The sequence below is a fragment of the Sceloporus occidentalis genome, unplaced genomic scaffold, assembly GCF_023333645.1.
Source record: "Sceloporus occidentalis isolate IW3139 unplaced genomic scaffold, rSceOcc1.0.p SCAF_10, whole genome shotgun sequence".
NCBI lineage: Eukaryota > Metazoa > Chordata > Lepidosauria > Squamata > Phrynosomatidae > Sceloporus > Sceloporus occidentalis.
The window spans coordinates 30,467,716-30,601,306 of NW_028316990.1; the positions used below are offsets into that span (position 1 = coordinate 30,467,716).

Sequence of the window (133,591 nt, forward strand, 5' to 3'; positions counted from 1 at the left end):
TAGTAATAATAATAATAATAATATTCCCAGGACTGTAGCCTAAACACAACCAAACTAACTTACTCCCAGTGTTGATGTTAGTTCAATATTTGTCCAGGGCAAGACGCCGCTCCAAAGGGATTGCAATAAAGTGAGAGACACCCTGCGGCCATTCAGTGAATCGGCATCTATTTGTCCAAAAGAAAACCAGCATGTGCTTTAAAGACTACAGCAAAGCCTTTGCATCTATATCATGGAAGGCCCTTAAAGGCATGGGATAACCCTGATGAAGAATCTATACTCCGGATAAGAGGCTACTGTCAGAAACGAACATGGAGAAACAACGGTCCACAGTTGGAAAAGGAGTCAGACAAGGCTTGCATCTTATCACCCTTCTTGTTCAACTTATATTGCAGAACATATTGTAAAGAAAGCAGGCTTGGACACAGAAGAAGGAGGAGTGCAAATAGGAGGAAGGAATATCAACAATCTGAGATATGCAGATGGCACCATAATAATACTAGCAGTAAAACCTCAAAGACCTGGGACAAAAGATCAAGGAAGAAAGTGCAAAGGCAGGATTACCGTTGAACATAAAGAAAACAAGAAATAATGACCACAGAGGATCTAAAACAAATTAAAACCGGACAATGAGGAAATAGAAGTAGTAAAAGAGTTCTCATACCTGGGATCAAACGTTGATAGAAATAGAGACTGCAGCCAGGAAATCAGAAGAAGGTTAAATAATGGGGAGGGTGGCTATGGAAGAACTAGAGAAGATCCTAAAATGCAAAGATATATACAAATGAACACAAAAGTTAATATCACACTGGGTCCTAGAGCAGATCAAGCCAGAAATCTCCCCGGAAGCCAAGAGGACAAAACCGAGGCTGTCGTACTTCAGACACATCTTGAGAAGTTGCGTATCATTGGAAGAAACAATAATGCTAGGAAAGGTGGAGGGAAGTAGAAAGAGAGGAAGACCGCATTGTAGATGCATGGACTCTATAAAGGAGATGATGGATATGAGTTTGCAGGACCTAAGCAGAGCAGTGGAGGAAAGCGAGTCTTGGAGATGTCTCATCCACAGGGTCGCCATGGGTCAAGATCGACTCGAGGGCAGTTAACAATTGAAATAGTAAAAAATAGAGTCAAAAATAGTCATAGAATTCCCAAATATTGGAAACTGGATCAAATATTTATCAGAACGTTGAGTGTAGTCTAGAAATAAGAAGAAGACTAGGATTGGGAAGGACAGCTATGGTGAAGGGTCTGGAAACCATGTCCTACGAGGAACAACTTAGGGAGCTGGTGATGTTTAGCTTGGAGAAGAGAAAGTTAAGAGGTGATATGAGAGCCTTGTTTAAATATTTGAAGGGATGTCATACTGAGGGGGGAACAAGCTTGTTTTCTGCTGCTCCAGAGAATAGGACCCAGAACAATAGATGCAAGCTCCAGGGAAAGAAATTCCAGCTCAACATAAGGATGAACTTCCTGACAGTAAGGGCTGTTTGACAGTGGAACACACTCCTTCCTCGGAGTGTGGTGGAGTCTCCTTCCTTGGAACAGAGGCTGGATGGCCATCTGTCGGAGATGCTTTGATTGAGAGTTCCTGCATAGCAGGGGTTGGACTGGATGGCCCTTGCGGTCTCTTCCAACTCCACGATTCTGTGAAAGAACTGGACAAGACCCTAAAGTGTAAAGACATAACTCCGAACACTAAAGTGAGGATCGTCCAAGCCATTGTGTTCCCCATTGCCATGTACAGATGTCAGACTTGAACAGTGCAGAAAGCGGACAGAAAGAAAGTCAGTTCATTTGAGATGTAGTGAACTTTAGCTGCCATGGCTTAATGCTACCATTCCCAGATTTTCATAGCATTGAGCCTTGGAAGTTAAAATTGGGTCAAGCTGGATTATTTTTGCAGTGCGGATGCAGCCCCATACAACCCTTTCCTCCAAGACGTCTTTTAGTCCTTCCCTCTCCCTTAGCATCTCCTACCTGAGCTATGTGTGTCTCCTTCTTCCTAATAATAGGCCAGCCCTGCTAAAGAATGCTGCGCATATATATATGGCTCCTGTCATCGAATTATGTCTTCATTTGGGGAGGAAAATGTGACATATGTATTCTGTAAGCCTCCTGCTTAGTGTGCTGCCACAGCCAACACTGAGTTAACATTACTAATGCCCTTAGCAGCTCGAAGACAAATCTAAAAGAGTTTCTGAAGCTGTTTCTGAGATTTCTGGCAACTCAAATTTAGTCAAATGTGATTTAGTGGATTAACATGCAAATGAGCTATAAAAGTTTCAGGATCATGAAGCTGTTGTTAAATTTGATCCGTTCTGGACTTTGGGAAATGACAGGGTCCCTTAAGGACTTTAAGGGCAGCCTGTTTTTCTCCGTCATCAATTTGAGTGGCTTCTAGGATTTGGGTGATTGTAAGTGGCATAGTGGTTTGAGTGTTAGACTATGACTCTGGAGAGTGTTGGACTATGACTCTGGAGAGAAGGGTTCGATTCCTACCTTGGCCACGAAACCCACTGGATGACCTTGGGCAAGTCGCACTCTCTCAGCCTCGGGGGAAGGCAATGGTAAACCTCCTCTGAACAAATCTTACAGCTAAACTTTAGTTCAGTATTGACCATTGGATAACACCCCCTGAGGACAGGGCCTGTAACAGCAAACCAACTGAACTTGGAAAAAGGACTTTAAAAAAAAAGATGATAGCCAGTGGCCATGCTGGCTAGGCAATTTGGGGAGTTGTAGCCCAAAAATGATTTTTTGCTATCAGGATATGTATCACCATAGCCAGATCTGACATCTCAAGGCATGGTCTAGTTTTAACTGTGCAAATGAACCCCTGGCCACTGCTGAAACTACAGCATCCAGGGTCAGAACTGAGTCCAGGAGGATACCCAACCCACCAGGGATGAGTGTAACCCCATCCTGCACTGGCTGAATCCCTGCTCCCTGATCTACCTTACAACTGACCAGGAGCATCTCTGTCTTGTCTGGATTAAGCTTCAATTTGTTTGCCCTCATCCAGTCCATTACTGACAATAGATACTAGTTCAATATAGAGACAGCTTCCTTGGAATCAGACGAGAAGGAGAGAGAGAGTTGGGTGTTATCAGCAAACCCCCAAACTCTGGGTGACCTCTCCCAGTGGTGTCAAATAGATGTTAAACAGCGTGGGAGACAAAAGAGAACCCCAAGAAACCCCACAGGTCAATGGCCAGGGCATCAAACAGGAGTCCCGTAGCACCGCCTTTTGCATTCGCCCCTCCAAGAAAGCCCTGAACCACTGGATAAGAGGGCCCCCAAGTCCCATCCCAGAGAGGTGACCCAGAAGGATACCATGGTCACTGGTATTGAAAGCTGCTGAAACTAACAGGGACACACTTCCCTATCCAGTTCTCCATGTAGGATGTCCACCAAGGTGACCAAAGCTGTCTCTTCCCCATAACCAGGCTTGAAAACAAATTGAAATGGATCTAGGTAATCCATTTTATCCATGGCGGTGCAGTAGGAGCCTGGGGGATGCAGTGGTTAAATGGTAGTGCTGCAGCCACAAGGCTGTGAGTTCGATCCCAGGTCTCCAAGGCTAACTCAGCCTACTATCTTTTCGTAGGTTGGTAAAATGGGCTTACAGATTGTAAACCACTTAGTGCCAAGTTCACTGATAAGCGATGAAGAAATGTAACTACTATTGCTACTGCTGTTGCTAAATCCCTAGAGCTGGGAGGCCACCACTTGCTCCAGAACCTTGCCCCAAAATTGAATGATAGAGACTGGAAGGTAATTATTTACAATGATGGGATCTAGTGAGACCTTTTTCAGTAACAGCCTCATCACAGCCTCTTTTAGGCAGGACAGCAACTTCCCTTGCTGTAGAAAGGCATCCACCTTTCCTTACCCACTTCCCCAGTCCTCTTCTAGCTGCTTTCTGAAGCCAGGAAGGACAACAACAACAACAACAACAACATTTATATTTCCCGCCTCTCCCTGCAGATCGAGGCGGGATTACAGCACTTCTCACTTCTCCAAGGTTCCTGTCCATAGCTTTGGGCTGCACAAATGGAAACTTACCCAGTAATACAGGACAAGTGAACCTTATCAAGAAAGCTGAAATGGTTCCGTTTGATTCAATCATGCATCTGTCAAGAAGCTCAGAGGATCAAACTAGATAACTCTGCAATTAAAAGATCTTATTGTAGTAAGCAGAGAAACACATGCACGCAAATAATACAAAGTCTTGTCATCAAAGGCACTTACGGTTTTACTCGGAGGAACATGCTGTGAAATCAAAGGGCTTGGATATTGTTCTGGAAACTGGATAAATGTGGCTGTCAAACATACGGTAACCTTTTATCGGCAATGATTTCAAATGCAGTCTGGGAACAGCACTTTTGCTATTTTTAAGCAAAGTGGTATGGGTTCTTAAGGTTTGACTTCACAGATCAAGCTCTTTCTTATTGAACCCTGACCTCTCCGATGGCTTTCGGGAAATGGTAAAATGCCATATTTAGGGATTGCTTCCTGTGGTACTAATGCAGCATGCTTAGAGAAGGGAACTGATAAAGGTTCTGTCTGATCCTATACATTGGATGGGAGTCATGTGGCCCCCCTGATGTTGTTGGATTACAAGTCCCAGCATCTCAAGTAACCATAGCCAGTGGTGAGGAGTGTGGGAGTTGCCACCAAAAATATCTGGAGAGCAGCATGACTCCCACCGCTTGGGTAAAGCCTTAATCTTTGTGGCTTGCCCTTCAGTCAGAATAACTTGCCTTTTAGATCACTTCAACACTGGGGATCCATTAGTACAGTGATGGTGAACCTTTTAGAGGCCGAGTGCCCGAACTGCAACCCCAAACCCACTTATTTATTGCAAAATCCCATGTCCCTCTGGCTTTTTAGGAACAAACTCTGGCAAACTCTGTGCTGAGACGATGGCACATGTGCCCACAGAGAGCACTCTGAGTGCCACTTCTGGCATACGTGCCATAGGTTCGCCATCACTGCATTAGTAATATTGGGTCATTTGTTTCTCACCCTCAACTACAGGTTGAGTATCCCTCGTCCGTCCAGAATCCCAAAATCAGAAATACTCCAAAGTCATCCATATGGTTGACTGAGATAGTGACACCTTTGCTTCCTGGTGATTCCTCATATGCAACCTTAGTTTTATACACAACATTATTAAAAATATTCCCTATAAAATTACCTTCAGACTGTGTGTATAAGGTGTACACAAAACCTAAATGAATTTCATGTCGAGACTTGACTCCCATCTCCAAGATCTCTCACTATATATAAATCCAAATAATAATAATCTGAAATCCAAACTACTTCTGGTCCCAAGGACTTTGGATAAAAGAGGCTCACTCTGCCAAAGCAAAAATGTAACAATAGTTTCCTATATAAACATATTTTTTTGTACTCTGTACTTATCCAGAGTTATCCCATGCCAACCTTGTTTTCCTCTCCATATATTAAATTGAGCCTCAACAGCGTAAGATCACTTGTACCATACCTCCCAAAACTTCTGCCCAAAGAAGACAAATTCAAGTGACACAGCATGAAATACGCAGACATGGAGTCAATACCGACTATGCAAAACCCGCCACCCGGCTATTAAAAAACCTGCGATTTCTCAGTGTGCGCGATCAAGCTAATGGGTTTTATTGAGTTCTTTATTGTATTTACACTGAAAGGAGTGCAGAGGGGGAGAGAAATTAAGAAGGAGGGAGGGCAAAAAATGGTTTCTTCTCTGGATCCTTGGCATGAGGTTTCCAAGGCTCTCCATTTTCCCAGCACTGTGGTGGTTTTGGAAGGAGTGACTCAGTCTATGCTTATTCAATATCGTCAATTCATGCCGGGTCTGATGTCCCCATGGAGTAGCGGCGACGGCTGCTTCTCTAAGCCCTTGGCTACTAGCAAGTGTATAGAGTCTTTGGGTTCGCCTTCTATTGCTTCCTGGAACTCATTAAAGGAATCCCTGGGGCTGGGGCCGTTTGTGAGCTGACTTTCTCATTCCCTCTCTTGCTCAGTCATTGTGTGCCCCATTAGCCGACACACTGAATTTTTAACAATTCACTTTTGTCTATGTTTGTTTGCACTACCTGGACCTTGGCTTGGCCCTAGAGATTATGTGCAGGCATCTGGGACTGGCCTCCAAAAATGGCAGGGAAAAGGGGATTGGAATCACCAGTGTCAACTTAGGGAAGGAGTAAGTCAAAGATGCCCAGAAACTGTATACATCAGAGCTTGGAAAAGCTGGATTTTTGAACTAATGTACCCAGTAGTGGGAGACGTACTGCAAAAATGCAGCTTTGCCAAACTATGATTATAGCTCCCGGAGAGCAGAGCACAGATGTCGGGTTTAGCTTGTGAGATAGTATCATGAACTTTCCTAACCTGGTGCCCTCTACATACCAGAGGTTTTAAACAACTAGTAACACATGCCTTTGTTGTTAATTGCTGTCAAGTTGACTTCAATTTATGGCAACGCTATAAATGGGAGACCACCAAGATATCTTGTCCTCAACAGCCCTGCTCAGGCTTTGCAAACTCAGGGCTGTGGTTTCCTGGTCTGAGTCTATCCATCTGGAATGTGGTCTTTCGCTTTCCCTACCTGTCTTGTCTTTAATAAAATAAATAATAAGGCTTTTATTTATATCCCGCCTCTCTGTCAATGACAATCGAGGTGGCTTACAAGTTAAAAATTCACATACAACCCCATATCCCCATAACCCACCCTCCCCTAAAACATAATTAAACATTAACAATTTAAAATCACGCATTAAAATCAACATCAATTCAACTTCGGACATCAAGAACGTCAGAAACCAACAAATCAAGCACATAGAGTGTATTACGAAGCATTGTTGTATTTTATGGTGAATCACGCCTTCTCATGATATGTCCAAAATGTCCAAAATTCTCATGATATGTCCAAAATGTGAAAGTCCCATGTTGACTTTTAGGGAGAATTCAGGCTTGGTTTGCTCCAGGGTCCATTTATTGGTCTTTTTTAGCACTCCACGGTATCCATTGAACTTTCTTCCAGGAAGAGAACTGGGTTTATTAGCATCGCACAACAGCTTTTAGATGTTTTCTAGCATCCAAATAACTATTGTAAGAAATGAGAAGAGTAAACTGTCTCTTTAAAAAATTATAACTATAGCAGTGGTCAAATACTGGGGGTGCACTGTTCAAACAATCTCTATAACTAATTGCTTTCAATGTAGCTTTCAAAGCTTTCAACTGCAACCCCATAATTCACAATTTATGTGGCTATCTGGGGAATGTAGGGTATGTAGTCCAAAGCATCTGGAGAGTGCAAAGCTGGGGAAGGCTACTCTTCCACATATTAGGTATTCTACTTAGGATAAAGCATACATTAGCAACCAGCAGCAGTCTAATGTGAGTGTTCCATGCAGTGTGAGGATGGCTATGGATCTTGGCCATCTTTGCAGCCTTATCTATTGACCACCATCCTAGGATAAACCAAGGGCTTAATGGGAAGTAAGAATTGGAGGAAGGCTGCTTAGAAAAGGGTGCAAGGCTGAGTTGACCCTGAGTTCCTGGCTGGTATTGAACTCACAACCTTGACAAAGAAAGGCCAAAATGTCACATCGCTACCCCATTGCAGATACAAAAATTGACCCAAATGATAGCTGAATCTAACTTCAACACTAGTAGCACAATGTTCTCTACCATATCTCAGGAGAACAAGCTAACCCAAGGGATGCAGTTTCTCTAGCATCTATTGATCTGTCCCCCAGCACTTCATTGCTGTGCCATCATCTACCACTTGAAACAACTACCTCACTTTGACGGTGAGCATAGATAATACTGGGGTGGTTGCAACTGAACAGGAGGTTCCTGTGTTGTGGTTCTACACAGGTGTAGAATTAGTAATGGACTGGATGGGGGGTAAACAAATGGAAATTTAATCCAACCAAGACAGTTCTGCTTCAAAGAAAGATCAGAGAATATGGTTTTAGCCTGTGAAGGATGGGCTTATGCTTCCCTTGAAGATCGAGGTCTGTAGTTTGGGTGTACTCCCAATTTCAACTCTGATCCTACAAGCTCAGGTTTCAGCAGAGGCCAGGAATGCATTTGTACCATTAAAGCCTGTGCACCAGCTGTATATCCATTCCTTGAAATGTCATATTGGCCACAGAGACACATGCCTTAGTAACATCCTGGTCGGATTATTATAACATGCTTTATGTGGGGCTGCTTTTGAAGTGTGGGTGGAAATTTCAACTGGTCCAAAGAGCCGTGGCCAAATTGCTAACTAGGGATGGCTAGAAGGAACGCACAACTCCCTTGTTGCAACAGCTCTACTAGCGGCTGTTCTGGTTTCAGGCACAATTCCAAGTGCTGGTTATAACCTATAAAGCTTGGGTCTTGGTTATCTGAAGGATTATACTCTACCATATGGATTAGCCCACATTTCAGATATCCAAGGGAACCTTTCTCTCCATCCACTCTCATGGGTACATCTTCGGATAGGAACATAAGAGAGGGCCCTTTTAGCAAATATTCCTTTTCTAGAGGGGCTAGACTATGGGGTCCTTTTTGTTTAGAAAGGTCTTTGGAAACCAATTGCTCATGGGGAAAGACTAAATAATGTGCTGTATTGTTTGATTTACCCGTTATGGTGGTTTTAAATTGCTTCTTATTCTATTGATAGTTTATATTTTAACCTTTGTATGTGATAGGAACTCCGATCTGTATCTGTTTTAACTTGCATAAGCCTCCTAGAATTGAAGGATGGGGAGGAAAAGGCAAGATATAAATTAATAAGAGTACACTAATAGCAAGAATAGTAGTAACATGGGTTTTTTTTCTGCACAGGTGCAGTGGGCCCATGGTATCTGCTACCAAAATTCATGAATGCTCAAGTCCCATTAAATACAACAGCATTGTGAAAAAGGGTCCCTTATATAAAATGGCAAAATTAAGGTTTGATTTTTAGCATTTATATAGTATTTTGATATTTTCAAGTCGTGTATAGTTGAATCTGTGGGTAAAGAATCCATGGATATGGAGGGATGACCCTACTATTGAGTGTGGAAAGGTCCTTTTTTGGAGTACGAACTGCACAGTGGCTACAATGGCCGGGGGTCCTGGGATGTGTAGTAAAAAGGGGGGGCTTTTCTAAGTTCTTTGTATGATCCACTTAAAACATCTTGGGACAACGCTGTCTCAAAAAGCGCTTGAATTATGATGGGGCTATAAAATCCAGAAGCCTCATCTTCTGACATTCTCGACGCTACTTAAAACATGTCCCTTGTAGTCATCTAGAAAATGTGTTTTCTGGCTCCGTTCCTATAATCTGAGCACTAGTCCGGCTGAGTATTGGTCTCTACTAATGGAGATGGAGCTATGGCACAGACAGTTTTCCTGGTCATCCATCTCAGGGCGCCTTGAATCTGAGGGCCACTTGGATCTACTGAAGAAATGGATATCTCTGGAAATCTGTCTGTAGCAATAGCTCTCCGGAGCAGGGGCCCTCTTGGTCTTGGGACAAGAGGAACAACTCCATTTGCTATTTAAACATGACATTTGAAAAGGAGACGAGTCGCCCTGATATTTCACCAGTCTTGGAGACCATTCCGACCATATTTTTTTCAAGTATTACATTGTCTGCCCCATCACTCCGTTCTGTGACTCTCCAGTTTTGTTTTCATGTTGGAACACATCCCGCGTTTCAGGGGGAAATAATTGTTCCACTCTCGGAGAGTTTGTTTTTATTCTCTATGCTCTGGAGGATTTCAATATCACTCGAGAACATCAAGGCCTTGAAAGGCCTTGCGCTAATGGGAATGTTCTTGCAGCCTGGGAAGAGCCTGAACGAATGTCTGCAGAAGGAAAAAGTCTAAGTGGTTGAATGGCAACGCTAGGGCCAAAAAAGATGCCATTTTAGAGGCAGAAAGGAAGCTCAAAACCAAGTCCCAATGAAGGGAATTAGAGCATCCTCCTTCTCTTGATTTATATGGTGTATTCACGGCCATACTGAAGCAAGTAGCAAATACAGTGGATCCTTGTTATATGCTGGGGTTTGGTTCCAGGATCCCCCGTGGGTAACAAAATCTGTGTATGTTCAAGTCCCATTAAATATAATGACATAGCAAAATTGTTGATTATAGATAGGTAGATAAGTGACATATTGTAAGCAACGGTGGCTAATGATGAACGTATCATGCTTAATAGCATCACCAGTCAGGTGGCTGGGGTCTTGAAATCTCAGGGCCTTGGATATCCCTGCCCTGGCAACTCTAAGCACTGACCATGATGGCTTTCAGAGCAAAAGCTATGAATATTACCCCTGTATCCTTAAAGGAGAAGAGGCTCAAATGGTCTCCCCGTCTTCCAGACTTTGGAGGCGTCCCTCCGGAGCAGTGACATTATCTCAGCCTCCCAGCGGATTGCGCGCTCTTAGCCAAATGTTCTTGGTGAGGTGCATTCGAAAGCCTCCTGGCCCCCATAAATTAATGAACTATCGATTTTCCCCATTAGCAGGGGCAGGACTAGGCTGGGGAAATCCATTTGAAATTGAGTCTCTTTAAATTATTCAGAAGGAGAAATGACAAAGCCCGCACAGGAGCGGGTGGCCACAAATTTCTTTCTATCCTTTCTCGCAGCCGAAGGTCATAGAGTTGCCACTCTCTTGGTCCGGCTACATGAAGAAGCAACCCAACCAAGACAAGTTTAGCTGTTTTCTGAGCTGGGAAGAATTCATTTTGGGGACTATAACTCCAGAATTGCCCCTTTGGGGAAGATTGCAGAAGCTGCAGTTTAAATAAGAAACTTTTGCAAACTCCATCTGCTTTGCTGTTGCACAGCACCAGCCTTGAGGCTGATGAACTCTGTGAAACTTTCAGGTTTGCAGTAAGTGTGTTGTGTAACCTGGAACTGCATTTTCCCAGAGCAATCTAAATATATTTATGTGTTTTTCACCTGCTTTTCTTTTGATCTCACTGAGGTCCAGAGTAGATGATGTGCATGGAAATCATGGATTATCTCTCTCAATAGTTTTAAGATCCAAAGTGTCCTGGCCTGAGTAGCTAAAGTGGGATGCACACATGATAAATAAATCTTAAGTGTTTTTGTATCCTCTGGACCTAAACAAACCATATAAGTATCCCCCCCCCCATCTCTTTCTGGCTGGCAGGTGTGAATTCTCATCTCTTTATAGCACTTCGACACTATTTTAATGGCCACGGCTGCATCCTACAGAGTCCTGGGATCTGCAGTTTGTTGAAGCACAACTTCTGTTCTGTCACAGGACCCCCATAAAGCTACAAACCCCAGAATTTGATAGGATGGAGCCATGGCAGATAAAGTGGTATTGAAGTGTAATGTGAAATTAGTCGTGACAACTGTATATACTCATGTATAAGTCTAGAAATGTTAATCAAACAATTGACTCTAAAAACTTGGATCAACTTATCCATGGGTCAATGTAAGTCCTGTACATTAATTCTTATAAAAGGGGGAACCATCCCCTGGTGAAAGGCAAGAGCATAATCTGCCCTGGAAGCACTGACCACAGTTACACAGCAGCCAGCTTTAGGTGGCGGTTGGCAGCCATGATCACTCATTCCCTCCTTCCTCCCAAAGCTGGCATTTGGCAGTGCAGAAAAGAGATCACGCAACCATGGATTGCCAAAATGCAATTGTGGGAGAAAGCGTGATAAGACACGATGCCAAACCAGATTGGGATCGAAGGTGCGGGAAGTAAGAATGCCATCCCAGTTTTTGCAGAATTGCTGCAGGAGAGGACCCCATGCAATAAAGCCCATCATTCCTTTCCACCTCTCGGTACCAGGTTAGTGCTTAAATGCAAGGCTGGTGTAGCAAACAGACTGGCTGCTATAGTGCAGTATTTGCCCTTTGCCTTCCCTTATGCTCCACCTATCTATTTCTGCAAATAAATAAGGGAAATGTTGCAAAGGCAGCATAAGTCTTCTATTCCACCGCAAGGAAGCCAAAAACCCCAGTAGCATGACTTTGAAACCTTTCTGCTCAGGGAAGTGAAAAGGGCACAGGAACACTTGTTCTGATTGAATCTGCTTTCTTTGTTATTAACTGCTTATTGATCCTCACTAATAATAGCATATCTTCAAAACAGCATTGTTCTATAAACCCATGAAAAAGCTTTCCACTGGATTGAAAGTGCAGGTAAAACATGTGCCTGAAACAGGACTCTTGCTTCCAAATAGATGTGGCCAGATGTTTTTGGACAGTAACTGCCATCATTTCCTCACCATTGGTTATGCTGGCCAGGACTGACAGAGATTGTAGGCCAAAGTACATCTGGAGGGCCACAGCATCCTACTCCTGCCCTAAAAGAAGCAAGGCAGAGCTAGTCCAAACATTAGGCAGAAAGCGGAGGCTGCTTCAGAAAGCACCCTGTAGCTCTCCTGAGTCCCAGAGTAGCCCTTTGTCTTGGGCTTCATCTACATCTGTATAATGCAGTTTGATGCCACGTTAAGTGCAGCAGCTCTATCCTGTGAAATCCTGGGATATGCAGTTTCACAAGCTCAAAGAGTGCTGATGCCTGACAAAGCTATGTGGTGTCAAACTGCATTACAGTCAGCCCTCCTTATCCATGGATTCAACCACCCACGGCTTAAAAATATTCAAAGAACAGCATACATTCCGAATAGCAAACCTTGATTTGACATGTCATATAAGGGACACCGTTTTGCTATGACATTGTATTTAATGGACTTAAGCATCCATGGATTTTGTTATCCACAAGGGATCCTGGAACCAAACCCCAATAGATAACAAAGACCCTCTGTACTTCTACCCTGTAGATGTTCTCTTGAAGAGCAGAACAGTGAGTATCAGACATCCCAGCCTCGCTCTCTAATTCACAGGTGCCCTCAGATATGATGCTATCCAGTTGCTAGCGCTTGTTTGTGTGTATACTGTATTTTATTTTATTGATATCCTGCCTTTTCCTAAGGAGACAGCTAGCTTGGCATGGTGGTTCAAGTGTTGGACTATGACTCTGGGAGACCAGAGTTTGAGTCCCAGCGTGGCCATGAAACCCACTGGGTGATCTTGGGCAAGTGGCACTCTCTCAGCCTCAGGGGAGGCAATGGCAAACCTCCTCTGAACAAATCTTGCCAAGAAAACCCCATGCTAGTAGGGTCACCTTAGGGTTGTCATAAGTCAGAAACAATTTGTTCCTGGTCTTCTAAAAAATCTGGAGCATTTTGGAGCAATGCTGGGAGCTGTCTGGACATTGTCCCCCTGTGCCACCCTATGCAGGTGCAGGTGGCACAAGTTGCTCCCTCCGAGGTCACAATGAGGCACCCTGCCATGTGATTGATGGAGGGCACATCATTTTCAACCTCAGAAGGAGTGATTTATGCCAGTGGTGCCAGGTGGCACAACAGGACATATGTGTAAACAACTGACCAGCATTGCTCCAGAATGCCCAAGTAATGGGCAAGGGGCAGGAATTCAAGGCACCTTTAGAGCCTGAATACTCCAAGTGCAGCCTAGAGCATTTTGGCCATTGTAAACTCACCCAGAGTTTGTGGGAAATTTCAGGGGTACCCCTCAACTCCCTGCAAGTGCTTTTTGCCACGTTTACTAGCTGAGCCCAGCATGTCCCACCAAAACCAGCATGATTCCGTTCTTCTCCCCAAATCCCAGTGGCTATTAAGCTAATGGGTCTTAATTCCACATTCAAGATCAAACTGTCCATAATACTTTTTGTACAGGGATAGCTGTGCTGAGCTGTATGATGGCTCTTAGAGCCGAAATGGAACACAGCAATATATTGGTGCTGGGAAAATATCTCCTCTTGCCCCGGCTACAGCTAAAATTAGAGGGAAGAGGGATGCATGAAGATGCATGGCTAAGTGGGTGGCAGCATCATCCCTGTCAATAAGAGAAAGCCGGGTTATTTCAGCCTTTGTTTTCCACTATAACGCTGTGTATAAGAGACATTTTGTATGTTCTTAAAATTTCTTTAAGATCTTGCTTATATTTGCAACAGAATAAAGTGGCAGAAAAGAGACTCCATGCCTGCAGGTGAGGAGAGTCAGTTTTCAGTGCTCCTTATGTTCAACTCTCATTCATTGTCCAACTCAATGAAACAGCTTCATGGTTACTGGTTCATTTCAGGACTTAGTTCGGAGTGTTGGCCATCACTTATAAAGTCCTATACACCCAGCATGGTGCAGTGGTTTGAGTGTTGGAGAACAACTCTGGAGACCAAGGTTCAATTCCCAGCTCAGCCGTGAGACCCATTGGGTGAACATGGGCAAGTCACACGCTCTCAGCCTCAGAGGAAAACAATGGCAAAAGCTCCTCTGAACAAATCAGGCCAAGAAAGCCCAATGATAGGTTTGCCTTAGAGTCACCATAAGTCAGAAACGACTTGAAGGCGCCCACCACCACAACCTCCATGGCTTGGGTTCAGACTATCTGACAAACTGTTCTCCCCCTAAGTCTTAAGATCCTCAGAGGAGGGCTTTCTCATGGGCTCGCCATCCCAATGGTGACACTTGGGTTGGTGTCACCCCAGTGTGGTAACTCATGCCGTCACCCCTAGGCTACCCCAGCCACTTCTGCCATGGTGGGTTTGGAGTGTTGTTGCCACCCAACAGTCCCTTCTGAATTTGGCAGGGCTGCTGGCCAGGCCAGGAAAAGGAGGAGCTGGTGGCAGCACCTCCTTTTGCTTCTGCAAAAGAAAATAGAAATCCAGGAAAAATCCCACAAAAGCAGGACCATTTTGACACTCATGAGGGGCACTGGGCATTTTCACAGGGGTCGCCTAAGACCATTGGAAAACACATACAGTCATCCCTCCATATTCGTGGGGGTTATGGTTGGGGTTCAAAACAACATCAGGAACTGTATTAAAAGGTCGCCGCATTAGGAAGGTTGAGAACCACTGCTCTAACTGGACTAAAGGTCTGAGCTTGGAAAAGTTACTTTTTTGCACTACAATTTGCTAGAGGCCCCGATCAAGCACAGTAGCTTTCCCAACACTCCTCTGAGCGGCTTAACTTTAACTCATTGGTATGCTGGTTTTCTAAAAAGTGCCCAAAGTAAACCACAGCGCATATTCTCAAAATGTGTAACATTGGAAGTGGGGTGTGGAGAGCAATTTGTGGTAAAACAAGACAAAAAAACCCTGCAAATTATTCCAGGTTTAGTCTGAGACACAAAAATTTAGCAAGGTTATGCTCCTGCATTATTGCTTCGCCAGGGAGAATGCCTCCTGGTATTTTTATTTTTACTTTAATATGGAAGAAGAGGATGAGGAAAAGGAATAGGAGGTTGAGAGGAGGCAGAGCAGGAGAAAACAAAAGATGCGACAACCTTACTGTACATCTTGCCCTCCTCCTCCTCCTCCTTTGGAAACCAGTCTTACCCTGAGAAAGTGCCTATCTCTAAGTCTAGCCATGGCAGCCTGAAGGTGCACAAGCCTCTCAATGTGGACCAACAGGGCCAGAAAGCTGGCAGTGGAAGAGTTAACCCTCCAGCCTCTCCGCGTGAATCTTGAGCTATTAATACCCACGCTGCTTTATCTGTCAGAGGGAGCTGGCTGCTCTGTCAACGAGACAAGCCCTGCGGATGTGGGTCTCCTCTACGACAGGGTCCAGAAGTTTGTATTCCTGGGGCAAGAGAGACAGGCTGCATGCGCTTGGCCCGGCGTGAGCATCTCCAAGACTCCTTGGCTACGCAGCCTCTGCTGCCAAGGAGGCATCCTTCTCTCTCTCTCTCTCTCTCAATCCCATCTCATGCACATATATTTCTCATCGCTTACTTGCTTGTTGACTGTCATCACCAGTCCGCCACTCATCCTCTTGTCCCAGAAAGCCAAAGTGCTGAGGCTTGCTGTGTGTCCGCACTCAAGGAGGTCAACAGCTGCCTCCGGGTGATGGAAAAGAAAACTTTCCTCAGGATGGACCGTCCCAGGATGGCTTGACTAGTCCAGTGTGAAGCCTGGCTTGACAAATCTGTCTATGCAGGAAGGATGACAGACTTTTCGGATGAAGCTGGGCCACAGTAGCTGTTGCCTGCGGTTGCCAAATCTACTTGATGCCTGGTGCGCTGGGAAGAGGATCACCATGTGCTGAGGTTTGGGAAATGTGGCCTCACAAAGCATCTACTTTGCAAAAGTCTTCCATCAAACCCACAAGATATTTTGGCTGGCTCCAGGCTGATGAGGACTCTCTGAGGATCCGTAACCATCGTGAAAGACTGTGTCAAGGTTTGACAACAACAGGGGTCTTCTCTGAGTAGGTGGGAACTACAGAGATCTCTCCCATTGCTGCAAAGAGGGATGGCGCTGCTTCTGAAGGACACTTCCAGGGAGGTATTCACTTGTCTGCTCAAGACAGAAAGAAAATGACCAAACCCATGCGAGAAGACAAGAAGCTCTACTCTATTGCAACCTGCAAAGGAGACTATTAAAGTACAGAACTAACAAGGCAGGGTTTGTTTCCTTGCTCAGGACACAGCCACCCCCTGCCAAACCTATTTCGTCTCTTCAGCGCTGGAGTCTCCTAGTTTGGTGTGCGGTGTAGGCAGCCCCTTGGCAGGGGATGCTGAGAGCTGTTGCATGTTGGAAAGGGAGGCCGGTGACTGGAGAGAGGATCAAGGTGTGAGATGCTTGATCTGGGCAGCTGGGCCATCAGGAGAGCTGGGGGCGACCCCATCCGGTGCCCAAAAAGATGCTAGCAGCGCTGGCCAGCAGGAGTGGCACAGCCGGGTTCGCCCCCTTCCTGGCATCCTTGAGGAGATGGATTCCTTCTGCTTTTCCTGTTTCCAAAAGGAGGAGCTGCAGCCTTTGCAACTGAACAGGTGGGTCAAAAGACTTCCCAGCCCAGTTCTCCTATTGTCCCTATGAACACATAAAAAGAAATCTTGTAATGCCTTTGAGACTAACTGAAAGAAAGAAATTGGCAGCATGAGCTTTCATAGACTTCAGTCTACTTCCTCAGATGCAGCTTTCTGCAAACTTGTGCCCTAAGGAGCTTTGGACTCCAATTCCCATTAGCTCCGCCAATGGCCAAGCAGTCTGGGCTTTATGGGAGTTGAAATCCAAAACAGATTGGGGAAAACCTGGCCAAGACCATCCAGCATTCATGAAGAGAGATATTAAGACTCAAATATGAATTAAAATGATGCTTCCCCCAGCTGGAAGCTTAATCCATGCCCAGGACGTGAGGACATGGGTTGTGATGACTGGAGTGGTGGAGGAAACTCTTTGTACATGCTCAGGTATACTGTTTATTCTTCTTTCTCGTGTCCCAAGCTTTGCAAATAGGTTCTATGAAGGTTCTGCATTGAATCAAACCTTCCATATGGGCAAGTAATGGAAAACATGGGAATGATTTATAGGAACTCTTTATCCCCAAGCACAATACTGTCTGTTTTTCATTGGGAGTGGTTAGTTCTCTCGGATCTCCAACCAGAAATCTTTTCCATCATCTATGCTTTGAAATGGGTGCCAGTATCTGAAATTGAGATCTCACTGAGCATTTTCCCAAAAAGATATCAGTCTTGTGTTTCTCAATAAAGGGCTGGTTTAAGTCGAAATGCTAGAAGTTGCCTACTATTGAGTTAGAGTCTAGACCATCAACTGGGTATTGTCAACTCTTCTTGGTGGGACCTTTCTAGAGTTTTTGGCAGCCCAGTCCAGAAAAGCTGCGGATTGAAACTGGGACTGTCTGCATGCAAAGCTGGGGCTCCCCATTGAGCTATGGCCCCTCACACAAAGACATTGGTTCACTTTATGGCTTTACTTTCAGGTTTCTCCCCAAGTTTGGGAAGTTGCACCCCAGAGAGTTAGTCCTTCTAAGCCTGCTGGAGAAAATGCAGCCATAGGGTCCCATTTGTCTATCCATGCTCCTTCTGTGGGACAGTTCAACTTAAACTCAGTGCTAACCACAGGATTTTGGGGGCCAAGACAGGAGGAGTCACCTCCCAAAAGAGAAGCAATATGGGGCACAGAATCATCTTGTGCTGTTGCCTTTGATCTAGTTAGATAAACATATGGAGTGGACTTATACCACACTAGATTCAGATCCTGGAAAAGTTAGCTGGAGGTTGTTAATCCAGTTCTTAGTCCCCACTAAAGTAGATGCCAGCCACAGATGCTGGTGAAACGTCAGGAATAAACTCTTCAAGAACATGGCCACATAGCCTGAAAACCCCATAAAAAACTATAGGCTCATTGAATCAGCTGAATTTACTGAAGCACTGATTTACTGAGTTCTTATTCATGTAATGATTTTCCCACCTAGTTGATCTTAACAATGGGATTTAGGCCTTGCACCGCAACTCCCAGAATCCCCCAGCTGGGGGTGGGATCACCTTTCTAAGATCTTACCCATGTAGCCCAGCACTGTGCCCAAAAAATACCAGCAGCTTTCCCGATCTCTGACAGGCATCTTCTACGTAATCCTGGCCATTGAATAGGAGGCACTGGAGACTGAACCACTTTCCCAAACTCTACAAGCACACACCTAACTTTGCATGCTGACATGGTTCAAACAGTTCCCCATCTATCCTACACTTGCTTTTGGGTTTGGTGGAGGGCTTTTGTAAAAACTGGCCCTGCTCCTCCTGTGCTTTAAACAGAAATTGTAGAGGCGTCTCTTCTCCTGACCTGGCTGTAAAGCATGGTGGGTCAGCAGCAGGTTGAAAGGGACATTCCTTGCTTATTTCTCTCTATGTTGGGGTGTCATCAAAGCACAGGAGCAGGTTACAGGAAAACATGGCAACTCCGCCAACACCCAAAGAAGAAAAATGAATGCTGAGACTATATTTGTACTGTCCACACCTCTCTTGCTAAAAACCGGAGTGTGAACCATTCTTGAAATTCACTTTAGAGAGGTGTTGATATTTCTTAAAAATACCACGCACCCTTACTTTAGTCACTGGAAACAGCATGAGACTTAATGGACGGAGAAAATCCAGGAGTGTCGTGGTACGGGGACAGAAGGTTGATCTTATTCCGCCTGCGGATCACTGACCAATTTCTGATGTTCCTCTGAAGGGGATTCTGACAGCTGGGCACCATAGGTCTGAGGCTGGGCATTTTATAAATGTGCTTATGTGATATTATCAACCCGAGATCCTTTATCATAATAATAACCTGTCTATGAAGAGACTGTCATTATCTCCCCTTGATGTATAAATGTAACACAAGTTGTTGGCCTATCATTAATTTATTTTTAAGTACCGTAGGTCATGCTAGACTTCCTATTCCTGGTCTATATCATTTAAAATGCTTGCATTTGGGTTGATAGGCTATGCACTGCCCCTGTTGTCATTGTACAGGAGCAGTTTCTTTGGCTGAATTTTGCACTCTGGATGAAGAGCATCCCCTTTTCCTTCCCAATGTGGCATAGTGACTGGAGCACTAAAACTTGGGAGATCCAGATTCAAGTCCTCACTCTGTCATGAAATTCATCGGGGTGAAAATAAGAGAGTGACTTATGTCATCTACCTTACAAAGTTGTAGAGAGATCTTGTAGCACCTTTGACACTAACTGAAGGAAAGAAGTTGGCAGCAAGAGCTTTCATAGACTTAAGTCTACTTCCTCAGATACATTTGGAGACATCCCCTGCATTGATCCATATCGACAGTACAGGAAATCGACTTAAGTCCATGAAAGCTTATGGTGCTAACTTCTTTCTTTCCATTAGTCTCAAAAGTGCTACAAGATCTCTCTGCATACTGATTCCACAGGCTGACATGGCTATATCTTTGAATCCTTACAAGGTTGGTGTGAAGACAAAATGGGGACGAGAGGACTCATGTACACTGTTTTGAGCTAACTAGAGGAAAGAAAGGATACGAATATTAAAAACCACAACTGTCAAACTATTATTGTTGCTGTGTGCCTTCAAGTCATTTCCGATTTATGGCAACCCTAAGGCAACCCTATCACAGGGATTTCTGCAGCTGAGAGTGTGTGACTCACCCAAGGTCATCCAATGGGTTTCCAGGACCGAGTCCAAATTTCAACCCTGTTCTCCAGAGTCTTAGACCTACATGCAAACCACCACACCACTCTGGCTCTCTATTAAAATACAGCTGGTACTTTTTCAGGGGTTGAAGAACATGGAAACAAAGAAATTAGCACCCTTTTACACGAACAGAAGACACTTTGTGAGGACAGGGGGTAGGTTATGTCACAGATCTTCTAATCTCTTATGGCAAATGGAAAACTGCCCTTCCAGTCCTGCGAGGTAGGACAGTTTGCAAAATGCCCCCTGTTTTCTATTTAGCTGTATTTGTTCATGCCATCGCATGGGCAGGCAGAAGATATCTGCTGCCAGAGACCAAATGGCACCCATATCATATACAGGCCAGCTATCTTTAGACTGACAACTAGATTAGTATCACACCTGAGGATGGCAGGCTGCTGGTGCTGGTAGCGACAACACACTATGTGGCTCACCCAGCCTTCTCTTCCAAGGAAAGGAGATAGCTGTGGGGGCTCTGGAAGAATTGCTGGGGCTAGCAATGGTCTCTGAGGTGGATCTACATTGCAGAAACAATGCAGTTTGACACTGCTTTAATTGCCATGGCATCATCCTACAGAATCCTAGGATCTGTGGTTTTGTGATGCACCACCATTCATTACAAGAGAAGTCTAAAAGCCTTGTAAAACTACAAATCCCGTTTCCAGACGATGCCACTGTAGCACTTAAGGTGGCGTTAAATTGCATTGTTTCTACAATGTAGATGCACCCAGCGTGAGTTGTAGGTAAAACTGGGCTCCAGTCCCTGATAGTGAGCAACCATTCTCCATCAGAGCCCCTGATAACAAAATAATTCTGGAGATGATGCCCAAATGAGTCGCTCGGGGATTAAGTGCCAAATCCATCCCCTTTGATGAGAAACTTTTCAACCGGCTGAAGGTCTTTTTCCTTGTTGAAGGGACTGCTTACGGGCATGTCAAGCATTAATGTCTAATCCTACGGCACAGCAGTTCACAGCCAGGAAAAGAGGCAAAGCTCCACCGATCCATTCCAGCAATTAGTTTTTGTCCCTCCTTGTGTGAGGTCAAAACCACAAGAGTGCTGCATCTGGATGGCCAAATAGCAAAAGACTAGCTGTGTGTGTGTATGTGTTGTGTAGGGCCAGCCCTACTTCAGGTTGAGTCTCTCTTATCCGAAATGCTTGGGACCAATGCTTTGGGATTTCAGAGTTGTTCAGATTATGGAATAGTTGTATATACCTAATGAAAGATCTTGGAGATGGGATCCAAGTCTAAACGTGAAATGTATATTTCGTTTGCACACCTTATACACATAAGCCCCAAGGTACACAATATTTTGAATAATTTTGGGCATGAAATGGGAGGTTCTAGTGAGAGTAAGAAACACTGAACATTGTTAAATTGTGCCCTTCGTTTCCACAAGAAGCAATGATGGATGCCAACTTGGATGGTTTTAAACAGGGATTAGAGAGAATCATGCTGGATAAGGCTATCAGTGGCCACTAAGAAGGGTGACTATATCAAAGGCAGGATGCATCTTCACATCAATTGCTGGGCGCATGAGATGCTGTGGCTGTGCACATACCTCTTTGTGGGTTTCTTTGTAGGCATCTTGTTAGGAAGCATAGGATTAGCAGGCCCACTTCTGAGATTCTGATGGAGTATTGGTCTTCCTGAGGAGTTTATCACATGAAGCTATAGAAGAAGAATTCTAACAGGATAAAAGCATCTCTAGCTGATACATATCATGCTACATCACATCCATCCTGCTGCTGCCTTGCATTCCATTCATTACTGTAGTGCACCTTTTCATTTACGGGGAAAGCCTCTCAATAGGCTCTCAGTCTCACTGCTACTCCATTACTGCCTTTGTGCAATAGGTCCCTTCTTTCATGGCGGTTCCACTTCTCAGGCTCTTATGTGATGTGAAACGGCATGATTGTGCTCCTCTCCCCCTCCGCCTTGCAGTGATCACTGCCACCAACACCTGCCTAAAGCCAGCTGCTGTGTGTGGATTCAGACAGTAGCTGGCTTCAGGAGGTGGTTGACAGCCCTGATCACTTGTCCCCCACTTCTTCCTCCCAAAGCCTGGTGCTGCTTTGTGAATGTGCACACAGCAGCCCCACACTTCACAAGCATGGAGGAGCAGCGATCACAGCTTCCAGCACCTTCCCAAAACCAGCTGCTGTGTGCATATTCACACTTGGAAGTAGTTGGCAGCATAATCACTTATTCCCTGCTTCCTCTTGGAAGGCAGCGTTTGGCAGTATGGAAAACAGATCACCTGACCATGGATTGCCAAAGTGCAACCCACCGTAGGGTGGGTAAAAATATGACAGTAAATGGTGCCAAGTCTGTATGCTTCCATACTGAAACCAGCACGGTTGTGGTGGGACAGCAGGGTGGTGTGATAAAGTCCTTAAAAGAAAACAGCTCCTTGTGATTTTATATAAGTGTGTATGTGTATGTGTATGTGTGTGTATACACATATATACACACAGCAGTTAGAATAAACTACCCCACCAGAGGAGAGACAAGGAACAAAGTTTCAGATACGATCAGTTCCAGGATGAAAGAAATTGTGGGTGAAACCTGGGAACGCATCACATTACAGCACCAGCCCACAACTGAACAGGCAAGACTGAATGCAGGGATTCATAATGGCGGTAGAAGCATCAAAGAAATGGGAAAAGGCCAAACTAAATGAGGTGTTGTTCCTACAGTTAGAAACAGACAGTGTGATATGTGTGTGCATATGCACAATGGCATTAGATGGCCCTGGCAGAAGGTCCTGAAAGCCTCTATCTCTTATCTGTTAGCGTACTCTGTGAAATCATACATTCTAGGGATGGGCCCACACTTGGAATATGTGTGTTGCTTTGACTGTGGGCTTTGCAATTCTGAGGGTCAACCTTCATGCTTGTCCAGCATACCCCTCCTTCCCTCCAGAGGGGAGCCTGGGAAGTGTGCCTAGCCCAGCATGCCAGCCGGCAGTGACGAAACTGTGGCATCATAAACATATGGCCATGCAAGCTGTTGCAGCTCAGGTTGGCTATTCCCGGGCGGCAGAGGAACGTGGCATAGAAGGACACAGGGGTGTGTGGACTCTCCTTCCACTCTGCCTGGCAAGGCTACACCTTTTCACTGCCCATTAACGCTACTGCAGTAGCAGCCGGTGGATCCCATGTCAGTGGGGTAGTAATTCCGCTCTGGGATCTAATCCAAACTTAAAGGAGCTTTCCAAGGTGTTGGGCCTATTTGGGGAACAGTGTTCAGTGGCACAAGGATAACTCCTTTAAATTTCAGGCCACCAGTGCTCTGCATACCCAACTTGTAGCCTTTGGCATAGGGGCTTCCGGTTGGAAGCTGCAGCTACAGAATGCTCGATTAAAAAGGTCTTTGGAGTGACCCAGTGCCACTCTTCTTATGCCCACATAATGTAAAACAAGCTGTTTCTGTATGACTGCCATTTGGGAAACAAAGCAAGAGACTAGCTGTCTTGATTATGGACAGGACAATTTCTGTGTCATCCTGAGTGCATCCGCACTCCAGGAATAATCCAGTTTGACTCCACTTTCACTGCCATGGCAATGGAATAATTGGCACTGTAGTTTGTTGTGGCACCAGAGGATGCTACAGTTGCTTTCCTTGGCTGCCTCAAATAGCACAGCTGGAAAAAACACAGCAACTCCTTTCCCTGCAAGAGAAAAAAGAAAACATTGCCTTTTGCCACTTAAATTATGGACCTTTGATCTGATCCAGTGCAGCTCTTAACAACAACAATAGCCTTTTATTACAGTCCACAGACCATTAGGCAACACATTAAGCACATATTAAAATAGCTTTATAAAACATATGATTTAGAACATATCATTTATAACATACAATTTATACATTTGTTAATTGTTAAAAAGCAATTGATAAAGGTATTAATTGTTGAAAAGCAGCATGATAATAAAAACAAAGATAAATATTTGCACGAGTTCTTAAATACACACACACACACACAATTTACTACTATCTTTGTTATTAAGACATAAATCGAAATGATGCATCGCATGAGATATAAATATTAATTAGCATCTATAAAAACATCCAAGGTGTTAAAAGCCATTGGGCAGAGCTACCGTAAGTGTTACACAAGTACAGATATCACAGCCTTACATGTTTTAACAATGGAAAAGATGAATTTAACTTATGTTCTGAGATCATCCATCCTTTTCCCTTGGCATTCCTGCACTGGATTGAATTGGCCAAGTCAACTAATGATAACCTGGATTGGAAATGGCGATGGCTAAGCCAATGCTGGGATGCTTTCCATGAATGTTTTTGGTGGCAGCAAAACATGCTTTCTTTCACTGATTTTTGAAGATCACATTCAAAGTTCATGGAAGTGTTTTCGACTGGGAGGGATCGCTAGTGCGACCATTCCAGGAAACATTGCCATCAGTCTCAATTGACTTTGCTTGCCCTCAGCGTTGCTGCGATGTTGTCATGTAGTGAAGTCCTTATTGGCTGCACAAGCACTGTAATGTTGTTATGCACACTGCATTGGTTGGATCAGTCCAGGAAATAAAAAGAAGCTCTAACCAGAGCGGAGAAATGATGTTGGAGTTGCGGCAGAGACATTTCATACAGCTGTCATGTTTAATCAGGCTTGCAACAGAGTCACATATGAGCAACGTGGCCTGACAAAATCTGAGATGAGACTGAAGGCTATTATGCTCTAATCCAGTCTTGAAGTCCAGATGTATGAAATAGGAAGCTTGCCGTGCCTTGTCACCAGGAACTAGGTTGAGACTCTGACACAGAGAGTGAAACAGAAGGACAGAGGGACATGCCAGCACTTGAGTCGAACAGTAAGCATCAGTCCAGTGACACTCCTCACTAGCTACAACACAAAGATATGGACCCAGTAATACCTACCGTAATTAAAAGTAGATTGCAGGGAGGATTTGAGATGCTTGGGGCTCCCTCGGGAGGTTGTTGCTGACAACCGACCATTCATGAAGAAGCAACATTCTTGTCTCTTGATTCCTGGCCCATGTTTCCAAAGAACCTTGGACCATAAATTGACACTCTCTTAGAGTGCCTCCTTGGCATTCTTGTTGTATCCTACTGCCTTACTGCCTTGGACTGCCTGACTCTGAGAATTGTAACTGGCTGGTAAGCTTCTGTACACAACTGGGTCTGCTACCGTCTTGTCTCTAACAGACTCGGTGTAGTACTTTGCCCTTGGTTGGTCTTCAAGAGTGTGGATGGAATGCAAGGGTGTGGATGGAATCTCAGGCCCTGGAGATGAATCTCTAGGGCCAGATTAATTTCATCCAAGGAATATATAGACGTAATCTCAGAGGCTGTTTTTATCTTTGAGAATTTTTGAAGAACAGGAGAGGTTTGAGTAGATTTGAACAGCTCAAACCTGTTGGCTTTCTGAGCCTCAGGGCCTTGCCATGAAAATGGGAATAATGTCGACCTGTCTTTTAGCATCGCTGGTGATGCCTGATGGCATAACGATTATAAAGTGCTTATGAAATTGAAAGAACAATATAAATTATTAAGTGCTGTTATTCTCTTCCTTTCTTGGAAAATACCAACTATCGATCAAAAGAAAGCAAAACGAAATGTCTCCGTGTATAATGATATTGGTTTCTCTCTCCTCCTCCTCCTTTTTGGAGGAACAGAGCCATCAGGGATCTTCCTGCCTAGTCTGGTGAAGTGTTTAGGACTGGAGAGAATCACTGCCCTTCCCTGAGCCATAGAACACTAGAGCTCTCCAGCAGAGAATTCTGGGTCTGCTGCCAAACTCCAGATCCCGGGATTTCATTGGCTGGATCCCACGACAGTTAAAGGAGCATCAAATAGTTCAGTATAGGTTTTGTTGTTGCCATGTATCTTCAAGTCATTTCTGATTTATTGCCACGCTAAAGCGATTTCACAGGATAACAGGGGATTTCCTGGGGCTGAGAGAGTGTAACCCATCCAACATCTCTCAGTAGATTTCTGTGGTTGAGCAGGGATCCGAACCCTGGTCTCCAGAAGCCTAGTCCAGTGCTCCATTACACCACACTGGCTCTAGTATAGTTGCACTTATTTATTTATTGACTTTATCTCATGCTTTTCTCCCAGAATGGGATTCAAGGCAATGCATAAGGTTAAGGCTGGCAGGGTTTAAATTGGCAGGATCTAAAGAAGGAACAGGTATTGAGGAAAGGTCCCACTCAGATGTGGACAACTGTGGCTAGTCATGCAAATGATACTGGACTGCAATTCCCATAACACCTTACTATTAACTATGGTGGCCAGGCCTGTTGTCACTGTGTGCCTTCAAAGTCATATCCAACTTATGGCAATCCTTAGATGAACCTATCATGGGGTTTTTTTGCTCAGAGAGGCTGAGAGTATGTGACTTGCCCAACGTCACCCCATGGGTTTGATGGCCAAGCTGGGAATAAAACCCCGGTCTCCAGAGCTGTAGTCCAGCACTCAAACCACAATACCATTCTGGCTCCGGATGAGTATTGTTGGCCAACAATATCTGGACATCCACAGTTGCCCATCCTGGGTCCCACACCAGAAGATCCAGCTGAACAAAGGATAGACTGGGGGAGAATAAGTCAAATCTAGAGCTGATAACATCGACATTGTTCCAGGAACCTCCTCAATTCTGTGGCTTTTGGTTTCAAGAATTTGGAAAAATAAACGTTTTGGACTACAGTTCCCAAATTGCTGGTAAGGAATCCTAGCTTGGCCACGCTCTGTCTCAGCTCCCAAAGTGGGTTCCTTCAGTGGGGATATGATGGTTGACCTCAAGATCCTTAGTAACACTGAATTGTAGAGTAAGGACTTTATCACACGGGGAAAATCAGGGGTTTAAACAGTGAAAACTGTGTGAAAATCGCACAATCACGATTTAACATTTTCACACACATTGCAATTAAAGGGCCATTATCCCGGGAATAAACAGACAATAAACAGCAACAAATCATTCACGGGATTTCCACACAAATGATTTGTTGCTGTTTATTGCCTGTTTTAATCCTGGGATAATGGCATTTTAATCGGCGACATTATGTGAAAATGTTAATGGCGATTGTGCATTTTTCACACGATTTTTGCTGTTTAAACCCCCGATTTCCCCCGTGCGATAAAGTCCTAAGAAAGGTACACAAGAACCAGCATGGCAGAGTGGTTTGAGCATTGAACTATGACTCTGGAGACCAGGGTTTGAATGCTGGCTTGTGCATGCAACCCCATTGAGTCATACCCTCTCAGCCTCAGAGGATAGTAATGGCAAACTCCTCCTGAAGACATTGGCCGAGAAAACCCCACAACAGGGTTGCCATAAGTCGGAAACAACTCGAAGGCGCACAGCAAGAGCAGCAAAGGAGCACAAGGCTCATCTAGGTTCAACCCCCAGCATGGATCCCACAACGGAGAAGTCTATGCACACTTGTTTTAGAGGTGGGCGCGCATCTGCGCCTTGCTAGCAGCAACATTTGGGGTCAGGGCACTCAAACGTCCATCTGCAAGACTGGCCTTGTGTGGTGGAAAACACAGGACTGGGGCTCATGTAAAAAACCAACAGTCTGCAGTTATTGCTGGGTGTTGATTGTCTGCCAACTTTCTGGCCTCGGTCCTCCCACACAGCGCCTTCTCATGCTGTGTTATGACCTGAGATCACGGGGATGGATTTCATATTTCAAATAGAGATGATTGCAACGAGTGGGTGGACAAGAACAGGCGCTTGATTCAAGCCCAGCCTTCCCCAAAACCAGCCAAACCAACAATTGTGAGGTCTTGGAGCAAGTGTCCAAGCTTTACCCTCTCTTTTAATGTGGCTTTTAAGAAACAAAAAATGATTTCAGCTTTGCCGTTCGGTCTCTTGGTGAATAAAAAGAAGCAACACAAAGGGAGCTGAAGACAGGGCAAGGGATGGAGCTGCCTGGCCAGCTTCTGCAGGTAAAGGGTATCATTTTGCCCTTTTTGTCCTTTTCATCCCAGGGATAAATACCAGTAGAGCTCTCTACCTTTTCGCTCTCCTCTTTTCTTCCTGGGCCAGAGTCCAGTTTGTGGTGGGCCAGGAGGCCATTACAGGCTTGTATGATTAATCTCCTGTCTTGTTGTGCTCCGGGTGCTATTAATGAAAGTAAAACGCTTGGACTTTAGATAGGGATGAGAGCCAGTTTGGTGTAGTGGTTTGAATGTTGGACTACGAATCTGGCGTCCAGGGTTCGAATCCGTGGTCGGCTGTGAAACCCAGTGGGTGACCTTGGGTGCGTCACATCACACGCTCTCAGCCTCAGGGGAAGGCAATGGCAAGCCTCCTCTGAACAAAGCTTGCCAAGAAAACCCCATGATAGCTTGGCCTGAGGGTCTCCATAAGTCATAAATGACTTTAAAGCACACAGCCAAAACAAATAATTGCCAAAGCTTGGATTTCTGAACTTGTTATCCTGCTGGACTTGACCAAATGTTTTTCTTTTCCAACGGAGAGTGTACTCAGACCTCCTGGAACTGTTTTGGGGGTAGTTAGATTCTCTCTTTAAGCTTTTAAAAAAGAGATTTGTTTTAGAACCTGGGGTTTCCAAACATTTCACATTCCTTGTTCTGTTCCTCACTTTTGACTCCCTTTCTGTCAGCATTAATGACCGGCATTTGATGCTAGAAGCCTCATGGATGCAGAAGGAAAGAAATGCAACGGATCTCAGATCTCTCGCCAAGGGACCTTGCTGACCTCTAATGTGGCAATTGCATGAGAATTAAAACCGCATCCGCTAATGCTGCCAAATAGAAATGTAGGGGATGGGATACATGATGGAACCCTACACTGCCCAGTTGTGCTTGGCTTCTCGGTTTTCCTCCTTCTATCCCTGCTTGCGACTCCCAGTTTATAAGCAGCTGTCATATCATTGCCTTCTAACAAGCTCCATATTTAATTCCCGGGCTAAAGAGATTTGCTCACATGAATTCATGCTCACATGAACCCCAGAACTTACTTTTAGTGAGAGATGCTAAGTCATAGAAGTATAGGCAAGAACTTATCTGAGCACACACAGAGTACGTTTCTAAAAGTGATGGTACTCAGCTACAAAGACCTCCCCATTCATTCCTTTTTATGAATTTATATCTCACCTCTCTCCCCTAACTGGGACTCAAGGTGGCTTACTAATGTTGCTGTGTGCCTTCAAATCATTTCCGACTTATGCCGAACCTAAGGCGATTATAAATTATATGTTTGCCCTTTGGCCAGCTGGTGCGGGTCCATTTTGCCTCGATTCATTCATCAATGTGAACCACAAGTGGGTTGTTCTAATTTATTGTGCAGCAAGAAAATGCGATTGGGGCAAATGTAGTGTGAACCACGCTCCGCTGCTGAACCGATCCATCGATTCCGATCGCAAAGTGATTTATGTGCAAGTGGGAATGCGGCCGTTGTTTGTTGTGGTACCAGAGATCTCAGACAGGGAATGCTAAATGTTTTGCAAAACAATAATTTCCAGAATTACATAGCTATGGTGGTTGAAACGGTGTCAAACCGGGTTATTTCTGCAGTGTGGATGCAGCCAGTGCTGACCTAATGCTTGGAATTGGCCTTTGTACAAGCAATCAGGAAACATCTGTTGCATCTTTGCTGCCCGAGGTTCTCTCTTCTTTCTGAAAAGAGTGGCCAGCTCTTCAGATAATCCTCTAATTGGGGATTATGGCAGTTCAAATGGTCCGGCTTAATGTCTCTTGAGACCGAGATCTGGAGACTTAATCACCAGCGCCAGGGACACAGTGACCTGCCTTGTTCAGGGCGAGGAAGTTTAAGTGATGGCCTTTCCTCCTTAGATATGACCAGGGTGACCAGATGCCATAAATGGAAAGGAGGGCAAGGCACCTTGAAATGCAGGATGTTCAAGGAAAATGTAGGCCATTGCCAAACAAAAGCTGGAAACACTCCTATAAGTATAAATTCATGCTTCTTAGTCAGGCTCAAAATGGAGGACGTTCTGAAATTCCTCCTGGACAGATGGTTGAAATGTAGGGCAGGTCCTAGGAAAGGAGGATGTAGGTCACCTTGGATATGACCTCTTACTACGCCAAGCAACCGGATCTTTAATTCTGCGTCAAGTTAAAAGGGGTGCCAGTGCGGCATAGTGGTTTGAGTGTTGGACTATGACTCTAGAGACCAAGGTTCGATTCCCACTCAGCCATGGCCTTGGGTAAGACATGCTCTCTCAGCTTCAGAGGAAGGCTAGGGCAAACCCCTGATCAATCCTTGCCAAGAAAGCCCCATGATAAGATCGCCTTAGGGTTGCCATAAGTCGGAAATGATTCGAAGGCATGTAACAACAAACATGAAGTTAGAAATGACTCAAAAGCCAACTAGAAACATACAGCTCTTGCGAAAAGACAAACTGAAGCTGACCACTGGGTAGGATGGGGAAAGTGACATGCGATCTGATGCCAAAGGGGAGCGCATTCTTCTGCCACCCTCCCATCGGCCCAACAGCTGTTTCTACCACTCCTGCTTGACTTATTTGTGCTAAAACACATTACAAATCGACACAGTGCAGGAGGAAACCAAGATGGCAAGTATCACTTTAACATCCCGAAAATAGACCGAGGGTGCTAACGCCTCCCTTTCTGCAAAGCTCAAAAGGAACACCATCACCTTTTAACCCTTGACAGAGAAGGCTCAACGTCTCACCGAGCTACAAATCCCAGAATTCCATAGCATTTGAGCTAAAGCGGTGTTGCATGGCATAGTGGTTTGAACATTGTACTATGACTCTGGAGACCAGGGTTCGAATCCTGGCTCGACCATGAAAGCACATTGGGGGACCTTGGGCAAGTCACACACTTTCTCAGCTTCAGGGGAAGGCAATGGCAAACCTGTGGACAAATCTTGCCAAGAAAATCCCATGAGAGGTTCTCCTTAGGGTCATCAGAAGTCGGAAATGACTTGAGGGTACACAACAACAACAACAACAACAATGAACCAACAAATTGCATTTATTCTGCAGTGTATTCAGCCCTTCATTTCACTCCTTCAGATCTACCAGCCTGGTTTTCCTTGTTTTCGGACTCCTAGAGCTTGTGTGGCATCATGGGCTTCACAAGAATAATGTTTAATATAAAGATTTCATTTTTAGACCCCTTGAGCTATTTTGCCGTAGAAGGTCTTCATAACCTCAAATGTCCTGGGGCCTTTAGAATTTATCCCTGACACTTCATCCACAAATGTGAGTGTATAAGGGAAAGAAAATGTGTGCCTTGTTATTAAACTGGTGATAGCTTTCAGAATACTGATGGGATTAAAAGTGTGTGTGTGTGTGTGTGTGTGTGTGTGTGTGTGTGTATCCTTACTCAGTTGACCATGATGAGCCTCTTACCTTCTAGATGAAAGCATTACATCTGGCCACAGTGCTCTCTTACAATATGGGCGCATGGTCACGAGAGGGCGCTTCAGCCTTAAATTCTGCAGTAGGGACCACCTTGTCGTAAGCTCTCAAGTCTAGGAGATAGATGCGACTATTTTGTCTGTGACTGCTTTGTCTTCTGCTTCTCTTGAGGACAACCAACAGACTGCTGCATTCATGCATTCAGAGCTGTCAAGGTGGTGCTCTGATACCTCTGGCCCCAGTTGGGTTGATCTCATGTCAAAGGCCTTATCCCTTCCTTCTAGGGCTGGGAGGGATCATGTTGAAAACTAACTTTGGTTGGCTACCAAGAATCCCTGTGACCCTCCTTAGCAAGGCTGTACCCACTCACCCTAGCCTTCGCTTAGATGGCAACATTATGTGTGGACCGCACCATGTCCGAGTGCCAGTGTAATGGAGGTGAGAGAGGGTGGCACATGTTTTTCAGATCCCTGCATGGAGAAAATAAGCATGTTCAAGGGAGACGGGCAATCATAGCTCTCCTGATACGTGTCCGTCTCCATTCATGCAAGGAAGCAATGACCCAAAAAAGATGGAGGGATGCTGTCTTATGCCAGACTCGGATAAGGACAATGGGCTGTGGGTCAGGGTTTGAGGACAAAAGCCACAGGCAGCTATCCTCAACTGGAGGGCAGGGAACAATGGCTCCCGGCACTCATTTTTTTGCAACTGCAAAAGTGTTTAAGTTTGGAAAATTCAGATAGACGAAGACTTGTTTTCCAAGTGTTGTAGACTGAACGGACCCCTCTCCGAAGGACATAAGGCTGCTATAAAGGGAAATCTCTCTGTTCCTGACATTTCTTTTCAACAGAGGCAGAAAACATTATATATATATTTATATTTGGACTTCAGCTTCCAGACTCCTCCAACATCTGGACCATGTTGACTGGCGCGGTTCTTACATTTATCCTCTCAAATGTTCATTTTCTCCAATCCTGTTTTCAACAGGTCTGGTGCAGAGCCATCTCTTTTAGAAGAACTGATACATAATGATATGCTGAAGCCTGTCATAACTGAGCAGTGGTTAGTATGATGCTCAGGATCAGTGATACCCAAACTCTTGTCTTCCAGGTTTTTGGACTTCAGCTCTTGGAAACCTCAGCCATCTTGGCCAATAGTCTGGAATTCTGGAAGCTGAAGTCCAAAACACCAACGTTTGGGAATGACGGCTCTGAATCATCGACCATCATCCTGCCACTGTTCCGTTATAGTTAGCACCAATGTGACAGTCTATTTATGTATTTATTTGAATTGGTATCCCACCTTTCTCCCAAGGCATCATTATATTTATACATCTCAGGACTAACTTTCCAAGTGCTGCTCCTTTGCTTGCCAGTGCAGGCAAAGTAAGGAAGCCATAAAAGGAAATATGAGGCCTGTGCAAAAATAAAGCCCTGGTCTGGTACAATGGACAGCTCCTTGGAGATGATGAAGTCTACAGGCCCTCTTTCCCTGATCTGAGTATCGACAAATATGAAAGACCACCAACCATTACAAAGCAAAGGCATAGCCATACAAAAGGGAGGGAGGACTGAGTTCAGTGCAGCCACTTGTGCATATAGTTAGGACAGAGACGGGGAAATTACTTTAAGCAATTAATTATCTACAGTTACAGTACCTTCCTCAAAGCAGTGAGATGTTTTCGTTGCTGTTATAGAATCATAGAGTTGGGAAAAAGCATGAGACACATCCAGTCCAACCCCATTCTGCCATGCAAGATCTTACAACCAAAGCATCCCCGACAGATGTCCATCCAGCCTCTGTTTAAAAACCTCCAAAGAATGAGACCCCACCATACTCAGCATATTCCACTGTCGAACAGCCCTTACTGTCAGGAAGTCCCTCCTAATGTTGAGCTGGAATCTCTTTTCCAGCATCTTGCATCCATTGCTCCGGGTCCTATTCTCTGGAGCAGCAGAAAACAAGCTTGCTCCCTCCTCAATATGACATCCCTTCCAATATTTAAGTAGGGCTATCATATCACCTCTTAACCTTTTCTTCTCCAGGCCAAACTCACCCAGATCCTAAGATGCTCCTCATAGGGCATGGTTTCCAGACCTGTTGTTGTTGATATTATTGATATTCATGCCCTACCTTTCCCACAAGATCCTCTTGAATGCGACTTCCCATACTCTTTAGAAATTTACCTCTCAACGAAGGAGACTTAAACCCTTAAGATCAGCCCTTGTCATCTAGATGCCAGTGCTATTCCTCACCCTGAATGATAATAATTTTGGAGCTAAATAGCAACTGCGTTTTGTTGTTGTTGTTGTTGTTGTTGTACTTATTGATGCTGTGTGCCTTCCAGTCCTTTCCAATTTATGGTGATCCTAAGGCAACGCTATCATGGGCTTTTGATGGTAGATTTATTCAGGGAGGTTTGCCATAGCCTTCTTCCGAGGCTGAGAGTGTGTGACTTGCCTAATGGATTTCCATGACCAAGCGGGGATTCAAACCTTCGTTTCCAGAGTCATAGTGCAACGCTCAACCCATTATGCCACACTACTCTTTTATTGTTTACTTTCAACCCACCTCCCCCAAACGTATCACTAGAGGGTCAGATATATTCTTTAGATCAATTCACTAGACCCCATAAGACCTTTGCATTCATTCATTTATATAGATATAAAATCACATCCCCTCCCCACATACTATAAATATTATTTGCCTTAGAGAGCAGTGTGATCCTTTAGTAGCTCTGAGTAACAGATATTTCTGAATGTGGCTATTAGTTCTAAAAATAATCCCAAACCAGAAAGCAAGGGATGAGAAATGTTCCTGCACATGGAAGGCACGTGCATGGCTATGGGACTGAGATAGGAAGGCAGGAAGAAAGGAAACAGAACGCTCTTCCTCTTGGCAGAGAGACGGTTGAAGAAGACTATTTTGGGGCATGTCAAAACTGTGATTCACCTCTTTGGGGAACTAAAAAGAAAAAGTCATTGAGGGTTCATTCCCACTACAATATAAAGCGAATTTCCGATTGGTTTATAGGACCATCGTCCCCATTTGAAACTGGTCCTGATCCTGGTGTGATCGGTTTCAATCGCGATGAAGCGAGGCAAATGCGAAAAACCCGTCTTTGTGCTTGTGGTGCTATCTATGGATGCATGTTTTTTTCTTTTTAAAATAAAATTCATAGAACATTTGATTCATTGCCATCACAACTACTCGCAAAGGCAAGTAACTGCAAAACAACACAACCCTCTGTCTCTCCTTTCTCCTCCCACTGAGGCTCCAGATTTTTAAAGGGATGCAGGTGAACATCCCAACCTGTTTCTGCCCAAAGGTATATGCTTGGGGACCAGTGATGTCAACCCCGCTTAGGATGTCCCTGGTGTGGACCACAGTCGCATCCCCCATAATGATGCCTACTGTGAATAAAGTGGTTAAGGCCAGTGGGGCAGAGTGCTTAACCTTTCCATCGCAGACCATTCCTTCCTCCCTGGGCCATCTAATAGTATTGCTATTGGATGGATGAAAACTTTTTGGGTACTGACCTGCTCCTGCATCCCCAGGCAGGGACAACAGCCTTGATGGGGGTGATTTTATTTCGAAAATAGGGGAGAAAGGGATAAAACATTCCCTCCCCCAGTGTTGCTCTTGTAGCCTGAGTCATCACCACCTCCCCATGGCTGTTTCTCAGCTTTAAAAAAGTCAGATGATCCATGGAGATCTTACTGGGGGAGGAAGCTGTTCTCAATTCAACCTGGACAACCTCACTCCAAAAAAAATCCTAGGATATGGGGAACACTGGGTGATCATCTTGCTGCCACCACCTTCTGCAAATTGAGGATGCTGTACCACTTGCATCCTTAGAATAGCGATGGCCAGTGGGACATCGGCTCTTGCTTTTAGACCTATCTTGCTTGGGTGCATTTGTATGCACTTGGAGGGGAAAGATGATTAAAACCAAGAGCCAAGAGAGATTGCGTGTGAAAGAGACCTCCTGTCAAGTTTAAACTAAGGGCCTGAACAGACAGGCCAAAATAAAGCTGCTTCGGGTCACTTTGGAGGTATGCTGTTTAAATGATGCATGCGTCCTAAGAGTCCGGAAGCCACGCCAAAGCCATGCTCCGGTCCTAAGGAACATCACATCTTACCAAATTTTAACTTTAACCACATGAAATGATGTAAATGTACCTACATTTAGGTGGTGCCTATGTAATTTAGGCTGTGCCTACTCTCCATTTAGACTGTGCATACTGTAACTTACGGGTATAATTTTAATTTTGCTGATTGTTTCTTCCACAACTATAGTCATTGTGTTCAGTGAAATATGGGAATGACAATTTGTGAGTAACATCAATGCAAAGAAACATTACAAAGGACACTATATGGTATGGTATGGTATGGCAGAAGGTCAATGGGAGGATGGCACTAGGTGACACCAACCCTAGTGATGCCACTGCATGAGGCCCTCTAGGTGTTGTTAGACTATAACTCCCATCAGCCATAGCCAGCACAGCCAGTGGTGAGGAATTCTGGGAGTTGCAGTGCATAGTCCCTACCCCTGTCTTAAAGAATGCTAGACTATTGCTGGAGCATCATTTAAGTGAGCATCACATGGCCCTGTTGGTGCTCTCCAAGATCCTTAAGTCCTATTCCGAGACTCAGTTTGAGCATTATATAGGACAGAACAAAATATCTCCCGTCATGTGTCATGTGGAGTTTGGCCTCAATGGTGAGGGTATAAAGCTGGTTAGACCTTCCAGATGAGTAGTCATGTTAGTCTGTTACAGCAAAAACTGTGATCTTTCCAAGTGCTGGTACCGGAAGATTTAGTACCAGACTTTCCAAGTGCTGGTACCAGAGGATCTAGTGCACTTTATACCATGGGTGCAGATAATTCTGGTATAAATCATCCTGAGCTGGAAAGATCATTACTCTGATAAACTTCCTATGTTTGCAAGGCTTCCTATGTTGCAGCATCCTATGTCTGCAGTGGACATTTGGGGCTAAGGCAAGAAATGCTCCCAGTGCAATTGAAGCCATCTCCTTCTGTTGAACTGCTGCAGCGCAGCTCACGTGCCGAAGTCATGAAGCCTTTACCTTTACCTACCTCTGTGCAAGATTTCTCAACAGTTACTCATCACACCTGACCTAAAAAGAGACAAGATGTGAGCTTTAAATAGAGAGATGTGAAGGCAAGCGGAGACTAGGGGAGGAGGGGTGTTGTTGTTGTTTGAATCATAAGGAGCTCGGCGAAAGGCTGGGAACGAAAAAAGGGAATGATTATGTAATAATAGTTCTTAGGTATATGCTGCTTTGAAATGTGCCAGGGAGGGCTGTCGCTCTGTGACAGAGCGCCTGATTTGTATGCAGCTGGTTCTGCCTTCAGTTTTCAGCCTCTTCTAGTTAAAAGGGTCAGAGAGCAGAAGATGGGGAAAACTTCTAGCCAGCACACAGCAACTGGTGAATGTATAATGGACTTGATCCAGGTGGCAACTTCTATGGATGGCTGGGCGACGTTGTCAACGGAGCCCACTGCGGTGTGTGTGTGTGTCCATGCACTGCTTTCATGCTGCTGAATTTTGGAAGCATGGCAACAACGAAAGGATACAGGTTTCTTTAAAACCAGGAAGATGGGGAGCATGCTCTTGTTTGCATGCTGAAGTGCACGCTTAGGACATTATTGTCTTGGTCACAAGGTGGTCATCCCCTATGCTCCTTGTTTGGAAGGGAATTTGCAAGGGTGAGTGTGGCAGGTGATATCTGATGGCTCAACAAGGATATCGAGGATGGCAAGAATAGGGGACAGCATTGGGTTAATGGTCTGTTGCCCACGTCTGGGATAGATAATCCCACTTTTGTATAGTTCACGGCAACTAATTCACTTCACTGTAAAATGGTTTCTTGCCTGGATTTTCACGGGATAAATCCTAGATGAACATGATGTGTCTGAAAGTATTCAGCGCAATCGCATGATAATGCTGGGAGTATGCCTTTTACTCCTGCCACCCCCATCTGATCCAAACAAAACAGGTTTTGACCATTGCAAAGAGAGAGAGAGAGATCCTTCCTTGCTGTGGATTTGCAGGAACAGCAGGAGCCAAATGACAGGAAAGTATGCTCAGCTGCAAGGCCAGCAGGAATCCATGCTCACTGTCCTAAGCCTGTTTCACACGGTGGATCAAAGGCATGTTGCTCTATATTGATAAAAAGAAAAAGGGATGGGGGGAAGAGAGAAAAGGAGGAGGAGAATTTCACAGCAGCCAAGAGTTGTTGGAGACTTTCTTTGCACGCCCTCCGAGCCAGGCTTGGAAATATTGTTAAAACTGTTTCTATGTGAAGCATAGCTTTGAGCCATAAGTGACATGAAGTTACACAACAACAATAACAGGCCAAACTGGGCAGGATCAGGAAAGAAACTCCCTCCCCTTGAGATTTACCCAGTTTAATAATTTGCTTTTATTTTATTAATTTTATCATATTAATCTAGGAATCCCTGGAGATTGAAGGTGAGGAGGGAATCATAGGGAACGTGCCCAGAAGCTGCAAAAGTTTCTTTGAGGCCTTCAGCTTCCAGATTTCTCCGCTCATATGTCCATGCCAGACTGAGGTGTGTGCAATTGGTATTTCCTATTTCGTATCATTAAATATTCTTTCAGTGCCCAAATTTCTTCAACTGCAGTACCTTAAAAGTTCAGTTGAGTGTTTAGGAGTGCAGTTGAAGCATCCAAAGAAATGGGGCGGCAGAGTGACCCAAGGAACACAAACACAGCAAATAGAAGAGTTCTAGGCATGCACCATTTTCAGCATCTCGCTCTTTCTAGAAACGTCAGGAATAAACTCTTCTAGAACATGGCCACATAGCCCCCAAAACCCACAAAAAACTATGGATGCCAGCCATGAAAGACTTCAACTTCAGGCTTATAGACTGCTTATAAATGAAGCTGCTATTGCTATGAGCAGAGATTCTACATTGCTATTGGATGTGAAATACAGATGCAAAACCTTGAGCAAAAAAAATTAGAACATTCGGACATCAAATATTCCCAGCGGTGAATTCTGGGAGCATATTCATTTGAGTAAAGAGCCTGGCTCTAATCCAGTGCCAGACCTCCTTTCGAAATCAAAGGCACTCCGGTTCGTCATGATTAACTTCTTCTGATTGATTCAGTGGGATTTAACTGCAACTACAGTAACTAGCTAGATTGAAGCCTGTGCGCATAACTGCAATGAGATTGAAGCCTGGAGGCCTAGAGGACTTTCCCCATCAGGCACAGTCACACATCATTATGGACATCTCCAGACATTTGGCGCTTTGAGGCAGAGCAACAAAAGATGTTCCTTCCCTGCACCGGACCCAAGATAGGACCTAATTTTTATGGGGGGTTTGGGCTATGTGGCCATGTTCTGGAAGAGTTTATTCCTGACGTTTCGCCTGCATCTGTGGCTGGCATCTTCAGAGATGTGTGTGTGTATACACACACATATACACACACACTGTGTGACACAGTATATATATATATATACACACACACACACACACACACACACACACACACACACACATCTCTGAAGATGCCAGCCACAGATGCAGGTGAAACGTCACAAATAAACTCTTCCAGAACATGGCCACATAGCCCAAAAAAACCCACGAAACTATGGATGCCAGCCATGAAAGCCTTCGACTTCATTTATTTTGGCACCTAAGGCCTGTTACAGACTGCCAAAATAAAGCTGCTTTGGGTCTCTTTGAAGGTATGCTGTTTAAATGATGCATGGGTCCTAAGAGTCCGGAGGTCGCGCCAAAGCCACACTCCATTCCTAAGCACCGGAGTGAAGCTTTGGTGCAGCTTCTGGATTCTTAGGATACATACATCATTGAAACAGCATACCTCCAAAGAGACCCCAAGCAGCTTTATTTTGGCAGTCAAGACATGAAAGCCTTCGACCAAATTATTTTGGCACCTAAGACAGAAAATCCCACAAGCATCTCTTTGTGATGGGGAAGACCATTGTGGCTTGAGATGCTGTAGACAGAGGCGCAACATGCTTTGGAACTTGGTCTGAGAATGAAGGATCAGGCATCGGGGGCTATTTATTAGAAGCCACGGATAGAAACTTGGTTTCTTTAGCAAATGCCTCCCCGCCGTCTTGTTAAATGTAGGAAGGGCCATGTCTGTCATACCTCAAGAAGGCATTGACTCACCTCTACTCTTCTCATCTTTCACCCAGCCTTGGGCAGATTTTTAATAGCCAAGATAGGGAAAGGATCAAAGGAACGTGTGGCAGGCCTCCTGCTTCAACATGCTTTGTCCATATCCTCAGGTGACGCAAGCTGAGACCAATGGATATCATCACGACTATCCTGTACTGTACTCCGGTCCACATTGCGTTCTGTCAAAACCATGACAGGTAACTGGGAAGGGATGCAATTAATGGCTTTATTTGTTTTACTTATTGGCAAAACGTATTGACTTACTTGGAAGTAACCCGAGCCGCTCAGGCTTCGGAAGCAGTGTTTGGAAACTAACTAATACGTTCACCTTTGAAAAACGAATGCAGCAGTGAGTAATAGAATTTTAATGTTTCCCCATGGATCTGTTTATACTCACAGAACAACAGCAGCTCAGAACCACAGCAGCATACTATTTGAGTTGGATGTTAGGAGAAGCAGAGCGTTGACATTTTGAATCCTTACATCAGAGGCAAGCAAACTTTTCAGCCATCCCCCCTCCTTTGAGGATATTGGTGGTCCAGAGCAGGCAAAAACATTGTGTGTGTGGTAGTCATGATTCCCAACCCTTGCCATAAATGCATGTGCTAAAGAGAAGGGATTGAAAGAATATGTCAACATTCATTTAAACCTCAGAAAACAGGTTGCAAAAATAAAATACAACTTAACACTGTCAAGAAGAAGACTAGAACAGCAAGACTTTTGCACAGCTTTCCCCCAGCATTCAAATCCTATTGGACTTTCTTTTGCTCCAAAATGTGTTTTTGGAAAGAAATTGTGGTTTGGGTTTTTTTTTTGGGGGGGGGGGGTTTGCACAGAGTGCAAAAAACTGTGGATGCCATTCATGAAAGCCTTCGACTTCATATGGGGAAAATACTGCGGAGAGCTGGAGAAAGTCTACTACACTTATTCATCCTGACATATAAGGATGAAATAGTCATGGATTTATATCCTTACTACTTAAAATGTCTAAACCTTCCCTTCCACCTCGAGAGATCCAGTTTCTAGAAGCGCTTAGAATAAATCCATGTGGCCGCATCTACACTGCAGAATGAACGCACCTTGACACCGCTTGAACTGCCATGGTGCAATGCTATGGAATTCTGGGATTTGTAGCTTTGTGAGCCATTTAGCCTTCTCTGTTGGAGAGCTCTGGTGCCACATCAGACGACAAAATCCCAGGATTCTGTTGAATCATGGAGCCATGGCACTTAAAGTGGTGCCAAACTGCATTAGCTCTGCAGTGTGGCAGCAACCTGTGTCTCCAGGTAAGGAAGGGAAAGATCAAAGTCTAAAAGCTTTAAGGAGTTTATCACACAGTTCTCTTTTTGAGGATGCTGGGATCTGATGTGATTAATCTTCACTCTTTCACACGACAAGAATGTGTGCATTTGCTGCGCCGCCACCTGCCTCCAACCCAACCTCAGTGTCCATGCGCTCATGTCTCTTTAAGTGCCTCTTGGCAGCTTTCCAGCTGCAGCATGAAAGGGAGCTAAAGAAGACCACAAAGGAGTGAGAGAGGGGGCTGGGAAGTGTGGTTTGGGGTAAATGTGGTGTGTGTGTGTGCTGGCATGGGCCGGGGAGACAAAATGGATCACCCCAGTCCTGTGTGTCTTTGTCCAGCGAGGCAAGGCTACTGGTTGGTGGCTGAGTCTGAGAAGATGGTTTTTAATACCTTTCCAGTCTGGGTCCACTTTCCCACAAAATCAATATGGTTCTTTTAGGTTCTTCTGGGATGGACTAAGATGGATTTTTGCCACTTGACGCAGAGAAGGGGATGGTTTCTTTTTTGATAGGAGTTAAAGTACAGCGATTACATTGACCCATGGAGAAGGTGACACAGGTTTTTTGGGTCAATTTGTGGACTAAATTTCTAGGCCTCTGTTTTTGTTAGCTGCCTTCGAGTCGACCCCGAATCATGGCGACCCTGTGGATGAGACATCTCCAAGGCTCAGGCCCATCATCGCCCTGGTTGAGTCCATCCATCCATCTGGCATACAGTCCTCCTCTCGTTCTGCTGCCTTCTACCTTTCCTAGCATTATTGTATTTTCTAATATGCCTTCTCACAATGTGGCCAAAGTACAACAGCCTCAGTTTCGTCGTCTTGGCTTCCAGGGAGATTTCAGCTTTGATCTCTCCCATTTGTTGTCTTTTTGGCTGTCCATAGTATCCTCAGCACTCATCTCCAGTGCCACATCTCAAATGAGTTGATTTCCTTCCTATCTGCTTTGACCCATGGCGTTCCTGTGGATGAGACATCTCCAAGACCCCTATCCTCCACTGCTCTGCTTAATTCCTGCAAGACCAGGCCCATGCCCTCTTTAGAGTCCATCCATCTAGCATTCAGCCTTCCTCTCTTTCTGGTTCCCTTCACCTTTCCCAGCATCATTGTTTCTTCCAATGAGTCCTTCCTTCTCATGATGTGTCCAAAGTACAACAGCCTCGGTTTTGTCATCTTGGCTTCCAGGGAGATTTCCGCCTTGATCTGTTTGAGGATCCACGACTCAAATGAATTGATTTTCCTCCTGTCTGCTTTCTTCGGTGTCCAGCTCACATGAGTACATACAAAGATATAGCCACATTAGTCTGTAAAATCAGTATGTAGAGAGATCTTGTAGTACCTTTTAAATTTTCTTTATTCTGTTTCAAAGTTAAAATACAATCACCAAACACCCCGCCTCACATATCCATAGACTTACACTACCCACATACTCCCACATACATATATAAGTAATCCTTACTTAGTTACATAATCCTTACTTACTTACATACGTATATGCATACATAATCCTTACTTAGATTCTCATTGATTTAACAAATGACAAATAACAAATGAGTACTTTTTTAACACCTCTCTAGGAATCTCTAAGTCCTCCGGCAGAACCCTGTGGTCCACATCTGCCAGAATTTGACCATAGAATCATGTTGGAGGACCTACAAATGCCCAGAGAAGTGTTTTCTCTAGGAATCCTTAGGTCTTCCAATGTGACTCTATGGTCAACTTCCAGGAGAATTTCGCTGGAGGATCTAGAGAGAACATAATGGTAGAATTCAAAGATATAGCCATGTTAGTATGTAGAATCATTACTATGGAGTTTATCACACTGGGGCTGATTTCGACATTAAAGAAAGATTAAAGCGCATTTAACGCATCCCACAAATGAAGTGAAAATGGCAAGTAATGGCGCGGATGATGATCACACGCAATTGCACAAATAAAGCGATATCAGAAATGCATTGTTGCTGAAATCACAGAAGTAAAAAGATGTGCATTAATGCTTCTTTGTGAGCACTTTAATGGCAGGTTTTGTGCGATGTTGTGTGAAATCGTTATGTGTAATTATGCGATTTTCCCAAGATATTCAGGGGATAAACTCACAATCTCCTTCATGTGATAATCTCCTGTAGAGAGATCTTGCCGCATCTTTGAGACTCACGGAAAGAAAGAAGTTGGCAGCACCAGCTTTCATAGACTTCAGTCTATATGTATCTGAGGAAGTAGACTGAAGTCTATGAGAGCTCTTTCGTTCCGTGAGTTTCAAAGGTGCGACAAGATCTCTTCATATATTGCTTTTACAGACTATTGTTACCTTTGAATAATAATATGGAGCTGAGGAAGTAGACCAAAGTCTAGGAAAGCTCCTGCTGCCAACTTCTTTCTTTCCGTGCGTCTCAAAGGTGCAACAAGATCTTTCTATCTACTAGAGAGAACATATCAATCAAATCAGCATAGAATCAAATCGGCCAAAGCCAAAGCCGCAAATGTGGAGTGTATAGTATGGCTAGGAAAAGACAGCCGCCAGATCCAGTCTCTCAAAAGGCCCCCAGATTAACCCTGATCCTTTTGGCTCTTCTTCCTTTTGAACCTTTTGGCAGGCGCTCAAAGGGGACAGCGGAGGCTCAGGCGGGCTTGACCTAGAAAAGAAAAGAGAGAGAATATATAAAGAGAGAGAGAGAGATAGAGAGAGAGAGAGAGAGCCAATACTATTAAACGGGTGAGAGGATCAGCTGCAAAACCAGATCAGCTTTAGGACCCAGGAAAACAGGAGCCACAAAGAGGAAAAGACAGGAGCCCTTGCTCTCTGGGGAAGCAGAAGGAAGATTGCAGAGAGAGAGAAGGAAGGAAGGAATCAAGGAAGGAAAGGAAGAAAGGAAGAGACAGAACAAAGGAAGAAGGGGAGAATCAAGCCCCCTTCCTCCCATCCTTTTTGATTTCTTTGATTTCCTTCCTTGCCCTTGTGGAGGTGCTTCTGGGCCAGCCTGGTTCTTTCTGGTTATTCTTCCTGGCAGGGAAGGCTACTCTTGCTGGTGGTGTGCCATTGGGTTGGCTTCTTTGTTGGCCACCATGGTGACACCTTCTTGGCCCTTGGGCTGGAGCTGGCTGCGGCAATGGAGGGGCTGAAGAGAGGCGGCTGGGGGGGTTTGGTGCCCAGGATCCCCCTTGGGGGCCTGGCCCCTGGAGACCCTCAAGAGGAGCCAGAGGAGGCCCCAGGGAGCCCCCAGCCTCAGCAGCCAGAGGAAGGGAGCGCATGAAGACAGCCAGGAGGAGGAGGAGGAGGAAGAAGAGGCCCAGCCCCAAGCAGGTGAGCAGCCCAGGGTAGGCTGGCATTGGGGGTACAGGGGGGGTCCTTGCTTTGGGTTGACCTCAGAGAAGGGGAAGGATGGAAGACCTCTTTCCTATCCACATTGTCTTGCCTGCAGGGAAGAGGCTGGTCTTTCTGGTGATGCTGCCTTGCAGGGAAGGCTGCTCTGTCTTGCATTGGAGCTATCCTTTCTTTGCAGGGAAGGCTAGTCATTTTCGGATGATCCTGTCTTGAAGGGAAGGCCAGTCTTTCTGGTTATTTCTGACAGGGAAGGCATCTTTCTCCTTAGCCTTTCTTGAAGGGAAGGCTAGTCTTTCTGGTTATTCTTTCTTTGCAGGGAAGGTTAGTTTTTCTGGTTATTCTTTCTTGCCGGGAAGGCTAGTCATTCTTTCTTTCATTCAGGGAAGGTTATTCTTACAGCGAAGGCAAGCCTTGCAGGGAAGGCTAGTCTTTTGTTCATTTACGGAAGGCTAGTCTTTCTTGCAGGGACGGCTAGTCCTTCCTTCCTTCCTTCCTTCCTTCCTTCCTTCCTTCCTTCCTGTGAAGGCTATTCTTTCTTTCTGTCTTGCAGTGAAGGCAAGTCTGGCAGCGATGGCTAGTCTTCCTTGCACTGGAGTTAGTCTTTCTTGCAGTGAAGGCTATTCTTTTTTGAGGTGAAGGCCATTCTTGCAGTGAAGGCTAGTCTTGCAGAGAAGGCTAGTCTTTTTTGCAATGGTTATTCTTTCATTCACTCAGTGAAGGCTAGTCTTCCTTGCACTGGAACTAGTCTTTGTTGCAGTGAAGGCTACCTTTCCTTCCTTCCTTCCTTCCTTCCTTCCTTCCTTCCTTTGTTGCAGCGAAGGCTATTATTTCTTGCATAGTCCTTGCAGTGAAGGCGAGTCTTTCTTTCTTTCTTTCTTTCTTTCTTTCTTTCTTTTTCTTTCTTTCTTTCTTTCTTTCTTTCTTTCTTCCAGTGAAGGCTACTCTTTCTTGCATTTTTCTTGCAGTGAAGGCTTTTCTTTCTTTCTTTCTTTCTTTCTTTCTTTCTTTCTTGCAATGAAGGATCTTCTTTCCATCGCCTTCAGTTTTTCTGATAGGAATTATAGCAATAAAATAAAAACACATGGCTGGGGATGGAGGGGCGGCGGAGGTTGTTCAGTGGGGTTTAAGCTCCCCAGGTGCCTTCATCCTTTTGGTGGCTCTGGGGAATGTTTGACTGGAGAAAGGAGACTTGGGGACCACTATATCCCCATCCACATGAAGGGAAAGGCTCTTCTGTCGCCCACATGACAGAAAAGAATATTTGTTATTAATATCATTGGGGGGATGCTTCAGTTTGTCTGACAGAAAATAGTAATAATAATACATGGCTGGATAGCCAGGGTCTGTGGTGTTTTTTTATTAAGCGGGATTTCATGCTCTCCAGGTACCCCGACATTTCGGTGTGGGTTTTTTTCCCCTGGGACATGCTAAAACAAATGACAGTACTTGCCCATACGGAAACCATACTTGCCCATAGGGAAACATGGCAGAATATTTGCCCATAGGGAAGCATTGGGGAACACTTGGCCATAGGGAAACTTGGGGAATACTTGCCTATAGGGAAACATTGCAAAATACTTGCCCATAGGGAAACATTGGGGAATACCTGGCCATAGGGAAAAATTGGGGACTACATGGCCATAGGGAACCATTGGGGAGTACTTGTCCATAGGGAAAAATTGGGGAATACTTGCTAATAGGGAAACGTTGCAGAATACTTACCCATAGGAAAACATTGGAGAATACTTGGCCATAGCGAAACATAGGAAACAGCCCCAGTGTTTCCCTATGGGCAAGTATTCTCCAGTTATTCCCTATGGGCAAGTATGATTTCCTTATGGGCAAGTACTGTCATTTGTTTGTCCCTTTTTTGTTGGGTCTGGATTTGGGGGGGGGGGGGAGTGGGTGAGGAAGAAAGAGGCGAAGGGAGACCCAAAGTCAAGGTAATGGTAGGAGAGGCAGGTGAGTTTCTCTCTCTCTCTGTGTATATACATACATACATATATATATATGTATAGGTGTTGCTAAAGGTGGGGGGATTTGAAGGCACCTGCAATGGAGAAGTCCCTCTCTGGATTGCAAGGCATGGAAAAGGTTGGTAGAAGGACTAAGGTGTGGGGAAAAGGATGAGATTGTAGGAGGAGGGAAGGTCTTGTTGGGCTCTTTGGACACAATGCCTCTCCAGAAAAATAAGGCCTCCATCCAGCCTTCCACTCAAGGTGACCAGATGCAATTTTCCAGGACAAGTCCACCATTTCAGCATTGGGTCCAGAAGGAGTTCCAAGTGTCCTCCATTCAGGGTGATCAGATGTCTACCATTTTCCGGCCCGTCCTCCATTTCAGCTTTCTGTCCAGGAGGAATTCCAAAATGTCCTCCATTCAGATTGACCAGACATCTTCCATTTTTAGGACCCGTCTTTCATTTCAACCTTCTGTCTAGGAGGAATTCCAACGTGTCCTCCATTTTCAGCATGACAAAGAAGCATGCATTTATACTTATACTGTACTGGGTTTATTTTTTTAGGTTTTATTTGGTCCTGTCCTCTCTTTTCCTGGGATGCCTTACATTTTACGGTGCTTTGTCCTCCTTGGCAGTTAAGACGTCTAGTCACCCTGCTCCCACCTCTATTTTCCCTTCTCCTCTCCTGTATTCCTCCTCGACTGCCCCTCACTTTCCACCTGCAAGCAGTGAGGCCATCCCATTGTGATCCTTACAAACAGAAAGGATGCAGGGCATGAAGAAATGGGAGAAGGCCCCTAAGAAAGGCACCACCAGGTCCTGTCTGATCTTGGAAGTGAAGCCAGGTAAGCCCTGGTTGGTCCTTGGAGGATAGACCACCAAGAAATACCCATATAGAAAACTCTATGCAATTTGACAGGGGACTTGAAGGCATACTCAAGACCTTGGTCCCTTTCCTCCCCAAATGCTGCAGGCTGCAACTTCTAGCGTATGAGAAAAGGGTGCCCTTTTGGATTGTCACTCCCAGAATCCACACACACAAGACCTTGGTCCCCTTTCCCTCCAAATGCTGTAGGCTGCAACTTCCAGGGCATGAAAAAAGGTGCCTTTTTGGACTGTCACTCCCAGAATCCACACATGTGTGACTGAGAATGGCAGTCCGAAAAGAAGAATCTTCTCCAAGCCCAGAAGGATTGCAAAGAATAGCAGAGGTGCTGTCAGCTCTATTTCAGAGGAAGGATCTGGCCAAACCACCTCTGGGTATTCCTTGCCTAAGAAAACCCTATGAAATTCATGCGGTTGCCGTAAGTCGACAGGCGTGCTGAAGACACACACACACACACGCATATATATATAAACACACAATCTCATGCAAGGTCAGTGTGTACTTATGTTACTAGGCAAGTGCAGCTGTGTTTCTTGTGTGCAGGAGAGGAGGTTGTTTGGATGCACAGATGGATGGATCTTCCCAGAAGAAGAGAAGACACAGACACACCTTAATGGATGCTTTGTTTTCTTGCCTCTCTTCCAGTGAGGGCTCAGTTTTTCTCTTCTATCTCTAAAGGATCCCTTCCAATACACACAGTTTGGAGAGCAATATCATGTAGGGCTGTGTCCCCAGTTCTCCCTGTCTGGCTTAGGAACAAGGTGGTCGGCTATCATAACCACATCATATAACATATCACAAAGGAGGCAAGACACCATAAGATGTAGTACATTCAAGGAAAACACAGGACATTGCAGAATAAAAACATCCTTGGTATAAATATAAATGCATTCTTCTTGGTCATGCTCAAAATGGGGGACATTTTGGAATGCCTCCTGCCAGACGGTTTAAAGGGAGGACACGTCATGGGAAAAGACATTACTGTATATCAGTGTTTTTAGCTTTTGTTTGTAATGCCCTATATTTTGTACTACATTTTTAACGGTGCCTTTTATGGTGGTTATGATATCTGGTCACCCTGCTCAGGGATCTACCAATGCATCCATAGATGTACATAGGTACATATGCGCTACATGTATGCCTGTGCCCACATGGCTTTGTCTGGCGTGTGCCCGCTTCCTTCCCACTTGGGAGCAGAGGAAGCAAAGGAAATAAATGGACATGGCGTGGGAAGGAGGGGTTTAGCTGGGAGGAGGCCAAGGAGGCCCTCTCTCTTTTTATCAATGGGATGTATTGTGTCTTCTCTCCTCCTTTGCCTTGGTTCCATCGCCCTTTTAAACCCACCTGCTTTGAGTCTTGGAGGGGACTCATGGCAAAGCAGAGCCGGTGCATTCAAAGAGGAGATGCTAGAGCATGTGTGTGTGTGTCTATGTGTGTGAGAGAGAGGTTTTTGATTTTGTAGTAACAGCCTTATGCTCAATTTCCCCTCTGTCCTCATTCCCAATGTGTGTGTGCAAGAGAGAGAAAGCCTGGAACAAGAGAATTATAAGCAGGAAAGGTTTTAATTTAAGGGAGGAAACGTTGCCTTTGTTCCCTTGCTCTCCATTGTGTGGACTACTAGTATTTGATTGCAATCCCTGAAAGACAAGCGTGGCTTCCCTGTGCCTGCTTTCTGCAATGCACAACTACGGAGGGGCAGTGGGTGTGCACTCCTTTCCTTGCTCTCCGTTCACAATGAGACCATGTCAAATCTAAGGAGGCTTCTCCAGGACCCTGTATGTACCGGTGCTATCCATTGTTTGAACATGCCCTCTGCAACACACAACCGTGCATTCTTAGCACACTAGTCAAAGACGATACGTCGGCAGATGAGCTTTCCGGAGGGTCAGAACTGAATACTTGGCTTTGCTGGACAGATTGGTTTGGCAGCTGTGGTTGGGGCTGTGCCAACTTGATGGGGAAGTGCCAACACAGCTGCCAAAGGGAGGGTGAGATTGTTGCATAGCGATGTCCTCTGTCCATCATTTGTGACCTCCCAAGGGTAGGTTTAGACTGGATCTGGAATGGGGTGAGGAGGCTGAGACTCCCGTATTGATTGTCTGTCTCCCCAGCTTTCCTCCAAAACACTTTTGAATGTAGTACAGTGACTCACTGACCCTTCCCAAAAAAAGAAAGAACATGCTTGTACCTTGTAGTTAAGTTCTCATTCATCTTTTGCATGATGAATAATAATTGGGCACTTTGATATTCCAGAAACTTAGATATATCCCCAGAATTGGTATTTTCCATAATTTTTAAAGACTCTAGCCATTTGACATTTCTTCTGTTTCTCTCTTTGTGTCTGGTGTTTTCCAAATGACTGTTCATGAACTCTGTCCTGTTATAGGTTATGGGTTTGCTTAGCTTGATGTTGAGCTAGTGCAAGGATGGGGTTCATAACGTTGCCAAGCTCAGCACCTATATATCTCTCTCTCATTTTATTGTGAGACATTGTTATCCTCTTCATTGCTCTATATCCCCAAGGAAGTGATCTCCATCATCCCCTGCCAGCAAGCATTCTGGCACTGGATGATGAGGACTGTAGCCCAAAACATCTGAAGGTCACCCATTTGGTGAAGTCTACTCTAGTCCAGTGTTTTCTGCTCTTTCTCACCATCCATTTCTTTACTGGAAATGTTGGCACTTTCTATATGTATACTGAGCTATTACTGTCCTTCCTGCTCTATTGCTGGGAAGGTTGGCATGGTACTGCCTTGCAGCATGTTTTTCCTTCTGGTGCTTCTGTAGGTCAGACTCCTGATCTTTGTAGACTTGATGCTTCACAGCAGGAAAAAAGAATAATCGAAGGGTGACCACAGCTTTAGGGCTGCTATGCTGTTTGAACCCCATATGTGGTGTTCTGCCCCATTTCCAAAGGCACTCATCATGCCCATATTTATGTCCTTGCGCTACTGTGCATGTATTATGTACTTTCTAAAGAAAATTCTGCACCACAATAAACCAGGTTCTACCTCTAAAAAGCAGAATTCCGCAACTGGAAAAAGTGATCCAAGGATCCACTGGGTCCCAAGTTGACTTTAATTCTTCTTTAGGCAGTTCCCTGGAGCTGGGTGCCTCCAACCTTTCTAGGCAGTTCTGAATGCTATCATGACATGTGTCGCCATCATCAGATCGGGCATCTCCAGGAACAGGCACAGCTGATATACTGGCTTTAGCTGTGCAAATGCACTCCAGGTCACTATGAAAACATGGGCCTCCATGCTCAAGGCTAAATCCAGGACTGTGAAATGTTATCTTTATCAGGAGTGTAATCCCATCAAGGACAGGCTGAATCCCTATTCTCAGTTCTGCCTTTCAACTGACTAGGAATACCTCTGTCTTGTCTTAGAATCGTAGAATCCTAGAGTTGGAAGAGACCACAAGGGCCCTCCAGTCCAACCCCATTCTGCCATGCAGGAACTCTCATTCAAAACATACCGTACAGATTGCCATCCAAAGAAGGAGGCTCCACAACACTCCAAGGGAACGTCTTCCACTGTCAAACAGCTCTTACTGTCAGGAAGTTCCTCCTAATGTTGAGGTGGAATCTCTGTTCTTAGATCGAGCCTTAATTTATTTGCTGGCATCCAATCCATTACAGACGCCAGGCATCAGTTTAGCATGGAAACATCTTCCTTGCAATTAGGTAGAAAAGTGTAACAGAGGTGGGTGTCGTCAGCATATTGGTGGCACCTGACCCCATTACGCCAGACAACCCCTTCCAGTGGTTTTGTGCATATATTAAATAGCGCTGAGGCCAGTGGCCAAGAAGCTGAAATGGGATTCCTCATTTTTTAAAGCATCTCTTCTCAGCAACCACCTCCTGAAAGCATCTCTCCAGGATGGACAGGAACCACCGCAAAACAGTGCCTCTAACTCCCATCCCAGCCAAGTGGCCCAGAAGGATACCATGGTTAATGCTAGTGAAAGCCACTGAGAGGTCCATCAGAACCAGTAAAGACATACTCCTCCTGTCCACCTCTCAATGTAGGTCATCCACTAAGGCAACCAAAGCTTGCTGCATCCCATAACCAGCCTTGAAGTCAGACTGGAATGGCTTTAGATAATCCCTGAAGCTGAGAGGCCACCACACACTCCAGTACCTTGCTCAGAAATGGAATACTGGAGAAAGGTCAATACAGTTATCTAATGTAGTAGGATCCAGGGAAGGTTTAATACAATAGAAGTCCTACAACGACCTCTTTCAGGCGTGTTGAGATCCTGCCTTACTCTGTATGTTGTGTGTCTTCAAATTGTTGAAGTTCTTCTGTGGGTCAGGATGTAACAGACCCCGACAACTCGAAACAGTTGTGCTGGATGACCTTTTGCAGATGCAATGGTGGCAGAGAAGAAAGGCCTGCTTTTTGGTTTTGGTTTTCTTTGCTACCTGCATTGCCACACCAGTGCTGTTCAAAGAGGCTTTAGCTCAAGCTGGGTAGACTCATTCTGAGTTTTCTGCCAATGTTGCTCTAATCACAGTTTCGCTTGCTTCACCACTGCCAGCTCCTTAGAGAACCAGAGGGCTGGTTTAGCTCCACTTTGTGCAAGAGGATGGATCTACCTCAATGAGCTCCTGCATTTTTCCACCTGCCTTTTCTCAGATCTTCCTTTCCATATAGTAGCACTCATGAAATGGCTGCCTTGGGCAGCGTAGCACCAGACATGATGAAGGACCCTGCTCCTATCCTCCACCGTGTCCTCTGATGCCCGCTTCTCTCCCTGGGAGCCTGCCTTGCCCCACTTCTTGTCTTCTCCTTCACTTGCCTTATCTCATGCCACTGCCATGCCTCCATCTCTTTTTCCTCGTACACTGTCTCCTACTGTCTATACTCTTTGCCTTACTTTCTGCCTAGCACTCTTTGCCCTTTGCCACTGTTCCCCTTGCCCTCTCTTTTCTCCTTTGTTTCAGCTTGCCGGTCTTCTTTCCCTTGTTTTCTGCATTCCACCACTGCATCCCTCACCCTCCCTTCTCTGCTTCCTTGCCTCACCTTCCGCCTTTGCCATGTCATCCCCCTGAACCTTGAAATAAATCCCTTAAATAAACTCTGCTGCTTGAGCCTTGCCTGTCCTTACTTCACCTGATACTCCTGAGGCGCCTTTCCCTTGCATTGTCTACTCTCCCTGCTTCCCCAAAATGACACCTTGCACCTGCAGCATGTTTCCCTCTTTTGCACCTGATCCTGCACCTCTCGCACTCTCATCCGTTTGCCCCTATTGCTTTGCCTTGCACTGTTGCAACTGCTTTAAATAGGGCAGTGGGCAGATATGTAGGTAGGCAGGTGAAGCAGTGCTTGCACTGTTGTTGCAAGTTGAGAAGAAGGAGAGAGGGGGATAAAACCAAGTGGAGAGAGCAGTAGAAATGGTACAAGTAAGAGACTGAGGGGAACAGGCAATACAGTTGGATCTCCTTATCCATGGATTCTTTATCCATGGATTCAAGGATCCACAGCTTGAAAATATTTTAAAATACAGTGCGCCCTTGCCTTATGCGGGGATCAATTCCAGACACACACACACACACACTGCGTAAGGCAAATGGTGCCTATGCTCGAGCCCCATTGAAAATAATGGGACTCATGCACGTCGCATAGGAGTTTATCAGACAAGGGGAATTGGAAGTATAATCCGATGGCAATCTGAATGCAATCATGGGGTTGAATGTTATTGCGTGATAACCCACTACAAGCAAATTCGGGCAATGGGAATTCAGTCCGAACGCAATCATGTGGTTTCATGTTATTGCATGATAGACTGCCACACGCAAATTCGGGCAATGGCATGCTATTTTTGGGCAATGGGAAGCCAGTTCAAACACAATGCACATTCATGTAATTGCGCTAAACTAGCGACTTTAAGTGAATGCGTTCTGGCCCTACTTTCTTTTCATTCGAATTTCAGAGAAATTCCTCCCGTTTGATAAACTCCATAGTGGGCATGGGCGCATGCACCATTATTACTTCTGTCACACAGCTTTCAACGAAAGGCAGTGGCAGCTTGTTTCTTGCAAAAACAGTTGGGCACAGTACCGACTGCACATTTTGCTTCATGTTCCAGTTTCTACAAGGGGACCTCATGCAATGGGTCTTAGAACAGATCAAGCCTGAACTCTCCCTGGAAGGCAAGATGGTCACATTGAGGCTGTTGTACTTTGGCCACATGATGAAAAGGCATGACAAGATGATAATGCTAAGAAAGGTGGAGGGTGATAGAAAATGAAGAACAAATGCAGGATCATTAGATCCACTCAGGGAGGTCATGGGCCTGAACCAGCAAGAACTGAGCAGAGTGGTTGAGGGTAGGGAGTCTTGGAGGTGTCTCATCCATAGGGTCACCATGATTTGAAGTTGACTCAAAGTCATATGACAACAACAACAAACAAGGGCTAGAGATGATATGGTAAATTTCCAGTTATATCCCCAAGGGCATTTTGATGCAGTTTTGGAGTGAGGGGGTTATTGTTTTCCAGGGAGATGCAAAAAACAATGTGGCATTCTGCTTAGGACCACGATACAATAATTATCATCCAAGATGTCATGTATTATTTTGTTTCAGCAGACTTGCTTTTGCATGACTTGAAGTAGTGATATTACACATTTTTACAGGACTTCTAGGAGGAAAAAAACAACACTAAAACCCATATGTGGCTTTGTGGGCTGCGCTTTCCTTACCCCAGGCCTAGAGACTTGCTTTTTAAACAAATGAAAGCTTGGCACCTGGCCCGGCTAATAGTCTAAACAGGCATCAGGTGGCACAACTAGACTCTGGGTAAAATTATGCCAACTGGGTAATGTGGCGACCGCATCCCTGAGGAATGCCTGCAATTCTCTCGCAATTGTTTCCAGAATATCACTTGCAGAGAAAGACTCATGGCTGTCTTGACAGGGTTCCTTGCGCAGGTGTCATAACAATATTAGGAGAGATTAAAGCAGACCTAAAATGAAGCCAGGTTGTGCCAAAACGTCAGGAATAACCTCTTCTAGGACATGGCTACATAGCCCCCAAACCCCACAAAAAACCAAAGCTGCATTCTGTCTCTCGATTCTTGGTGACTTGAACATAGTGAGTGTTTTTCTGATGTATATCTTGCTCTTCTTCCAAAACTGGGACTGAAGGAGGCTCATAGCAAGATTGGGAAAAAACAAACATTTCTTCAAGGTTAATAATTATAATGGAACAAATTATAGTATTAAAACGCAACTGAATTAGATGCAATTTATACGTACACTATGCACTTGTTAAAAGCCTCTATTCCTGTAGCCATTCACGTGCCAAACACCCACCTCTTTGTCTGTTGGAAGAGGGACGATGGGGGAGAGCCAGTGTTTCTCCTGTCTTGGAAAGGAGTTGCACAGCCTGAGCGCAGCCACCAAAATGTCCCCCCTTAACAAGAAGATGTAGTCGCCGTTACTGTTGACGGGAGCCGCTGGCATGCCTGCGGGAGTGGAGTCATACATGTGTCCAGAAAGATGCTCCAATGTGTAGCTCTTCTTGGGGCAACTGTGTGCATTGCAGGGGGTGGTTTCTGGTTTTAAGGTTGGCAGTTCCTGATACTCAAGATACTTAGAGAACAGATGCTGGAATGATCTCTTTCCCATGTACTGTATGCTTTAATTCGTGTTCCAACCTATACTGTATATCAGGGGTAGGCAACCTTTTTGAGCCGGGGGCCGGGTTACTGTCCCTGAGACAACTGGGGGGCCGAAAGGGGGGGGGGAGCTTCCACCCTCCGGGGGCGGGGCCGCGTGCTGGGGGTGGAGCTTCCACCCTCCGGGGGCGGGACCACATACTGGGGGCGGAGCTTCCACCCTCCGGGGTGGGACTGTGTGCCGGGGGTGGAGCTTCCACCCTCTGGGGGTGGGGCTGCGTGCCAGGGGCGGAGCTTCCACCCTCTGGGGGCAGGGCTTTCTCTGCTCCCTTTCCCAACCTCCTGCTGTCTGAGAGACAGCTAGAAGGGGGGGATTGGGAGAGGGGGTGACAGGCGCGCGCCTGCTCCTCCTGCCCTTCCGTGGACCCCAGCTGCCTCTCAGAGAAGCAGTAAGGGCCCGTGAGAGGCAGGAGCAACAGGCGTGCGGCCCCAGCTCCTGTCCTCGGGGCTTTGCCAGGCCTGAGGTATCCTCCGAAAGACACCTCAGGGCTGCCAAAGCCCCGTGGGGAGGAGGAGGCGTGTGCCTGCCCTCTCCTCCTTCGCCCCTTCTTTCAGCCAAAAGGGCTCCAAGGGGCCCTTTCAGCCGAAGGGGAAGGCCGAAACCACTCTCACTGTTAAAGCAGACCTTTTAGCATTGAAAGCACTGAAAATACACAGAAATGCACTTTGGAAAGTCACACTGTCTCACCTTCAGAAAGAGTGCATGTCCCACAAACTGACATATCACCATCACTACCACTCTCATTGTAAAAGCACACCTTTCAGCATTGAAAGCACTGAAAATACATAGAAATGCACTTTGGAAAGTCACACTGTCTCACCTTCAGAAAGACTGCATGTCCCACAAACTGACATATCACCATCACTACCACTCTCATTGTAAAAGCACACCTTTCAGCATTGAAAGCACTGAAAATACATAGAAATGCACTTTGGAAAGTCACACTGTCTCACCTTCAGAAAGACTGCATGTCTTCATCTTTCTTCCTCCCTCCCTCCCTCCCTCCTCCTCTTGCTCCTTCTCTCCTTCCTTCCTCCTTCTTCATCCTCCCTCCCTCCCTCCTCCTCTTGCTCCTTCCTTCCTTCCTCCTCCTTCCTCCTCTTCTTCATCCTCCCTCCCTCCCTCCCTCCTCCTCTTGCTCCTTCCTTCCTTCCTCCTTCTTCCGCCTCTTCTTCATCCTCCCTCCCTCCTCCTCTTGCTCCTTCCCTCCTTCCTTCCTCCTTCTTCCTCCTCTTCTTCATCCTCCCTCCCTCCCTCCCTCCTCCTCCTGCTCCTTCCTTCCTTCCTCCTTCTTCCTCCTCTTCTTCATCCTCCCTCCCTCTCTCCCTCCTCCTCTTGCTCCTTCTCTCCTTCCTTCCTCCTCCTTCCTCCTCTTCTTCATCCTCCCTCCCTCCCTCCTCCTCTTGCTCCTTCCTTCCTTCCTCCTTCTTCCTCCTCTTCTTCATCCTCCCTCCCTCCTCCTCTTGCTCCTTCCTTCCTCCTTCTTCCTCCTCTTCTTCATCCTCCCTCCCTCCCTCCTCCTCTTGCTCCTTCCTTCCTTCCTCCTTCTTCCTCCTCTTCTTCATCCTTCCTCTTCCCTTCCTCCCTCCTCCTCCTCCATTCCTCCTTCTTCCCCAGCGCTTGCCCCCGCCCCCTGGGAGGCCAGAGGCCATCCCAGGGGGCGGGGGGAAGGAGCGCTCCGGCGGCCCCAGCGCTTGCCCCCGCCCCCTGGGAGGCCAGAGGCCATCCCAGGGGGCGGGGGGAAGGAGCGCTCCGGCGGCCCCAGCGCTTGCCCCTGCCCCCTGGGAGGCCAGAGGCCATCCCAGGGGGCGGGGAAACGGAGCGCTCCGGCGGCCCCAGCGCTTGCCCCCGCCCCCTGGGGCGGCGGCAATCGGCGGCAGGGTCGGCCAGGGGCCGGTCCTACAGTGCTCGCGGGCCGCATCCGGCCCGCGGGCCGTAGGTTGCCGACCCATGCTGTATATACTCAGGTATAAGTCTAGAAGTTTTAGTCATAAATTGACCCCCAAAACCTGGGTTGACTTATCCACTCGTCAATGTAAATGCTGTACTTCAATTCATAAGAAAAGGGAACCATCCTCTGGTGATAGGCAAAAGCATAATATGTCCTGGAAACACTGTCCTCCCTCTACTCTTTCATTCATCCATCCATTTAGTGTGAGCACAGTTATGCCTGCTAGAATTTTGTAGGTTCTTTGGCATCATTTTTCCTTTGCTTCGTCATTTAGATCCTTTGTCGCATGCCCCTAAGTTTCACCCACGACTTATCCACGGGTCATATCAAAATCCATAATTTTGGCATATGTATATACAGTATGTGGGATAGTGGGTGCATACATTTGTATACATACATCATTCTGAATGGATGATCAGGATTAACACCTCTTCCAGAATTCGGCCCGTGGGAAGAGCACACAGGGAGACCAAAGAGAGGTGGCAAGTGTTATGAATGTGACAAATTGTGTGTCCTGGAATGCTTTAGTTCACTGTTCTCCAATCTAGCAACTGGGGCCAGTCCTTTTGTAAGGCAGAAAGAGATAGTAGCCCCCAAAAGCAGATTTTCAGCCTTATAAAAAGGTAGTCAGTTGTGAGTTATTTGCTGTTAGAGTATTTTTACTGCCAGGGATAGGGAAAGGTGCTTATTGGATTTTCAGCCTCGTGTAGCAAAATAATATGGCTGTCTTTAATAGGTTGGAAAGAATATTCAAAATATTTGAAGATATTTGAAAAATACTTATCAAGTGTTGGGAAACCCCAATGAAGGGACTCAAGGGCTGATCATTTTTGCATCTTGGGATTTATTTTGTTCAAAAACAGCACATAATATTTTTGCATATATATATATATATATATATATATATATATATATATATATATATAATTTCCGTGCAGAAAATGCAAAATATTTTAGGCCCTCCCAGCAACATCTGGAAGTCTTTGCATAATGATAAGACCGGTTTGAATCTTGTGAACCCTTTGGGCTCTAGGAGGCAAGGGGGATTTAGGTTTATTTCCACGTTTAGTGAAAAGAGATAAGCCCAAATTCCTGCACGTGGGTTGACTCACAGCATTTGTCTTTGGGGTTTCAAGCGAATTCTGAATTAAAACACATTTGGAGTCAGGTACGAAAGTCGACTGGCTGTCACAGCTTCTGCCAACAGCACATCTTGGGAACTGTTGTTTTCTGAGTGTGCTCAGCATGATTTGCTGGAGCATTGACAGCTGCTTCGCGGAACTACAGTGAATTTTGAAGGTTATTTTTGGGGAGACATGAGAGATTTGAAAGTGGTGTAATATCCCAGGCTTATGCTCTCTGGCATCACTAGGGTTGGTGTCACCCAGTGCGGTAACTCATGGTGTCACCCCATGGATGTCCTAGGATTGGGGTACAGATGGGGAGGAGGGTCTCACCCTAGCAAGCTCAGCATCCTGCCGCCACCACCCTCCTCCCCAACCAAGATGGCAAAGATAGGAAAGTTTCTTAGTTACAAAAGCTCTTCACTTCAAGGAATGAGGAAGTCAAATAGCCTGTCCTGCCCACAGAAGTCAATAGCAGAAAGTGCCAAATAGATTGGCAGCAAGGTCTGCAGCTTGACCCCCGTCCTCATCCCAAAAAGGCGAGCAGCACCCCAAGAAGAGTCGTCCCTTTCTTTCTGGGGAAGGAGCCTTGTTACACTTCGCTGCTGTCTGATGTCACTCTTTATGATAGTCTCACCTCCTGCACCTTGTAGTGATGCCAGTGCTTATGCTTCTTGGAATAAGGTCCCCCTGAGTTTAGCTGGCCTTAATATGAAGTAAGACCCTGTACACACCAGCTATTAAGGCCAGCATGGGGGCACAATCGGGGTGTAGCGTCCTCATGACGCATTCTCGACTGCCCCCCTAGGGTGCCCTGATGCTGCGCGCTGCTCCACATGGTGTGCAGCATCATAGTGGACCTCTGGCGCTGCATCCAGATGACTCAGCACTGAAGGAGCACCATATAGCCACAGCACCGTGGCTATGGCGCCCTTTGGAGGGTGCAAAAAAGGAGCCAGTTTTTGCGGCTCCTTTTTGTGCCCTCGAAAAGCCGGCGTGAGGTTGCTGCGGCCTCGATCTGTCTAGGAAAGGGGTGGTGTCCTATTAGGGGCTGTATGTGTGAAAGGGTAATTCGATCCCCAAAGGGACCATGACCCACAGGTTGAGAACCGATGCCCTAAGTGTACATGCATCTGCAGACTAAATCTGTGGCATCCTGGAGAGAAGTGACCAGTGGGGTCCCACAGGGCTCTGTCCTGGGCCCAGTGCTATTCAACATCTTTATCAATGACCTGGATGACAGAATTGGGAGCATACTTATCAAATTTGCAGATGACACCAAATTAGGGGGAATAGCTAATACCCCAGAGGACAGGATCAAGATTCAAAATGACCTGAATAGACTAGAAAGCTGGGCCAAAACTAACAAAATGAAATTCAACACAGAGAAATGTAAGGTATTGCACTTAGGGCGGAAAAACGAAAAGCACAGATATAGGATGGAGGACACCTGGCTGAATGAAACTATGTGTGAAAGGGATCTAGGAGTCCAAGTAGACCACAAGTTGAACATGAGTGAACAGTGTGATGCGGCAGCTAAAAAGGCCAATGCTATTTTAGGCTGCATCAAGAGAAGTAATAGTGCCACTGTATTCTGCTTTGGTCAGGCCCCACCTAGAATATTATGTCCAGTTCTGGGCACCACAATTCAGAAAGGACATTGAGAAACTGGAGCGTGTCCAAAGGAGGGCGACAAAAATGGTGAAGGGTCTGGAAACCATGCCCTATGAGGAATGACTTAGGGAGCTGGGGATGTTTAGCCTGGAGAAAAGAAGGTTAAGAGGTGATATGATAGCCCTGTTTAAATATTTGAAAGGATGTCATATTGAGGAGGGAGCAAGCTTGTTTTCTGCTGCTCCAGAGAACAGGACCCGGAACAATGGATGCAAGCTACAGGAAAAGAGATTCCACCTGAACATTAGGAGGAACTTCCTGACAGTAAGGGCTGTTCGACAGTGGAATGCACTTCCTCGGAAGGTGATAGAGTCTCCTTCCTTGGAGGTCTTTAAACAGAGGCTGGATGGCCATCTGTCAGGGATGCTTTGATTTGGATTTCCTGCATGGCAGGGGGTTGGACTGGATGGCCCTAGTGGTCTCTTCCAACTCTATGATTCTATGATTCTATGATTCTATGCTTGTATCTGCATAGCATGTCAGATGCACAGCTGCCCTATCATCATTAGAGCGAGGAATCACCCCAGAGAGTGGATGCAGGATGATGGTGGTGGTAGCAGTCCCAGCCCCCCTATTCCTCCCATATCTCTGTCCCTGATCCTTTGCTGAGATGTCTCTCCAACAAGCCTGTCCTAGGCCCCCTAAACTAGGCTAGTGCTTGGTTGTGGTGGGAAACATTTTATCCTGCTACCAGTGTTGCTGTGAGATTCAACTGCTAGGCCAGTCAAGCCCTGTGCATGGAATGGTGTGAGAGCTGTCATCTTGTGCAGTAAAGAAACTGTCACATGCCATGATCTGTTCAGTTATTTACTCAGATGTAGGGACAGACACATTGTAGTACCTTTGAGACAAACGGAAAGAAAGAAGTTGACAGCATGAGCTTTCGTACACTTCAGTCTACTTCCTCAGATGCATTGTGAGAGTTAGTATTTTCTTCCCATAGGTCAATGTCGAAGTCCTGTTTAAAAAAAAGCTCATGCTGCCAATGTACATATTTTTCCTGCACATTTTCCCACAGATTTGCAGTGTGTTCGCGTGTGTTTTCCAGTTGTAAATATGTTTAGTCATGTGGATTTTTAAAAAATGTAAACAGGGTTTTGTGCGTATTTCATTTCCTTGAAATGTGCCACACAAGCTTCACACATTCTCCAGGCAAGCTGTGCTTTGTCTCACAATCCATCTCACATGGTGTGAAATAGATATTTCCATTGAGAGTCTCAGTTCTTTTCCGTTTCCCTGGGATTCAAAGACATGCACCCCTGAAATGTAAATTCGGGATGGGGTTTCAAGATGTACCTCTTTCGTGGGGGCCGGGGGGGGGGGGCGGGTCGGTAATGATAAATGAATACTGAAAACACAACTAAAACATAAGGTCAGGTTATTTAAACAACACATATCTAATGTCCCAAAGGTTCCATGTCTCTAATGAGGTTCCGATGCAAGATAGGATTGCAAAACTCTTCTACATATATCATTCTCTGAAGATGGCAGCCACAGATGCTGGCAAAACCTCAGGAATAAACACTTCTAGAACATGGCCACATCACCCGAAAAACCCACAAACAACTATGGATGCCGGCCATGAAAGCCTTCAACTTCACATTCTTCTACATATGCTGCCTGGCAATATTGCAACCTTGGATGCAAACCATAAAGCCCAAAATACATTGATAAAAGAGACAAAATAGCTGTGAGTACATAAACAGAAAATATAGTGAAGGTGAAAAGGGCCTAATAATCCTTATTTCTGCCCATTCAAGTGCCCATCCTCTCCAACTCTCTTTCTCTTTCTGAACTGAACTATTAAGTGCAGCCCTTTCTTTAAGGTTTCCTCAGCTGTCGGGCTAAACCTGTAGTTCCTAAGGGTTGCAATCATACAGAAAGAAACCTTTTGGACTACAGATCCCAGAATCCCACAGTCAGCCTGCAGTGGCAGCTGGAGGCTCCAGTGGTGATAGTGGTAAATCCATTTGGGATATTAGACTGAACTTTAAAAGCACTCTGCAAGTGCTGCACCCCATTCCCCAAACAGATTCTGCCCCTCGGATACAGTAGCTCCTTTGGAGTTTGGACTAAAACCTAAAGCAGATTCACTTCTCCTCTAGATATGTAGGCCACATCATCCTCTTTTACGTTGTTTTTTGACCAAAAATACATCTGGCATTGACTTCTGGTTTGTACTTCTCATTGCACTAATTCAGCCAGAATATTACCATAGGATGAATCACTATGGTGAGATTATCCTTGTTCTACAACAGTTTATAGTATCACAGAATCACCGAGTTGTAAGCATCCATATGGGCCATCAGATCCAACCTGATGCTCAATGCAAGACCTCCAGATCCCTGACAGGTATTTATCTGAAGATATCCAGAGGAGGAGACCCCGCCACTTCTCTAGGGCATTGGATCCATTGCCAAACTGTACTCACTGTTAAGATGTTCCTTCTGATATTCAATGGAAATCTACCCTCCTGTAACTTAAAACCATTAGATCTCATTCTGAGGTTGTAGGTAGCAAACCAGTGGGAGTTGGGTAAAGGTGCTGCTCACCATTAAGGCCACTTGAATTGACACTATTGGATCCAGAAGTAACCCTAAACTTGCTTTCAAAATGATTGTGATCCCCTCCAAGACACAAGAACCAGCTACTCGCTTTGGCAGGATTCGGTCTTAAGTATATGGGACCTCATCCATCTTATTACTGATCCTGGATGTTGATTTGCTATCTGCACAGCCTCACCTGGCTGTTGACACAGAAAACTCAGATGGATGCGGATAATACTTCATTCTGCATCACCTGATGGTTTCCGCCAGTGGTTTCATACAGATTTTAAACAGCTTAAGGAGACAACATGAATCCTGGTGAGATACCAAAATGCAGATGCCCTGAAGTCAAGCAAAAATCCTCATCTGCTACTTAATGCAATGCACCCCACAGGAAGGATTAGAGCCACTGTGTTCTGACACCCAATCCCTAGAGGTGATCCAGCAAAACACGATGGATCATTGGGCTTGAAAGCTGCCGAGAAATCAACCCGGCTCCTTTCCCCCCAAAAAACGCACCTGCCAGGCTGACAGAAACCGTCTCAGTACCAAATCCAGCCTTGAATCTAGACTGAAATGGATCTAGGTCATTTTGTTGTTGTGTGCCTTCAAGTCATTTCTGACGTCTGGAGATCCTAAAGCAAACCTGTTGCAGGGTTTTCGTGGCACTATTTGTTCAGAGGGGTTTGTTCTGAGGCCGAGAGGCTGATGTGTCCCAAGGTCACCCCATGGGTCTCCATGGCTGAGCATGGCTTCATAGTCCAACGTTCAAACCACAACACCGGGGCAGTGGTTCTCAGCCTTCCCAATACGACGGCCTTTTAATACAGTTCCTCATGTTGTGCTGAACCCTGACCATAAAATTATTAATATAATGATATACAGTGGACCTTTACCTTACATGGAGGATCCGTTCCGAAGCCCCCTGCGTAAGGTGAAAAATGCATATGCTTGAGCCCCATTGAATATAATGGGGCTTGTGTCTGCGACACGGCAGAGCATGTGCACCATTCATTCTTTTACCACGCAGCTTCAGCATAAACTGAAAGCTGCAGATAGTGTACCCGCATATGGTGCCGACACACTGCCATATATGAGTTTTCTGATGGTCTTGGGCAATCCCTGTGAAAGGTTTGTTCAACCCCCAAAGGGGTCACAACCCACAGGTTGAGAACTGCTGTCTTAGGGGTTTCCGACACTACACCAAAAAGTACTTAAGCCAGCTTGACCAGGAATAGTCAGTCAACAGACTGGTCAACAGAATGGTTGGTAAACCAACAGAATCCCAAATGTATCTCCCTGGCCCAATATCAAGTCCACTCACTCAGACCCAACATTTTCTTGGCCTGTTCTTACAAATAATAGCAACCCACCTACACCTGTTTCTGCAGCATTGTCTGGTGAACAGAGACGGGAAATACACAGTCCTATCCAGCATTGATGTTGTGGTGTGCCTTCAAGATGGTTTCTGACTTATGGCAAAGCTATCATGGAGTTTTCTTGGCGAGATTGGTTCAGAGGAGGTTTGCCATTGCTTTCCTCTGAGGCTGAGAGCAGGTGGCATGGGCGAGCTGGGAATCAAACTATGGTCTCCAGAGCCATAGTCCAACACTCAAACCACTATGTCTTGTTGACTTCCTATCCACCATATCCCTCCAGATTTCAGTGATAACCTGCCAGGTCAGTCTCCATATCCACACTAAATTTGGTGCTCAGAGTGAAAGAGAGGAATTTGTCTGACTGTCTCTGTAGGTGTATGTTTTGGATCACCAGCTGTTGCTGGCTACTTTGGAGCAACTATTGCAAACTCTCCTGTTCAATGCGAGCTTGGAAAGCTATCTTTGTTTGGACTACAACTCTCATGCGTCCTTAAAAGCAGACCTTGCAAAAGTGTTCTGGAGCAAAGGAGCTGGGCAAAGTGTGGTGTTTTTCTGTTCAGCGCACAGTTTGAAAAACATAATTTTTTCAACTGCATAGCTATTTTCTCTTTTGTTAGACTTATAGTCTATCATTATGGATACATATATTCTTAACAGCTGTGTTTGACATTTAATGGGTCATGGTTAAGGACATCCTCCCCGTGTGGCATCTACGGATGGCGTCTCAGTTTTTGCTCTTGAAATGTAAGTCCTGAGATACTTCTGACCTGAAGACCTTAATGGGAGTCTCCCTTTTATGGAAAAACCCGGCATTTACAAGTAGATCCCGCAGGCTTAAAGGGAGGTTAAGAGAAGGATCATTCAAATGCCTTTTATAGCAGAAAGGAACCAAGAGAAGGAATAGATCTCAGAGGCCTAGCCACTCTTCCCTTCATTTTAACACCCCTCCATTAGTTTAACACCCCTCCATGGCATACCTCCTTTTGTCCCTGACAACAAGAAAATGGGCTCCTCTCCAGTCATTCCGGTTGCCCAGGCAGGCAGATAATAATAAACCAAAAGGCTAGACAGTAGCTCAACAGAGCATAAAGAACACAAGTAAAACACAAACAGAAGGATCATTAAAATGGCAGCCAGCACCCTGCGCCGGTGTGTCATGTACCTGTATCTCCATAGGTATGTCCATTATAGCAACCTCTGTGGGTCCTTGGGAGAAGTCTGCCAATGGCATCCTTGCAGCACATTGATCTGCAGGAAAGTGGCTGGATGTGTCACTGCTATGCTTGCTCTCTGATAACACAGAAATGGTTGCTGATGTGGGGGCCGATGGTCACTGCATAGTGACCATTACAATCATTATAATTGTAATAATGTAATTATAATAATAGCAGAATTCCAAGCTCCGTAACTACCAAAAGAGTGAATTGGAATGCTGTAAATCCAATATATGCCATCATAATTCACCAGTAGGATCCTGGCTATGATTTGGGAGAGATAACAATAAATAATGTATTATAGCCCTCTCAATCACAAAGGATTATAGACCCATTGGGTGATCTTGGGCAAGTCATGGACTCTCAGCCCCAGAGGAAGGCAAGGGCAAACCCTCTCTGAACAAATCTTGCCAAGGATAGGGTTGCCATATATTGGAGACGACAAACAAGAAATAGCAATTGCAAGAATAATTAATATAGTTTGGGACCAGATGGCCAAGGATTTTGATTTGTATAAGTGACGTTGTTCTCAGACAGGGTTATTGCTGTAGATTTCCTCTTTAAGAGGCAACCCCAGAAGGCCTCAGCTGTTTGCAGGCCAAGTAATCATAGTTTGGACACAAGATCGCATGAGAAGTTAGGACACGCTTCATCACCTTAGAGCCCAGTTAAGTTGCTTTGTTAGATGTTGCTTTTGTGTTGCAGGAGGTTTTAAAAAACAACAACAGCTTTTACTGTCTAGTACTATTTGCTGTATACAAAATTTGCCAACTCTCCTTGTAAGAGGGAAGGGACGCTGGACTTGCCAATTTTTCAACCTGTGCCAGTTGTTTGTATAAAAGCTAAAAATTCCAGCTGGCTGCCTTTGGCTTTAAGGCAGTTTCCGACAAGAGTTCAGGGTTATTTCCAGACTCTGAGATTTGCATCTCTGTCAATATTGCATGCATTCAGTCTGAAACGAAAGACAAATTAATATTTTTTAAAGAACTATAAAAATTTGCATTTATATTCAAATACTATTTCCCCTAAGATGTGCATTGTTTGTACACAGCTTTTCCCTAATGTGCATGATTTTGAGCGCAGTTTGGGACCAGAATCTTAACCAAAAAAGGGTGGAATTGACTGGATGACTCTGTTCTGATCTGCACATGAGCTGCAGAAATCAAACTGACTTGGAATGCTAAAAAAGTTGTTATTATTATTATTATTATTATTATTATTATTATTATTTGGATTACAATTCCCCAAACCCTCCACCAACATTGGCATTGTCTAGGCTATAATTCCAAAAAATGTAACTTCTCCAATCTTTGGTATGCTCTTACTTTTGAAAATGCCCGGTGAAAACCCTGAAAACAATTCTCTGGCTTTTAAAGAGGCGGTTAGTTTTATCTCTGCTGCCAGGCTGTTGAGCTTCTAATACTCATTCTCATTTGCTGCTTTTAATTTTTAGACGTCTCTTCTATTTTTGTCGGTTGTTGTCATCTAGCCTGAAAGAAGGAGCAGAGCAGCAGTGAAAGGAGTGGTAGGCACTGGACTCGGAGTGGTACCCAGCGGGTGGCAACCAGGACAGGACTTCATGACTAGGTCTTTAGGGACAGAGGTCTTTGCGGGGAAGGATGGGAGGGAGGATCAGGTGGAAGAAGAAGACACACACTGAGATCTGTGACAAAGAGTCCAGGAATGCAAACAGCTGTTTTGATTTATTTGAAGGTGAGAACTGTGCGACCACCAAGGCCTTTTCTATCCCTTAACCCTCCATGGCACATTCTCTTTTAGAAAATCAGAAAATAATGCTGCTATAATCCCCTCTCGCTGTATTGTGTGTCTTCAAGTCATTTCCAACTTATGGCGACCCTAAGGCAAACCTATCGTGGGGTTTTCTTGGCAAGATTAGTTCAGAGGAGGTTTGCCATTGCCTTCCCCTGAAGCTCAGAGAGTATGGCTTGACCAAGGACGCCCAGAGGGTTTCCATGGCCGAACACGGACTCGAACTCTGGTCTCCAAAGTCCTAGTCCAATGCTCAAACCACTATGCCATGCTGGCTATAACCTTACAAGGTGTTAAAACGAGGAGTGCCTTCTTCCACATTTTTAAAACACTCCCGTCCCAACTTTTCCTGAAGTCACAAGTGACCTTTGGGCCTATGGGAATTCAGGGCAGGTAGGGAATGGGGTTGGTATAGTCCCTGGACCCTCCATGGCTCCCCACTCCTGATAGTTTTGTCTTTCTCTATATCAATATGTGTCTATCCTCTGTCACTGCTTCTTCAGGTTGACCTCCAACAATATTGGACTAATATTTAATCCAGCGACAATGCATTTCCGATATCACTTTATTTGCGCAATTGCGTGTGACAATCATTCGTGCAATGACTCGCCATTTTTGCTTTATTTGCGGGATGCTTTAAATGTGCTTTAATCTCTCTTTAATGCTGAAATTAGCCCCAGTGTGATAAACTCTTTTGGGTGCGTGTACACCGACGTCTTAATCCGTGGTTAGTCCAGAGAATTATGCCCCAGACTGAAAGCAGAGAAATGGTTGGAGTTATGGGTAGAGAGACTGTAGAGAAGAAGGACCCATACAGGTAGGCCAAAATAAAGCTGCTTTGGGTCACTTTGGAGTTATGCTGTTTCAATGATACATGCATCCTAAGGAGCTAGAAGCCACACCAAAGCCGTGCTCCAGTCTTAAGGACCGGAGCACAGCTTTGGTGCTGCTTCTGGCCTCTTCAGATGCGGATGTCATTTAAAGAGCATACCTCCAAAGTGACCCGAAGCAGCTTTATTTTGGCCTCTCTGTTTGGGCACATAGTTTACCATAGGGAATTTTGGAGAGACATGCACACACCAAGGTTAGGTCTTCAGGGGAAAGACTTTGTGCCAGTGAAGAGCCTTTGTGCCAGTGAAGAGTCGCAGGACTGCAATGGAAAACCAAGCATGCAGTGATCAATATAAATAAGGTATAATAGATCACCATGGGCAGAGAGTGTGTTAGGTGAGGCAAATCTTGAAGCGCTTCAAGAACAAAGCTGAAACGCTATCAGCAAAGCAACCCGGGAAAAGGGAAGACTGGAAGACAGCCAGGGATACTTTGTACACTTGCTTGTTTTTCCTTTCCTTTCCAGAGTAGGGAGAGGAATTGCTATGCTAATATTGGGGTTTTGGATGCCCCGGAGAAAACACTTGTGTGTAATATGACAAAGTGTTTGTGCATGTGAGAAAAAAGAGGGTTTGAAATGTTCAGGGGGTCGGGATATTGTTTCCTTTGCCTTTTGGAAGATGACTTTCAAAGAGGTTTGCTCACAAAAGGATGTATAACTGGTAGCCCTGGTAACAACTGGGCAGAAGGTGCAGAGTTGCCATGGTTTAAGGGATAAACTAAAGAAGCCATTCACTCTGCAGATTGATATTCAGCATGCTTAGTTTTCACTGAGTGAAGTTCATGAGATATGGCATATCTCGAGTACAAATACCTGGCGTGCAAAATCAGTGCATTAAGACACTGTACGCAACGGGTACAAATTTGAACATTTCCCATCAGGATACAGTGTGGGCTGTGCCTTTTAATAGCTATTACATTACTTTGAAGCAGAAAATAGCCTTTTATATGGACGCATACATGCACATGTACACACACACCACAGGCCTCATTCCCACTACATTTTAAACCGGTTCGGAGAGGGGGCCATGCGCTAGATCCATTTATTGCACGCCTTTTTGACATTGATTTTTTCTGTGTCTTTATGGATAAATTGATTCTGCGCAAGTGTAAACGAGATGCAAATTGGAATCGGTTTAAATTTGCCCTTGGATTGGCTGGAGCGGGTCCATTTTGAATCGATTCATTTGTCAGAGTGAATGAAAAGTGGGTTATTTTACAGGGAAAACATGCAACTGGGGCAAATGTAGTGTGAACCACACTCCGCTGTCGGTTCGATCCATTGATTCGGATCGCACACCAATTTATTTGTAAGTGGGAATGAGGCCACGGAGTATGTTTTTCTATGTCCTTCATATCAAACTCAGGTGCCTTCTTCCAAAGTTCAAAGTTGCACAAAACAGCACCGAATGTACTTTTTAAAGGGGAATCCTTGGGAGAGAACAGACCAGGCAAATGTTGCTGAAGGTTTCAGTGTTTGTTACTGGACTTCTCATCTATCTATCTATCCATCTATCTGTCTATTCAGACAATGTTTTTGTTATCCCAGCCCATTTGTAGACAATAACTGGACCATGTCTGCACAGGCCAAGGAATATTGGATCAAAAAAGTCCTGAGGTGTACATGTGCATCTCTTGATGTGGTTCGCGCCAGGCTTTTGTGGCCATTCCTTCAAAGATGCTGGAGTATGAGGTGCTACAAGAGTCTTTGTTTATCACACGAAAGAAATTGGGAGTTTATCCTGTGAATATCCCAGGAAAAAATTATGTAATTACATGAAACCATTTCACATGATGTCGCATGAAACCCACCATTAAAGTGGTCAGAAAGAAGCATTAATGCACATCTTTTTACTTTGAGGATTTCAGCGACAATGCCGATGTCACTTCATTTGCGCATTGGCATGTGATCATCATTCACGCAGTTACTCGTCATTTCTGCTTTATTTGCAGGATGCTTTCAATGTGCTTTAGTCTCTCTTTAATGCCGAAATTAGCCCCAGTGTGATAAACTAGGATTCTATGATTATTCAACAACGAGGATGAGCTGAGTTCTCTCAAAGACAGGCGAATGCACTCCTGGATCCTTGGACTCGGAATACCCCACCTTCACGCATCTCTCAAGGCGGCAGATGCTGCCTCTGCTGTCATAGTGACAGGGTTGCTACGATTCGGTAATTATGAGCTGATGGTTCCTTAGTGTTTTTGAAATAAAATAAACCTTCCTGCAGTCCTAAGTAGTTAATTGGCCACACTTTTCTCTTCTTTTGCTTAGTTGATGTGGTCTCTGCGGGAGGAGGCACAGCCTTGGTTTTTCTGGGCTTGTGGCATAGACATTAATGCACAAGGAGGGGACTGTGGAAGGCTATGGGGCTGCATTAGCCCCTCAGTAGACCTTGGAGGGCCGCACCCCCTACCCATTCCCATACACACACACACACACACACACAGAGTATATAGCGTCCCCAAATGTCTGTTGACAGATGATTATCATGGGCCGCATTCCCATTTACAAATAAATCGCTTTGCGAACTGAATCGATAGATCGGTTCAGTAGAGGAGCGTGGTTCACACTACGTTCGCCCCGATCGCATGTTCTTGCTGCAAAATAAAATAAAATAACCCACTTGTGGTTCACATTGATGAAGGAATCGATTCAAAACGGACCCACTCCAGCCGGCCGAAGGGCAAATTTAAATCGATTCCGATCCGCATCTGGTTCACACTTGCGCGGAATCGGTTTATCCAAAAAGATGCAGAAAAAAATCAGCGTCAAAAAGATGCGGGTTAAATGGACCCGGCGCATGCCCCCCCTCCCTCTGAATTGCTTCAGCAATTCAATTCAAGTGCGAACCAGGGCCATTTAAATTGGGTGAAACCAATTTGTGATCCGGTTTAAAAGGTAGTGGGAATGAGGCCATGATGTTTTGGAGCCTTCCAGGACCCCAAGAGTGAATTCTGGGTCATTTCGGGGGGAACCTTTTTTAAAATGGTTTTGACTCTTGGGAGTTCAAGAGGGGCCCCAGTCATGGCGGAAATTTCCTCCACACTCTCTAGAGGTCAAATTGGAGCATTTTGGAGCATTGTTTTGACCCTTGTGGGCCACACTCTGCTCACCCTTGCATTAATGCTTTGCTACTGAAGAAGTGAGCAAGCTTGGATGATGATGATGATGGTGATGGTGATGATTTCTACATTATCTTATTGTCACGATCATGTCAATTTGACCCGCTCTATATCTCCCTGTATTGCAGTCCAGGTTTCATAGGCTCTAAGAACATAGCAGATTTAAAAATGGAGCTAAGAAACTCTGGATTGATATTTATTCCACCCATGGGAATAAGAAAGCTACTTTCTTTGCTGCCTTCAGAGAATCATCTCAGGCTCCTCTGATGCCAGCGATCTTGTCTTTTAAAAAAAGCAGAAAGGCATAGTTGGGAAAGAAAGACAAAACAAGGAGAGGGATTCTTGCCAGAGGTGTTCCTCGGACTGTATCCGCACGACTGAATAATCCAGTTTGACACTGCTTTAAAGGTTCAAAGTTATGGAGTTCTACAAAGCTCTATTACAGAGAATTCCATAGCTTTGAGCCTTGGCAGTTAAAGCAATGTCAAACTGGATTGTTTCTGCAATGCTCTGGAAGCAGGCTATTGTGGAAAGTGGTGGCTTTGCTTCCTTTGGAGGACTAACCTTCATTGGTGGTTTTAAAACCAAGGCAAGATGGCCAGGTTTCAAGGGTACTTTAGGTGTGGATTCCTGCACAGCTAGGCACTGGACTAGATTGCACTTGGGGAATCTCAACTCTTTGAGTACAGATGCACCGAAGCGGTGTCCTAGGGTTGCCTCGGTGCATATTAGGGTTGAGAAGGGGCGTCCCTTCCGGATGTCCCACACCCTAATACAGACTGAGTCCGTACAAAATGGCGGTGCCCTATGCACACGGGTGCTGCCATTACGACGTTTGGAGGCGGCGCGGAGGTGACGTCGTCGCGCCATGCGAGGGCACATAGAGCGCCCCTTCCGCGGCGCGAAAAGGAGCTCCGAAATGGAGCTCCTTTTGCATTTGCGTCGCTGGTGCAGCCTTTAGATGGCTGTGCCAGCGACGCAGAGGAGAAAGGGGCCAAGCGGCCCCTTTCTCCTCCTCCCCGCCACCGCTGGGTGTCCTTGGGGCTTGAAGCCCCAAGGACACCCCTTTCCAGGCCTTTTGTCGCTTCCCCGCAGCCTGGAAAGCGGCGGATCGGGGCCTCGGAGGCTGCTGTTCTGGCAGCTGAGGCCCCAATACAACGGGGAAAGGGGCGGGTGCAGGCCGCCCCAAACGGGTGGTCAGTAACCCGCCTATGGCTCCGTAAATATCCTGCATAACACCAAGAGCACTCAAGACAGGCCATGGGGACCATAAACCTTCAATAAAGAGGAATGGTAGCAGGAACACATCCTAGTGATGCCTGCTGCCCTTCCCTTAGCATCTGCTACCTGAGTACAGTTGGCTCTCCATATCCAGATTTTTTTTATCCATGGATTCAAACATCCATGGCTTGAATATATATACAGTCATCCCTCCATATTTGCGGCTTTGATATTTGCGGATTTGATTATTCACAGATTTCATTAATATGTTCTCTCTAGGACTGTCTAGACTCTTGGTCTTCCAGTGCAACTCTGTGGTCAACTTTAACTAAAAGTTGCACTGAAAGACCATTTGTAGCTACTCCAGTGCCATTCTGTGGTCAGTGTATGTTGGACATTGACCACAGAGTTGCACTGGAGGACTTAGAGATTCCTAGAGAGGTGTCCTCTCAGATAATAACAGTGTTTTTGTTATTTGCGGTTTTTCCATATTCACGGGGGTCTTGTTCCCCTAACCTTAGCGAATATGGAGGGACAACTGTGTGTGTGTATATATGTGTATACACACACACACACACACACACACACAAAACCAAACCTTGATTTTTCCATTTTATATAAGGCAAATATTATACAGTGGTCCATCCACATTCACTGGGGTTAGAGATGAAGGGCCCCGTGAATGTGAAAAAATCGCAAATTTAAAAAAAATGCTATTATTTTTAATAATAATAATAATAATAATAAAATTTATTTCTTCCAATAAGATCGAGGCGGCTTACAATAATAAAATCCATACAATACAATTCAATACAATAAATCCTGCTATGCCCTCCCGCCTTAAAACAAATCAATGTAATAATTACCTAATTTTACCTCTTTAGGAATCTCCAGATCTTCGATTGCAACTCTGCAAAGTGTTTTCTCTAGGAACTTCTAGGTGTTCCAGCTCAAGTCTATGGTCAACGTCTGGCAGAGTTGTGCTGGAGGACCTAAAAATTCCTAGAGAGGACATAGGAATCAATCAATCAATCAATCAATCAATATATGAATCAAAACTGGAAATAATCAAATCCACAAATATGGAGGGCAAGCTGTATACCATTTTACTATGCCATTGTATTTAATGGGACTTGAACATCCATGGAGTTTTGGTTTGGTCCTGGTATCTGCGGATACCAAAGACTCACCATTGTTGCTTCATTGAACCTCATAGTGAGGCTGGGTTTACTCAAGGAGACCAAAATTGTGAAATAACTTTTTCCCCCTGTTACTTCTTTATAGTCTTAGAAAAGTAATTAACTGAATCAATTTATTTCAGTGTTTAAAAATCAATTTTTAGGTTACGGCTTTTCTCGTTGGTAATTTTTGCCGTTATGGGAGATAATAAATTCTTAGGTTACTTCTTGTATTGTTAGTTATTTTTCTTTTATAGGAGAAAAAATAGAAAATGCCATAATACATGGGGGCGGGGGGGGAACAAACCTTTTCAACGGCTTCTAAAAACGCCATTTAAAAGTAGCATTGAAAAGCAGCGAGAAATGTTAACTTGCGAGGATGGCTCTAAAGTAACCCTGTCTCCAGTCTAATCTCCACTACAGAAATAATGCAGTTTGACACTGATTTAACTGCCACGGCTTCATGCTTTGGGATTATTGGGTTTGTCATTTTGTGAGATATTTAGCCTTTTGTATCAGAGAGCTTTGGTGCTACAACAAACAAACAAACAAACAAACAAATAAATATATCCCATCTCTCCCTAGGGATCAAGGCGGATTACAACAACAAAAACACTTTATCAATCAAATACATAATACATACATAACCAAGACTGCATAATCCCCTTATCCCCCTATCTTAAAACAAAAGCAACCACATTATAAAACTACAAATCCCAGGATTCCATAGCAGTGAGCCATGGCAGTTAAACCAGCATCAAATTGCCTTAATTCTGCGGTGTTGTAGCAGCCTAAACAGCTCACCAAGGCAGTCGTGGGCCCAGAAATAGATAGATGATAGATAGATAGATAGATAGATAGATAGATAGATAGATAGATAGTGGAGTCAGGCCTTGTAAGGCCCAAGACCTGGGACTTTTCTATGCACATGCACTAAGCCATCATGTGCCACGACTCCCCATGGACTCCCCTGTTTCCTTTGTGTTTATCTGCAATCCCCATAGTTAGCAGGAGGGGACAGGCATGTTACCAAGAATGGCGCATGGTTATGAACCATCCCAGCTGTAATGTGAAGTCCAAAGACCTCTTCCTAGCAGAGATGCAGCCTCCAATATTGCAACCCCAACGTGTTATGGCAAAAAACGTTGGCGATGCATCCGCCGTCACTACTAAAAAATAGGTTGCAGGTAACGGTGTCGCTTCCGTCTCATATTTCCGAGCTTTGCGGAAGGGAAGATGCTGTCGTCTTCAGTTCCTTAATGGAAGCGCACCTGTAGCGGTTGGCTTTAAAGGACGGGCAGATGCTCTTCTGCAGCACTGATCGGGTGAAATTCTTCCAGTGCCAAGATGAGCCAGCAGTGAGAAGGTTGCGCACCTGGAATGCCTGGAGGAGCCATGGGAACTTTGCCCAGTGGGTCACCGAAGCCGGTGCTTTCCAGGGAGGACTCTAGGAATGCCAGGTTTCTCCTACAAACTCTGAATGCATGTCTTGGATGGCTGGGATTAAAGGGTGGCAAAGGAAAGGTGGTCTGTCTATGTTGAGAGGCACTCTTTTCTTTGTTTATTCTTAAGTTCTGGCAATCCTTTGGATGCATCTGCACTGTAGAAATAATGTGCTTCGACACCACTTTAAGTGCTATATCTCCATCCTATAGAATCCTGGCGTTCGTTGTTTCACAAGATCTTGAGCCTTGTCTGCTATAGTGTGCTGGTGCCATGGTAAAGGACATGTCAAACAACATTATTTCTACAGCGTACACGCACCTTTTGTGAAAGGTGGGGAAAGTTTGGAGTTCGTCACATGGAGGCAAATGGCTCCATGCAGAAACGGGATTTAAAAGTCTGAACACCCCCCCCCCCCAAAAAAAGTGGGTTGTTTGTCAGATGTATTTGTGTAAAGGAGAAATAACATGACATTAACTTGAATGAAAAGTCACCAAAACCCACGCCTTTTTACTTTTGGACATTCCCAAAAAGGAGCGGCGTTTGGCAACTTTCTGTTCAGGTTAATGTTGCGTTATTTCTGCTATACACAAACGTCGTTGGACAATCTACCCGTATTTATAATATCTACCCATATTATAAACTCCTTTGGCATTTGCATCTAACTTTGGTGGCCTCTGGAGCTCCCCTCCAAGCTCTCTGAACCTTTCTTGCACCTTTTAATTTTGGTCAAGTCAATATTTGGGCATTTTTGGCTGGGGCTGGAGGCTGAAAACTAGTCCTGACTTGATAACCCTCCTTATAGGAATGCGGTTGTGGAGTGACTGATCGTTGTGGTGCTGATAGGCAACTATGATCACAATAATGGGTAGAGATTGGAAATGATACTTTTGACTACAACTTCTAGTATCCCCAAACCAGGAGATACGGGGAGTTCTAGTCAAACCAGTTTTTCCCTGTCGTTCAAAGGTATCTTGTGACTTGTCGCACCTTTCAGACTAACTGAAAGAAGCTGGTGGCATGAGCTTTCATAGGTTTGAGTCTCCTTCCTCAGATCCATGGGTATCTAACAGACTAAAACAGCTATGCCTTTGAATTTGTTTCTGACTTGTTTTCAATCAGTTCATGATTTAACTGCTGGGCTACCAGCTGAATAAAGGGTTATTCAGATGGTGAAAATAACCTAGGTAGAATCTGGGTTGAATCTTTGTGGTTCACATGCGTTTTGGATGCATCTGATTTTTTTGTTGGCGGTTGCCAAAAAACCCGCTTAACTTCGGATATTCGATCTCGGCGGGCGTGAGGGGTTCCTGAGTTTTTCTAAAAGCATGTATCATCGCCAGTGTGAAGAACAGATGCGACTAGACCTGGGATAAACCAGGGTAAAACTCTGCATGCCTTGAACATGTTTGGAATACATCCATATCATCGACTCCATCTTTAGTTGAGCGCTGCCGCGTGCGAGCAACCAAACTCGCAGAGATGCACATAGATGCGGTTCCATAGTGTGAACAGCAAACCCGGAATGCGTGAGTGAGATTATTCGGATAGTTGTGCTTGAGAAAACAACATCTGAATGACCCCTAAATTATGTACCCATTCACATCTGCAGCTGCTGCAAGCTGCTCATGATCCAATGGCACCAAAAGCTGGACTGGATAATTGGTTCCATAGATTTCAATTGTCCATTAAAGTGTGGAGATGGAGAGGTATGCCTGGCACTCGCTGCATGCGTTTTTCCTTCTCCCATCCTTAGCTGCTAATTGCATTACTTTGTACCTTAGCTCCGGCTAAGCTATTTTATGCCATTTAATGATAAGGTGGTTGTTCCCAGCACTATAATTTTTTATCTTCTCCATCTTCTTCAAGAGGCAGGTAAGGCTGCTAAGCAAACTCACCTGCTCAGTGCCCCCATTCCTGTAACAGCATTATCGCAGGGCAGTCGGGCATTTGTCATGAGCTGCTAATGAGTTGCCAATTACTTATCAACTGAGCCATAAACCCAGGGCTGAGGGCTCCAGGAGAGTGGCAGCATGGTAGCTTCCCTATGCAAGGGGAATAAATGACCACGCTTTACAACTTTATATGGAGATCTGGATTTTCTGGCTTCATGGCACCATCTGTGTGATTAAAGCAAAGGAGAAAAGATCACATGCAGAATACTGAGTGATAGGCAGGGGCATAGGATGGAACCATGACAGTAAAAGTGGGGTCAAACTGGATTAATTCTACAGTGCAGATGCAGCCTGAGTGTTCATTACATTCCCATAAAGGGAGCAAAATCTGCAGATCTGTGGAATATGTTGTTTTTTGTTACATATCTCCAAGTCATTTCCAACTTATTGCGAAACTATCATAGGGTTTTCTTGACAAGTTTCTTCAGAAAGGGTTTGCCATTGCCACCCTCTGAGGCTGAGAGAGTGTGACCTGCAGTGGGTTTACATGGCAGAGCTGGGATTTGAACCCCGGTCCCCTAGTGTCCTAATCCAATGCCCAAACTATTACACCATGCTGCCCTTCCCTGCAGAATGTACAATAATGAAAAATGCTTCATTGGATCAATAGCTCCTCTTTCCTCCAAGGAGTCAAAAAGGTGTTCATAGTTCCCCCTGTTCCCTATTATAACAGATGACTTGAACCTGGACCTTCCTAGACCCTTTCAACACCAGCTGCAGTGTCAAACCAACATGTAACAATGGAAGATTCAGTGTGTTTTTGTAGGAAAAACGGAGTGCGAAATTAGGATGGGAGCGAAAAAGCAAATGCTGTCAGCTGTCTCGCACCTCCAGCTGGGCTTGGATGCAGCATCTTGATGCCCTTTCATGTTGAAATCAGCCAACATCCTCAGATGCACCAGAGAGCTCCTACCCAGAGATATATGAGGCAAAGAATAGCAGTCGTGGCAGAAGTGCTTAATTGTATGGAGCTGCACATTGTTCCCCAGGGCTAGACGCCTGCCTGCAAACTGGAGTGACACCGCCACAATCATTCAGAGTTGTCTTGAAGCACATTAGCTGAAAAGATGGAACGTTGCTGTATTGGAACCATAAAGCGGAAATTGGCTGGTGTAGACATAACCCAAAGGCAGGGCTGTACAGCACCAGCAATGTGATGCTACCGCAAACCATGACACGCTGTCCAATAATTTGCAGATCAAAAATAAAAACAAAGAACTGTCCCCCATACTTGTGACACCCATCTTTCCATGCAAGAGATCACCGCTGGGGGAGACATCCCCGCAGCTCTTAGGTACTGCCAGTCTTCCTGCTATTATGTTATATACTTTCTTACCTCTACAGTGGTTTATCTTGCCCCGGTTTAGCCTCCTGGACCACAATGGATCATTTTGAGCATTTTTATCAGGGGTTAAACCCAGATCTCTTGGCACGCAAAGCAATGCCTTCTGCCACCGAGAAATGCCAGCATGGAGAACTGTGCAGTCTTTGAGGAGAGGAAGAGCTGCAAGCAAAGAGAGACATAGCGACTGCCTATAAATACCTGCTACAGACTTGGAGCGAGGAAGGAGGGGGCGGACTATCATTTTAATCAATGAGAAGCAGTTAAACACAGCAATTTTAGTCTGAGCTGGAGGACGGGAGGAAGGATAATGAATCAACCAAATGAGATACAGGGACCTGGACTCGCTGTCCTTTCCGAGCAATTTGTGCCGTGGGACAAGGGGTTGAGAAGGACACAGGAATTGTGGTTACAAAGGTGTTACAGTCAGTCCTCCTTATCCACAGATTTTTTTATCCACAGATTCAAGCATCCACGGTCTGAAAATATTTTAAAAATTATAATTTCCAAAAAGCAAACCTTGATTTGCTATTTTGTATAACGGACACCATTTTGCTCTGCCGTTATATTTAATGGGACTTCAGCATCCATGGATTTTGCTATCCACAGGGGATCATAGAACCAAACCCCCGCGGATAAAAGGTCCCACTGTATAATAATGCCTTAATACAAAAAGCTATGGTGCAGCTCACTTGTGCGCCAAACTGGCAAAAGGCTGCTTCCTTTTTGGCTCTATACTGCAGTTCTAGAGAAGCTGACCTCTTGACTAATGCAGCTCCAATTCCATTCAGAAGGAAGCAGCATTGGGCAAAACCCTTTCTCTCATGTTTGATTCCCAGCTCGGCCATGAAACCCACTGGGGAACCTTGGGCAAGTCACACTCTCTCGGCCTCGGGGAAGCAATGGCAAAGCTCCCCTGAACAAATCTTGCCAAGAAAACCCCATGATAGATTCGCCTTAGGAACCCAGTGATAGGTTCGCCATAAGTTGGAAATGACTTGATGGTTCACAACAAACACACACACCACTGGACTGGCTCTCCTTTTGCTTGTAGGGCAGGAATGGACATCTTTCAAAGGCCAGTGGGCTTCATTTTGGTCTCCTCCAGGGCATGAGTGCACTCTCATGGCCATCATTTTGGCCAATCTTAAGTGAAACCGCATCACTGCACTACCTTTTCAGCTGATTTTCAGATTAAGGCTTCCCTGTTTTGCCTTCCCAATGTTTTTGGGACCTTTCTACAGCTCTTTAAGGAATAGCAATAGCAATAGCATTTGCATTTCTATATTGCTTCACACTGAACTAAGCAGTCTCTAAGCCAGAGGTTCTCAACCTTTGATCCTCCAACTGTTTTGGACTTCAGTACCTAGAAGCCTTGACCAGCATGGCCAATGATGAGGGAATCTGGGAGATGAAGTCAAAAACATCTGGAGGACCAGAGGTTGAGAACCACATTGTGGCTGCACTACCTGCATTTAATCACTTCGCCAATATTTCCTTCAGCCCAAAAGGTTTTGGATTTTTTGGCTGAATGTTTTTGGAGGGCAGTGCTGAGGGATTTTTAGAGGGTCCTGGAGCTGGAAAGGCTGCACAGTTTCTACTACAGTTGTAGGAGAGAGATGGAGGCAGTAGGAAGATGAGTGGAAGGTAATACTGTGATATCATGTGCATCTCAAGCACATGTGCCTACTGTGGCCTGGAACTGTCATACCTACAGCAGGGAGATGGATAGAGCTTCTGCACCCTGCGAGGGGATGCAGCTAATGAAGTCTTCTGGGAAACAGGATAGTATTAAGAAAAACCAAGCTTGCTTTCTCTTTTTGCAAAACTCAGACAAAACTCAAGCCACATTGAATCCCAGTATTGGCAAAAAAGTGGGATATAAATGAACAAATCATCATCATCATGCATCTCTCTGAATACTGTGTGACTGAGGCCCTGTACAGACTGGCCTGAAAGGCCGGCCTGGGGCTGGAGTTGAGGTGCTGTGTCCAGATGACGCATGCCCTGGGTGCTATGATGCTGCACGCCACTCCACATGGTGCACAGCATCATGGTGCTCCTCCAGCACTGCGTCCAAATGATGCAGCGCTGAAGGAGCGCCATATAGCCATGCCACTGTGGCTCCTTTTTGCACTCTCGAAAGGCCAGATCGGGTCCACAGCATGAGGTTGCCACAGCCCCGATTTGGCTAGGAAATGATAGAATTCAAAGATATAGCCATATTAGTCTGCAGAATCAGTATGTAGAGAGATCTTGTAGCACCTTTAAGACTCACTGAAAGAAACAATTCAAAGATATAGCCATGTTAGTCTGTAGAATCAGTACTCAGAGAGATCTTGTAGCACCTTTGAAACTAACTAAAAGAAATAAGTTGGCTGCATGAGCTTTCGTAGACTTCAGTCTACTTCCTGAGATGCATTTGGACTTCAGAAGTAGACTTAAGTTTAGGAAAGCTCATGCTGCCAACTTCTTTCTTTCAGTTCATCTCAAAGGTGCTACAAGATCTCTCTACATACTGAGATGATGATGATGATGATGATGATGATGATGATGATGATGACAATTTTCCCAATAGCTAGGGTGGCTTACATGAAAAAGAAGACAGGGCTCCTTTACGTTTAATAGTTAGAAATTAGAAAAATGTCCTGAGTTTTGAGTATTTTGTTTTTATTTTATTCCAGGCTGGACTCAGGTTCATCCTAGATGTAGGTTATGAGAAAATCTGATGACTGACAATGCTCTTCTCTCTCTCTCTCTCTCTCTCTCTCTCTCTCTCTCTTTCTTTCTACCAGTGTGACAATGAGTGCAGGCTCCATTGATCAGGAGCCTTCACGCAAGCTGGCTTGCTGCGGAGTACCGGTCATCACTGAAGACATGCAGTCACTGGCCATCCGCACGCTCTCCGGCACGGACATCAACAAGCATTATGACCTCATCCGTGAGTTGGGAAAGGGAACATATGGCAAGGTGGACCTCGTCTCCCACAAGAGCACAGGTGAGCTCACCAGCACCATCTCTTGATGGTGTTCAAGCAGGAGAATGGACTGGATTACTGCAGTGCGCTCTACATGAGGCTTCCATTGAGTTTGGTTTGGAAGTCATTACAAGTGCTGTGTGGAGCTGCCTAGCTTTTGTCAAGGTCTGATCCATCTCAACATGTGATGTTTCTGCTGACTTGCATTGGCTGCCTATTTTATAATGAGTCACATTCAAGGTTGTGATACTTCTATGTAAAGCTCTAAACCAGTGGTTCCCAACCTGTGGGTTGTGACCCCTTTGGGGGTTGAACGACCTTTTCACAGGCGTTTTCTAAAACCATCGTAAAACATATTTCCAATGGTCTTAGGAACCAAGATGATAATAATTGTATGGTTGGGGGTCACCACAACATGAAGAACTGTATTAAAGGGTTGCGGCATTAGGAAGGTTGAGAACCACTGCCCTAATTTAGGACAATGCTGGCCATGAAACCTGAGCCTTCAAAGCTCCTGTTCCAGGTACAGTGAAACCCAGAACAGGAATGTTTCGGGTGCAGGGATGTAGACTCTGTGATCCTCCAGAAGGTTTGCACAGCAACTCCCATAATCCATAAAAATGGGATGTGCTAGTTGGGGCTTCTGGGAGTTGACTTTCAAAAAAACACAGAGAAGTTTGGTGTAACTTGTGGATGATATGCTACAACATTGTCTGCTGACCTAATATAAATCAAACATTCCTCTTTTTATCATCGCACAGCCAACAAAGTCAAGGTTTGAGATGGACAGGAGTCTTTGACCTTACCAAAAGTTCCCTTTTCTGGCTGTTATCTGACTGGAGATTGCCTGGTGCCTTCATGTTGCTTTCATAGTCAAAACAAAGTGATTTTCTCAGGGCTTGTCTGCACCAGCCAGAATGCTCCAGGCTATTCCCAAAGTATTCTGGTCCCCAAACTGCCTGGATTTCCCCTCTGGAGCAATGCTGTGTGACTCTCTACACACATGTTTTCCTATACTGCCTGGCACCACTGTCACTGGCACAAATCACTCCCTCTGAGGTCGGAAAAACCCAACATCAATCACATGGCCAGGTGCGTCATTGTGATCTCAGAGGGAGCAACTTGTGCCAGTGGTAGCAGTAGTGTGCAGCAGAGTAAGATGTGTGTCTAAACAGCCACCTGGTGTCACTACAGAGTGTTCTGGATCTTTCTACAAAATCTGGAGCAAGGGTGAGTTTTTAATAAACTGTTTTAGGTGGTGGATCAAGTGGTTAAGTCACTGACTCTGTTGACTGGAAGATTGGCAGGTTGGCAGTTCAAGGCTCGGGTGCTGCATGATTGGGTGAGCTCCCATCACTAGTCCCAGCTTCTGCCAGCCTTGCAGTTCCAAAGCATGCAAATGCAAATAGATAAATAGGTACCAGTCCGGCGAGAAGGTAAACAGCATTCTGTGCACTCATGCTGACCAAATGATCACAGAGTAGTCTCTGACAGTGCTGGTTCTTTGGCTTAGTAACGGAAATGAGCACTGCCCCTGATGGTCGGATACAACTTGACAACCTTGCCAACAGGTAATACCTTTACCTTTACCTTTTAAGCATGGATAGTTGGGTTTGGTGTGGAACTGGCCTCATGTTGTGAAGACAGTCTGCACTCGAATTGGGATTGGGGCGTGCATCATGTAGATATGTTGCAGTGAGGCAAGGGGAAACCGGATTAATTGGCCTATGTAAACATGCCCTCAGTATTCTTTCCCCTTCCTTCCTTCCTTCCTTCCTTCCTTCCTTCCTTCCTTCCCTCCCCCCTTCCCTCCTTCCCTTCGTTCCTTCATCTCATCATCTGCAGGTACCAAGATGGCATTGAAATTTGTCAACAAGAATAAGACCAAACTGAAAAACTTCCTGAGAGAGTTCAGCATCACCAATACACTGTCCTCAAGCCCCTTCATCATCAAGGTCTTCGATGTGGTCTTTGAGACTGAAGACTGCTATGTCTTTGCCCAGGAATATGCTCCTGGTGGGGATCTCTTTGACATCATTCCTCCACAGGTAACTAGGTCTTGCTTTCACTGGCTCCTGGGCTGTCTCTTAATTCTGTAGGAAAAGTAAGGTTTCTGGACTTGAACTCTGGATGGTAACTTGATACTAAACTTTCAGGCCCTTTGGTGTTGGGAGATATCTGGCTTTCTGTGTAACCAAGGGATGGCTAACTGATGGTGTCTGTGGATCTAGTTCCTGAAGGTATTTCCTTGTATACAGATAATCATAAAAGCATAGAGTTGGAAGGGATCCCAAGTGTCATCTGTTCTAACCCCTGCTCATTCAGAACTCCAGTGATAAAGTATCCTTGACAGGTGGCTATACAACCTCTATTTAAAAACGTCCAGTGAAGGAGAATCGGCCTCCTTCCCACATAGTCTGTTCCACTATCAGCCAGCTCTTACCATCAGGAACTTCTCCATAATATTTAATTGGAATATCATTTGCTGTCACTTGAATCCACTGGTCCATGCTCTAGTTTCTGGAGCAGCAGACAATGAACACATTCCATCATCTACATGACAACCCTCCAGATATTTAAAGATGATTTATCATGTCGGCCCCTCTCTTGCAGCTCTGACAAATTCAAATCAAAATAAGGGATAAATGAGGGTTTACGAAACCCTGTAGGCCATATGAAGTTCACATCCTGGGCATCCCCACCTGACTCACAGCCTGCGCTGGAGGAGAGAGGAGGAGACGCTGACACCACGTGACTGTGCAATCGCAGAACCACAACAAAATAATTTACCACACCTGACAACAAATGCTATACTACTGAGATTTGGAGTTTATTGATTTTTCCCCCATCAATGGCAAGGTGCAGGCTAACTGCAGTTGGAAGACAAGGCAGAGATGAGAGGGAGATGGTGCCGTGCGATAGGTATCAGCAAAGGCACTATTATCACATTTTTACGGCAGTTGAAAAGCCACATGCGATAAAGTCCCCAGTGTAAGATATCGCATGAGGATGTGATCGGGTTACAGAAGTAGTTCATGAATTCAAAGATATAGCTGTGCTAGTCTGTAAAATCAGTATGTAAAGTATGCACCTTTGAGACTAAATGAAAGAAATTAGTTGACAGCATGAGCTTTCGTAGACTTAAGTCTACTTCCTCAGATGCAGTAGTTCATGTTTGCTCTGTTTCAAGACCCTTTCCTTTGTAAGATTGAGAAGAAAAGAAGTAGCAGAAGAAAGGGGACAAAAGAAGGACTCCCCCAGATCACTACTCCTTATTGCCCTGGTCAGCATGATCCTTTGCAGGAGGCTGCACTGATGAGGCTACCAAGGACATCTTGATCCAAAACTTGTCCTTTACTCATGAAGCAGGCCATCAAAATGGCCAACGGTTACAGCCATTGCTCTGTCAGCACATTTCTGTTGCCTCTAGATGGCAACCACATTGGTAAAAAGTTGACCAAAAGTCTTGTTGGGAAGCCATACTTGACCCTGAGGCCTCAGTTTGTTAATCTGTAACTCATGGTATCCTTCTTTGTTTGCAGGTGGGGCTTCCTGAGGACATGGTGAAGCGTTGTGTACAACAGCTGGGTCTGGCGCTAGATTACATGCACAGCAAAAACCTAGTGCACCGGGACATCAAACCGGAAAACGTGCTCCTCTTTGACCGTGACTGTCGGCGGGTCAAGCTGGCCGATTTTGGCATGACGCGCAAAGTGGGCTGCCGAGTGAAGCGCATCAGTGGGACCATCCCTTACACGGCGCCCGAGGTGTGCCAGGCTGGACGGGCAGAGGGTTTTACCGTGGACACGAGCATTGACGTGTGGGCCTTCGGGGTGCTCATTTTCTGCGTCCTGACCGGCAACTTCCCTTGGGAGGCTGCCTCAGCATCAGACACATTCTTTGAGGAGTTTGTCAGGTGGCAGAAGGGGCGCCTGGCAGGCTTGCCCTCCCAGTGGCGCCGTTTCACGGACAACGCGCTGCGCATGTTTCAGCGCTTACTGGCCCTTGACCCAGAGAAGCGCTGCCCTGTGAAGGAGGTCTTCTTCTTCATCAAGTATGACCTGATGTCGGAGGTCCGCCGCCGTCCATCCTATCGTTCCCGCAAGCACACTGGAGACAAGCTCTCCGCCGGCCCTCACCGCCACGAGACGCCCAGCACCTGCACCCCGACCCCCCTCAAGAGGACCATCCTAACAGAAGGCAGTGTCTCCCGGTTGTCCGGCTCAGAGTCCGGCCTGCCTTCCCCAGGGGGAGGGAGCAGAACTGACGGACGTCAGGACAAAGGGAAAGGCCAAATGGTGCTGGCCACAGCCATTGAGATCTGTGTCTGATGAGGATGCAGTAGGCTCCTCAGTGCCTCACAGCCTGCAGTCAAGATGTCAGCGACACTGCGGCGTCCTCTTCTGCTCCGGTATGGACTGCGTGCAGAAGAATTCTCTCTTTTTAAAAATTATATCCTCAAAGGGACCGGAATCTGTATCTTTTGAAGCAAAAAAAGAAAAAAAAGAAAAAAGAAAAACGGTGAAAAAAAAATAGGAACAGAAAAAAGAGAGGAAAAGATGAATCTCGGTGAACTCAGTAATCCTAAGGATGCAAAAGGTTATCTGTTGGCGTAGCTATTTCCTCACACAAAGACTGAGAGCCAAGAGTTGAAGGAAGGGACCAGTGGGGGCCAGTGGCTGGAAAGGAACGAGAGAGAGAGAAAGAATGAGAGAGCGGGCATAGCGTAGTGGTGTGACACCAACGATGAACACTTGGCGAACTCACACTGCCATTTCATTCTGAAAAATAGGGATGCTCCTCCAACAGGCAGGACAGACAGGGCTAGTTTTCAGATGGTTTCTATGTAGAGCAGGAACCCTAGCTAAGAAATGAGAATTGATATTGTGGGGGCGGGCGGTGGGTGGTGGGCAGATCTGAAGGGATGGAAGTGGGACAGTTGATCTGGCAGGCAGCCTCTTCACAGCATTGATGCTGCCTGCCGGGATAGACAATAACTAGGTGCTGAGCGAAAAGATGTTCTTTCGACCATCTGGACAGGACGGACAGGTCACAACTCTCTGTCACCCCAGAAGGGCAATAAGCAGGGTCTGATAGAGCCTTGTGGTTGGCTTTCATCCCAGTCCATCTTGTGTGGGGTCAAGGTAGAGGTGCGCTAGTACGCTGTAGACCATGGATGTGGGGGGGAAAACCCTCCCCAGATCTGAGGCTGATGACTTCAGCACACCGAGGGAGGCCTCGGCAGAGTTGAGGAGACTGCCTGGCACTTGTCTCCTTTATGCACTCCTTGTCCTGAGTTCAAAGGGAGCTCTGGAATACCCAGAAAGTAAAAGGTGGCCCAAGCCATGGGATTTGGCTCCAAAGAACACGTGGCTTTATCTCTTCCTTAGAAGAGTGGTAAAGGAGCATCAGTTGTTTTCTCCTCACTTCTGAGTGGCACATGTCCCCTTTGCCCAGTAAGAGCAAAAGGCAGAATCAGGATGACTGGGGGACTTATCGCAGGGCTGCCAGGGAAGCAGTTGGTGCCACTGATGTAGCAAATGTTTCCTGTGTTGTGTGTGTTTGTGTGTGTGTGTGAGAGAGAGAGAGTGCATATATGTGTGTGTTTGTGTGTGTGTGTTTGTGTCTACATGGTTGTCAAGTCAACTATCAAGTAAACCACTCTTTACTATGTGGCCATCACCCCTCAGGAAAAGAGACACTTTCTTTTCTCTTAAGGCCTAACAATAAGGCTGGGCACTCAGACCTAACCGTGGCGAAGGCAAAAGGGAAGCCATTTTGTGTGGAACCAGATACCCAACTTTGGTCAGCATTATGTGACGGTGTGTCTTGGGGGAACAGCTCTGTGTTGGAGAGCAAGCTTCCTCCCATTTCCCACTGTGAGTTCAACCACTGATACTGAATTGTCCTGTTGAACAGTTCAGGACTTGGTAGACATTTTGGTGAGTTAGCATGTAGGATGGTCCTTTGGAGAACTCAAAAGGGATGCAGAGAAATGGCTTGTCTAAACTAAGAGCATGGTTGTGTTACGACAACTTTAATATCAAACTAAGTAGGGGCCTGACAGAATCTTTTATTGCTGCCTAGCCAAGATCTAGCAGAGGTGAGGGAAGTCTGTCTCAAACTGCTCCAGATGATAGTATGCTAGATCTGCTGGAGTAAAAAAGTGGATGAGATTTACAGCAACCACATCTAGAGCCTTCAGAAAGAGTCATGGAGCAATAGCCTCTACCTAATGGAGACCCTCAAACAAACCAAGGGCTCATTTCATACAACTGTTTGACTTTCTAAATCAGTTTGGTATTCCTATGGCAAAATGGCTCTAAGTTTCTTTGGAATACAGAAAGGGCGGTTCCTGTTCATTGTGTTTTCAGCCTTCACAGTGTTGTTATAACCTGCAGGCTCCCTAGGCCACCAAAGAAAATATTTTGGAGATAGTGCCAATGGTAGAATGTTCCATCAACTCATAGGCGATATGGATGGCACCATCCCAGCGGATGGATGGATGGATGGATGGATGGATGGATGGATGGATGGAAGGAAACACCAGGCCATACAGAAAATAAACCTATAGTTGTGTGTCCAAAGATCCCGTACATCATCTCCGAGGTAAATTAGAGGCAGGTGGCTCCATTTTGAAGGTTAGTTTGGAATTAACCCAAGGATGGGGCTATGGAAAGCTCCTACTAACACAACACCCTCCTTTCACCAAGGGCTTAGACCAATACTAACCTCCCAGTGCTGTTGACCTGCGAGGAGGACCTTCTTCTGAGAGTCACTGGCAATTGCCCCATTCAGTGCTGTCGCTTTGGGGAGGGTAAAACTCTGGAGGAAGCATCTTTTCTTGTGCAACCTTTCTCCTTGTGAAGCCAAGTTGGTTAATGTCTTTCCCCTGTTACGATCCATGCCAAACTACTACCCCGCAAATATAAAAGGTAGCGGTAGTGGGCAGAGAAATCCGGCCCAGTCCTTCATTCCCTTACCTCTCCTCCAAACCAGACGGTGGGCATGCCTTGTGTGTGCCAGCCTCCCCAAGGCTCCATTCTTTCTGCACAAAGGGCTAAAATGCTATTTCTGAAGCAACAGCAGTTTACAAAACAAAACAACACTAAAGTGGCTGCCCACCATCCATTCCCCTTCCGCCCTTCCCGACTTGAGGGGAACACCACCCGGCAACTGGCTTGTGTGTGTGTATGTGTGTGTATATGCGTGTAAGTGTAAAAAGGTAAGGGTATGTTTTCTATGGAATCAGTGCCAACTATGGCACCCAAATATTAGGAGCGCCCTTGCCAAATATAGACCCGATTATCCATTAAACCTGGATATGTGGCAGTCTGACCCAACCATGGCCATCACCTTCTCATCGTCTCAACTAGACTATGACAAGGTTAGGAAGACAGCGGGAAGGACGCCACCTAACCTCCCTTTTCTACTGCCCTCCAGGTGAGCTTTCAGTGCTGGAGACACCAAGGATCACCTTCTTTGCTGTGACCCGGTAGCGTTACCCTTAATTTCTCCACTAAACCTGTTAATCTATACGTCTTGACACTACCGTCTCTGAGTCTTCTGGGGAGAATGCAGCTGCTTCATTCCCCTCTCTCTTGGCTTTGCCCCATTGCCTCCTATGTATGTCTGGAGGTCGAGGTGGCAGCCGACGCTAGGATTTTTTTAGGAATAGGCAATGCACAGATTTTAGATATTAGCCGCTACTTCTCCTTTTTGCCTTAGGTCCCAACTGTCCTTGATCTTTTGTGCAATAATGTAGATAAGGATTAAGAACACCACATAGACCTTGTTTTTTTGGTTTTGTTTTGTTTGATTTTTGATTTTTTGGGGGTGGGAGGAGGGAATTGAAGAGAAACGTTGGGGAAGTTGGGAGCAGGGCCTATTGGGTTGCGCGCAAGTGTGAGATGTTTTCCATTACCTTTGTCCCTTTGTTCATGGTTGTTTCCCCCTTTCATTGACTGTCCAAACTTGGACCTTTCTCCCCTCCGCCACGTAGGAGACTTTTCTCGTGTTAAACGTGTGTTACCTCAATTTCTGTCACCGTTGAGAAAGAAGAAAAGCTTTTTTTTTTTAAAAAATGAAAGAAAAAAATCATAATAAAAATGGAAACAGATAAGTTGGAAAAAAAGCAAAAAAAAATTGTATGGAAGGTGGATATCTTATGGAAGATAAGTCTTTTTTTAAATGGTAATTTCTTGTTGTAGCTACTGAGACAGTGAAGCTTTCCCAAAGTCATAACTGTGACAAGCGTCCTTCAGTTCTGGGGCAAAGTGAGACTTTCCAAAAGCCAAGACCATTGGCAGATGTAGCAGTGGATTGTGGCTTTCCATCAAACCTATCCCATGCTAGCTGGGGGAATACTGGGAATGGTAAGTCCCCCAAAATATGTGAAGTTGAAGGCCTTCACAGCTGGCATCCATAGTTTTCTGTGGGTTTTCCGGCCTGTGTGGCCACATTCTGGCAGAATAATCTCCAAGTAATTTTAACAAGCCCTTGTTGTTAACTGTCCTCAAGTCAACTTCAGCCTTTGAGGAAGTAGCCCAAATCTACCAAAGCTTGTGCTACAATAAAGGTATTGTTGGTTGCATGTTATTGGATTTGCTGTATGGCCAACACGGCTACCCCTAGATCAGTGATAGCGAACCTCTGGCACGCATGCCAGAGGTGGCACTCAGAGCCCTCTCTGTGGGCACATGTGCCGTCGCCCCAGCACAGAGTTTGCCAGAATTTGTTACTAGAAACCCAGAGGGACATGGTACTTTGTAATAAATAAGTGGGTTTTGGGTTGCAGTTTGGGCACTTGGCCTCCAAAAGGTTCACCATCACTGCCCTAGATGCTTCATCTACATAGTTGGTTTCAAATGGCCCTTGCAGTCTCGTCCAACTCTATGATTCTATGAAATGTGCATACTGATATTCCAGATCATGTGGCTATGTTTCTGAATTCAGGTCCTATTGAGTTGCTCCTCCTCAATTTTGCAGCTTCCTTTGTCCTTCCTAAACTAGCTTTTGCTGCTGCCTCTGACTGTGGTTGGGGATTCTGTGTCATTGCCAATGTTGAAGTAAGATTCGACTGCCATTCCAGCTGGCTTCTATACGTGGATTTAAGATGGTTGGGAGCCAACTTCTCCTTTACCCCAGGCAGAAAAATGAGCCTGTCTCATTACAGGTGGCTATAATCGGGGATAGCCCTTATCCTAGTCCTTATGCCAATTGCAATTACGTTGCTTGCAAAAACTGCACCTTTGGGAAAACTTCACTGCGTTACATCAGTTGTGTTTGTGACTTAGCATTGTGGTTGGATGTATGTGCACTGTTCTTGTACTGTACTCCTGCAAGGAGAGGGAAAGGGGTGTCGCAAAGCTGTGCCAAACAAGGCTGGCTGTGTGTGTGTGTGTCAACGTGGGGACACCCCTCCCTGCGCCCTGGATGGGCAACTTCTTCCACTCCTTTCCGGAGGAGAGAGAAAGAGAAAAGAATTGAAAACGGAATAACGAAACCATCACCATCATACCCACGGAAGCACGGAACAAACATTTGTAAATAGTCTGGAATTCTCTTGACTCGTGCAAAGGAGGTTTTTAAATGTTATTTAATTGATTCTATATTGCGGACAATTGCTATAAAATAAAAAAAATGTGTTAAAATATATACTCATAGCTGTGCATGTTATGAGTTCTTCACTGTATTGGGATGGGAGATTTTCTGGTTTGGGACGGGTGATATGGGAGGAAGGGGTGAGAAAGAGTGAAGTTACTTCCTATTCCTGTTTCCCCTAAACTTAAAGAATATGGCCATTTTAGTAGTGCCTTTGGGCCCGAACAAACAAGCCAAAATAAAGCTGCTTCAAGTCACTTTGGAGGTACGCTGTTTAAATGACATATGCGTCTTAAGAGGCCAGAAGCTGTGCCAAAAGCTGCGCTCCAGTCCTTAAAACTGAAACGTGGCTTTGGCGTGGCTTCCGGACTCTTTGGACGCATGCATCATTTAAACAGCACACCTCCAAAGTGACCCAAAGCAGATTTATTTTGGCCTGTCTGTTTGGGCCCCATCTTATCTGAACCGACAGTCCTTCCCTGCATTAGAAAAATGGCATACATTGCTGTTAAATATGCCAAAGAAGGGCGAGCAGAATGCTTAGACCTAGGAATGGATACATTAAGATAACCATGCTGGCAAGGGGATTCTGGAGTTATAATCCACAGAAGTAACTTTCCCCGGCTTTGACCAAAGTTCATAATGACCTAGGCTGCCACATGCTGACATCTGCCATTCATCAATGAAGATAAAGGTACTGTATATACTCATGTATTAGTCTAGAAGCTTAAGTTAAAACATTGACCCCAAAAACCTGAGTCGACTTATCTACGGTCAATGTCAGTACTGTATTTTAATGCAATGTCGCCATGAGTTGAGGCCAGTTTGAAGGCAGCTTGAACAACAACTCAAAAGTCTCATAGCTATTGAAGAAGATTATGGTTTGGCTAAAAGTAAAGGGCAAATGAGGAAGGCTGTGGATGTCATGAAAGCCTCCTTCCACTCTGTACTTTGAGTATGGTGGGCAGTGAGGAGGAATTACCCGAATGACTTTGAATGTCTCTCCTATTGACTGCATTCTGAATATCTGGCACTTGTTACGGTTACATCGCTATTAAGAGAAAGTGCTTTGAAACACTAGTTGTTGGGTTTTTTAGCGTGCTCACAGATAAGAGTGTTGCACATTAAAAAGGGAAGAGGAAGGGGGAAAAGAATCTAGGGATCTTTTAAGACTAACTGAGGTATAGTCACATGCTGTCAGCCTCAAAAGGAGGTAATGGCAAACCTCCTCTGAACAAATCGTGCCAAGAAAACCCCAGGATAGGCTCACCTTAGGGCTGCCATAAGTTGGAAATGACTTGAAGGCACAGAACAACAAGTTGCATAGTTGAGCACGAGCTTTTGTGCATTTCAACCATAGTGGATTTGAGGCCGTAGGCTGATCTCCGCAAGAGCTCAAGCTAAAATATAAACCAGTTGTCTTAAAGGGGCTGCTAGCTTTCTTTTTTCTCCCCTTCCCTTTTTTCCTTCTGCTGCAACAATCTGTGAAGACCAAAGGGATTCAATTTCAAAAGTAAGAAGCGCCTAATGTTGCTCCACTCCTGTTGTCGTTGTGTGCCTCCAAGCCATTTTTGGCGCATGGTGATCCTAAGATTATCCTATCGTAGCATTTTCTTGTCCAGATTTGTTCAGAGGTTTGTCATTGGCATCCTCCGAGACAGAGAGAGTGTGGCTTGCCCAAGGGGTTTTATGCTCAAGCCTGGATTCGAACCCTGGTCTCCAAAGTCATCGTCCCATGCTCAAACTACTACACCACCAGGGACGTAGCTAGGATATTGGGAAGGGGGGGGGTCCAGACTAAGTGCCACCATTATAATGGGGCTTGAGTGTGGCGGCGCAGCAGCACACACCATTCATTTTTCTAATGGAGGGGGGGGGTCCGGACCCCAAGAACCCCCCCTTGGCTACATCCCTGACACCACCCTGGGTCTTTCTGTCCCTGATGTCCTCCTTTACTCCTTTTGTGCTTATTCAAGGAAATTCCAAGGGAGATGGGGAAGTCAGCTTAACCAGAGGCATGTGGCAGTGTCTCCTGGCCAGCTCATGTTCCTTCCATCTTTGTCCTTCTTTCCCATCCTGGAAGAGGGAAGACATCCCCTTATTTTTATCTGGGGTGGAAAGTCTCCCACTTTTCCATGATGATGTGAGTGTCCGGAGCAACATAAAGTGCAGGGGGACATTATGAGAAACTTAAAGCAGTATCTTTGGAGCCATCCTGCTCATGCAGCCAGGCAACTCCACTGGTTTGCTTAGAAGGGAAGATCACCAAATGGTAACTTATCAAGTGCAGAGCTTGGAGAAAATACTTTTTTAATTTAATTTTATTTTTAAATGAGAGCTTCCAGAATTCCTCAGCCAGTATGGAAATACACAAGTATATTCCATCGGTCATGCTAGCTAAGAGACAGTGGACATTTTAGTCCAAAAAAGACTCTCCAGGTTCTGGCTACTTTTGCAACTGACATTCACAGAGATATTCTGAGATCATTTTACAATAGCTCTCATTAGAAGTTTTTTCCTCCCCAAGAGTTGGCACTTCTCTTCCTAGTGTCATCCAGGGACACAGTCACAAAGCCGCAGTAATGGGGTCAGGAGACTGACATGGAGTCCATTCCGGCCCTGTTGCTGGGCTAATTTCAATTACTTCGTGATTATGCAGATGAGCATGGATTTAATTAAGGGCAGATCTCATTAAAGCCTTTTTGAGAGACTGGGGGAGCAAAGGGAGGAGAAGACAAAAACAGCTGAGGGATGCAGGTGCAACTGAGCATAGCATCTCTTCCATAGAGACCAGTCAGTGCTCTGTTAAAATCCACGGAGGTGAAGAAAATCCCTTCCAGAGCAGAAGCAAAGCAGGAGACAGCACATGAATCTGACTTCGGATTAAAGTGTGTGGGTCTTGCACCTTTGCATGGGGACCCTGTTCACACAGACAAATGCACATAGACCCACACAATCACAGCTTATATCACCCTTTGCATTTCTCTGACCTCATCTCTTCCGAAGCTCAAGTCTGATCTCATTTGGAGGTGTTTCTGTAGCCGACTTCTTGTGCAGCTCTGGAAAGGAGTGATAAGGATGCAGCTTTGATGTGATGCACAATGGTCACTTCTCTCTCACACATACATTTTTTGTGTCTGCTGAGTGTCTCCCTTTGCCTGCTGGCTGTTTAACAACCTCCAGCATCCATCAAAATGGCCATAATGTCTGTCTGTCTGTCTGTCTGTCTGTCTGGGGGTGCAATATGTTCAGGGGAAGAGGGAGAGTACATGATTATACTTGTGTCTCACGGTGCAAGCAGGAGCCACTGTGGAATTTTGCAGCTGGGTCTCATTCCTGCAGAAGCAAAACGTGTTGCAACCAGCCTTTCCAGCTAAGAGACACCACACAGCCACAGCGCTGTGTACAATCATGGCTACTCAAAAAAAGAGACTCAGTACGATTGTACACATTGTGCAAAGAATCCAGAACCGAAGCAGGACGAATGCTGGAGCCCTAGAGCCTTGGTCAGAGGCGCTGCTGATCCCTTACTCTCGGCTTCATAGAACAAAATGAAGTGGGCGCCTTGGCTAGTAAATAAAGGGACGAGAAGGGAGTGAGAAATGAATGATCATCTGATCCTATGGAGAATTTACTTTTTTGGACGGCAGTTGCCCAAACCCCTCAAACTACATGCATGGGCAGAGTAACAAAACAACAACAACAAACAAAAACATAACAGGAGTAACATTTCCAAGCTCTGCCCATGTATGCAATCTAAGTGGGCCTTTGCAAGCCTAATAGAAATGAATGGGGTTTGTGCAACAGCACAATCGCTACGGCAATTTTAATGCTTGTATAAAGCCAGTGTAGTGTAGCGAGTGTTGGACTATGACTCTGGAGACCAGGGTTCGATTCCCAGCTTGGCCATGAAACCCACTGGGTGACTTTAGGCAGGTCACATGCTCTCAGCCTCAGGGGATGGCAATGGCAGACCTTCTCTGAACAAATCTGGCCAAGAAAACCCCACAATAGATTTGTTCCCTTTTGGGTTGCCATAAGTCACAAACAACTTGAAGGCACACAACAACAGCAACATGGAGAGTTTCTGTTCATTACGAGAAGATTGTTCATTTCCAGGAGGAGAAATCCCCATCGCAGTCCAGCCCATGTTCATTAGTACAAAGTTATATGCAGAGTTCATTCTGTACTGGCCACAGGCCATAACAAATATGATTGACTTTTAGCTGCAGCGAAAAGTAAGGCAGCCACTGTGAAGCTTATTTGAACAATGAACAGGCAAATATTTGGAAGTCTAACCAATGTAAAAATGTAATAGTTAATTAGGTTTTATGGGGAGAGATGGAGAAGTTGGATTTTCTGAATTAGGTGCCAAAATGTCTTGTAGTAACTGAACTTCTAGTTGGACTCTGGGGCTTGCATCTTCAGAGAATCATAGAATCATAGAATAATAGAGTTGGAAGAGACCGCAAGAGCCATCTAGTCCAACCCCCTGCCATGCAGGAAATCCAAATCAAATCATCCCCGACAGATGGCCATCTAGCCTTTGTTTAAAGACCTCCAAGGAAGGAGACTCCACTACACTCCGAGGGAGTTTGTTCCACTGTCGAACAGCCCTTACTGTCAGGAAGTTCTTCCTAATGTTGAGGTGGAATCTCTTTTCTTGTAGCTTGCATCCATTGCTCCGGGTCTTTGAAGGTTATCGCATGGGGGCAAAACCGTCCCCCGATGTGTTCTAACGAGCACGAGCGCGGGCGCGCACGGAGCGTGATGGGAACCCGATGGAAACCAGAACGCTAGTTTACTGCACGGTGGAACGCCGCCGGTGCTGCCGGCGTTCCCATCGGGTTCCCGATGTGTTCCAGGAGGCGCCATTTCTGGGAACGCTTTTGAAACTGTTCCCAGAAATGGCGCCTCCTGGAACACATCGGGAACCCGATGGGAACGCCGGCGGCAGCGGCAGCGTTCCACCGTGCGGTAAACTAGCGTTCTGGTTCCCATCGGGTTCCCATCGCGCTCCGTGCGTGCCCGCGCTCGTGCTCGTTAAAACACATCGGGGGACGGTTTTGCCCCCATGCGATAACCTTCCTAGTCTCTGGAGCAAGTGAAAACAAATCAGCTCCCTCCTCAGTATGGCATCCCTTCAAGTATTTAAACATGGCTATCATATCACCTCTTAACCTTCTCTTCTCCAGGCTAAACATCCCCAGCTCCTTAAGTCGTTCCTCATAGGACATGGTTTCCAGACCTTTCACCATTTTACTTGCCCTCCTTTGGACACGTTCCAGTTTTTCAACATCCTTTTTGAATTGTGGTGCCCAGAACTGGACACAATATTCCAGGTGGGGCCTGACCAAAGCAGAATAGAGTGGCACTATTACTTCCCTTGATCTAGATACGATACTTTTACTGATGCAGCCTAAAATTGCATTGGCCTTTTTAGCTGCCGCATCACACTGTTCACTCATGTTCAGCTTGTGGTCTACTTGGACTCCCAGATCCCTTTCACACGTAGTTTCGTTCAGCCATGTGTCTCCCATCCTATATCTGTGCATTTTATTTTTCCGCCCTAAGTGCAGTACCTTGCATTTTTCCCTGTTGAAGTTCATTTTGTTAGCTGTGGCCCAACTTTCTAGTTTAACTTCTGCATGTAACATCTGGTTTGCTGGAGTCTTTGGTTTCCTCTGCATGGAATTAACATTTTCCCTCCTCCAGTCAAAGCCAAGAAGAAATCTTAAAAGCAAGACAAACCACAAGAAACTGGCCTGATTCTTTAATTTAAATAAAATGAAATGAAATGAAATAAAAAGCTTGGAAGCAATTGAGTTAAGGATTCTGAGCCTGTCTCCTGCATTGTGACAGGAGATGTAATGTTTCTCTGTAGCGGTAATAAATTCTGGGTACAGCCTTCATTCTGCACACAGATACACCCAAAAAACGCATCCCTTCTCCCCAAGTGATGCTCTATGCCACTGATTTGGCAGATGAAGGCTTTCTGGTACCCTGCAGGCTTCCTCCGGTTGCCATGGCAACTGCAGCTGCTGGGGCTTGCTAAGGCGATGGGAGATTCATTGCTCTGTGTGCCTCAAGCATCTTCCTCCTAATAGACAGGGAGGGAGGGAACCTCGCATCATTTGTAGACCATCATTTTCTGGGAAGACTCCACAGGAGGCTTGTCTACATCGGCTGAATATTCCAGGAAGCATCCCTGATATCCTGGTCCCAAATTCTACCCAAATCTCTCTATTCTACCCAAATCCGCCTATTACCTTTTGGTTTTTTGGCGAACGATGGCAGCTGTGTCCCCACGCGATCCCTATGAGCTGCTATTGTGGGTACAAGTTGGTCTGAGGTCAGAAAGGAGCACTCAGCCATGTTATCCACACTGGGTGCCTCATGCTCGCCCCAGAGCCATGCGTACCCACAGAGCGACTTGGCAGGGATGCTCACAGGGACTGTGTGGGAAGGCCATGTTTTTTGCTTTGCGTTTTCCAGAAAACCAAGAACAAAAGGTCCGTTTTTCTGATGCAGGACAAAGGGTGGGCCCATACCTGATTCATGGTTTTTTGGGGGGGAAGCATGGCGTAAACAGCATACAGCCAACCTGGAGGGAATTAAGGGCATAAAGGTAACGTAGACAAGCCAGTGTGGCATAGTGGTTTGAGCACTGACTTGCAACTCTGGAGATCAGAGTATGATTCCCACTTGGCTATGTTAAGGTGCCAAATCTAAGGTTGCCAGAATGAAAACTGGAGATGCCTCCTGTCCCTTGAACCGATGGGTAGAAGAGAGACTTTCAGCAGGTGCTACTTGTTACCTAGGAGTCATTCACACATTGTTGTTTTTAGTGCAACTATCTGAATAATTTTACTCGCACATTTCGGGTTTATTGTTCCCATTATGGAACTGCATCTCTGCAAGTTCTGTTGCCCACTCATGTCAGAAGTCGATGGCGCAAATGTGTGCGAAGAACATGCAAAGCATGCAGAGTTTTATTCCGGTTTGTCCTGGGCCAATAATAATAATAATAATAATAATAATAATAATAATAATAATAATAATTTATTTATATGCCACCTCTCCCGCAACTCACAATCAGAGTGGCTCACAGTAATTCTTATGAATAAGAATGATAAGAAATAATTCCTCTTTGGCAGAGCAATGCTCTCACTTCTACCCAGCTTCCCATAGTTACATACCTGGATGCAATGTCTCACAATTCAAATCCCATCATAATGACTGGACACTGGCTTGGTTTGCACTAGCCTTCCAAGCAAGGATTGCATTCTGCAATGTCAGAGCAAGGCTCCGAAGGTGTCCAAATCCTGCCTTACCTCCCCAGATTCTGCAGTTATTTGTGCTTTGACCAAACTGGTTTTTCACCCTGAGGCAGGAGACCGACAAACCTGTCATTCTGTGCTAGCCACTGTCACTTTGGATAGCCACAGCCTCCTTAAATCTGCCCAAAGCTCTTGGGAGCTCAAGCTGAGCTAATGTGTCTTGTGGAAGGAAGTGTAGCACAGTTGGAAGGATGCTTGCGACATGTAATTGTGCAACATGTGATTGTGAAAACTTGCAACACGTAATTGTGAATTTTGGTTGGCCCCATAAAGGTATCATTGTTTGGATGTTATTGGATTTGCTATATGGCCAACATGGCTACCCCTAGATATATATTTGAGGGATGGTACAGCCAGTACTTTTTTAGTGGTCTGCTGAACCTGATCCCATTTCCCAACTTTTCCCAAGCTTGTCCGAGTAACTATAAAGGCCTCATTCCCACTACCTTTTTAAACCGGATCGCAATTCAGTTCGAACCCGTTCAAACAACCCTGGTTCCCACTTAAATTGATTCGGTGAGGGGGGCCATGCGCCAGACCCATTTAAGCCAAATCTTTTTGACGCTGATTTTTTGCCACATCTTTTTTGCCAAATCGATTCAATGCAAGTGTGAAGCACAAGCTGGAACCGAATCATTTTGAATCAATTTGTTTGTGAATGTGAACCACAAGTGGGTTATTTTGATGCCAGAAAATGACAGAAAATGCAGTCAGGGCAAATGTAGTGGGAACCACGCTCCAATGTCGAACTGATCCATCAATTCGGATCGCACACCGATTTATCTGTAAGTGGGAATGAGGCCAAAATAGAGGTGGCCATGTGGGGGGCATTCCCTAGGAGAAATTCCCTGTTCTTAAAAAACACCTCCCAGGGCCTTCTAAAAACAAAAAACATTCCCTAGAAGACATTTAGGGGCATTAGGGGACAATGTTTATGGTTTTTGCATGGGATTGAGGTGGAGAAGGTGCAACTCTCTGAGGTGTCTTGGAGGGCTGCTGTGCCCTCCAGCCTCTCATAGTTGCACACCCCTGCCATAAACATTTATTGCATTAGGTCTTAAGCTGCCTAAGGTTTCCCTAAGAAATCCCTATGACATTTATGGGGTTGCCATAAATCAACAAGCAGCTTGAGGGCCCATACATACATACATACATACAAGACACTTGATCATCACAGCATAATACAGCACAAAGGACTACTAGAACCATGTCACATTCCTTTCCCACAATTTACCGAAAGCATCGTCATTATAAGAGTAACTCATGTTACTGCTACATAAAAAAAGGAGTTACAACAGCAATGGAAAACAGCAGTGAACAGTAATAAATAAGGTAACCAACAGTAGTGTAACTCAGTTATACCTTCAAAAATCCATCAGGGATACCTTTATTGGCCAACCGAAATGCACCATATACTTGTTGCAAGCTTTCGGAGCTCCATGGGCTTCTTCATCAGGCAAAGGTGTTATGAACCAAACAGGAGGAAAATAAAACAATTGGAGATGTTAGATGCCTGTATGCTGTTTCAGTCCTTAGCAAAGATGTTATGATGGGGAGGGTATCTTTTGGAGGCCAATAAAGGTATCACTGATGGGTTTTTGTTTGTATTTGTTAAATGGTCAACACAGCTACCCCTGAATATTTTCAGTTATACCTTTATTGCTATTGCAATGATCATGGAGGATTGCTCTTCAGTCTTCAGGAAACAGGCCCCCAAATAACAATAAAATAAAGTAAAACATTGGCCTGTTACAGACTGCCAAAATAAAGCTGCTTCAGGTCTCTTTGGAGGTATGCTATTTAAATGATGCATGGGTCCTAAGAGTCCGGAGGTCGCGCCAAAGCCACACTCCATTCCTAAGCATTGGAGTGCAGCTTTGGTGCAGCTTCCGGATTCTTAGGGTGCATGCATCATTTAAACAGCACACCTCCAAAGAGACCCAAAGCAGCTTTATTTTGGCAGTCTGTAACAGGCCGGAAACAACTTTTTTGCAATCATTTCTCTTCTGGTCAGTTGGCAACCACAATATCCACTTATGGTTACCTTCTGACGATCCTCAGGGTTCCCACTTCACGAAAGGGAGGCATAACAGGGAGAAGGCGCGGATGTTATTCTACTTAATTTTTCATCTAAATTCTATTTCTTTTCTTTGGGAAGCCGGCAATCTCGCTTGCTTTGTCCTCAATTTTTTTGCTTTCATAATCTAAATGAATTGTTTGCAAGTAAAGACCAGCTGTGAAAAGATAACAACCCCCCCCCCCCCATGCTGCCTTCATCTGAGCAACCTCCCCCTTTGCTCTCTTGCGGTTTATTAATTTTGCTCCACAGCTAAGTCTGGCTAATCCCCCTTTGCATGGCGCATGGGGAAGGCAGATGCGGTGTAAATGGGGGTTCAAGAAGATGTAAATTGGTTTCGGTGGGTGGGTTACAGTGGGATAATGCAATGAAAGCAAAGCTTAAAACTGGCCTGATAAACAAGCGGTAGCAAATTGCTAGTACTTTTCTCACCGTTTTCATCACTGCAACAGATAATATGCATTCCCTTTTCTTCCAGGAATGGTGACCTGGAGTTGCACACTTGCTTATATGGTTCTTATTCACATGCAGCCTGTTCTCAAGCCCTGTGTTACAGAATCATAGAGTTGGAAGAGACCCCCAAGGCCATCCAAGTTAATCCCATTTTGCCACGCAGGAATACACAGTCGAAGCATCCCCAAAAGACGTCCATCCAGCCTCTGTTTAAAGATCTCCAAAGAAGGAGACTCCACCACTCACTACTGTCGAACATCTCTTACTGTCAAGACGTTCCTCCTAATGTTGAGTTGGAATCTCTGTTCCTGCAGCTTGCATCCATTGCTCCAGGTCCTATTCTCTGCAGCAGCAGAAAACAAGCTTGCTCCATATTCAATAATATGACACCCCTTTTTAAACAGGGTGATCATATCACCTCTTAACAGTCTCTTCTCCAGGCTGAACATACTCAGCTCCCTAAGTCTTTCCTCATAAGGCATGGTTTTCAGACCCTTCATCATTTTGGCTGCCATTCTCTGGACACACTCCATCTTCTCAACATCCTTTTTGAATTGCGGTGCCCAGAACTGGACACAGTATTATTCCAGTGCAGCCTGACCAAAGCAGAACAGAGTGGCACTATTACTTGCCTCAATCTAAATCAAGATCTTACACTCTCTCTCTCTCTCTCTCTATATATATATATATATATATATATATATATATAGTCGGACCTTTGTATTCATGGACTCCTTATCCACGGGTTCAACCATCCATGGCTTGAATATATATATATTTTAAAATATATAGATTCCAAAAAGCAAACGTTGACTTTTGCCCTTTGATAGAAGGGACACAATTTTTGCTATGCCATTGTATTTAATGGCATTTGATCTCTGACATAGAGGTCACTAGCCACTACTGGACCCTGGACCTTGCTATCTCAGCTGAGTGCTTAGGGAGAAAAAGTGTTTTGCATGTTCAAGTAGGGCCTGCAACACAATGCTGTAGCATGGAGTGCTCCTTTTCATGGCTCCAGCGTCACCCTTATCTGTGATGCCTCATTCCATCCACACCTTCGAAAATGTCTTTTTATGACACCACAATTGCCAGTTGGTTAGGGGATTCTGGGATTTACGATCCAGTAAAAGTCAGCTGGCATTCCCATGCCTGCTGGATATACTCACTCCTCTGCAGAGTGCTTGAGCATTTTTCTCCCTCGTATATTTCCTCTTCTAAAGACTGGGGTTCCCCCAAACCTGTTCTTGTGTTGTGGCTGCAGAAGGGCTGGCTCTCAGAACACAATGTTTTGCAATTACAATGTACGATGAAAGTGCGCACACTTAAAAATCTCTTAGCTTAACCACTCTGTTTCAAGTGGCACCGATAATGTACTTTTGCTTAAGAATATTATATAGGTGCCTTGGTAGAAGTGAACAAGGCCCACCCAGTCCATGATTCAAGCCACAAATGTTTAGGTGCACCCCACAAAAAACAACTCATACATGGTTCAATAGTGGAACTCAGGCCAGACTACAAGTCCCAGAATTCCACAGCATTGAGTCATGGCAGCTAAAATGGTGTAGAACTGACAAGCCCTGTCCCTGAGCCTCTTCTCTGAGTTCGGGTTATTAGGGAAACATTCCCCTAAAATTCCTGTCTTGATGATCACTTGGATGGGCTTCCAAAGTGACCGACCGCCCTGCCGTCCCACTGGAAGTCCTCTCTTCAGTATTTTAAAGTAAAGCACACAAACATCACAACCTGTTTCTGGCATATATATATATATATATATATATATATATATATATATATATTTCAAGATCAGTGGTGTCACCTTCTTTAGGGTGTCACCTGGTGCAGTCCTCACTCCCCGCACATCCCTATTGACAGCCCTGGTTACATGTCACCTGGTGCGGTCCTCACTCCCCACACATCCCTATTGACAGCCCTGGTTACATGTCACCTGATGCGGTCCTCACTCACCGCACACCCCTATTGACAGCCCTGGTTACATGTCACCTGATGCGGTCCTCACTCCCCGCACACCCCTATTGACAGCCCTGGTTACATGTCACCTGGTGCGATCTTCACTCCCCGCACACCCCTACTGACAGCCCTGGTTACATGTCACCTGGTGCGATCTTCACTCCCCACATACCCCTACTGACAGCCCTGGTTACATGTCACCTGGTGCAGTCCTCACTCCCTGCACACCCCTATTGACAGCCCTGGTTACATGCTTTCTGGGCAGCATGTGACAGCAGTCACTGGGGTTTGGAGTAGGGGACAAGGAGAGAAGAAAAACCAAGAGAACGAGGAGTGTCATCTTGCAGAAGATTTTGCCGGTGCCTAGAAATGACCTATCTTGTGGGGAGGGCATGGATCTTTGCCAGCGGCTCTGCCTGTCTCCATCTGTTGCAAACCGCTTTCCTCCTCTCAATCCTGGATTTGACAAGGCTTTATCTAAATGGATTTGAGCATTTAAAAATATAATCTTTCAAAATGCACAGTAATGACCTGTTATGTAAGACTGACTCTAGATATACAGCCCAGGGAAGGGAGTGGAGGAGAGAGAGCCATGTGTGTATGTGAGTGTGTATCTGCTCATTCGGTCATTCATTCATCCGTCCATCTATGACTATTTGGTTGCCCTCAAGAGTGCTTTTGCTAAGCGAGTTTGGGAGTAGTGGTCAATGGCCAAGTGAGAGATGGCCTGATTGTGCCATTGTAAGTCCCCATGGAAAGAAAGCAAGATCAGGAGAGCAAAGAGATCAAGAATAAGTGAATTGCAGACATCTAAATGTAGTATTTCTATGAATAAGCAAGCCTCCAGACTCCAAGTGTTGCCTTTCTTATTTCCAGCATCTCTCTCCTAACCTTTAACTTAAACAATACAGAGTTTATCACACGAAGGAGATTGGAAGTGAATATCCTGCCAATATCTCGGAAAAATCACGTAACTACATAAAACAATTTCACGCAACATCACACAAAACCCACTATTAGAGTTGTCACAAAGAAGCATTAACACACATCTTTTTCCTTTCAGGATTTCAGAGACAATGCATTTCCAATATCACTTTATTTGCGCAATTGGGTGTGATCATCATTCACGCAATTACTCGCCATTTTCGCTTTATTTGCGGGATGCTTTAAATGCGCTTTAATCTCTCTTTAATGCCAAAATTAACATGGGTCAACAGTGACCAAAATGTTGATGCAATTCCAAGCTGCATTAACAGAATTATAGTATCCAGATCAAAGGAAATATGTGATATACTATGATCAGACCTCACCTGGAATACTGGGAATATTGGGTGCCACAGTTCAAAAAGGATACTGATTCGAAGGAAAGTGTCCTGGGGAGGCTAATGGTGAAAGGTGCGGAAACAAAGCCCTAGGAGGAATGGCTTAGGGAGCTGGGTATGTTTAGCTTGGAGAAAAGAAGACTGAGAAGCAATCTGGGCTGCATCCGCACTGCTGAAATAATCCAGTACTGGACCCATTTGACACCACTTTAACTGCCATGACTCAATGCTGCAGTTTTGTGAGATATTTAGCCTTCTCTGTCAGAGACCTCTGGCGCCACAACACTGTGTTGTGTCAATGACGCAAATGCGGAGCCCCGACGTGCGGACGCAGTGCCATGCTTGCATCATCATGCTGGCCTCCATGTGAACTGGAGGCCGCCATGATAGTGCAGCTACTCCGTATTAGGGTTCGGGAGCGTGGGGTTACTTGCTCCTGAACCCTAATTTTGGCCCGAGGACGGCGCTTCCCGACCGTCTGTCTCAGGCCATAGAATCATAGAGTTGGAAGAGAATAACTTTAGTAGGATCCACCCTGTCCCTTTGTTTGCAAGTAGACACATTTCTCAAAGGGGAACAGCAAATATGGTGCTACCAAATGTGCTCCTTAGTCGTGCTCAAAATGGAAGACATTTGGGAATTCTTCCTGGACAGAAAGCTGAAAGTCTGCTGGAAGAGACTGGTCTTTAATGCTGTTTTGAGTTCAGACAACATATTCAGCTATCAAATCTTTTCCAGCAGGTTATATACTATTATATATAATCTTGCATACATCTGAGAGGCAGAGACCCGGCATGGTTTGAGTATTGGAATAGGACTCTGGAGACCAGGGTTCGAATCCACGCTTGGCCATGGAACCCTACTGGGTGACCTTGGGCAGGTCACACTCTCCCAGCCTCAGAGGACAGCAATGGAAAATCTTCCCCGTGCCAAGAAAATCTTGTGATAGGTTCTCCTTAGGGTTGCAACTTGCCATAAGTCGGAAACAGGTCGACAACAGCAACAACATCTGAGAGGCACTAAAGTAGGAGAGGATTGTTTGAGAGGCTCTGGAAAATTAAAAGGAACTGAGCTTGCAATTCTGTAAAGAGGAAAAGCAGCAGCTCTGGAGTGCAAAGGTGCCGAAAACAGCAGTAAATTAATGAGAGACAAATCACTGCAAAATAGCCCCCAAAGGATTGCAGCAGAGAAGGTGGAGAGACCCAAAAGGCTGCAAGCAGGTGATCTAGGAAGCCTGTTTGCTGCCTCAAGCTGCAAAGCAATGCATGGAGAAAGGAGAAATCTCAGAGAATGGGGAGAAGGGAAGATGGGGATTTTAAACCTTTTCCAATCCTAAAGTTTCTCCTTGCAACAATTTGCCTTCTTCTCGCAAATTGTTCTCTTCTGACTTTACAGGTCTTTGGTGGGGTTCAGCATGGCACAGTGGTTGGATTGCTCGACTAGGACTCTGGAGAGCAGGGTTCGAATCCTGGCTCGGCTATGGAAACCCATTGGGTGACCTTAGTCGAGTCACACTCTCTCAGCCTCAGAGGGAGGCAAAGGCAACCCCCACTGTGATGATCAAGTGTCTTGTATGTATGTATGTATGTATGGGCCTTCAAGTTGCTTGTTGATTATGGCAACCCTATACATTTCATAGGGTTTTCTTAGAATCATAGCGTTGGAAGGGACCACAAGGGCCATCCAGTCCAACCCCCTGCCATGCAGGAACTCACCATTGAAGCACCTTTGAACAAATCTTGCCAAGAAAAGCCCATGCCAGGCTTGCCTTAGGGTTGCCATAAGTCAGGAATGATTTGAAGGCACACAACAACAACAACAACAACAACAGACTTTTTTTTCTTTTTAACTTTGGAATTACAACTAAAATGCAAAAGCAGGTTAGCAATACAAACTGGGGCATACAGCCATGCAGAATCACCAGATGACTATTCTGACTTTCTAAATAAGACCAGGGCGTTTATTTTGAGTTCCTCATTATTCAGGATACATTTCTCCAGGTGTGACCATGGGATGCAGCAGGAGGACCGCAAAACTCTTCTGTTTGCATAATGTACGGCCATTAGATTAAAAGAAAGCAAGTGGCTTCCAAGGAGTCTGGGTGATCAGACCCCATTTCTCCCCCAATCTTTTGCATTAGTTTGTTGTTGCTGCTGTTGTTGTGTGCCTTCAAGTTGTTTCTGAATTATGGCGGCCCCAAGGCAAGCCTATCACAGGGGGTTTTGTGGCCAGGTTTGTTCAGAGGGGGTTTCCCATTGCCATCGTCTGAGGCCGAGAGAGTGTGACTTGCCCAAAGTCACCTGGTGGGTTTACAAAAGTGCTAGGTTTCAAACATACCAATGATTTAGTGATAGGGAGGTAACTACTTTCCAATTTGAGTCTAGTTTTTCTCTGACAGCTATCAGAAGGCGATAAGATTTTTGGCTGCATCTGCACTGCAGAGTTAATACAGTTTGAGACTACATCAACTATGATCATGCCATACTATGGAATTCTGGGATTTGTAGTTTTGTGGGACATCTACCCTTCTCTGTTAGAGAGCTCTAGTGCCACAGCAAACTACAAACCCCAGGATTGCACAGCATGGAACCATGGCAGTTCAAGCCGTGTCAAACTGCATCAGTTCTGTATATGTACAGTTGGTTGGTTGGATATATCTTAAGTATTGTCCTTGAGACATGTTTAAGAGAGCAAGATCTGGTTCCATGTTGACCGTTTGGTTAGTAACTGTGTATGTTTTAGATTGTAGTTCTCTCCAAAAGTCACAGCTTTGCTGTCAAAGTCTACTTATTATCTCCCCAGGAGTAAATGTTGTGTTGCATGCAAACAACCAGTTTCAATGCTGCAGGATCCTGCTGCTTCCACCAGATTTAGCAGTCTTGTTCCCAAAGCTTCCCGCATGCATCTTGAAAATATGGCTAGTTAAGAATCACTCCAGATAAGTCTTTCTTTTGGAGGGGAGAACCACATAGGGAGGGGGGAAATCCCCCAGTTTCCCTGGCATTTGATACAGGAATACATCACTGGAATGTACGTGACCAAAGCTGCGTCTGCACTGCAGAAATAATGCTGTTTGACACCGCTTTAACTGCCACGGCTCCATGCAATGGGACCCTGGGAGTTTGTTGTGGTACCAGAAAGTGAAGGCTAAATCTCTCATACAACTTCATAACACAGAATTCCATAGCATTGAGCCATGGCAGTTAAAGCAGTGTCAAGCTGCATTATTTCTGCAGTGCGGATGGAGCCTAAGTGAATTGTCGTGAGAAGGGTCAACGGAGGAGACGTGTTTGCCATTACTGGTGAAAAAGAGATGCTTCAGCCTTTTCCCCACCAAGATCAAAACCTCTCCCCACACATGCACATGATCCTTTCCCCCTTCCGTGACACTCTTCTGTTGAATCTGGAAAGGGAAAAAAGATCCCAGGGGCTTATTCTACATAATGGCATATGAAATGCAATTTGACATGCCCCCAGGAATCCATTAGGTAGGTCACTTAAGCGAGATTAGTGGTGCCACTTGATGCAGAAGGCCTATCTTTGGTTAGCTAGAGTAAGACAGTCTACTTTTTGATGCCATAGATAGGCAGGAAACTGTGAATTATTCAATATATTGTTGTTGTATTGTTATGGCCTAGGATAAAGATGGAAACTAATGGTCTTTTCTGTCTCGGGTGCCCAGAGAAGTGGACCACTCTTGGGATCGCTTTGGCCTCATTCCCATTACCTTTTAAATGACCATGGTTTGCACTTGAACCAAATAGCTGAAGCGATTCGGAGAGGAGGGCCCACGCACTAGACCCATTTAACCCACGTAATTTTGACGCTTATTTTTTCCGCGTCTTTTTGGATAATTCAATTCTGCGCAAGTGTGAACCAGATGCGGATCAGAATAGATTTAAATTTGCCCTTCGGCCGGCTGGAGCGGGTCTATTTTGAATCGATTCGTTCGTCAGTGTGAACCACAAGTAGGTTATTTTATTTTGAAGCAAGAAAATGCGATCAGGGAATCATATAGTGGTTGGGGGAACCAATGGAGTGGGAACCATCGATTTGGATTGCAAAGTGATTTATTTGTAAGTGGGAATGTGGCCATAGTTGTTGCCGCTGTGTACTTTCAAGTCATTCCCAACTTGTGGCAAGTTGGGTTTTTCTTGACAAGATTTGTTCAGAGGAGGTTGCCATTGCCTTCCCCTGAGCCTGAGAGAGTGTGACTTGCCCAAGGGCACCCAGTGGGTTGCATTGACTAAGAAAGAGAGAACATCATCAGCTCTTCCATCCCAGGAAGCAAAATTTTATAACTCATTGTGACAAACAAATTTGTTGTTAGATGCCTTTAAGTCTACACTAACATATGGCAACCTTCTCTTAGGGTTTTCTTGGCAAGGTTTCTTCAAAGGAGGCTTGCCATTGTCTTCTTTTGAGGGTGAGAGAGTGTGACTTGTCCAAGTGGGCTTCTAGGGCTGAGTAGGGATTCAAATCCTAGTCTTCTGGAGTCCTAGTCCAACACTCAGACAACTCAACTTGGGTTTGTTGTTGTGTGCCTTCAAGTAGTTTATGACTTATTGTGACCCTATAATGGTGTTTAAATGGCATGATTTGTTCAGAATCAATAATCTGATATTCCATTTCTGCCAATGAGCTCAGCATTCCATTTATCCAAAGTTCCCAAAGTCCTGCATTTGAAATCTCAGCTGCGAATGATCCATGCTGAGTCTCCTTTGGTGCAAATCATCTCCCCTCCCTTCCATTTTCAACATGTCCCTTTTTTGTGCAATGGCAGTGTGGCTGTGTGTCCTTGGCCAGGGAAATGCCCAAAGGCTCTACTGTGAATGAATAAAAGCAACCACAACTGACAAGCTTGAAACACGTGCCTTTTTCAAAAGAAGGAAGGGGGGAGAAAATCACCCTCTCTGTCCCCTTAAAAGAAATCTCCAGAGACATAGCGTGTCCTCATCTGACACAGTTTTTGCAGAGGTGGCTTACAGAAAATAATGGGTAGGCATGGAACAGATTAAAGGAACACCTGGTGGGCATTTTATTGCCTTGCTTGGGCTTCCATTTAAAGGCTGGGGTAAGATTTTGCTTGTTCCGTACATCTAGATCTGTCACTGAGACAATCTGCAGCTGAGCTCCAATGCTCCACTTTGCACAGGTGGGTGGGTAGGGTTGGCCCACAAGACTGGATGCAAGGAAGCTTTGCCACTTGCAGGGCATCCTTCTTCCTATGAAATGGGCAATGCAGTGGCACCACTAGCAGGGTGCGGGGTGTGTGGATCGCACCAGGTGACACCCCAAAGGCGAGTATGTAGAGAGATCTTGTAGCACCTTTGACACTAACTGAAAGAAAGAAGTTGGCAGCGTCATCTTTTGTAGGCTTCAGTCTACTTCCTCAGATGCACCAGATCCTCAGATGTCCAAATGCATCTGAGGAAGTAGGCCGAAGTCAGTCCTTGCACCTCTGTGGCTAGTTTTGTCACCTGCACTAGGAAAAAAGGCATGTAGATATTTCTGTTGCTCCTGAGAGGGAAGCTGTGGATCACAGTTGTGGAGGGAGATGTAGAGGAGAAGAAAAAACTTGTGATGGGGTTGGAAAGAGACGAGAGATTAAATGTCCTTTTCCACAGCACAAAGAGCCTCAATCAAAATGGAAGTGCACTCCTTTCCCCAGGTGAAAAATAAGCAGCAGAACAAGTCAGAGGCCTCCTTTGACCCGTCCTTTTTGGCCCCTGGGCTCTGGGCTCCAGCCTTTGATGTGGAGGTTTTTCTCCAGCAAATGCCAACTGGGGTGGATCGTCTCCCCAGGGAGGATATCAATTTACTCCGCTTATTTGGCTCGCTTGGCTCCCTGTAGCAACGCAAGCGGCATGGGCACTCTCTCGACTCAAAGCATCTCCTTGGTGTCCTTGAGAGAGGCTTCTCTCTCCAAACATGCGGCTCTGGGAAAGAAAAAAAACCAAGAGGCTTTTGATGGTGCTGACTCACAAAGTGGTTCAATATCGATAAATAATGAAGGGCAGCCTCCTTGTTATGATTGAGAGCGCAGGGATGGGAGAGCGGGGGCGAAGAGAAAGAAAGGATGGCTTTTGGTTAGCCCAAAGTGGGGAAGATGTGCAGAAGGGACAGTGTGCCAGCAGGTGCTCTGTGGAGAGGTAGGAATGGAAGGTCCACGCTCCACAAAAGCAGACGTGGATCTTTTGTGTTCACAGCTGTGCTGTGTGTGCAGGATTCAGGGAACTGTAGTCCAATGTCTGAAGTCTCCCTGGAAGATAAGATGGCAAAGTTGGGGCTATTATACTTTGGCCACATCATGAGAAGGCATGACTTGTTGGGAAAAACAAGAATGCTAGGAAAGGTGGAGGGCAGTAGAAAGAGAGGAAGACTGCATGCCAGATGGACAGAATCAGTCAGGGAGACTACAGGCCTGAGCGTACAGGACTTGAACAGAATAGTGAAGGAGAGGGGACTTGGAGAACCTCATTCACAGGGCAGAGGGCAGCAGAAAGAAAGGACAACCATATGCCAGATGGTAGGACTCAGAGAAGCCACGGACCTGACTCCACAGGACTTAAGCAAGAGCAGTGGAAGACAGGGAGTCTTGGAGAGGTCTCATCTACAGGGTTGCCATGAGTCAAGGGAAGGATTTCATTTCAATCTCTTGCTGGAAAAAAATTACCAAAATGTGTGTGTATATATATATATATATATATATATGGGATGGAAAGAACTCTAGGGTTAAAAGATTAAAACGTGGCGAACAGAAAAACTGACAAATACCCCAGCCACCCTTTTTATCTCCCGTTTTCCCTGGCCTTAAACATTCCTCCCAGCATTAGCCTGGAAGCGATTTTAAAGAGAGTGCCATTTAATCAGCAGTGGCTGTTCAAGGTGCATCTGTGCAAGGAAGCAATTCTCTTCACTGAGCAATTAGGCTCCAGACTATCCTTTTTTTTGTGGGGGTTTTGAGCTATGCGGCCATGTTCTGGAAGAATTTATTCCCGATGTTTTGCCCTGCATCTGTGGCTGACATCTTCAGACTGGTTTTGTGCTTCCTCGCATGACAGCCCATTAACACCAGCACTTCAGCCTCAAAGGTGGAAGCCAAAGGGGGGATGTCTTTCATTGTTAAGGCAGCTCTAGAGTGGGAGACTTGGCTGGCATACTGTTAGCGATATAGAGGAAACCAACTCATTTGAGATGTGGGGAAGATTAGGAACGGGAAGGGCAGCTATGAAAGAATGAGACAGAATCCTAAAGTGTCAAGTGATACATCTGAACACTAAAGTTAGATTCGCCCAAGCCATTGTATTCCCCAATACCATGTACGGATGTGGAGAAAGCACATAGGAAGAAAATTAATTCGTTTGAGATGTGATGTTGAGGTCACCATGGGCAGCCAAAAGCACAAACAAATGGGTTGCACATACAGCTGTGCATTTTTGAATATCGATGTGTTCCATGTATTCCTTAATTCACTGGGATTGCAGAAAGAGTTGCTATGCATTCTCCGTTGCACAATGGGATAACAAGGAGGCACAGTGACAGATACACAATTGGCTGTACAATGTCGGTATTCAAGAGAAGGGTGATGTAACACAACCACTGAGTGTGGATTTACATTAAGCAAGCATGATGTCAGATCTTGGGCACTGGTGCTTAAAGCTATTTGGAATCTATTGAAATAGTCCGCCCATTCTGTCAGTATCAGAGTTGGACTAGAACCCTATATTGCTTTCTATGTAACGTAACTTTTTGTATACTTAACTACATAGCAGAGGTGCTAGGACACTCTGTTACTGAAGTGTGTAGATGCATAATGGGACACCAAAAAGGCTCGATCAATAGAGACCAATGTGCATCAGATCCTCCTCACTGGTGTCTTGTAATGTGTCAGGGGAATGTAGCACATTAGCGGAGCATAGCACATTGGGGGACCATATTGTATTGGGGAACCATGGCACATTGGGGGATCATAGCTCATTGGGAGACTGTGCCGCATCAAGGTATTGTAGCACATTGGAGGGCCATAGGACCTTGGGGGACTATAACACACTGTGGGGCCATAGCACATTGGGGGGACTGTGGCACATTGGGGGACTGTAGTACACTGAGGGGGCTTTACCATATCTATGTTATCATTCTAGTTCTTACGTGGCTTCAGTAATACAGTGGGCAGGATGTTAACGCAGTGTGAAACTGGATTATTTCTGCAGTATGGATGAAATCTAAATGTTCCATTTCCTAGCAGCAGGACAGATTGTTTCTCAAGTACAACAGTGTGCAAGAGAGCCCTCTCGTGGTCAAGCCTGATCCAGAACAAAGTATGTGCCGCACTGACTAGTGAGCCGTACTCATGGCTTTCACCATGCCCGTTTTTTCCTGAATAATCCTGTTCTGGAAAAGATTTTTTATCAGTTGCTATTGGGACTACAAAGTCATTTTATTGTAACTTTTCAGGAGTTGTGGGGAGAGGCAGCCCTGAGACAAAATAGGGATCCCTTATGTGATTCCAGGCATGTGCTCAAAAAGGACAGTTCAGTGGGCCCTTACCTTACGAGGGGGATCCATTCTGCATAAGGCAAAAGGTCAAGGGAAAGAATGACTGGAGCTGCAGCACTTCAAGTGGTATCAAACTGCATTATGTCTCCAGTGCAGATGCACGCTAGGAAGCAAAATGGAATCTGCTTTGTTCCCTTTCATTCTCTCCACAGAGACTCACTTCTACTACTTGCTAGAGGATCCTTGCAGCATCCAAAAAGTATATCCTTTGGCTTATGCCATCTTCTCTTGTTTGTGCACCCTTCGTGCAAGATAGCACACCAATAAATTTCTACGCTGAGATATAAGAAGTTCCCTTCTACCAGCTCTCCCACGTGTGACACTCTCGAGAGGTATTGCCTCTCCCAGTGTTGCCAACGACCATCCTGACTGCAGATGATAGTCATTGTCCTATCCAATGGGGAGTACCAGTTTTGTGGAGGAGCACTGTTTTATATAGTCAAGATTATCTTGGAAATGAAACCGTTAAAGCTTGAATGATGTTGCTGCTTCCCTAAGATGCTCTGCTCAGCTCCTCTCTCTTTCTTTGGATCATACCAGCTCAGCCTGGCTTGCTTTTGTCTTGCTGACCAATTAATCAATAGCCATTTGGGGCTCATAATAACAAGAGAGTTGCATGCTTTCTCATCCAAGGCCTGTGACTATTCAGAGCCCTGTAAAGCAATATATATATATATATATATATATATATATATATATATTGTGCAGCAAGTAATATACTGCATCTGTTGTTGGCATCTTCAGAGAATGGTGAATGGTGGCATGGAGGCCTGTGAGGTGTGTGTGTGTGTGTGTGTGTGTGTGTGTGTGTGTGTGTATGTATCTTTTCCTGCAGTTTCAATCCACTGTTCCGGGTCCTATTCTGTGGAGCAGCAGAAAACAAGCTTGCTCCTTCTTCAATATGACATCCCTCCAAATATTTAAACAGGGCTATCATATCACCTCTTGACCTTCTCTTCTCCAGGCTGAACATCCCCAGCTCCCAAAGTCACTCCTTGTATGGCATGACAGTTTCCAAACGTTTCACCATTTTGGTCACCCTCTTCTGGACACGCTCCAGCTTCTTCACATCATTATTAAACTGTGGCCTGTTACAGACTGCCAAAATAAAGCTGCTTCGGGTCTCTTTGGAGGTATGCTGTTTAAATGATGCATGCATCCTAAGAATCCGGAAGCTGCACCAAAGCTGCACTCCAGTGCTTAGGAATGGAGTGTGGCTTTGGCATGACCTCTGGACTCTTAGGACCCATGCATCATTTAAATAGCATACCTCCAAAGAGACCTGAAGCAACTTTATTTTGGCAGTCTGTAACAGGCCTGTGGTGCCCAGAAATGGACACAGCCTTCCAGGTAAGGCCTGACCAAAGTGGAATTCACTGGTACTATCACTTCCTTCAGTCCAGTGGGTTGTTGTACAGTGGATTGTTGGGTAGACAGCCACCTGGAGTCACTCCAGAGTGCTCTGGATTTCATGAGAAGATCCGGAGCAAATGGCGAGCCTTTTAAATTTGTGTTAAAGCAGGGATATCCTGGATTTGCTGCAGGATTGCCCTTCCTATGTGTAGACCGTCCACAGTCAAATTGGGCCTTGTGTGGACAGGGCAATGCAAGGGTGGGGAGAAAGTGCAGCAAATGCTTGTGTAGACATGCCCTTAGAAAGAGCCTTGAACCCAAATGGAAATGTTTCAACACTGGCAGTCTAGTGGCCCCAGTTTATAACTTGGCCACTTGGTTTTGGGTCTGAATGTCTGTGATGGACTGCTGTAGGCACATGTCCCCAATGTTATGATCTTCAAGGGAGGTCTTGTTTTGGTTGCTGTGGTTGTCCAAAGCAAGAGGTATGACAACACAAGGAATGGCCTTCTGAGTGGTGGCACCCTTCTTCTAAAATCCCTGCCTAGGTAGTCTCAGCCAAGCTGCTGGGGCTTTATAGTGCAATGTGTTTATTCAAAGCTAAGTTCTTTGGATTCAGTGGAGTTTCCTTTCAGAGAAGAGACTGGAGCTTTAAGCAGTGCAAGGAAATCTTTATGTGTAGGAAGGATACACACACACACACACCCCAATACCTGGTAGGTACTGATGGCTTTTAATGCCGCTTGCTCTTCTCAACATGATTGGCATGTATAAATTTTAATGATGTATGGGATCCACGTATTTGCAAATTTGTTGTTGCCATGAGAACCTTTAGCAAGGGTATTTGGTAAGCTAAATATTCAAGTTTATTTATCAGGGCTTGAGGAATATGTTGACAGGATTTAGTATGAGGCCTCCGGGCATCAGGTTGACAGCCTCCGAAGGAAAGTATGTTCCACGAAGAGCATGTTTATAGACTCCCTGCATATTGCACAGAGGACATGCAAAATGTCATTGAGTGATGCGTATTCCCCCCCTGAGTATATTGACCTGGAAATGGGCACAATACCCTCTTTTTGGGATATTGTCCATGTGGTGTAACATGAACGTATGGCCGAACTTGAACATAAATGTATCTGCATACAACATTACATATTTTAATTTGAGGATTTCTGGTTTGTGCGTTTATGTTTTTGTTAGTGCCAAAGTTTTCCCTATTTTGGTGCCTTCTAAACCCTCAGCTATGCACAAGATAAACATTTTCACAGACATACTCTTATCATCTATTATTCCTCTCTCTCCCATACATAGGACATGATGCCTGGGACATCATGACCTTTGTCAACCAGAGGGAGGCAATGGCAAACCCTCCCTGAAGAAACTTGCAATAGCAAGAGCGTGCACTGGAAAATGGGAAAAGGCTAGGATTCACTTTAAGGCAGTGACAAATGGGTGCAATAGAGGCCAGGACCACCTTGTCATCTTCCTCCAAGCACTGGCGCCCTTACTCCTGGTGTCACCCAATGTAGATGGCCTGCCAAGGAGGCGGCGTTGGCCAAAAAGGGCACGCTTGAGCTTCTTTTTTGCCACCACCATGGAAGCCTCCTTGTGAAGAGGCCTCCACTGCAATGGTGAAACTGGAAGGGGTGCACTCAGCCTTTCTCACTCTACAATGTGAGGAAGGTCTGACCAGGGATCACCCATTTTCTGGGGTGTCACCCAGTGTGGACCAAACCCTCCGCACCCTCCTAGTGATGCCACTGTCTGACTGGGGAATGTCGAGAGCCAAAGTCCCCCAAACGACTAAGGGAGCTAGGGATGTTTAGCCTGGAGAAGAGAAGGTTAAGAGGTGATATGATAGCCCTGTTTAAATACTTAAAGGGATGCCATATTGAGGAGGGAGCAAGCTTGTTTTCTGCTGCTCCAGAGAACAGACCTGGAACAATGGATGCAAGCTCCAGGAAAAGAGATTCCAGCTCAACATTAGGAGGAACTTCCTGGCAGTAAGGGCTGTTTGACAGTGGAACATACTCCTTCCTCGAAGTGTAGTGGAGTCTCCAGTTGGATGGCCATCTGTCCGGAATGTTTTGATTGAGAGTTCCTGCATGGCAAGGGTTGGACTGGATGGCCCTTGTGCTCCCTTCCCACTCTATGATTCTATGATTCTAATGCAAGTGTTCCAAACTCTGGTCAGGAATGACTAGGCTCCTACCACTTTCTGTTCTGAATCTAGGTATGCTGTTCCATACAACCCTTCTGGGGGGAAAACAAAACAAAACAAAACAGTGTCATGTCCTGAACAGGCAATACAATGAGACGTGGAGCCTCGGGGAGATAAATATAAAGGAATGATTCTATCAGGCTATGAATTAAACATTGTCTCTCTCCTCTGTTCTTCTCCTGGGATGATTGATGGCACATGGATTCCTAAAGAAATTGCTTTAAAGGGCAGCTGTTATACACTGTAACAGCAAACATTTAAACCCATTATGCCAAGAACAGCTTCATTGTCTCCTTGAGATTTTAACTCCGCTCTGTTATGACTCGGCTTGCGCAACGTCGCGGCTGCCGCCTCTCGCCTTTGTAGGGAAGCAATAAAGTGCTAGGAAAAAGCGGCACAGGTTTAAAACCATGGTGGATGCTGTGTGCGCTCACGGGGGCTGCTGAATGCGACGGAGTTATCAGGAAATTAAATCATTTTAGGCCTCCTTCGGACATAATCACATTGTCTCAGCTCTCTCCTCCATGTCTAAATGTGAACGCATTTGTTCACTCATCTGTCAAATGGAATTCCTGCTGTTGTTGTTCCCCCTTGAGTTTAGTAAAGGCCACCTACAAAAAAAGGAGCATGATTTGCACAAGGGTGGTTCTGAGATACACTGGAGGGATTTCATGGGTTAAAATGGGAAATGGGTATGAAGGGGAAGCTAAAGACTGCAGAGAAACGTATAGGACAGAGGCTCCTGTTCATGAATATATGTTATATGTTTATGTATGCTGCGGAGGGGCAAAGCTCTTCTAAGATGGCTTCTTAAGCTTCATATGCATTCCAAGAGTGTGTGCTTCCAAATGGTTTACAGAAGGATCCATTCACCGGGTATCCAATTGGTTTGTATCAACCAGAATACACCTTCTTGAATGAGTTGCTGAATGGTAAGTCTACACATAGGAAAATCTAAGTGATTCTACTGTAGAGACAACTAACAGTAGGATTTTGATCAAGGTATAGTCAGCCCTCCATATCATCCCATTGGGCAGTGAAGAATGCATAGTGGCTGACATCCCAATGAAAACAGTAATACACTGACGGCCCTGACAAATAGTAGTGTGCCATACAAAAATGTATTGCATTATTTTTATTATTATTATTATTATTATTATTATTATTATTGTCCTGCCTTTCCCCCAAAATTGGGGCTCAAAGCAGCTGGAATCCTGTCCCAACAAGAGTAGACCCATTCGTTTACTGAATAGTGAGTCAACATAGAGGTAAATCTGATTGATTTGATGCCTCTACTCTCTAATTCGGAGTAACAATATGATTTAGGCACATGTGAAATGGACATGCTAATGGACATCTGCCTATGCAACCATAAATTCAATATGTACAATGTATGATGGCCAAGAAGGACAACTGGATGTGCAAGGGAACTGATAAAGGATGCTGCCACACTGCAGAATTAATGCTGTTTGAAACCACTGTCATTGTCATGGCTCCTTCTTATGGAGTCCTTGGGTTTGTAATTTGCCGTGGGACCATCTTGAGAGAGAAGGCTACGTATCTCACAAAACTATGAATCCCAGAATCCCATAGCCACAGCAGTTAAATCGGTGTCAAGCGGCACTAATTCTGTAGTGCGGCTGCATCCCAAGTCTAAAAAAGGCACTGAACAGGACTGATATGTTTGGGGGGAAATCTTTCTAGCAACTGTGAGTCATTGGCCTCGACTCAGAAGACTGTATAACATTTCACACTTTCTTTTTAAGAAAAAGATTGCATGTAGGCAGCATATGATCTCTTCATTCTACTAACGTTCATTCAGATTTGGGAGAACTCTTGGCAATGATGTGGATCTCGCTCCTCCTCTTTTTGGATGCCTTGGATTGCTTTGACTCATTCGCTGTATGACTCTTAAGGCCAAAACGTTTGCTAGCAGACCTCTTGTCAGCTCACCAGAAGGCTTTAAGAGGGGGGAAAACACCCACTTTTTTCAGCTTTCAACACTTGCCCACATCAGTTGAATTTGAAGGAATTACTTTTGGGAACATACTGGGCAAGTATTTTGAGAGATGTGGTTCAAAAGAGTAACGTTTCATGCTCACTGACCTGGCTGGCAACAACAATAATGAGACGATTCCAGACTTCAAGCCTCTTCCTTCCCATTTTGGCAAACCTGTTGTTATTGTTGTGTGCCTTCAAGTCATTTCTGACTTATGGTGACCCACAGGCGAATCTATCACGGGGTTTTCTGAGGCTGAGAGTATGTGACTTGTGGGTATCCATGGCTGGGTCGTGATTCAGATCCTGGTCTCCAGAGTCATAGTCCAATGCTGAAACCACTATGCCAGTGATGGCGACCCTATGGCACATGTGCCAGAGGTGGCACTCTGAGCCCTCTCTGTGGGCACATGTGCCGTCACCCCAGCACAGAGTTTGCCAGAGTTTGTTACTAGAAAGCCAGAGGGATATGGCACTTTGCAATAAATAAGTGGGTTTTGGGTTGCAGTTTGGGCACTCGGCCTCGAAAAGGTTCACCATCACTGCACTATGCTATGATGGTTCCTATTTTGGCGAGTATGGGATGGTTTAAGTACAATCTGTCTGAACCTGTCTCCTGCACTCCCAGTTTACCCAGTGCACCCAGTACAGTAGATTCATTTTTGGATAAGCCCAAGTTCCACCTAGATTTCTCTCTCTCTCTCTCTCTCAAAGAATCTGGCTTTAGTTTTTCGCTCTGCAGGCTCCTGGATGCTTTATCAGGAATGTTTTTGAGCCAAAGCTAATAATAGCCTTGCATCGGATGCTTGTTATTGTCAGACAAGGAAGGAAGGTATTGAATTTCCCCAGCAATGAAAGGTGTCCTTTCTCTTTTTCCCCACCAACAAAACACATCTTTTGGTCATCGTTCACAATCTCAATGTGGATCAATGCTAAAAATTATTGTGTTAGAAAGGAGTTCTAAGGTTTATTTTTTGACAACCAACATGCGTCGCCGCTGCTGTTCTACCTGTAGAAGACGGTTTACCAATTGTTGAGAGAGCGCACCATGGAGAGGTCCTTGAAGCTCTGGGTTACATTGATCCTGTTGTTGTTGTTTTAAAAAAGAAGGAACAAAAGTATCCCAACATATATATGCATCTATCGTTCTGTTTATCATCCCTTTAGAGAGTTTTGTTCCTATATGTTCAAATTTCCTGCCTTCATTTATAGCGTTTACAGCTAGAGAAATTCCTACAACTTTGTTGTTGTTGTTGTTGTCAATATGTTGTCATATTGGCTTCGATTTATGGCATCTCCACGAACGATAGACCTCAGGTCTTGCAGACTCAGGGCTGAGGCTTCCTTTATTGAGTCTATCCATCTGTAATGTGGTCTTTCTGTTTTTCTCCTGCGTCCCACTTTACCAAGAACAGTGCGCCCTTCTTTTATGCAGGGGATCCGTTTTAGACCCTCCCGCATTAAAAAAGTGTGTATGCCACAGGGGTGCGCACCATTGTTTCTTCCGGCGCATCCCTGACTTATGGCAACCCTGAGATAAACTTATTACGGTGCTTTTCCAAACCGAACCGTGATCTCCAGAGTCCTAGCCCAATGTTGAAACCACTATGCAATGCTCCGTTTCTCTGTGTTCAGAGGAGCATGAGAAAACTGACCTCATCAGTATCTTGAGGTACGCTGAGAGCACAATTGAAGCAAAGTGTTCTTATACAGAAGCGCACATAATTACAGGTTTTAGACCATCCTTGATAATACTTACCTTGAGGGGAGATTAATTATAGATATAAACCGGATTGTTGCACCAACCTTGGAGCGCATGCTAAGAACTTGTTTCTAATTTTTTTTTGTTTTGTTTCCAAACTGGGATGATTTTTCACATGTCATGGAAATTTGGGATTTGAACAAAATGTAAAAGAACTTTTACATTGTGCTGAAAACCTGAAATCAAATATGCCGCCATAATATGCACAGATGTTCCCTGTAGAGAAATAACATGATCATTGGAGGAAATTAATGGCTTGATCAAGAAGGCAATGCAGTTCTGCCCACCAATGCAGTTCTGCCCTCAGTGCCACAGTAGATTTCCACTACCTTTTAAACTGGATTGCAAATCAGTTCCAAACGGTTCAAATGACCCTGGTTCCCACTTAAACCGATTCCCAGATGGGGGCCATGATGCGCTAGACCCATTTAACCGGAATCTTTTGGGCACTGATGTTTTCTGCGTCTTTTTCAATAAATCGATTCCCCGCGAGTGTGAACCAGATGCGGATTGGAATCGATTTAAATTTGCCCTTCAGCCAGTTGGAGTGGGTCCATTTTGAATCGACTCATGCAATAATGTGAACCACAAGTGGATTATTTTAGAAGGAAAAAAATGCGATTGGGGCAAATGTAGTGGGAACCATGCTCTGCTGTTGAATTAATCCATCGATTCGGATCACACACCGATTTATCTGTAAGTGGGAATGAGGCCATAGAAGCACAGAACTATAGAGAGGGAAGGGATTTCAAGGGCCATGTAGTTCACCTCCATGCAGGAATATACTGGAAAAGCACTACTAAGTGGTGCCATAGGACCTCTGTTTGAAAACCTCCAAGAAAGAAATGTCCACTACCTTCTGAGGGAGTCCATTCCACTGAAGAAAAGCTTAAACCATCATGAGATCTTCCTAATCTTCAGTTGGAGTTTGAACCCAATGGTTTGGATCCTTATCCTCTGCAGCAGTAGAAAGCAACTTTGCTCTATCTTCACTGTAAAAGCCCTTCAGATATTGTGTTGTCTTCTAACTCTATGATTCTAGGAGAGGCCATCATTCAAGACTTTGACTCCAAACTCCCAAATGAGAATGTAGTTTATGGCGTTAACCAAGGACTTCTCTTGATACAACCAACCAAGACCAGAAACTGAGTCAAATGGGTCAGAAGGACCTCACCAGTTGAAGTGTTACAATTAATGTCGAGGGATTTCATGGCCGGCATCCATAGTTTTTTGTGGGTTTTTCGGGCTATGTGGCCATGTTCTGGAAGAGTTTATTCCTGACGTTTCGCCAGCATCTGTGACATCTCTGAAGATGCCAGCCACAGATGCTGGCGAAACGTCAGGAATAAACTCTTCTAGAACATGGCCACGTAGCCCGAAAAACCCACAAAGAACTATGTTACAATGAAGTTTCCTTCTAAAAGACCTCGTCTTTCAGCCGGACAGAAACATGGTGGCTGTTGTTTTCCATTCTTGGCACTAAAACCTAGACAATATGCGCATGCATTGATGGGAAGGCCGTCCCCTGCGAAGTGCCTCTCTGGTGTTTATGAAGCCTTGTTAGGGCAAAATGCAGACCCCTGTAATGACACAAGTTAGCAATTTTCAAGTGGTAAGTGGCTCCCCAACCGAGTTATCAAGGCAACTCATTTATGAAAAGCCCTGCGCATTAGAATGTTCCAGTGAGCACTTGTATTTTCAAGTGGCTGCTGTATGAGTTTCTTTTGGAAAATCCTCCCACGCAAAAAGGATCTGCAATTCTTGCAAAAGGATTCAAATTTGTCTCTAATGGACTATCTTTGTTGTTGTTAAGAGTGACATTGGTTGTTAACAGTCTCGCCGAAAGGATTGTGCCATTAGTATTTGCAGAGGTCGGGGTGACTTGGTCATTGTAACAGCGGGCTGTGAGATTACGGTGGTGTTGCACAGGTCTGAGTTTTGAAAAGTTACTTGTTTGTGAAGTCACTTTTCCAAATTCTGGCACAGATTGTAGGCCCAGTCAAAACAGTTTGCATGTATGCTGCAGAATTAACGCAGTTTGATACTGCTTTAAATACCATGGCTCAAGGCTATGGGATTCTGGGATTTGTAGTTTCTGAGCTATTTAGCCACCTCTGTCAGAGAGCTCTGGTGCCACAATGAACTACAAATCCGAGGCATGACAGCTAAAGAGGTATCCATCTGCATTACGTTTTGCGGCGTGGCAGCATCTGCACTGCAAAATTAATGCAGCTTGATACCACTTTAACAGCCATGGCTCATTGCTGTGTTTTATGGTGTGGCACATCTGCACTGCAGAATTAATGCAGTTTGACACCACTCTAATTGCTATGACTCCTTGCTATGAAATCCTGGGATCTACAATTTTGTGAGCTATTTATCCTTGTCTGTCAGAGAGCTCTGGTGCCACAACAAACTACCAATCTTTTTGGAGTGCAATTCCAGCTTGGGATTTGCAATAAAGAGATATTTGCAGATTGATATTTTCAGATGGAGCTCAGCCTCTGAAATTGGCACGGAGCTAACATTGCTTTTCTGGGGAGATCCCATATTGTGGATGACAAGCTTGCAGACATTTCAAGATTCTCGTGGGATGAACGAGCCACAAGACGAACATTTGGATGGGCGATCTTACCCTTGCATCACCGAGCGGCGGCAGCTTCCTGACAAACCGACGTAAAAGCTGCCAGTGACTCATTACGGTGAATCATTTGCTGTAACCTCCAGGAATATTTTGGGAAACCGTCTGGATGCAAATCAAAGTGCTAATAAATATCCCCATGCCCATTAGCCTGGTCAGCCTTGGAGCATCGCACGGATATTGAAATGCCATCTGTGCGGAGATGAGTTATCAGGGCCTCTCCAGTAACTCATGGGCCAACTATCGCAGGCATGATAGGGATGCTGCCAGGCAGGATGCGAGGATGACGTGTGTCCGTCACCACATGAGCTGGATCCGCACCAAGGAAAGGACATTGAGAAAGGAAAATGTGGGGTTGGGGGGAGAGAATGAACAGAAAGACAGAATTGCCCATTCTTGCCCTACTGTTAAACCTATCCCTGATCCCTATAAGTGGGTATCCTGATACCATACTATGTCTGTACTATAGATATACCCATTGCGAGGATACCTTTGTTAAGTCAACCAAAAACAAATGCAAACTACATCACACCAGTTTTGGAAGCCTCCTGATTTCTTCCTCAGGCAACAGCGGTGATAGTGTTGGTTTAAAGCACATGTTGATGTGTTTTAACAGTGCTTAAGCATGGATGCTGTGGCTTAGTGGTTAAGATGCCAGTTCTGACAATCATAAGACCAAAAGGTTGGCAGTTTGAGAGCCAAGTGCTGCATGATGGGGTGAGCTCCCACCACTAGTCCCAGTTTCTGCCAACCTAGCAATTCAAAAGCATGCAAATGCAAGTAGAATAAATAGGTACCACTGCAGTGGGGAGATAACAGTAGGAATTCTGGGAATGATAGTTTGCAAATGACCATTCCCAGAATCCACAGCAAACTACAGTACGCAGAATCCTTTAGCATGGAGCCATGGCTATTAAAGTGGTGTCAAACCGGATTATTTCAGCAACGCAGATGCAGCTGTCATGACTCTTTGTAGCACTGCAAATATCTTTTATCTCATGATTAACTCCTGACAAGGGTGGTCAACATACTAAGAATAGATTTTGAAGTCAAACACCTTGTCCTGAATTTTTATCACTCTGTCCAATGGTATTACAGAATAAGAAAAACCAGAAGGGTGACAGGACCCAGCCATGATGAATCTTCTTTGCAGAAAACTCTGGCCAGTGGGTCAAATAGTGCCAGTTATGCTGCTATTCATTGATGATTAAGTTTTGGTCTTTAGCAAGCTAATTCCCCAAAGGGCTTCAAACTATTGAAAGGCATCCCTGAAAACCACATTTCATCTCTCATCAACTTCAGATGTCTTTATATCATCCTCATGCACCTGAGTATCCAGGATCATAGCGGTTACAACATGGGAGTGTGGGAAAGAAGTTTAAACTATCCTTTTTATTTCATCTTTATCTTACACTATCATCCGGAGGGATGGAAGATGTGCCTCCCTCCCAGATTTCGGAGATTACCGCACTAGGGTAAAAGCGTTCCCCAATGTGTTCTCACGGGCGCGAGCCTGGAGCGTGATGAGAACCAGAACGCTAGTTTACCGCATGGCGGAATGCCGCCGTTGCCGCCGGGCGTTCCAAATGTGTTCCCAATGTGTTCCAGGGATGCCATTTCTGGGAACGGTTTTGAACTGTTCCCAGAAATGGCGTCCCTGGAACACATTGGGAACACATTTGGAACACCCAGCGGCGACGGCGGCATTCCACCATGCGGTAAACTACTCATCACGCTCCAGGCTCGCGCCCGTGAGAACGCATTGGGGAACGCTTTTACCCTAGTGCGGTAATCTCCATAGTTGGACTGTGCTGCAAGGCTGGGATTTCAGGAAAGAAGAATTTGGAGCCACAACAGGTTTAGAAGACTAAACCTTTCTGGGATTTTCTAGGATTTTGCCATATCGATCACCTAGGCTCACAAGGATATAAAAACCCAGTCCTATCCAACAATCAAAGCAAATATTGGAATTTGTCTCAAGTATTCTTAAGGCTTGGTCAAACAGGAAATTAACAGGAGAACAAGTTGTAGCTTTATACTAATATTTATTCTCGTGATACAGATAGCACTGATAAACACGCTATCCGCCGCGGCACAGCTAACATAGACCTTGGATCCATCGTGACGCATTCGTATAACAAGACTTCTGCCCCTTTTCAAGTTGTATTGCAAAGTTGTACAAGCCCTCCTCTACTGGGTCTGTTTGCATCTGAGGATTTGGTACCAGGGGCAGAAACAATAATGAAAGAAGATGGAGAGATTCCTGAACTGTCATAAAGAAGATTCCTTCAGCATGTTCTAGTGAATTGTATATTCAGAATTAACAATACATATGTATGAAATGAAATAGGCAGTCAAATAAGCTTCTGAAACTGTTGTTGTGTCTTGTGGAATATTATATGGGTGCTGGTTTAGTCTTTTACTCCACTTTTAACATGCCTTAACAATGCGTCACTGGTCTTGTAAGGCAGTTTAAGGTGCGCACACAGGTCCCTTACTGGGGATACTGAGATTTTGTGTCCTGGGGTATAGCCAGCTAGTGGCATCACTAGGGTTGGTATCACCTGGTGTCTTAACTCATGGTGTGACATTGTTCGGGGAGCAGTGGTGTCACCCCATTTAGGATGTCACCTGGTGCATCCTGCACTCCCCACACCCCGATGATGATGATGATGATGATGATGATGATGATGATGATGATGATGATATTTATTTGTATCCCGATGCCCCTGGATCCAGCAGAGACACAGGAGATTATCACACAGGGGGAAATAAGTGGTTAGAGAAGGTTCAGTCGCGCAATTCCGTGGAATGCTTTCACACGGCATCCATTCGCGCAACTGGGCACTTGAAATAATATTGCAGTGTCATTTCACATACATCCACAAATGAATTGTTAGTATATCGCAATTGATCATTTTGCACATGTGTGGCATATCGGCGCAACTGCACATGTCCCCTAATCATGTTCCTGGACCGCAAAGACAATGTATTACTTCAACACGTTGTTATAATCAAGTGTTAACTAAATGGTGCCCCACAGCTCAAAAGAAGACTGAAATCCACTGCAAAACTGATCCTGGCAATGAAAACGGGTTGCGACGACCGCAATGCATTCGGGATATTCCTGGGTTGCTTCTTCAATAGCGGTAATGCAGCTGGCAGTAAGGATCAGCTGCACCCCATGATGGACTGCCATAGGGTTTAGGAGCAGAGTTTCTAACAGCAGTGTCATGGCAACCTGAACAGAGAATGCAAAGCAAGAAGAAAACAGACCAGTCCAACATTCAGGGCTGAGAAAGGAGAAAGCCATTTTCACTGACAATTAATAGTGATTTCCCCCTTCATTAGGACTGAGAATCACGCTAAATGGTGTTACTATTTCCCTCCGGTTGTGCAAACCTGCTGCCAGATATGTGTGTTTTTCCCCTATGGAAATGTGAATGGTCTGTTCCTGGAAGGATCACTTTTGCCTCTGGGGGACTAGCAGAAATGCACTGTTGTCTTCACGTAGCTCTTCGTTTTGAACTGTCCCCAAGAACTGTCTTTGTTGGTATGCCAATAAATGCTCTATGAATTCATCATTAGTGGGGATTTGAACTGGAGTGTTCCCAATTGTACCTTCCCTGGAAAGGCACCCAGAGGTTTGCTCCATGGCAATAATCATGGTTATAAATCTGCTTAAGTAATAAAAGGGTTTATCCAGACAGAAGAATAAAACCCAGGCGACTTGGTCAAACTAATAAGAACTCCTCCTATGCTGATCCTTAACTTCAGCTGCCTGTTAAGACCCCATCCTATAACAATTCCTCCACTGTGGGCTCATTCCCACTCACATTTAAACCGGTTTGCGATTCGCCTTTGCTCCGTGTTGGTAAATCGATTCCAGAAGGTCTGTCGTTCCCACTATGAAAGCGGATCTTTTCATTATCTCCTTGTAATCGTGGCGCTTCAAAATGCATGTCAATCATCTATGCATCATCAGTGACATAAGCGACAGCCTGGGCAGCCCAGCTTGGGATCGATCGATCTATCTATCTATCTATCTATCTATCTATCTATCTATCTATCATCTGTCTCTATTTAAATTAAATCATAGGGCCTGTGTAAAAGATTGCCTTAACCAGAGTACAAGCATCTTATTTTGCATTTTTCAGGGGGGTTCTTATTGTTATCTCCATTGGGAGATCTTTTCTCCCTGTTTTATAGTATATATCCTTCTCTGTCAGAGAGCTCTGGTGCCACAACAAAGTACATTTCCAAGGATTTCATACCATTGAGCCATGGCAGTTAAAGTGGCATCGAATCGGATTATTTCTGCAGTGCAGATGCAGCCTTGGTCTACGAAAGCTTATGCTGCCAACCTTTTTCTGGCAAAGGTGCTGCAAAATCCCTTTGTATGTTTTTCTCTACTGGTTTTCATCATTTGCAAAACCACCTTAAGGGTGGGAAATGAATAAAGAAGGGGTGGAAAGGGGAGGGAAACTGCTGCGTTGGACCATATTTAAGCAAAATACAATTTCTCCCCTTTCAGAGCTTCTCAGTGAAATCCAGAAGATGGCATGTTGTTATTGTTGTGTTTGGTTGTGTTTTTGTTTTAAAAAATAATATCTCGCTATCCGTTATCATTTATCTCCTTTATATCCGTCTGCTGGGGAAATATATTTCATCTGTCTCTGCCGTCTGCCTGCAAAATCCAGCTGACCCTGCCAAGACTTTCCCTCCTGCCTGGAATACACAAAGAGAGAGCTGTTGTTGGTGAATTGTCTTGATTCTTCAAAGCCAGGGACTGGGAATAAAGACACTAGCATTGAAGCCAAGGATTGAAGCCAGTCGAACAGTACAGCGGAGGCATTAGTCACCAACACACCCGTCTCTGCCGTGTCTGGTGTTGGAGAGACTAAACCAAAATCCACTGGCATGATTTGCAATAATTGACATGTTGGGCAAATAAACACTGGCAGGAAGGAATCCGGCGCATGGCTCTCAGCATCCCTATTGATTTTTAATGGGAACAGTGCGACATAGTGGTTTGAGCATTGGACTACAACTCTGGAGACCAGGGTTCAATTCAATGCACGGCCATGAAAACCACTGGGTGGCCTTGGGCAAGTCATGCTCTCTTAGCCTTGAGGGATGGCAACGGCACACCTCCTCTGACCAAATATGATGGGTTCCCCTTAGGGTTGCCCTAAGTCGGGAACAACTTGAAGGCACACAACAACAAGCAAAGCACAGAAAGAACCTGATCCAAAAGAGTGTGCAGAATGGGGATTGTGATGCTGGCTACATAAGTTCTTTGTATATGAACCTCACCCATCTTTTGGGGATACTTTCATTTGGCATGCCTAGACCTTAAGCAAGTCAAGGTTGCGTTAAGGCTTTTGTAGACCCTAAAGCGCTCTTATGAGCCAGCATGGAGTAGTGGTTTGAGTATTGGACTAAAACACTGGAGACCAGGGTTCAAGTCCTTGATTGGCCATGAAACCCATTAGATGACTTTGGGTAAGCCACATCTTCTCAGCTTCGGGGAAATGCAATGGCAAACCACCTCTGCGGCTGGCATCATAGATGCTGGCGAAACGTCAGGAATAAGCTCTTCTAGAACATGGCCACATAGGCCGAAAAACCCAAGGGATGAGCACAAGGGGAAAGCAGCCTTTGTGTTTGCTTGGATTTTCATTTTATAAAAGCACTCCTTGCTTACACATCCCGAACACTGTCCACCTCACTGCGGGTGTCTGCCGACAAAAGCTGAAGACTTAAATCCAAGCAACCAAAGGATCCTCCGGAGGGTTTGTTTGCTTCCCTTTGGCACAGCTGACATTTCGGGGGTGGCTGCTTTTGTTTTTTAGCATTTCCCACCAGGTTTCGTCTCCGACTGGCATGAATGTCAGCTGTACAAATATTTCAAAAGAACAGGCACAATAGAAGGCATTGCAGCTGGAGAGGAATTTCAGAATGCCTTTGGAACAAGAGGAAAATATTCAGGCCATTGCTATCACCAGAGGGAACACAAAGTCCCTAAACGTAGTTACATTCGGACCTCTTTATCCATGGATTCTTTATCCATGGATTCAACTATCCACAGATCCAACCATCCATGGCTTCAAAATATTTAATATATATATATATATATATATATAAATTCCAAAAAGCAAGCTTTGATTTTGCCATTTTATATAAGGGACACTATTTTATTATGCCACCTCATACAATGAGACTTGAACATCCACAGATTTTGATATTTATTGGAGGGCCCTGGAACCAAACCACAGCAGATACTAAGGCTTCACTATATATACATACACACACACCTCAGTACTCTCTCAATGTTATCTTACAAAACCTAAAACAGATAAAAGTCCTCCATCGAGTCCTCCAAAAATGGATAAACACGTCCCAATCTTTCTTAAAGTTAACCAAAACACTTTTGGGGATTTGAAGGTCTCTGGTTCCTAGGGTCCCCAAAGATGAAAACTAACTTGACGGCAATTCACAACAATAACAACAAGCATGTAGGATTAGTACCTGAATTTAGAACCATCAGTAGTTTACAATCTGACCCCATTCTGTCAGTGATATTAGCAAACTTGTGACTCCTGCCATTTATAGGCTTGTGTTAGCAGGGATTGTAGAATGGTGGCAGCGCTTCCAATGCAATACTAGTTGGAAATTGCTGCAATGCGGCCCTGCCATCAACAACAGAACAATACACGGATTAACATGGAGTTCACTCCTCCCTACCCAGGATCCCCACAGTATTTGGATAGATAGATAGATAGATAGATAGATAGATAGATAGATAGATAGCCAACTCTCTTCCATGCCAGCATTCTCCGAAGATGCCAGCCACAGATGCAGGAGAAATGTCAGGAATAAACTCTTCCAGAACATGGCCACAACGCCCGAAAACCCCACAAAAAACCATGCTGCAATGCAGTTTTGATATTGTATGTGTGTGTTCTTGGTTTTACTCTCTGATTCTATCTATCTATCTATCTATCTATCTATCTATCTATCTATCTATCTATCATCTGCCTATCTATGCATCCATTTGTATCTGTCTATGCATCCATTTGTATCTATCTATCATTATTTTGCTTGATGTCAACATCAGTCACTTTCCTGCAAGAGAACAGAAACAGAAAGAGGGTGAGGGGGGAAAGAGCACAGCAACCACAGCTGTTACATTATGGGTTTTCCTTGACACATTGCAGGAAATGTGGTCTTTATGGTTCTCTAGCAGCCAGATCCCCAGCAGCAGATGATAAATGTTCGCTGCAGCCGAGGGAAGGCAGAAGAGCACCCAAGGGCTTTCAATGCTCCTGAAATATCCTGAGCTGGAGATACAATGCTCCACAGTCGACTTCTCAGACAGTGGCTTTGGGCTTTGTCATGCAGGTCCTTTTCAGTGGGGAGCATTTGTTTTCTCATCGTGGTGAAAGTCTAAGCAGCTTCCCATGATTCTCCTAGGATGGATCAAGATGTGCAAGAGCTGCTTTGATCTTTCTCTTTTCGGCACTTGTACCCTGCACCGCTTTCAGGGAAGAGTCATTGGGACGGTGGTGCAGAATATTGACTTGGCAAGCAGCGACATTGACCTGGAGCTTTGGAGCGATGCTGCTTTAGTTGTGTGCTACGGTTATTCTTCCCAAGCTAGCAAGTCCTGCAAAGTGTAACTTGTCAAAGGGAATGGCCTGCAGCGTCTGTGGGTCTGCAATTAAGCGAACATCAGAAGTTGGAGGCATCGCCTTTACAACTGCCACACAACATCAGAAGGATCTATAAAATAGTTCAAGCACATCAAGGCTGAAGAAGGAACTGGGCAACACAGCTCTAGATCTAGGAACTTGCACCATCAAAGGAGTACAAACCATCAAAGGGAGGCCAAGATTTATACAAAAGTTGGAGCAGATGGGAAGGGAATGAAAAGGAGAGAGAACTTCATTCAGCTCACGGTTTAATGTCTACAAAATATGAAGGTGCGTCCATGCTTCTTAGTCCTGCTCAAAATGGAGGATGTTTTGGAATTCCTTTTGGACAGAACACTGAAACAGTGGACAAGCCCTAACCAGATGTATGGCATTTTGAAGTAGGACAAGGAGGATGGAGGACATGATCATGGCAATAGTGTCACAATTGTGACTAAGCCGTGAATATGGAACAGATCCGTTACGGATAAGAGCCAATGTTGTGTAGTGGTTTGCACCTTGGACTATGACTCTGGAGACCAGGGTTCAAATCCCAGCTTGGCCATAGAAACCCACTGGCTGACCCTGGGCAAGTCACACTCTCTAAGCCTCAGAGGATGGCAATGGCAAACCCCCTATGAAGAAACATGCCAGGAAAACCGTACGATGGGTTTGCCATAGGGTCTCCATAACTGACTTGGAGGCACACAACAACAACAAAAGCAAAGTTACCTATCCGTAACGTAGCTGATGCAGAATACAGGCCATTGACTTATACACGAGGTCAACTTATAGTCCAGCAACTGCATGAAAGAGCACACTAGAGAAATAAACACCGAGGCTGCAATGAAAGACACGGTTTATTTGGGTTTGCACCCCAGCTTTTTGCATGAGGAAGAGGCTCATATAATCGTTCCGATGAGTTTTCGAGTCAGACAGAAGAGCAAGGAGTCCTAATTGACTCTGCCTGTTCGCTGCTACAACAACCCAGCAAACTGCCTTTATTGATGATAATGGGGTCAATACCCTCTGCTAAAAATCGATGCTAAGTGATTATGCTATTATGAGGAGATGGTCCATTTTCTTCCCCCAGCGAGTCATCATCCTCCCCCGGCAATGCTTACTAATCGTCTTCCATTCTCCCATCACTTTCTGCACTGACTTGGAACAAGGCAGAGGAATTCTTTCGGGGTTACAGCGGTGGGCAACAAGGAGGAGAGAATGTTCCTTTCCATTGAGCTCCGTCGACACACAAAACCGGAGCCCCACGGCACATTAAGGACGAAATCATAACAACAGCATCCCCGCCCACAACCCTACATTAACAAATCGACGGATCTGTTGCAATGTAAGCTACAATGGACCTAGGTTTGCTCTGTGGGCGGCACAATACAGTTTAAAAGAGAATTCGTGTCCCTGAAACTCTGAGCCATTAAAGTATCTCCAACAATACAAAGGTGCCAAAGGACCAAAGCTGAGAATGTTGCCAAACATCTCCCCCAAACGTAGTTCATTGCCGTTCATGTTACACAAGTGCCATTTTTTTCTTTGTTATGTGGTTACTGTTGTTGTTGTTGTTGTGTACCTTCAAGTCGTGTCTTATGGCGACCCTAAAGTGAACCTGTCATGGGGTTTTCTTGGCAAGATTTGTTCAGAGGCCAGGGTTCGAGTCCCGCCTCAGCCATGAAGCCCATTGGGTGTCTTTGGGCAAGTCACACACTCTCAGCCTCAGAGGACGACAATGGCACAAATCTCCTCTGAACATAATCTTGCCAAGAAAACCCATGATCAGGTTGCCTTAGGGTTGCCATAAGTCAGAAATGGACATGAAGGTGCACACCATACACACAAATTCCCTAACAATTAAAAGAATACGATCATATTTGGAGGGGACCACTCCCCCCCTTCAGACCTCCATCATTTTTTGGGTAGCAGATGTTTAAGAGAGAGGCCACCTCTTATGGTTAGGATCTCTGCTTCAGGAAATGAGTGTCAAGAAGAAGAGGAGAAAAAAAGATCAGTCAGGACTTCCAGAAAGAAATGAGGTCCTTTGCAGCTTTTGAACCTCAGCAGCACTCTGCACACTATCCTGGGGTGCCTAGTTGTGAAACCAGTTTGCTGGCTGCCGGCTGTGTGCGATGCATTAAATACATCCAGCTAAGCCAGTCGTAAGTCATCCTTCAAGCCTGACAGCTGAGTTTCATCAAGGCAGACAAAAGCTCTGACAATTCCCGATAGGTTGTTTTGCAAGGGCAGCGGCCTTGAAGAGTCAGACTAAGCTCTAGGCCTTTGCAGTTTGTGATGCCCAGCTCTTAAATCCAATGGGATAGAATCATAGAATCATAGAATTGGAAGAGACCCCAAGGGCCATCCAGTCCAGCCCCATTCTGCCATGCAGGAACTCTCAATCAAAGCATCCCTGACAGATGGCCATCCAGCCTCTGTTTAAAGACCTCTAAGGAAGGAGACTCCACCGCTTCAAGGGAGTTTGTTCCTCTGTCGAACAGCCCTTACTGTCAGAAAGGTCCTCCTAATGTTGACCTGGAATCTCTTTCCCTGGAGCTTGCATCCATTGTTCCAGGTCCTGTTCTCTAGAAGGATGCTGGAAAGATTTGCTACAAGGCCAAGGAATGCTTCTTAAGGCAGTTTGTGTGTGTCAAACCTATGGCGGTCCTAAGGCAAAATTTCATGGCAAGGTTTTCTTGGCCATTTTCTTGGCAAGATTTGTTCAGTGTAGGAGAAATTCTTCCTAATGAACCCTTGCGCACCCATGCACACACGACTGGAGCCGTTTGCCTATCGCAGTGATGATGAACCTATGGCACACATGCCAGAGGTGGCACTCAGAGCCCTCTCTGTGGGCACATGTGCCATCACCCCAGCAGAGAGTTTGCCAGAGTTTGTTACTAGAAAGCCAGAGGGACATGGCACTTTGCAATAAATAAGTGGGTTTTGGGTTGAGTTTGGGCACTCGGCCTCTAAAAGGTTCACCATCACTGGCCTATTGGATTAAGCGGAAGCATCTCCACCTGCCAGACAGAGAAATAATCTGCCCCTTCTTCTAGTAAATGACTAAAGTTAGCTATTACCTGCACCCAGATCCAAAGGTTGAGGATTAGCCAATCATGCAATAATGAACGATCCTGTATTTTCCCCTACCTGCTTTTCTGCCTTTAAAAGTAAGAGATTTGTATAATTCAAGCAGTCAATTGATTTGATCCCATGGCCATATTGAATTGACCACACTGTCACTTGGATTGGCCACAGTGTCAATAAACTGTCCATACCAGATGGCAGATGGCTCTGTCTGATTTCTCTACAGTTCAGAGTAGGTTTGCCATTGCCTTCCGCTGAGGCTGAGAGAGTGTGATTTGCCCAAAGTCACCCAGTGGATTTCATGGCTGAACTGGGAATGGGAATCGAACCCTGGCCTCCAGAGTTGTAGTCCAACACTCAAACCATTACGTCACGCTGGCTTCCAGATATTGATTCAATACTACCTTCTTCGCATCCAGTATAAATGCTACAAATATAGCCTTGCCATATTCGATGCCCACAAACCTGGGCACTTGATGTACATATTATGCAAATTTGCACATTAGGCTAATTATCTAATTGTTCTAATTATGCAAATCAGATACGTTAATTGTTGCTTCTCTCTTTTTCTCTCCCGTTACGTTTCGAATTTCATGCGATGTTATACAGTTAGGAATGATCCGAGAGAATCATCCAATGTAAAATACATCCAATGTTGGCCATAAAAGCCTTCAACTTTGTATCATTCAACATTTTGCCATGCACACCACTGAAAATCAATCGCCTCTCTCCATAACTTGTTTTCTATGTCAAGTCTATCTGCATTTCTCTTTCATATCATAATGAAAATGCCATTAAAATCTTCTTCCAGAATTAGTAGACAGGTTACATTCCCTCCATAGGTATGAAAATAAAATACCCCCCGTCTTGTTCTTTATGGCATTATATCATTCCCCCCAAAGAGATAAGACCATAATTTTACGACTGAATTAAATGTTTGTTCCTCTCCATTCTTTGCAGAAGACTAAAATA

General features: G+C 45.1%; 1 protein-coding gene across 2 annotated transcripts; it reads left to right on the forward strand.

The window, feature by feature from the left end:
* The first annotated feature begins 15,647 nt into the window (after nucleotides 1-15,647).
* LOC149306315 (serine/threonine-protein kinase SBK1-like) lies at nucleotides 15,648-88,604 on the forward strand. Of its 2 annotated transcripts, none has more exons than XM_089540047.1 (4): nucleotides 15,648-16,833; nucleotides 80,348-80,550; nucleotides 82,375-82,577; nucleotides 84,072-88,604. In XM_089540047.1, exons 1-4 carry the CDS (start codon nucleotides 16,592-16,594, stop codon nucleotides 84,858-84,860), a joined length of 1,437 nt encoding a protein of 478 aa, XP_089396173.1. In that variant the 5' UTR covers nucleotides 15,648-16,591; the 3' UTR covers nucleotides 84,861-88,604. The 2 variants fall into 2 exon arrangements, with proteins under 2 accessions (XP_089396173.1, XP_089396174.1); XM_089540048.1 differs by lacking the exon at nucleotides 15,648-16,833 and adding an exon at nucleotides 43,647-44,186.
* Nucleotides 88,605-133,591: the final 44,987 nt, after the last annotated feature.

Bases quoted from the DNA above. Each gene is read 5' to 3' on its own strand.
- LOC149306315 (XM_089540047.1), top strand. From the start codon at position 16,592: ATGTTGGAAAGGGAGGCCGGTGACTGGAGAGAGGATCAAGGTGTGAGA. The intron at 80,551-82,374 runs GTGAGCTCACCA...CATCATCTGCAG, and splicing joins CGTCTCCCACAAGAGCACAG to GTACCAAGATGGCATTGAAA. The intron at 82,578-84,071 runs GTAACTAGGTCT...CTTTGTTTGCAG, and splicing joins TTGACATCATTCCTCCACAG to GTGGGGCTTCCTGAGGACAT.